The sequence below is a fragment of the Grampus griseus genome, assembly GCF_964374135.1.
Source record: "Grampus griseus genome assembly, chromosome: 1".
NCBI lineage: Eukaryota > Metazoa > Chordata > Mammalia > Artiodactyla > Delphinidae > Grampus > Grampus griseus.
The window spans coordinates 57,106,034-57,250,212 of NC_139017.1; the positions used below are offsets into that span (position 1 = coordinate 57,106,034).

General features: G+C 45.2%; 1 protein-coding gene across 1 annotated transcript; it reads right to left on the minus strand.

The window, feature by feature from the left end:
* Nucleotides 1-24,854: 24,854 nt before the first annotated feature.
* TNR (tenascin R) lies at nt 24,855-108,045 on the minus strand (the record flags this gene model as incomplete). The annotated part of the gene is made up of 21 exons (XM_082672256.1): nt 24,855-24,974; nt 25,922-26,085; nt 30,712-30,873; nt 35,461-35,557; nt 36,988-37,139; nt 56,245-56,377; nt 57,268-57,398; nt 58,069-58,212; nt 60,819-60,938; nt 63,500-63,646; nt 64,554-64,673; nt 65,843-66,112; nt 66,724-66,987; nt 68,084-68,173; nt 80,223-80,408; nt 85,823-86,092; nt 91,327-91,477; nt 93,700-93,815; nt 97,125-97,388; nt 105,180-105,656; nt 107,547-108,045. 21 exons carry the CDS (start codon nt 108,043-108,045, stop codon nt 24,855-24,857), a joined length of 4,077 nt encoding a protein of 1,358 aa, XP_082528382.1.
* Between the last annotated feature and the right edge of the window lie 36,134 nt (nt 108,046-144,179).

Sequence of the window (144,179 nt, forward strand, 5' to 3'; positions counted from 1 at the left end):
AATAAAGTAATATTGGTTTATAACCCAAACTATAAACAAATATCCATGAGTCTGTATTGACATAAATAAAGGATATAATAAATAAATAAATGGGATAGAAGAGAGATTTCTCCTATACAGGAACATTTTAAATAATTTATGTAGCTACTCTACACTCAAGGAGGTGACACATGAGTCTCTACTCCTTAAGCATGGATGGCACATAGTGACTTCCTTCCAAAGAATACAGTATAGGTGGGGGTGGGGGGGAGAGTAACTTTATACTGGAGAAATCTGATTAAATTGTCTCAGTCAAGTGATCAAGGTAAATATCAACAGTAATAAGTCATGTTGATGGTATGTACCTTTGATCTGATGTGGTAAAAAATGGCACTTCACCTCTGTGGTATTCCTCTCCAAAACAAGCTACCCCAGGATAATCATGAGAAAAACATCATACAAATCCCAATTGAGAGACATGCTACAAAACACTAGATCAGTACTTATCAACACTGTCAAGGTCATCAAAACTAGGACAAGCCTGAGAAGCGATCACAGGGAAGAGAAGCTGAGAAAAAATTATAACGAAATGTAATGTGGTATCCTGGAACAGAAAAAAGGTGTTAGGTGAAAACTAAGGGAATCTGACTTCAGTTAATAATAATCTATCAATATTGGTGCTTCAATTATAACAAGTGTACCACATGAATGTAAAATGTACCAGTGTTAACAAGAGGGGCAACTGGGTGTGGGATATATGAAAACTCTCTGCAGGATCTTTGCAATTTTTCTGTAAATCTAAAACTTTAAAAAAATAAAGTCTATTAATAACGTAAAAAGGAATAAGTGCTACAGTTAAGAGAAAAAAGGTGGTCTGATTGGGTGAAATACAAAAACAACTATGTTCTATTAATAAAAGAAACATCTAAAATAAAAAGATGTAGAAAGAGTGAACAGAAAAAAAGAGTGAAAAAAATATATTGGCCAAAATCTAACCAAAAGGAAGCTGGTGCAATTATTTTAAGATCAGAAAATGTAGACTTTAAGCCCAAATCCTTACTAGTGTTATGGATGATTACTTCACACAAAAAAGTTTAATTTACCAAAAAGGTATAATTTAAAATTATGTGTACCTTAATAACAAAACTTGTAAATATTCAGGCAAGTAATACTAACCATAAGGAGAAATAGACAAATCCACAATCATAGTGGGTCATTTTAATTCCCCTTTCTCAGTAATTGATTGAACAAGCAGATAAAAATATCAGTAGGAATATAGAATATTTGAACAACATGATGAAAAAAATTTGATTTAACGGACATATATAATTGACTTGACTGGGATATGCATTTTTTCAAAATATACAGAATATTTACCAAAAAATTGGCTGTATGCTGAGCCATAAAGCAAAGCCTCACAAATTTAAAAGGGCTGAATAACGTAGATTGGGTCTTCTCAGTTCAATCCAATTAAGAAGGAATCAATGATAAAATGGTAATTTTAAAAGTATGTTTAGAATCGGAAAATACACTGCTAAATAATTGGTTCAAAGAAATGTTTATAGAAATTAGAGAATATTTTAAACTGAATGATAATAAAAAGTACTGCCAATCAGAATGTGTGAGGTGAAGCTAAAGCAGTACTTGGAGAGTTTATACTTCAAATGCCAACATAAGCAAAAAGAAAGGCTAAATCAAATCTAACAGTGTATAAAAATGATAATATATAAAGACAAAGTTGAGTTTATCTCAATAAAGCAAGGCTTTAACATTAGAAAATTAAATTTGTTATAACATTACTAGATGGATGGAGGGAAATCATGCAATAATTTTAATAGATGCAGAAAATTGTTATCCATTTATCATAAATGCTCAGCAGCCTGGAAATAGAAAGGAAATATTTAATTTCATAAAGGATATTGGCAGAAATAGGGGAAGAGGACTAGAGAGAGCATCACTCATAATGGTAAAACATTAAAAGCTTTGTCTTTGAGATAAAGAATGAGATAAGAGTACCATCATCACTCCTCTCAACATCACTCTAGTTTAGCCAGTGAAACATTTTAGCCAGTGAAATACAGCAGGAAAAAAGAAAAGAATAAAAGATACAAAGTTTGAATTAAAACATTTCATTATTCAAACATACTCTGATTTTATTTGTAAAAATCCTTTAGAATCCAAGGATAAGTTATTAGAATTAATGAGTTTAGTAAGATTGTTAGATAGTAAATTAATGTGCAAAATTCAGTTATATTTCTCTATATCAGCCACAGACGAAAAATGAAATTTTTACAAGGTTATGGGAAATACTGTTGGGAGATGCTCCTCCAGGAGTCTTTCATACTCCTGCATGTTTTGTTGGATATGTCAAGAATGCATTGTCCTAACAACTCTTACATGAGCCTGATCTTAAGGTTGTTTTTGCATCGAGAGTTCTTGAGGGATGAAATAATGTCTTCCTTTGGGACAAAGAGCAAACTTGCTTATTGCTTACAATAAAATAATGGGTTTCTCAAACTCAGTGATCTTTAACCATAAGGCAAACCCACTACATGGATAGACTCCATCTGGGTTCCTTCATGGGACTTGGATTAAGGAAAACCAATTCACATGCTTCTTGTTGGGAGTAATAGGAGTTTTCATTTCTACAGGAGTCTCCTGTCTTCTATCAGCATTCATGAAACAATAATAGGCCAACATTAGCTTGTAAGTACAGTGAAATCAAATCTCAGAGCCAAAAAGTACCTGGCAGTAAATCCAATGAAAGATGTGTAAAACCTCTTAAGAAGAAAATTATAATCCTTTACTGAGAGACATTAAAGAAGATATAATAAGTTGAGAGATATTCTGTGTCCACTAGCTATAGAACTCAACCTGTGAAGAGGCCCATTCTTCCAAATTAATGTGCAGAGTCAATGTAATTCCAAGAAAAATATCGATTTTTTGGTGGAAGTTGACAAACTGATCCTAAAGTTTATTTGAAAGTGCAAAAAGTCAAGAATAACCAAAGTCTATTGAAGAAAAGGAACAAGGTGAGAGGTCTTGCCCTACAGATATCAAGTTATTTTAAAGCCATAATAATTGAGATGATGTGGTATTGGGTCTGGGATAGACAAAAAGTCCTATATTAGAAAGGTGGCATTGCAGATCAGTGGGCAAGGATAGACTTTTAAGTACATAGTACTGGGAAAATTTTTATTCATATGGAAAAAAATGAAAATATATCCCTGCCTCATATCATATATTGTGTTGAGCCATAGAGAACTATTATTTTGTAGGTGAAAAACAGTCAAACATAGGCAATTTCATATAATTCTACCAAATAAAAAATTCCAGGTAGATTAAAAACCTAAATGTAAAAGAAAACCACAGATAACACAGGAGAATATATTCATGTCTCAGAAAACAAGACCAACAACCATTAACTATTAAGGGAAAGACTGATAAATCCGATTACATTGAAATCAGAAACTCTCTTTATCAAAGGCACCATAAATGAGTGGAAAAACAAGCAATGAGCGCAAGAAGATGTTTGAAATGCACGTAACTGACAAATGCTTACTATCTAGAATACATAAAAATAACTTCTAAGATCAATAGGAAAATAACATAATAGAAAACATAAATATAATAGAAAAACCATTCAATGAGTTATGGAGATATTTCAAATTTGACATATTTTATTATACAAAATCAAACAATCACATTTTTAAACATCACCGCTGATCTCATCTGCAATGTTCTTAAGTATTGGGAAGCTGTCAAGCTCAGCATGGTTGATACAAGTTTTTCAAAATTCTGATTTTCTCTTGAGAGCTCAATTTTTATCACTAACTACTAATAGTGTCAGTTGTTTTCCTCAAAATGACAGGCTCCCTTGGCTCATTTTTAAGTAAAGTTCTGCCAAAGTCTGAAATTCTGTAGTTGGTCTGTCAGATGTTCTTTCAAGTAAAAATGGCATTCTGTGAAAAAAACAACTAGTTCAGCTGGTGACTCAAATAATTGCACAAGTTCTTTTCTTTGAGACAGTTATTGTACTTGGGTGGGCTGCAGAAGTGCTTTATGAATTCTTCCCATTTAGTCACACAGAATTAAAAAGACATGCACTGAGGATCAAGGTGCAATAAAATGAATAATTTTTATTTTTTCGTCAAGGACATTTAAAAAAAAATTATTTGTTTATTATTTTTGGCTGCGTTGGGTTTTCATCGCTGTGTGCAGGCTTTCTCTAGTTGTGGTGAGCAGGCTTCTCATTGCAGTGGCCTCTCATTGCAGAGCATGGGCTCTAGGTGCTCAGGTTTCAGTAGTTGTGGCACGCAGGCTCAGCAGTTGCGGCTCGTGGGCTCTAGAGCACAGGCTCAGTAGTTGTGGTGCGTGGCCTTAGCTGCTCTGCAGCACGTGGGATCTTCCCAGACCAGGGCTCGAACCCGTGTCCCCTGCACTGGCAGGCAGATTCTTAACCACTGTGCCACCAGGGATGTCCCCGTCAAGGACATTCTTAAGTGAAAGTGACTTTTCTTTTTTTTACTGTGAGTAAAAAATACAGCTATGAGTATAGTTTGTTGCCATTGCCTTGATTTGTGCTAAGGCGCCTGCAGTTTTACCACCATCAGTGCAAATGTCAGTGCAATGAAAAAGGTAAATATTATCTTAGTTTTCTTATAAAAAGAGTTTGGATTTTTAGGGTCCCCTGAAAAGGACTCATGGACACTTGAGGATCTGTGGACTACAGTTTTGACAACAGTTGCCCTGGATGGGTGATTTCCCCAATGTAGACAGCAAGGCAATCATATAAACATCTAGAATTTAAGTGTCCAGTTGTCTTTCTTTTCTGCTATATGGGGGTCTCTCAGGACCATTTGGATGAGCTGGGAATCCAGGACATTTTGACGGAGGCTATCTGATGGAACTGTTTTCACATTATCCATTTGAGTATACAACTGACATTACTTTGGGGATGGATGTAGTTGAGGTCAAAGATGGAAAGAGGCAATTTCAACTTTTCTAAATTTTTTTTCAAAACTAGAAGTGATGGTAGGTATTTTTTAGACTGAGTCAAAAATTTCCTGGGGGGCTTCCCTGGTGGCACAGTGGTTAAGAATCCACCTGCCAATGCAGGGTACACGGTTCAAGCCCTGGTCTGGGAAGATCCCACATGCCGCAGAGCAACTAAGCCTGTGCGCCACAACTACTGAACCCGTGTGTCACAACTGCTGAAGCCCGCACACCTAGAGCCCGTGCTCTGCAACAAGAGACACCACTGCAATGAGAGGCCTGCGCACCTCAGTGAAGGGTGGCCCCCACTCACCGCAACTAGAGAAAGCCCGTGCACAGCAACGAAGGCCCAACACAGCCAAAAATAAATAAATAAAATAAATAAATAAAAAATTTGCTGGGGCCTAAATGTCATGAACCTACTTACCATATCTAATAGGTTAAAATTCTTTTAGTATCAAATAACAGAAAACCCAACTGGAACTGAAAAAAAAAGAGGATGTATTCACAAATCCAGGTCAGACTGGATTCTGAAACTTAACTGTGTAATCAGAACCCAGTTTCTTTCAGTGTCTGTTTAGCCTCATGTGGTGTTAGGTTCATTCTGAGCCTGACTTTTTTCATGGAGAGAAAAAGGATGCACTGGTCCCAAGAATTTCATCCATATACCCCATAATTCAGAGGGAGTGAGAGTTTTATTCCGGGAAGCTGCCAAAAAATGTTTGTCCCAATTTTCTGGAACTGAATTGGGACTGTGTTCACCATGAACCACTAACTGTGGGCCGGGATAGGGTTGTGCCGCTTGGCTTAGGCCTGAACCGCTGTGCCCTGTCCTTACAGCAGTGATTTTCAAGGGGCAGGGGATGACTTTGCCCTCAGGGGACAGTTCTGGTTGTCAAAACTGGGGTGTGTGCATGTGTGTATGTGCGCAACTGGTATCTAGTGGGTAGAGGCCAGGGCTGGTGCTAAATATCCCAAAATGCTACAGTGCACAGGACAGCCTGCTCCCTCGCCCCGCCCTAACAAGTGCTGGTGGTTAGGGCTTCAGCATATGAATTTTGTGGGAATATAATTCAGCCTATAACACAGGTTACATATGCCTGATGGAAATTTAGCATCCAAACTGAGATGTGCTATAAGTGTAAAATATATACCAGAGGGCTTCCGTGGTGGCGCAGTGGTTGAGTGTCCACCTGCCAATGCAAGGGACACGGGTTTGTGCCCCGGTCCGGGAAGGTCCCACATGCTGCGGAGCGGCTGGGCCCGTGAGCCACGGCTGCTGAGCCTGCGCGTCCGGAGCCTGTGCTCTGCAATGGGAGAGGCCACAACAGTGAGAGGCCTGCGTACTGCAAAAAAAAAAAAAAAAAAAAAAAAAAAAAAAAATATATATATATATATATATATATATATACACACCAGAGTTTGGAGATAAGAGTAGAAAAAGGAATCGAACATCTTTGAAATAAATTCTTTTAGCTTACATGTTGAAAAATAGTATTTTGGATATATTGCTTTAAGTAATATATTGTTAAATCTATTTTACCTTTCTAGGCCACTAGAAAGTTGAAAACTGTAGATGTGGCTCTCATGCTATTTCTCTCGGCCAGGGCTGTTCTCTAAATGGCCTCCTGAGCTGATCTCATTTCCTGCTACTCTCCATCAGCCTCACTGGTGCATCTAGAGCGTGAGCAAAGACCTCAGGGTCTTTGTACTTGCCCCTCTTTCCGCTTGGAACACTTTATTTCCAGATATCCTCATGGCTTGCTTCCTCACCTTTTTCATGGGATGTTATTCAAACGTCATTTTCTCATTGAGGCTTTCCCTAGCCTTATATATTTATTTTTTAATGGAAAATAAATTTCTGTTATTTAAGCCACCCAGCCTGTGATATTTTGCTATGGCAGTGTGAGAAGACTAATACATCCCCCTTATTTATTTCTTTATCTTCAGAGGCTTATTACCATTTCACATACTATGTATTAGACTAATTTATCTTGTTTGCTGATTTTCTCCATCTACCATGCTATAAGGTCCAGGAGGGCAGATATTTTTTGTCTGTTTTGTTCTCTGCTGTATCCCCAGTGCACAGAACAATACCTGGAACACACTGAGTTCTCAGTACATATTTGTGCAATGCACAAATGAATCCATGTCTGCAGCTTCAGTTACTCTCAGTATCCTTCTTGATATCAGGATACATGTTCAGGACCAGCTTTACAATTTGCTGGACTTTATGCAAAAGAAAAATGTGGATCCCCTTGTTCAAAATTTCAAGATGATGACAGCAGAGCATTAGACCAAGAGTGGGGCTCTTCTAAGTGTAGGGCCTTGTGTGACTGCACAGGTCACATGTCCATGAAGCTGGCCCTGAATATGTGATCCCCAAATATCTCTAAATCAGGCCTCTCCTTGAACTGTAGGCCTATACATGCTGCTGCCCTCTTGCTTGGATATCTCAGAGCACCTCTATCTGACATGCAAAATGGAGTTCCTGCCTTTGACTCTCACCTAGTGCCTTCTCCCTTCCTGCGTGGCCACTGCCCATCCAGTCATGCCATCCAGAATCTTTTAGGCCATCTTTGTGACCTCAGTGTCCCTCATCCACCCGTTTGAGTTCTGTCAATTTATGCCCTAAACATCTCTTGAATATGTCTATCTCCCCAACTCTGCTAAAGCCACATGAGCCCAAGCTATCCTAATTTCTCATCTGAACCTCTCCTGACTTTCCCCCTCAAATCTTGTGCATCCCCTAGTCATTTATACGACAGCCACAGCCAACTCTTTTATTTTTTTATTATTTTTTTTGGTCTTGAGCTGATTTATTAAGTAGAGAAACAGGCTTCTGAGTCAAACAACTTGGTCAAGACACTTTTCTACCTTATAAGACTTAGGAATTGGCACAGTAAAATAGAAAAGGAAGATAAATGATTGGCAAAACAACCAACTTCAGAAGAAAGCTGAAAGCTGTTTTGCAGGAGTGGCATATAGAATAGACTTGACCATCATCCGGGGACCAGTTAGGTTGTATTTTGGTGGTCACCTATACCCAGCACATAATGAAGGCTCTCTTTTTCTGAAGAACTAGAGCACTTACAGCCTGAACCATTCATTTATTTTATTTTTTAAGATAAATAAATTTATTTATTTATCTGTTTTTGGCCGCGTTGGGTCTTTGTTGCTGCACGTGGGCTTTCTCTAGTTACGGCAAGTGGGGGCTACTCTTCGTTGCAGTGTGCAGGCTTCTCATTGCGGTGGCTTCTCTTGTTGCTGAGCACGGCCTCTAAGTGCGCGGGCTTCAGTAGTTGTGGCACACGGTCTCTAGAATGCAGGCTCAGTAGTTGTGGCTCACAGGCTGTAGAGCACAGGCTCAGTAGTTGTGATGCATGGGCTTAGTTGCTTCGCAGCATGTGGGATCTTCACGGACCAGGGCTCGAACCCGTGTCCCCTGCATTGGCAGGTGGATTCTTAACCACTGTGCCACCGGGGATGTCCCCCATTCATTTATTTATTCAACAAATATCTATTGAGAGCCTTCGTTGCGTCAGGTAGTGTTTTTCTTTGCTGTTCAGCATAGCCTCCGACCTCGGGATTGTGAAGGAGACTGCGATGAGTTCCATGCCAGGAAAGAAAAGCTGTTGACAGGAAAAGCTTCTGACGGGCAAGGGGCTTTTTCAAGTGTTCTCAAAGGAGACGGTTGCTTCGAGCAGCCTGAGGCAGGGATGCCAGGGCTCTGAGAGAGAAGGGGCAGGCTGGCCCGGCTGGAGCATCTCTGCTCCATCCCTGCCTGGCCCCCAAGCTCTGGGAACTGGGTGGGAGGGAAGTGAGAGCTGGGAAGCCCACAGCCAACTCTTTTAAATGCATGTATGATCATCTCACCCTCCTGTTTAGAGCTCCCCCCCACCCCCGTGGCTTCCCACTACTCATAAAATAGATGATAATTCCTTTGTGTCTTGCAAGGCTCTGTCTGGTGAGGTCCTGCCCTCCTTCACAGCTGCATCTTTGTTACCCACTCACCATCCATCTGAGCTCCAGCGGCCCTGGCTTTCCACCAGTTCCTTGCACAGTGAGGGCAGACAGGGGGTGTTCAATGACTGTTTGTTGAATGAGTGAATGAATGAATACACAAACAAGTGAAAGAACGAGTGAATGAATGCTCTAGGTGAAGCATGCTTGGGGGGGCTCAGATGAGAAACTGCATTGAAGGACACGGTCTTCCTCTCTGCCCTGTGGGGTCTCATGGGCAGCGGGCTCTCTGCCTGGGGAGATGTGCTCTTGCTATCAGCATGCAATACCGTGCCTTGGCGGGGGGAAACGGCAGCAGAGAGGCTCCAGTGCCTCAGCATATCTGTCACAGTCCATATGGCACCACCAGAGTGAAAACAACTGGCTTGATGAACTACAGATTTGTCTGTGCCCCTGGGTGTAAGCGGAAACTGAGGACTCAGCGTGAACGTGGTAATTTCTGTTCCTCTTCTTTTTTTAAGTCAGGACCTGGGACAGATGAGTGGCTCTGAAGGTGGCTCTGAGCCCTTTGCCCCCATAGCAGGGGTCCTCAACCCCCGGGGACACGGACTGGTACTGGTCCTCGGCCTGTTAGGAACCGGGCTGCACGGCAGGAGGTGAGCTGCAGGCAAGCAAGCGAAGCTTCATCTGCGGCTCCCCATCGTCTGTGGAAAAATTGTCTTCCGTGAAACCGGTCCCTGGTGCCAAAAAGGTTGGGGACTGCTGCCCTATAGCACCAGGCAGAATCAGAGCTGGGTTGTGACAAGCTGTGGTCCCCATTCCATAGCTGGAGGGGGAAGTGGGGGAGAGATGAGTGCCCAGCTCCCGGGGTGGGTTGGGACAGGGGTCAGGCAAGGGCCTTCTCTGAGAGACCAAGCTTCTGTCAGTGGGAAGTTTGGGGTCCATTCTGAGGAGCAGAAACACATACTCTTTCCTATGTGGGGTTTCTTTCTTCTTTTTTTTTGTGCTGCGCCGTGCGGCATGTGGAACTTCCCCGACCAGGGATTGAACCTGTGCCCCCTGCATTGGGAGCACAGAGTCTTAACCACTGGACCGCCAGGGAAGTCCTATGTGAGGTTTCTTAGCAAAGTTGAGGGCAAGGCTGGGTTCAGACGTGGGCATCCAGAATAATGGCCTTTTCAAGTGAATATTCTTCAAACATGTGTTTCATGTTTATGTAGGAGCGGGGCTAAGGGTCTGACCCCCATGTTGGGGGAACGTAGTGGGGCTGACGGCAGTGCTCAGCCTCTCCGTCCCTTGAGTATTTCAGCTCTAGCCCCAGACTCCTCACTCAAGGAAACTGAAGTCCACAGCTCCTCAAAAGCCAGACAGGAGCCCCCTCCCTAGAAGTCATCATCTGTGCTAGTGAAGCATGCCCTTTGGGGGGCTGATGCTTGAGCCCAGCAGGTTTCAACCACAACCAGGTATGGTCTTCTGGGAGGAGTTTTGATAAATACAGGGTCTCAGTGAGCAGCCCTGACCCACACATCCAAAAGAGTGCTATTAAGCATCTCTGGTGACTGCTGGGTGCCTGCTAGGGTCTCCCTGGTCCTGATTCTATGTCCCAGGGTAGCGTCTGGTAGGGGAATGAGATGGAACCAGACTGTCCTTAGGCAGTAGCTCTGGAACATACTGGGTTGGCTTTCAACGTAGCCTGGTCCTCTTCACCTCTCTCCACCCGAAGAGTCAGCGGTGGGGCTGACCTCAGCTGTGGCTGCTTTGTTCCACTCTTGTGTCCTCTGTTCCTTGTTCTCTGGCTTTTCATCTTTTTGCCCCCTCCTGTTCTCAGGTGGCCATCGGCTCACCCATGATAGCAAGCTGGTGCTCTTATTTTTCCCAGGGCATTATTTTAAGGCAATAAGTTGCTTTAGGGAACTAGGTTAGTGGAAGTTTAGATCATAACGCTGCTGGGAAGATATTTGAGGTTTAAGCATGATTTTCAACATTATTATACCTTCACCAAGTTATCGCATTTCCAGTAGTGAGGATACCTACTTGAAAGTATTTTCTGCACATTTTAAAGTTTGCCTCTCACAGTAGTCTGTTGAAGTAGGAAGGACAGCTATTCTTATTCCCATTTTAGAGATAAGGACACTAAGCTTCAGAGAGGCAAAGGGACTTACCCTAGGGCATGTTACCAGTAAGTGGCAGAAATAGTTCAATCACATAGGCCTCTGACCTAATATCCAGCATTCTTTCCTCTGTTCCTCAAATAGTCTCACAGTATGCTATTTTAGGGATCTATCCTGAATTTTAACATAATTAAAGCTGTTAATTGAGTCTCTCTTTTTTTTTTTGAGTCTCTTTTATAGACATAAGATAGGATTGATTCGATTCTGTTTACATCAATTCTATGTTGAGTCCATACAGAGGGCTGGGCTAAGTTTTGGGAATAGAAATGGAAAACCCAGGCTCTTCCCTCAAGGAGCTCACAGATGAGGGGGATACTCTTTTCACTGGTACTTTCCCAATCCCTTCCCAGTCCCCTCCAAGCCTATGGAAAGAAAATACGCTTTCTACTTCACCAAACTGAAGGGCTGACCCTTCAGAGCGGCTTGGACTTGGAAGAGAAACAAATGGTCTGGCAATCTGGTAAAGCCAGAACCTAGTGGGAGAAGCACATTTTGAGCTGCTTCAGTGGCTCTTGATCTGGAAGAAAACTCTGTGGTGGAAAAGACCATGATGCAGAGCCGCACATCTCCTTTGGTACCAAGGTGTGAACCCCACATTTTCCTCCCTTGTGAGCTCTGTGGCTGTGTCTATCCCTGTAGGAAAGGGACCTCATCAGAATCTCTTGAGACTGAACCAGACCTGTCCCATTTGACCAAGAGAGCTGTTAGTCACACTTGCATGTTGATACTCTCCTGAGCGCAGATGACCTTTACAAGTAACATAACATTAAAGAGATCTACCATGGTGGCTGCGTTTTCTAAGCACAAAACTAGGCCAGGTGGCTCTACAGGCATGGCTGGGACACTAGGAAAGAAAAATCAACACGGTGACTCCTCTGAAAAATCTGGAAGTAAAAATGACATCCCTCCTTGCATCCACCTTCCTGTTCTGGAAGAGCTTCTTTGGGAGGGTGAGCTGGGGAAAGGGTTTGATGGTAGGTGTGCTTCTCTGCCACGTGCTGCAGTAGATTTCTTTCATGGACAGCTATCTATTTTTCCCTTTTGCTCCATTTCTATTCTTGAGACACAATTAAAGTTCTCCCTTGCTGGGGGTCTCAGCCTTTTGCTTTCCCTAACATCACAGAGCACCCTCTTAGGCAAGTGACTTTGATATACACATTCTTCTGGGGGAACATAGGCAATGATACTGTCCTTCCTTGCTTATTTGACCAGAATCCTGGACCTAAGTAGAATTTTGGGACAAAGCCTTCCCTCCTCCTGTCTTTGCTGCCCAACTCTCCCTTGATTTCTTTGTTCTTAAGAAACCTTCAGGACGTATGAGATTGAGAAGTATCTGGGGATCTTAGACAATCAATACCATTTATTATTGTCCTTCATGTGGAGCAACAGAGCCATAGGTCTAATTTCCTAGTGACCCTAGATTTAAAACTTAATTGAGTCCTGGAGAGCCATGACAAATTGAACCATTTGTAAGTCATACTATCATTTTCAGCAAACACCATCTTATAAATTCTACTTGCTGCCTTGGAATCTAACCTTATACCACAAAAATACCCAGAGTAATTACAACAAAATGAAACTAAAACAGATACATGCTTTTCAAACATTTATAAATTATATGAAAAGAAATTCAATAGAAAATCTACAGCAATGTTCAATTTGGGTGACTCTTTTGTCTTTTGGACTGAGATGGACTGGCTGAAGCTTCTGAAAATGTTGCTTCAGTGAAGCTGGGATTGAAGTCATCTTCTTTTGTGATAAATCTCCCTAGACAGTGGCTGTCAACTGAAGGTGATGTTTTGCTCCTGAGGGGGCATTTGGCAATGTCTGGAGATATTTTTGGAGGGGGTGGTGGTCGTACTGGAGTTTGGTGAGTAGAGACCACGGATACTGCTAAATATTCTACAATGCAACAAAGAATTATCTGACCAAAATGTCATTTGCACTGCTGTATTGAAACCCTGCCCTATAGCAAGCATGGGCATTTCAAACTGAGTTAAAATTCAGGTCATTTCTTTGAGGGGAAAAAAAGGGGTCAAAGGTAGATTTATATAAATGTCTCTCAGAGTCTCTAAATGGTACATGATGGGGCTGGGGGAGGGCAGGTGGTTCCACCTTGACCTCCTCAGTGATCCCTCGCTCATCTAAGTCAGTAAGTCAGCTGAGTTGCCTTTAATAGCAATCCAGGTTGTCATTGCTGCTCATTGTTTCAGTGTAGCTTTGGTTGTAAACACAAGTTTTTGTTATTACTCTGTGGGTTTTATTGATGTGGGGGAAAGAGTCATAAAAAGGAGTGTGGGTCACAGATCACGCTAGGTATTGCCTACACACAGACATAATTTACACATTCCCTCAGAGTCCTTTCTGTTTTCCTTGTATCTTTAAATTTCCTGTACAGCTAGCATATTGAATTTTCATAATTGCCACTGCATTTCTTGTAATTTATACTCATTTCCCAGAAACCTCTAAAGGGCACATTGTTTGTCATGAAGATCAGACCCAAAGCTTTTACATAAGCTATGAATGAGTGCCTAGTAGTCATCTCTGAGCATAGCAATTCTTACTTAAGGCATTAAAGGGCATCCACATCCGAAAGTACCAGAACATTTTCTGATGCCCTCTTCCCCCTTCCCCCACCCAAGGAAGATTCTATAGTAATCAGTCCTTTGAGAAGGTTCTGTTAGCTTTTCAGATTCAAGAACTTTCCTTAATTGCCACATTTCTTAGTGTTTGAAATGTGTCTGAGTTAAAAAAAAAACTTGTCAGTTTTGAAATGACAACCCTCATCCTAATTGACTGAATTCTATTACTGTATATCTCTTTCCAGTTCCTCATGAACACATAAACATCAATTTGGAAAACTTACTCTGTTTTATTGTAAAACCTTTGAATCGAGGGTCTTCACTCACATATGTGTGGAACATTGATTGGGGAGTAGGGAGTTTGGTACCAGTGGTGAGAAGCAGAAAGAGGCAAAAAGAGGCGAAATCTCTTCAAGGGAGAGGCGGCCCTTTCATCTCTGCACATGCAGGGCCAGCGTTGGGTCTGGCCCATAGCAGGTGCCCATTGAGTGCAGATGGTGAGATGAGGGAAGAGGAATAAGAGATGAAGTTATGTGTAGATTTACGAGTCCAGTGCATGTTCCTTGAAAGCCTGGGCAATGGAGACTATTGTACATATCACATGAGAGGAGAGATACAGGCCCCATGGGCTCTTACTCTGCGATCATGTCTTACTGATAACTGGCATAGAAGTCACTGCTGGGAGTGAAGAGAAGGGAGAGGAGACGCTACTGTGTTTAGGTCGGGTTCTTGGGAATCGCACTGATTGTTAATGCTGTCAACATTTCTCTTGCTTAATAATCCACTTTTAATCTTACCCGTGGCAGTTCTTCGTTCCCACAACACAGCAATGATTAAATCTGTATTCAGATGGTTGTAAATGCGCCCACAGGTCTTAAGCAATGGGTGAATTCTACTCATTGAAGTTAGAACATAACGTTAGCATTCAGGCGCCTCAGGAATAAATACTAATTCCTGAAATGCCTTTGAGTTCCATGACATCCCTTTAGTTTCCTTTTCCCAGATACACGCAGGACGAGATTCAGGGGATGGGTTTTATCTGAATATTACAAAGGTCACTCCTCCGGTAACATAATCCTGACATATGGGTTTCGGGGTGGCTTATTTAAAATAGGACCAGGAAATGTGATTTTTTTTTTTTAAAAAAAAGGGCCTCTCTTGTCTGATATTACGGAAATCTGCTTTTTAGGAAAAGAGGCACAGGGAAAGGCTAAGAAAAGTGTTCTGCCCCCTTTCGAGTAGGATGCCTTCTGTGGGAGATTGTCACGTGATTGGAAGCTGGGATTTTTGTCCGTGTTTCTCACACAGCCACAGGGTTGAGGAGAGGCCTGCTGGTGCTTAGAAAAGGTTTATTCCTAAGAGGAATAAACTTAAAAAAAAATTATTTCCAAGGCTGGGAATCTGTCCCTTTTTAAAAGTACGCTCTATGTCTCCCTTTTAATATGGGGATGTGGAGAAAAGTCTCTCCCTGCTGGCCTTGGGATTTCACAATGCTCAGTCTGTCCCTGTGAGCAGCTCTGTCATCAAACTCCCGTTCAGGGCCCCAGGGAGCCAGGCCAACATGAATACTCACCACTCCTGGCCCTGCTGTTTCATGCCCTCTGACTCTCATTCATGCTGTTCCCTACTCATCTTTCCCTCGACTAATGCCTACTGTCGTGAGACCCAGCCAGGTTGACCTCCTCAGGTAGTCCCCCCACGTCCCTGCCCCAGCCAGCTGGGGAAGAGCCTCTCTGGGTTTATGGCGCCTACCGTGCTCTGTCACAGTCATCTCTGTACTTCCTGGCTCTGCATGCCTGTAGCACTGAACTGCATGGACGTTCCCCTCATGACCCCCCTCTTGGGGCCATTACCTTGCTGGGTCTCACCTAGTGTTACCTGGAGGTTAGAGTTGATCTGACAGTGTGCACTGGGACTAGTTTCAAGGGAGAGAAAGAGACTGTTATCCCAGGTAACCAAGTCTGAGAGGCAGGTGGTCACGAGGAGCTGGAGACTGACTGAGCCAATGGGAAGCAGGTCCAGCGAGTTGGGCCTGTTAGATGTTCTCCACCGGTGCCCATAGGTGGCACTAGAGCCTTGGCGATCTGGCTACCACTGGGCACTGCAGGCTTGAGGGAGCTGGATAATGAGTCAGTCTTTGTGGCTGATCAAGGGCTCAGAATCATAGACAGGACCAGTCCGGGTGATGCTGGGGCATCCAGCAGAGGCTGCCACCCAGCAGTGACATTTCCTGATGATAAATGCAAAGGGTGAGATGGAGAATTCAAGGTGAGTGGGAGATAGGGAAGGAAGAAAGAGAGAGAGACGAAGAAAGGATAGAGGAGGAGGAGGTGGGGAGAAGGAGGTAGAGATAACGAGGCTATAATGAGAGAATAGGAACAGGGGAGGCAAGAAACACAGATGGAGTAGCAAGACATTGGGAATGAGATCAGCCTACCTGTGTTATTGTGATTTATAATAAATACATAGTTGTCTTCATCCGCCGTTCCTGGCGCACAGCTCCCCAAACCCTTGGGATTTCCTAAAAGTTGAGAAGTGATAAAGGTGTCTTCCGTTATGTGAATGAGGTGACCTTTGGAAGCACCTAAGGATGGGGGCTGGTTGCCAAGAGAACCAACCACACGATTAGAGGGTTGAAAATTTCAGTCCCACCCCCCGACCTCCAGGGAGGGGAGAGAGAGAGGCTGGAGGTTGGAACAGTCACCAATGGCCAATGATTTAATCAATCATACCTATGTAATAAAAAGCTAAAAGGACAGGGTTCGGAGAGCTTCCAGGTTGGTGAACAGGTGGAGATTTGGGGAGAGCGGTGTGCCTGGGGAGGGCATGAAACCTCCGTGCCCCTTTCCCCATGACCTGTCCTATGCATCTCTTCTATCTGGCTGTTTCTGAGTTATATCCTATTATAATAAACCAGTGATCTAGTCAGGAAAATGTTTCTCTGAGTTCTGTGAGCCGCTCTGGCAAATTAATCAAACCCAAGGAGGGGGTCTTGGAACCTCCCATTTGTAGCTGCCAACCAGAGGCACAGGTCACAAGCTGGTCTTGAGACTGGTGTCTGAAGCGGAGGTCGGTCTCCCGGGACTGAGCCCTTCACCTGATTCTATTCCAGGTCGATAGTGTTTGAGAATCATTTGTTGGTGTGGGGAAGCTGCCACATACACAATGGGATTGGGTCCAGGTACCCCTTCACTATGCAAGAGGGTGATGCAAAGAAGATACTTGGGCGGAAGTGATGGGTGAACACTGAGGGGCGGGGGAGGGGCCGGAGCAGAGGAGAAGGCTGGCCTGTCGGGAAGAAAGGTGCACCTCCGAGATTCCCCACAGGACTCAGCAGAAGCACATCATTCCTTCAGGATCTTTTATTAACGTATAGAAAATGTGTTTAAAAAAGGAACTATACAGAGGCTAAAAGCAACCAGGACTAAAAATACTAGTTAACAATGGTTAACAAGTGGAGATTCCAGTCTTTGAGCTACAGTGCCATGGAAAGATGGGGGAAATGGGTTAGTCCTCTCCCTTCCTCTGTCTGTTTTTAACGTTATTTTAGTTCATTTAAGTGTGCATTGCCTGAGGAGTGTGTACTCCATTTCCTCTTGTTTTTTTTCTTCCTTCCAGTCTTTCTTTTAAGTAAATGCTTTTCCAGGCACATTGTAGCTACAAAGTGAGTAAACTGGTCTTTGTTATTTTTACCTGAAAAGGCTTGTTAAAAGTTAAAACGACAAACTCAAATTCGGAGGGACTGGAGGATTTGGTGTTTATGATTTCTCAGAACAACAGTCTAGAGACCACCAGGGTGGGTTCCAGCTGCCGAGCCCCAGGTAACAGCTCCCTCAAAATCACGGTGACTTGCTTAGGGTACCTGGGAATTCCTGTGGGCCTGGAGTGTCTTTGAGGTTGGAATGATGGGTTGGGTGTGTGGAATGATAGGAAGGGGGAGTCTATGTGTTAGCAATAGCTTGTGAACCTTGGTCTGTGGGGCCGTGGTGCGAGTCTAGGCATCAGGGAGGTCATGGGTGGGGACAGAGAGTTGGCAGGGGAGCACTTTCTTGACTGACATGTTTTTGGAAACTGTGGTGTCTGCTGCATCTAACACAGAGGTCACTGCTGCCCAAGCAGCCCCTACATGGGAGAGGACCATAAAATGCAGAGATCTCTCCCAGGACACGTATTCCTTTACATATAAATGTTGTTCAAATAAGAGACCGGGGCTCGTTTCTGGAATTTGGGCCAGGCAGTGAAAATTACAAGTTACCAAGTACCAGTTGCCTTCTAAGTTCCCCAAAGTAGCAAAGAGAGCTGAGATTATAGCCACTGCCCTCTGAGGCCCCCTGCCCACTGGGAGGTGGGAGCAGGAAGGGAGAAGGGTAAAGAAACCAGGGAATGAACAAAAGTAATTTGTCTCCTGCCTTCTTCTAGCCTCATTCCTCAAAAGTTTCCACTGATATGACCCTGCGAAGAACCATGAAGGTCCTAGTACCCCTGAGAGTCTAGAAGGAGGGAGCCCAAGTCAGTCTATAACTTACAGGTTTTAGCCTAAAAATTCTTGGCATTTCTGCATTTGATGCCATCTGCATTGCTTTGAATACATGAATAATATAATCCTTTTCCTCCCAAATTCAAGAGTAAAACTGACACTCCAGGAACACGTGCCATGCTTATTCTGGGGGCATCCCCCTCCTCAATCCTGGCCACGTCTTCTGCCTCAGTTTGAGAAGAATGATTCTGGAATTTCTCACTCTTCTAATGTTGGATGAGACAGAGGCTGCATATTCTCCAAGAGTGGGGTGGGGGAAATAGTGTTTGTGTTCTGGTCTTTATCTTCCCTTCCCAACCCACTGTGACCCTCTCCTTCACCTCCCAAATTAAAAAAAAAGGAAAAGGAAAAAGTTGCCAGGATGTTTCTTACTTCTGATGGTGAGGTTGAATGTCCCCTGGAGTATGTGGCAAAAACTATGCAAGAACTCCCTTTTCTTAAAAGACAGAGAGGAGAGAGGAAGTGGTGTTCGAAGCCCCTTTGTGAGAATATTAGTAAATCCAAGATGGTGGCCACTTGGCTAAATAAATTTAAAAGGCTGCAGCCTCATGAAGCAGCAAAAGCATGGACTTTAGTTAGACAGAGAGCTTCCAATTATGGCGCTACTTAGCAGCTATGTGACTTTGGGCGTGTTACCTAACCTTCCTGTTCTTCTGTTCTCTCATCTGTAAAATGATTAAACTTGAGCCAGGGTGTGGTGAAGATTTAACAGTGTGGTGAAGATTTAACAAAGTAATAGATGTCAAGCTCCTAGTACAGTATCTGGAAAATAGTAGCTATGCAATAAATACCATTTCTCTTAGTCTTCATTTGGGGAGAGAAAAAATGAAAAAGATATGCCAGATCTGATCTCAGCTCTGTTACTAATTAGCTGGGTGAACTTGGGCAAGTTGCCTAACCTTTCTGGGCCTCAGTTTCCTGGAGAATGAAATGAGGGGGATGGGTTAGATGATTTTCAGAGTCCCTTCCAGCTCTGAAGTTTCCCATATTTGCCTTTTGGAAGCTGTGTTGAGCTTATTAGTGTCAAGGACAAGATGTTAATAAAGAATGCAGGGTCTTCCTGGGGGCTGCCAAACCAGCGATGGGAAGGAAACAATAGTTCTCATCCATGCATTTGCCTCCTGGCCATGCACCTGGGCCCACACCCTCTCTCGTGGCTTCAGGGTTCCAGGCCTCCTGGGATGTTTGCACTGCCTCCCATGATCCCCCTGATGCCGGTGAGCCAGTGCCAGTACCTGGGAGAGCTGAGCCCGTGAGACCAGAAGGCTTAACTGAACTGGAAGTTTAGCATCAGCCCAGCTTCACAGTCAACAATGAGGAGCTGTTTTATGAAGTTAACAGCAGACAGGGGTTTTCTGAGGAACAAGAGCTGTGTTATTTGGATGCCCCGCAATAGCCTTATTAAGCTTGGGGAAGGAGGGAGGATTTCCGGTGTGGAGAAAATGCAACACTGTCCAAACACTGCAAGGTTTGCCAAGGACATTTGGACAATGAAGTGCTGCAGGTGCAGTCAAGTCATGCTTCAGGCAAGGGGTGACCTTGAAAAAGGAATCAGAAATGCTGGAGATGGCAAATCGGGCTTGTGGCTGCTGTGAAGAAAGAGCGAGGTCCGGGCAGATTGCTTGAGCAAGCAAAGAAAGTCCTTCCGCTTCTCATTTCTGTGCCGTGAAGGCCTCTGGTGCCTTCGTTTGGTGAAGTGGGTGAACTGACAGGAGCTCTGTGGGGAGGTCGGGGGCTAGAACTCAAGGAACTAATGCTGGTCCCTTTACCAGGGCTCCTCACGCCTGGTTTCTGTTTTTTTTTTTTTTTTTTTTACTGTGGGACCATCTGTAGAAAGCTTGGTTTTTGTCTCCAATGACCCATCAGCTTCTTTTTTATGTTATTTTGTATTTTACATTTAATTTTTTTCTTCCCAGCTGTTTCTCAAAGCTTGAAGAGCCCAGAATGGACTTCAGTAAATCCAGTGTGGATACAATTAGGATGAACCAGACCCATTCTTTCTAATTGGACCTGAATCTACACCAACACGTTCTTTATCCTAGAGTTTTTCCCTTGCTTGTTTTTAGAGGTTTCCATTTGGCCTATGAGTACTTCTTTGGCCTGGTAGTGCCAGAATGTTCCAGTATTGCTGAGGGAAACCTTATCCCATCTGTGTGGGGTTGGGTTATGGAAGAAACAAAGGTTTAGGGACGCGTTGAGTCAAAGATCTTCAGGGTCTTGGCCAAGGGACCCTAAAGTGGAGCCAGAGAGAGGCTATAGGTACAGTGCAGAAGCCAGCCCCTCTGTGGCTGGGCCACGTGACTCACCTTTCCGCAGAGCAAAGAACCTCTCTGTTATTGTTGCTGGGAGGAAAACAGACCACCCGGGGACGCTATGCAGAACTGAGTCAGCAGCTCTCAGTATCTGGAGCTTTGTGCATAAGGCAGACTCCTAAACTTCACAGATTGACTCCAGCCCTCTGAGGTCCCAGGGCCCTTCTTGCAGCCATGGCAAGTTTGAGGCAAGTGAAAACAGATTACCCCACCCTCTTGGGATTATTGAAACTGAAGTGTGAATCTTTCTGAGGTTCCTTACCAAAGTTTTAAGAATGGACAGTGAGATGCAAGTATAGGGCCCCCTTTGGAGGGAAAGAAATGGAAGTAAGGGATTAGATTGAGTAGGAGTCTGGTGATAAGAAAGCAAGCATAGAAAATCACATATCTTGAGTTAAGTGGCTCCACCTTTCCTGAAATTCTGGGTGGAGGTTAAAGAAGAAAAAGAAAAATGTTTTCATGCCCAAGGGGTATTTGCAAATCCAGGCCACCTGCTAGTCTATTTCAACCCCCTCGGCGTGGTGCACCCACTGTTCTCACAGGTTCCATTTATCTTCTAGAGGAGAGGACAAAGAAGAACTCATAAACCCTCTCTCAACTGATACTTTTAAAAGGGCTCTTTGAAAATATTCCACAATGACCTTTTGTCCCTTAATCTACAGCTCAGTTCTGGGACTGGATTTTGAAGGTATAAATGCGATTAAGGATTGTTTGGTTTGGCATTGAGCTCATTGGCAACCTTGGTTCTTCAGGTTTGTCTTTGAAATAACAGCTTCACTGTGCAGAGAGCTGGTTCCTTCCCAGGTGGGAGGGCACAGGTGTTGGGTATCTTGCTGCTCCATGAGGAGTGGAGTGGGAGCTGGTAGGTGAAGGATAGGGCGGATTTAACTCTTTCTGGAAGTTTGCTTTGCATTTTCTTGCTGCCATTTTGTTATTGTTTCTTTTACAAATCAGTTGGCCAGTTTTCCTGGGTCCTGGTTTGGTATGAGTTCTCCTGAAAACCTGGAGGCCCTGGGTATCCTCAACCCCACTGTCAGGAGGTGACTGGGGATTGTAAATGCCCCAGTGGTCACACTTAGCAAGTCTCCCTCCTCCAGTTAAATCTGTCTAAAGGCCAGCAGGAATTTTCCACAGATCTGTCATCTCCCCACTACCCCCGCCCCTTCACCTTCCAGATAGAAGCCTGGAGAATGTGAGTTTACTGTGTTGGAAATTATCTGATGGGGAAATGCAAAAAGAAGCAACTGTCTGGATCTCAGGTCTAGGCAATGAGTGTATTGCAGTCATTGGTGGTAGGGTTTTTTTTTTTTTTTTCCTCAATACACATCCTGATGTGTCTGCAGTTTAACTGCCTCTGACCAGAATCCACTTCTATTCCCTCTGAGTCCCTTGAGGGAAACTTTGGAGTGTGAGGGTGAGTGGTTTGTGAGTATCGCTTACTGGATCCACGCTTGGGAAGAGCACGGGTACTTGGAGGAACAGGATAAGCAGGAATGCATAAGTCTATTGATGAAGCTTTGAGTCAAGTTGACCATGGGCCTTGGGGAGGTAATGGGGCACAGTGTCTCTTAAAAATGGTGAAAATTTGTGAGAAAATCACTCCACTTCATAAAAGGAATCTATAAATCCTTTTCTAGAATGTTGGGTGAGCTAATCTTTGAAGTTCCTTTCTAGCCTTAAAATTCTTTAACATGAATCTAGGCAATGCTGCTGCTATTATTTATAAAAATGTTCCATAGGGTAGAATGGTTCCAATAAAAGACAGATTTTGGTTTCCACTGATGTTTCTTGGCTTTCACCTGAATTGACAGCATGGAGACTCATGATCTTTTTCCATTTCGGTTCCCTTGATGAGGTGGGCCGTACTGGCACTAGGTCCCTGGGTTCTGCTTTTATGGACAAAATGAGTTCAGCCACTTATTTGGCACAATCTTTTCTGCAATGTTTTCTTGTGTGTGTGTGTGTGTGTGTGTGCACGCCGCACACTCGTGTGTATATTTGACTGATGACTTCTGATTCTTTCTTTTTCTTTCTTTCTTTCCTTCTTTCTTTCTTCCTTCCTTCCTCCTTCTTCCTTCCTTCCTTCCTCCCTTCCTTCCTTCCTTCTCTCTGTCTGTCTCTCTCTTTCTGTCTTTCATAAAGCAGGGCTTCTGGTGAATTTTCATTACTTAATTGTGCTCTCTCACCAATGCCAATTTCCATTTTCAGGTCGAAGACTGGCCTTACTGACTGTCAAAACTGAAAGGGAAACCATTCTAGTCTAAACTTTCTTTCAACAGGTGAGGAAACTGAGGCCCTGAGAGGTGAAACAACTGTCCTGATGTCATAGTGCCAACAAAGTGGCAGAGCTGGGCCTATTCCTGAGACGCCAGGTTCCTCCTTCAACATGCTTCCTACTGTTCACTGGTGTCCCACTCCCTATCTAAATCTTATTTAATCAGCAGGTTTCTTGAAAGGATTGTTTCTGTTTCTTCTTCCTTCCCCTAGTTTTTTGAAGCCCATGGTGAACTGAGAAATGGAACCTCTGTGTCCAACACTGGTCCGGCAGTCACATCCACACCATGGCAGTGCACAAGGCCTTGAGGGTCTGCTAAAGGGAGAATGCAAGTGGCAGCTGACTCCATCCTCATCACCTCAGAAGTGTGGTTGTCAGTCTGAGGGACTCTCCTTTCCTGGTTAACAGAGCTTGGTTAGATTGTGGATGTTTCCATTAGAAAATTTCCAACTCTCAGGCTCATCCCGTGATCGGTTGGGAAAGGCCCAGGATGCCCCAGTTTGACTAAATGTGGGCATTACAAAAAACAGAATTGGGGCTTTAAGGAAAAGGAGAGGAAAGGGAAAAGGCAGCTGGGGAGACTGGGCTTGGATTTTGGCAGATGCTGCAGGGATGCTTGCAGCTGACATTTGATTGGAGAAGTTGAAGGGTCATGGCTTTTAGAGCCCCCAGCTCTCTTGGGTTGAAAAATCAAATCATGCCAGTGAAGAGAGCACATCTCATAAAATGGGAGGTGGGCCCACACTCCTCCCCTCTTCACCTTTGGATTTCTAGATGGTATTTCCGTTGGCACTTTTCATGTTTCCTCTCAAAGGCAGAATAATAAAAGAAGATGGAGAAAGGCTTCTCATGAGCTCACCTCATTAAGGAGGTCATTCCTGTTTCCCACAGGACCAAAAAAGAGGAGAAAACTGAAACCAAAACCCTAAAATTCCACCCCTTCCCAAGGATTATCAGTCAGGGGAATGGCTGGCTGGTCATATAACTTCTTCTGACTCTTATTAAGCCCCCCCCACCCCGACCCCCAAGGAGAACCTGGCTGAAGACAGGAATGAGGCCTTTCGTTTGCAATTCAGGAAAAAAAAATCCATGACAAATAGGACCAGAAATAGAGAAAATGGAGCCAAGTGAGATCCGTGTTCCCCATGGAACTGGTCATCTCAATGGCGGAGACCCTGATTTCTGTTTCTTCTGTCCTTTCCTCCATGCCTGACCCCAAAGTGCTACAAACCACAACTATCTCCCCCTCCCATCTTCAAAGAAAGTTGCTGTCTGTGACCCAAGGGAGGGGCAGGGACTTATGACCCCTAGGTACACAGCTGCTATGCAGCCCAGGCCAGGGGCAGGCAACACCTTGGGAGCTAGAATCCAAAACAGTGGTTGCGCTTGTGGGGCCGTAGGGGGTCTAAGGGTTAGGATGGAAGTGGGCAAAGGATAGGTTGGCTGGAAAAGAGGCCACTACTCTTGAAAGGTGACAGAGGACACTTGGCTGGTAAGAGTAAGAGTGTCAGATGAGAATCTTTGGCCCGTTAGGCCTTGGGTTGTTGGGACGGGGTGAGGTTAATCTGTTTCCTTTTAAGGGGACTTGTTGGCAAAGCTTTCTTGCTGAGGCCTCTTCTCTGGGCTGGGGTGAGAACCTGGCCATCCAAGGCAGTGACCAGAGCGCAATACCTGGAAGTGAAGGGCATCTCAGAAGGAGGGCAGGAAAGAAGGCACGTGCCTGTCACCATCACAGAGTCTGACTCCAGGATTTACCTTTGAATTGGTCTTTTAAGAAAACGTCTCACTTTTCCTCCTTGGTGGGAAAAGAGGGGTAGGTTAAGGATGACGGGGTAGGAGGGAGCATGGAGACAGAGGGTCAGGCCCGGGGGCAGCAGAAACCATGAGCTGCTGATTCTCAGCTGATTCCTGCTACATCCTGCTTCCTTCAAACGCTCTTAATATGTTGCAAAGCATTACTATGTCCCCCACCCCTTGTTTCATATTATAAAATACAAACAAATGACAGAAAAGGTCAGTTGGCTCGCAGCCGCCCACTGCTTAGAACTGCAAGGACCGCCGTTTCCTCCCCGCCACGAGACGGTGGCTGTAGGGGCGCATCTTCATTTCCACGAAGGGGATGGAGAACTCATGGCCTTTCCAATGGTACCAGTTGATCCCCTGGGAAGGAGAAAGATAAGCATGTCAGATCACCCCTACCCCCTCAACGGAACTGCCAGCTTGAAAAGATAGAGGAGGATGAGAGTGGAGAATCCAAGATGTGCATTTAGTCATTTTCCATTAACATGAAGCTTGAGGCTGAGTTCCCAAAAAGGGCAAAAGAGCAGAGATTTTTTTCTAGCTTTTCTCTTTAGACATTGCCAGTGGCCTGGGTCTATAATGGGAATGTGTTGCAGGTCATTCCTTATTGCTGGCTTTCTGGTTTTGGTTTCAGGATTTGCACGCACCAGTAACTAGTATTGAATTTCAAATTTCCAACAGTATAGAAGCATTTCGAAGAGCATAACTGTGTTTGACCGCTCACTCCTGATGGGAGAGTCAGGTGGTTTCCACCTATCAGGTGACCAACCGTCTTGGTTTGCCCAGGACTAAGGGGTGCCCTGGCCGCTAGCCTTTCAGTGCTAAAATTGGAGAGGTCCCAGTTGGCCCAGTTGGTCACCCTGTCACCCAACCCAGCCTATGGACTTGTGGTCTCTAATGGGGAAAGACAGTCCTGTTTACACTGCTATTTCTGATCTCTCCCTTCCTAGGACACTTCTTTGGATGAAGCTGAGCCTCTGACGCTGTCCCTGAACTTGATAAGCTTTTCATGGGATATGCTAGATGAGGAAATGAAATGGGACTTGACTGGCTGTCAAAGACTTCTCTGGGTGAGTTCCAGCTCCTGAGTCCAGATGCCTCCCTTTTCTTCCCCTGGCTTCGACTCTGTCCTGCTCTTATCCCAGTGTCTGCATTACTTTCCTCTTTATGGGAGTCCTTTCTCAACACTCTGAGTGTATCTTTTTAAAAGGGAAATATAAGACCCACCTGTGTACTTAGAACATAAAGCCAAGGGACGTGGGCTGCACGGCTCTGGGTCATTCATGCAGCGGCAGAGCTTCACCCACCTGGCTGTGCCTGGACTCCCCGTATTTCCCATTGAGGTTGGTCCGGTGGCAGTTCTTATACCACCAAGCCCCCTTGTATGACATGGCACAGTTGGTAACTGCAACATCATTGTCTCTGTCCTCTGTGGAGAAAGGGCGGCCCTGATGATAGCTGAGGGAGTCCCCTGGAAAAAAGACACATTCATGAGGCCGTCCAACCTGTTGTTCTTTTGTCAGGATGTTCTGGACATTTGACCCATGCCCAACAAACCTGGCGTCCGCTTAAGAGACCTTCCACTCACCTCTCTGTTCCTATCTGGCTCCTCAGCCTGGCTGCACTGAGCTCTTACTCCACCTACCCCTTGGGTCCACTACTTCTGTGCTGCTCTCCCTAGCTCGTTACAGTAAGTCCCCTACATATGAACCTTCAAGTTGCAAACTTTCAAAGATGCGAACCTGTGTTTGCACGTCCAGTCACGTAAGTTAGTTCACATGTCTGGCGCACATTGTCACGTGCGTGCATCCTCTCCAAGTAGTTGTGCTTTTGTGTACTTTGTACTGTATAGAGTACGGTAGTACAGTATCTTTATTTCTTGCCTGTTCACTCGATGCCAGCCCCTGTATGCCAGCTGTTGTACTGTACTACTGTACTTTTCAAGGTACTGTACTATAAAGTTAAAAATGTTTATTTTTGTGTGTGTTTGCTTTTTATGTATTATTTGTGTGAAAAGTATTATAAACCTGTTATAGTACAGTACTATATAGCCGATTGTGTTAGTTGGGTACCTAGGCTAACTTTGTTGGACTTAACGAACAAATGGAAGTTATGAATGCGCTCTCGGAAAGGAACTCGTTAGTCTGTAGGGGGCTTACTCTGCCTCATTGCCCTGGCCTTCTGCTCAGAACTCTGTCCACTCAGCTCCACCTCACCATCCCCGTCTGTTTCTTTCAGGCCAGCACTGGGACACAGACATTCACGGCTCCTTTTGTCTCAGAGGAGACAGTGATGAGCCATGGTGACCTGGGCCAGTCCGGGTCACCACCGTACAGCCTGGCTTTCTCCATGGCTCATCAGGCCCAGTCAGCTCACACCCAATATCCCCCTGTTCAGAACTTGGGGCCACATGTGAAGAGGGACATTATCTAACTAGAGTTCCTGTCCATAGGAAACAGGATGATAAGAAAATCCTAACCATGTCAGAGGAGAAGTGGTTGGGGAAACCAGGGCTGTATCTTGGGGAAGAGCAGGCTTGAAGGGGGAGACAGTGTCCATTATCACTGACTCCAAATATTTGATGGACTATTGAGTAAACAAACAAACAATGCCCCCCAAAAAACAAAAACTCTTTGGGAAAGTATGAGGATCAGTAGGTAGAGACTGCAAGGTGGCATATTTGGGCTAAATATATGAGGAAAAATTAGCTAAGTATTAGAGCTGTTTATAAGTGGTATATACTATTTGGAGATATGGAGAGATCTCTATTCTTAGAGGCTGGGTGTTCTTTTGTTGGGATGTTATGCAGGGGACTCATATGAATTGAGTATTTGAGGTGAGGTATCAAACCGTAATTAATTTATACCTACTGGCCAAACTTTTGGCAGGATTTGTCGTTAGAAATGTTGTGAAGGGGCTCACACTACTGAATGAGTGTTGTCTCAGATGCTTCTGAGGTCACTTTAAGGCAGGATAGGTCATAGTTCTGATCCTGTGGCTTCCGAGTCCACACTCACAGTGGCCACTCAATGCCTCCAAGTGCTTCTGGCCACAACTCAACTCTTAGGAAGATGATCTTTGTTTTATGGGGAAGCCTGATTCCTTCAGGCCAGTTGGGTCCCTAAGTCCATATGTCATTATTTCTATCCCATCTTTTTCATTTCCGCCTCCTAGTCTCTTAAAAACCAGGCTTTGTGTCCACCCAGAGCTAATCCCACTACCTGCAACTCATTCTTTCCCATGTCTTCCAGGTCCTGGAGAAGGCAGAAAAGATGTCTTATTTTTTCCTTTCTTTATACATATATATTACGGTTTTCATCTCCTCTCACCCAAACTCATACTCATATCCTTTGTCTTAAAAAATCTTGAATTAATCCTACTCTCTAAAGACCCTTTCTTTACCATCAATTCCCTGTGTTGTCTCTACCCACGTTCCTACCTTCTCATCTCCTGCTTTTCTCCCTGTAGTCTAGAAGCTGACCTCATTACTCCCTTGGAACAGTTCTCTCCCACTTCCACTCTGATGTTGCTTTCTGCTTTCTCAGATACGATCCTGATGTTGGTCTATGTCCCCTTCCCAAATCTGGCTCCCCCTCCCATTTCTGCTTCGTATATCCACCTCATATATTCAGTACATTATCTAAGTCTTGGTTTTTCTCTCTCAAACTGCTGTTCAGATTTGTACTTTTCTCTTAATTTCTAACATCAGTCAAGTCTCCTATGATCTCCTACCAGGATTAATGCAGCAGCTCCAGCTGGTCTCTGTTCTTCACTCAGATTTACTTTATCCTATTTATGGCTGTCACCTTGATCTTCCAAAAACCCCACATCCATTGTGTCACTCAGGACCCACCGTGGCTCCCCACTGCCCACCATGTTAAGACAGAACTCCTCTGCCCCCTCTGTTTTAAGGCTCTTCAGGGCCTGGCTCCACCCACTTTCTTTTTATTCTTTCTGAACTCACACCCTGTCCTGGACAGCCAGGCCCTCTGCACTTTCCCTCCCTCCATGGTAACTGCTCCTTTTGTGATTTCTCTCCCAGGATTTTCCTTCCCTGGAATGTTTCCTTTACCATCAGGATCCCAGTCAAACGCCACTGCCTTCATGAAGCCTTTTTCAACCACCCAGAACCCCCTTCTCTGAATGTCCGGTAAACTGGGAGTGAGTACCATTCATTTTGTGGTGAGTTGCTTCTTAATGGTCTGTTTTTGTAAATGGATGTTTAGTTCTTGCAGAGGTCATGTCTTATGCTTCTTCTGAGTCCTCACAATTCACACAATGAACTTTTAGGGGTTGCTCAACAACCTTTTATTGATAACTTGACTTGGAATTTTCAGTTCTAATCCAATTAGAGTCCTGGTTAGAGGCTTGGATTTTTGTAGCCTTTGAGAACAACGGAGATGGGAGAAGGGGCTGAACTTGGAATTGGAGGCCATGGGGATGGATTGTTGCCAGAAGGGCCAGTAAAAACGAGCAACGTATAAGATAAAGGCCAGGGAATTTGGGCAATAGTAAATGCCAGAGAGAGAATGGGCTTTTCCTCCCTGGACACCTTCCAACCTGGGAAGAACAACCATTGTGTGAAGTTGCCCAGAGAAGGGGGCAGCCTACATAAGCCTAGCTTCTCATCTTTTGAAGAAGATGAACTGAATATATGACATAAGAGGTCAGACTGCAATTAATTTATGATGATTGGCCAAATTGTTGGTGGGACTTGCCTCTGAGACATGACAGTAGAACGCAGTCCAACAGTTATGACCTCCATGGGGCCCAGTAGCGAGATAGAGCTGCAACAGAGGCTGCAGCAGCTGGGCCCAAGTTAGACAGGTAAGAGCATAGGCCTGGAGCAGGTGAAGTGGAGGGAGGGAGGGAGGCCATGTAAGGAAGTAGGAGGACTTGCTTCGCTTTCTGTGGGAGAAATAAGAACTGCTTTTCCACAGGCACGATTCTAATCTTAGGGAGTGGTTGGTACCAGGTTATTTTTGCAATGATTTAGTCTGATATTGTGTTTAATACACTCCATTTCAATGGCTATTTTATGCCCGAAGTGTGGTAAATTGGATCTTCTGTTGGGGCACTTCGGGCAGGTCTGATTGCCATTGGGAATGATCTCCCATATGACAAACAACAAGGGAAAGTGTGTCTCCTCTTTGGAGTAACAGCACCTGGCTGAGCAGAGAAATAACTGAGCAGATGCAGTCGTTGGAGAGGCAACACTTGGATGATCTTCTTAGTTCCAAGAGTTATAAAAATGTTGCTAAATTTATATCCTAGCATTTAGCCCTATAATTGGAGTTAATGAAAGGACCAATAACTCCATGTACCAAATAGTGGAATATTTGGCAAAACAGGTTTTAGGAAATGTGCTGTAAGAGAACCCTGGAAATAAATTGGCAAAGGCGAAGGAGCAGACTGGATATTATGTTCTGGTAAAACTATTAATGCAACAGAGCTTATAGAGATGGTTTTGCTCTACTTAGTGGAACTGCCATAAAAATCTGTACAGAAAACGTGACCACGTGGTGGGGTTCTCGTGGAGGAATGAAAAGGAATGCGGCCCATGGGGAACATTTAGGAGCTGTTGTGTGTTCCTTGATGGAGGTGTTATGGTGACTGCTGATGGAGGGGAGTAGAGCTCAGAATGGGGGGGATCTGTCTTATTTTTATTAGTTCAAAGATGGTTTTCCTAGGTGGCATTACAGGGGAAATTTCTACCGGACAATAGATGATTATGCTGTCACTGGATAAGAGTCTATGTTGATTAATCTAGACAAGAAAAATAATCCTTCACCCTCACGTTGTACTATGTTCTGTTAACTTTAAAAACACTTTCGCTCTATTTATCACATTTTTTTCCTGACTGCTCTGTGAACTAGGACAGGCATCATTATTAAGATTTTCCAGATGAGGAAACTGAAGTCCTGAGAAATTGATTTCAGGTCACCTGAGTGGTGAGGGGCAGCGTGGACGAGAGGCAGTGCGCCAGCCCTCTGCCCTCCTCCTTGGCTAGCGGGGAATTCTGCAGCTCAGGCCTAGAACGTGGGGCCCGGTCCTGCTGCACGCCCACTGCCCTCGGGGGCTGCTCGGGGCCAGGTACCTGCGGTGCCGTTGTAGCCTCCTATGCGGAGTTTGTACAGGCTTCTGCTGCCCTCGACAGAGAACCTGTCGTAGTAGGCGAAGGCGGCATCCTGGCCGTCACGCATGTCTATGCGCAGCTCGTAGCGGCCCTGGGACGTGATCCCGTGTATGTTGTCCAGCCCTGTGGAGGAGAGCAGAGAACACAGTCAGCCTGGCCTCAGTGGCTTTGGAAATGGGAAGCAAAATGTGACTGTGGCCTCAAAACAGATGTTCTGGGAAAGAGGAGGGGTACTGGGATTGCTTTTGCCTTCAGTCCTTCCCAGGTTGTTATCAAACAGATCCTACCAGACTGAATTTCCTCCTGCAAAAAGACCAGACCAGTTCTGCTGATGAGTTCCCACGGCAGGTCAGCTCAGGGGTCCTACCATCTAGTCATGACCCAGTACCGGACAAGCCCTGAGCCTCAAGATTCCGGGCCCTGTCCCCCGCCACCTCCCACTCCAAACTATGGTGTTAGTTGAAGATGACAAGAGGCATCACATGGGTGTGAATTCTTCGGTGTGAGTGATAGGAAGCAAGAGGTAGAAACACTGATCAGAGTAATTCACAGTAGACCCTCGGGGTCCAGGATATCCTACCATCTCCTAGTAGCCTGGGAGGGGGTTCCATCCACCTTTAATTACACTGCTCTTTGTTCTCTCAGCCTCCAGCCCTCCTGAGGCTCCCATAACTGGGTCAGAGAATATTGTCACCTGTCTCCTAACTCCAGTTCCTTTCTCTCTAATCTACTTGCTATATCTTGCACTGCTACGTCTTCACTCATCTTTCTGGGCAGTTACCCTCCCTCACCCACTCTCTCCTTGGCCTCTAAGCTTCCCAGGCCTTGGTCTAATAGATTCTTGTAAGGTGCAGACCCCATGAGTCCAGAGTGAGGCAGAGCCCAGCTCTTCCTTGGTGATATTTTCTCGTATGTATTTTCTTGTCTCTCTGCCCTGGATGGCTGTGCTCTGGGACTTTCTGATTCTGACTACCTGCCCATACTTTGAACCACTCCCCTTGCATTGCTGGTGATCTCTGAGTCCTCCTGATTTCTACCTGCTTACTGAACTGGGGTCCTGTTGCTTTACTGTGACATTTGATATCTATCAGAGTACACCATGACTTAGAATAAAACAATCTGCCGAGATGGAAGGGAATCTCGAGATTACTTAGGCTAGTCTCTTTGTGTTGTGGAAAGGGAGGCTGAAGTCCAGGGAAGTGAAGTGACTGGCTGAGGGTCACCTCGATCTCTCTGTTTCCCTATCCTGTTTGAGAGTTCAAGCTTTATGTTAGTTATATGTCGAAAGCTGTGTGCTATTTGCTGCGTGCCGGGTTGCTCTTACCCTAGGCTTGTGCTTGCGCGGATATGGTGGATCCTGGCGGTGCCCTGCCCGGATGCCCTTTATTTTTTAATTTTTTACTGTTTTTATTTTGAAGAAGGGAGATGTTACAGCATGTTTTCTAGTATAAGATGTATAGGGGAAAACTCAGTGAAGAAGTAGAGAGAAGAGAGAATTGTCAGAGGGGGAAGAATGGTCCTTCAAAGGCAAGTGGAAATAGGAGGCAGCACACATCTGGAGAGTTTGGTTAGATCACAGACAGTCCAGATGCCCTTTAACTGGACAGTGGACATAGCCCCCAGCCGCCAACAACTCACAGCTGCCTCCTTCTTGGATCATGCCCTTGACCGAACAGGAGTTGCTCTACTCTGGAAGTTACCTGCTCCCTCCCCCATGCCTTGGGGCAGACCTCCATCAATACCTGATGAGGAGGTACCAAATCCCAGCCCCCTTGCCCCATTGGGGGCCAATCTGAGGAGCAGTTTATGCTCCAGAGCTTCCCTGAGGATCAGACTGAAGCTAATCTCCCACCAAGATCACACTGTTGCATTTTTTCCCCCTGCTCTATGCTATTTCCCTCATTCCCCTTCTGAGAGCACTCCCCTGATAAATCACTTGACAAGAACCCCTGTCTCAGGCTTTGCTTCTAGGGAACCCAACTTACAACGTAAACCATGGGTCAGAGTGTTACCCCTAACCTGAGTATTGTCACCGAACTACACATCACCAGGCCAGGCGTCTATTTAAGAGCCCTCCCCGGCTCCCTATTACCTATGGCATTGAGTCAAACCTTCTCTTCCCCACTTTAGGTACCACAACACGCCTCTGTTCAACGCACCTTCCCTCATTTTCTTCTTTCCCTGAGCTGCATCTTCGCTCTGGTTGGATGGTTTTTCCATTGTCCCGTTTGCACATGTCAAAAGGATCCCTGCCTTCCCTCTTTTCTTGTGTGCTTCCCTCCTGCATTCTTCTTACTCATCCCTCAATGCCTTCTCCAGGAAGCTGACTCTTCCTTCTCTGAGTATCTGCAGCCTTCTTGTCAGTAGCTCATAGATTAGTACAGTGTTTCCCAATGTGGGAGGGCATCTCTGATGATATGAGAAGTATTTGGGGAATAAGGACTAAATAACTTTGGACAGGTAGGGAGAAAGATATTTCCAAATTCTCTCTTTTTCTTAATAGATTAAGGAGAAACCTTAACCCTGATCCTAACGGTAACTCTCCGTTTGGATCTTGTACTTTGTGGTTTACACCCAGCACTTTCTAATCTCCATTTTTAGTACCACCAACACAGCAACAGCTGGCATTTAATAATATATATACTGTTTTCTTTTCATTGCATTTATTTTTGAGACTTCCTTTTATTTATGGCACATGATGACTAACTTTCCATTTTTGGCACTGCTGTAAAGTCTCTTTCACAAAACCGTAGATTTCTTTAAAAAAACAAGCGAGATATAGAAAATTCAAGTGCGTGATAGTTCAGATATTTCCCAGATATGGTAAAAATTGTGAACGTGGTGTACTGTAGCTGAGGTTTGGGAAACATGAGCACTGTCTGCTATGGGCGCATTGATTCCTCTGCTGTATACTTATCTCCCAAGCTGTTTGTAAACTCTTAGAAGGTAAGATATTTTCCTGTTTACTTGACTTGTCTTTCAATGTTTTTATGTGATTTTTACCTTATATTTTTTATTATGTGCAACAGCAAATACAGATCTGGGCATCTAATAGGCACTCAATAAATTCTTATTAATTGATTGATTGATTGACTGATTGTTATCTACACTTTAGGTACCTACTATCCCCGGCCACTGTGATAGGTAATGAGGTTAAAAATGAATATGGTTTGGTCCCAGCCCTGAAAGAAGTTTCCATAGTATAGTCAAGAGAGACAGAAAGGAAAATGGACACTGATTTGGACCACAGAAGAGAAAGTAGCTAATTCTCCCACAGGCAAAGGGTGAGAAAAATGGGTAGGATAGGTCCTATGGAGGAAGAAGAGGTTAGCTGGGCCTTTGGATATGCGCAGAGCACAGCAAGGTGTACGGGGGAGGGGGAGAGTTGGATGGCAGAGCGTTCCTTGCAGAGGAAACATTAGTGATTGTAAGGGTTTGGAGGTTGGGGTGGGGAGGGATAAATTGGGAATTTGGGATTAACAGATACACACTACTATATATAAATAGATAAACAACAGGACTTACTTATAGCACAGGGAACTATATTTAATATCTTGTAATAACCTATAATGGAAAAGAATCTTAAAAAGTGTGTGTATGTGTGTGTGTGTGTATATATATATATATATATATAAAAAACACTGAGTCACTTTGCTCTACACCTGAAACATTGTAAATCAACTATACTTCCATAAATAAAGTGCTTGGGGTCTGGTGTCGGTTGCGGGGTGCAGGGAAGAGCAGCAGGGCTCTTGGAGGTGGGGCGTAGGCCCAAGACGAGGGCCTTGTACCACAGCGAAGGTGTTTAGTCTTCATGTGCTGGTGATGGAGAGTGGTTTAAAAGCTCCACAAATGGGGTTATGGCCGTTGCTCAGATTTCGGTATGAGGGAGATGATTCTCCTGGCCACGTGGACAATGGGTGGTCCAGGAGGCAGGAAGGCCAGGGAGGGGTTGTTATATGAGCGTCCAGGAGAAAGATGTTGAGGCTAAGCGGGATAGTGACAGGGGAGAGAGAGAGGAGACCACGAATACAGAATACAGTTATCCACCTTTCCCCTGCCTCCCTTTATAATCACTGTGAAAATCCAACCAAGAGGGAGACGCAGGGAAAAATAAATTCACTGCTTTCTAGGATTGGCTTCACTGCCGTCTGCCTGGGTCAGGTGTGTGTTTACCTTCTCACACTAGTTCAGTTCTCAAGCTACACCTCCTGCTTGTGTCAGACCTCTAGGAAATTGCCGGTCACCTCTAATGTCATTTTCGTTTTTTCCCTTCCCGTCCCAAGTCAGTAATAACATTCTTCCAAGGAACTAGAGCCGAGTGACTGTCGCATTTCTCTTCCGACCTGCGGGCGGGCTGGCTGGTGTCTGGCTCCTGAGAGATGACCAGCCGTCCGGTTGCTCCCTCTGCCCCCTGCCCTCACCAGGCAGCTCTCTCCCTTTGTAAAAGTTGCCTCATGTCAAGACCCATCAGCATAAGAGACTATTAATGAGGATGGGAAGAGACAGAGCAAAGAGGAAAACACCACAACAAGATAGAAACAGATCAATAGTGGAGCCTAACAGAGCAAGAAGTACTGAAAGCAATTCACGAGCTGTCAGCTTCTCAACGGACGCAGGGTTTCTGATAATCCCAGATGGACACAGAGAGGAGAAAGATGGACAAAGAACTGGAGCTGCATTCCAAGGGAAACAAAAAGGAGGCGTTACCCAGCCAAAACTCATCCTCCAGGTTCCCGAAGCCAACGCGGTACTCAGCCCATTTCCGGAAAAAATCAGTTTGGCCATTCTGCCGCCTCTGGAATACCTGTGAAGAGAAAGAGGGGAAATGAAGAAAATGCTAAGGAAAATAAACTCTAACGAGTAAAACTGCTATAACTGGGTTTTATATCTGCAGTGACAAAGGTTCTCAGATTAAGCACCACTGCAGTACGGAGCTCGGTATTTGCACAGCAGTCGTAGGAGATGCTCAGAGCCCTTCTCTGAAGCGCAGTGGCGCCTGATGAATAGGCCAGGGTGTAATGTTGACACTTATTTGCACCTCTGCGACGTAGAAAGGATACAAAGCCCCCAACTAGTCAAGGGATATAGGCTTGGCTCTCAAATTAATCTTTTTGCACCACAGAATGCAGTAGAAAGCCTTTCTCACCAGAAGAATGGGACCAACTTCAGATCAGCTAGGAGCTGTCATCATCCTATTTCAGGCAAAGCAATTGCATATCATTCACCTCCCGAACTGTTTAAGTGCTAATTTCATTTACCCTCCAATACATCAGCCTCGACTTCAATTTCCAATTAGGCTTTAAGAAGAAGGCACAAATATGTCAGAAACATAAAAGAAAATGCTTCCCAAGAGTGGCTGTTACGAGCACAGCCACCATTTAACTCCATTCAACAACTATCCGTTTTGCACTGTGAAAAATCCAGCGCTGTGTGTTGGTGCTGGAGGAGGGATCCGCAGGAGGAGGGTGGGTGGAGGGGCTGGGTTTCCATCTGCCCTGACTGAGCTAATGCTGCTCCGCTTTCTGGCCGGCCTGCCGGAACTCGCCCCTCTGTGTAGTGGCCTGTACTGATGTGTGAGGCCATTCGCCAGGCTGCCCTTCCTCTTCTTTCTGTACTGCCCTATCACACATGGGAGGAGGGTGGTGACAGGAAATGGTGTCTCTCTTTTCCCCACCACTTCTCCTCCCTGAAGGCTAGGACAGCTCTGGGGAAGAACCAGAGAGGCCAGGGAAGGATGGGGACGGGGGTGGCCTTGGTAACTAGAGGGGGCTATCCGGGTTCTTCCCCTCATCTGCTCCGCCATATGCAATTCTCCAATAGAAAGATCCTAATCATCTCCCCATAGAGACTCACCTCCTCCTGCAGGGGACTCATCTCCTCTCTTTCTTTATTATTTCCACAGTCTTCATCAGGCAAGACCCCTGGGCCTCTCTGAGCCACTACTCCCTTTCCCTCCTGCATGAGCTATCCCCACAGAAGGAGCAGTTTTCCTGGGGCTCCCTCACTGGGCTGGGCCACTGCAGCCTCGATATTCTTATTCCTTCCTCTGCCTCACCAAACCTATGGGCTGCTGAGCAAGGCCCTGAGGACAATGCAAAGCCCCAGGTTGGGCATGAGGGGAGTGGGTGAAAGGATGGCCAGAGGATGGTGAAGTGTAGATGGATGGGTGCTGAGCCAGGTGGACTGAAGCATCGACGATGCTGGCGGGCAGGGAGAACAGCTGCAGGTACTCACAATCCAGCCACCCCCGTCGGTCGTCATATCGCAGTACACCTGTAACTTCCGGCTTAGCTCTCCATTGAGGAAGATGGTGTAAACCCCGCTCAGAGTGTCTCTGTTCATCAAATGCTGGGCACAGTCTTGAGGATGAGGGAAGACCCGGCCCCCTGCACGAGAAAAGAGGGAATTTCCGGAAAGGGTCCTTCCTCCCACTATGCATAAGAGCCCCTTGGATCAGAGAACAGTTTAGAAGGTCTCACGGTACTTCATCAAGAACTGTAAGAAATCCTCACTGAATCTGTGTATGAATCCTGCATCATCTTGCATAACCTCTTTTCAACTGATGTTGGGTTTATCAGACAGTATACAGCTTTACAGGATCTGAGGACCAAAGAGCTGTGTTCACTGTGTGGCTCCCCCATTCACCTACTTGTTCAGCTTAGGCAAATAGCCTGACTTCCTGGCATCATCTTTTTATCAGAAAGATGGGGATAATAAAAATATTCGTCCACCAAGGGTGAAGGTATGTTAATGTACCTAGTAATTGGTTACTTAGGCGATGATTACAGAAGCATGGAGCACATTAAAACACCGCAGAGTCCACCTTTCAAAAGAACAAGGGGGATTAAGCACAGCTGTCCCCCGGAGTGCCCAAACAAGCTTAGCTTAGCGTTATCAAGAAGATGGATATCTATTCCTCCTGCAAAATAATCTCCTGATTGCACTAAACAATCAAATGGCCATGTTTTACAGTTCAGTTTAAGTTTAAGGAGAGGGCAGAGGAAATAAATTGCTGCTCATCTTTCAGAGAGAACAGCCCTATTTGTAGAACAATATCTAATTAGCTGAAAGAAAAGCTTAAATCATGTGTCTTGAAGAGTTTAGCTTCAGGGCAGATTTTAATGCTTAACAGGCAAGCCAGAAAGCAGAGGTCCCATGGGAGGAGCTCTGCTGGACTGCAGGAGCTGATGGAGCAAGTTAAAGGCAGAGCTTGGCACTGGAGGAAAAGTGGTTTGGGTGCTCTGTAAATGTATGATCTCTGGGTCAATGGAAAGTGTGGTGCAGTTGATGTGGTTCTGCATCCTTGAAGGGTAGCAGAGCTAGGAAGAGAGGTGGGGTAGGGACTTCATGGGACCTACAGTGTCCCCTAGTGGCAGAACTAGTGCACTGCAGGTGTGACAGAGCTGGGGGCGGGGGGCCCTTGGAGAGTCAGCCGGTGGGCCAGAGCAAGTGGCAGCATAATGCCACACAAGGGAGGTAACATAGCAACCTCACCGAAGCATCCTGTGTTAGGGGGAGGTTGTAGGGGTTCGGTAGACTTTATGCAAGGCCCCTCTCGGAGATGTGTTAACTCCTCTTGCACAAGGACGGTCCAGCTTGCTTGCACACCATGGTCAAGGGTCGCTCGCATTTCAGGTAGTTTAGAACAAGGCACCGCCTGCTTCAGGCATACACCAGGGAATAACAATATATGCCTATAGAACTAGTATTTTACCAAGTGTGCTTTGATTTCCATTTAATTCTTGCAAGAAACATGAGAGGAAGGCAGATTGTTATAGATTGAAGTCTTATTTTACAGGGAAGGAAGCTGTACTCAGAAAGATCGCATGACTTCCTCCATTCACTTGAACTCAAGTTTTCAGACCCCGAGTCAAGTGCTCCTTGAACTTTACTAAAACAGGGGATATAACATATGATTCAGTTTACTGGATCTATATCTGTCCAGATGGCAAATGATTAACTAAAATCTATATTTATCTTGTAAGCATATAAAGCCCCAGAGGTTAAAGTTACCTCAAAAAGTTCTATGTTCACATTAAATATCTTAACCCTCTCAACACCTATTTCCTTCAGAGCTGCAGAAAAGCTCTCAACTTTCATCTCCAGCCTGTCCTAGATCTCAGTAGAGTTCCTGATCGCACCTGTTCCTAGAGGGTCCAATTACGTTTCGGGGGTAGGTGTGGGTGAGTGCCTTCTCTCTCCCTGTTGCTTTGGGAGCACAGTGATTATTTCCTGGCTTCCAGGCCATTCTCTAGCGGATCTTTGGAGCAACCATCCTGTCTGTCTTCCTTTCTCCCCTCTTTTCTCACTGCCTGAGTTTCTCATTTTAGATCAATACAAAACATGCTTGGTCTTCAGCTCACTCCTACCTTATGCGCTAATAGCCCTTTCTCCTGAATCAACTCAGTGCCGTAAAGGGGCCAGAACCCCAAATTTCTTCCCAATATCCAACATGTCCTCCACAGAACATCTTCTCCCAAACCTCAAAACGACAACCTCATCCAAATACACATACAAAACCAAATGAAACTTTAGAACAGACAAATAAATAATCTTATACAGGCTTCTTCACATTAATAAGATCAATTATTTAATTTTTCTATTACAGATACTTTCTAAAGGCTCAAACATATTAGTTGCTTTAAAGGTAGAACTACCAAAAACAAATATAGGAAAATGAGATGGTTTGCTCTGGAGGAGAGAGGTTTTTAAATATCTGAAGGGTGGTCATATGCCATGTGTAAAATAGGTAGCCAGTGGGAACCTGCTGTATAGCGCAGGGAGCTCAGCTCTGTGCTCCGTGGTGACCGAGATGGGTGGGATGGGGGAGGGTGGGAGGTCCAAGAGGGAGGGGATATATGTACACACATAGCTGATTCACTTCACTGTACAGCAGAAACTAACAACATTGTAAAGCAACTGTACCTCAATAAAAAAAAATTTTTTTAAAAAAGGGATCCATTTTTATAAAGTCAGAAAACGGGAATAAAATCAACTTAAGAAAAAAGTGTGACCTAAGGAGTGTCAAAAGTTCTGATGGGGGCTTCCCTGGTGGCGCAGTGGTTGAGAGTCTGCCTGCCGATGCAGGGGACACGGGTTCATGCCCCGGTCCAGGAAGATCCCACATGCCGCGGAGCGGCTGGGCCTGTGAGCCATGGCCACTGAGCCTGCGTGTCCGGAGCCTGTGCTCCACAACGGGGGAGGCCACAACAGTGAGAGGCCCGCGTACCGCAAAAAAAAAAAAAAAAAAAAAAAAGTTCTGATGGGCTGAAGGTCTCAGAGTGCACCTTGGGAGAGAAGGGGTCGTGTTTTCTTCCTTCTGGGCCTTCACGTTGGACTGGTCGGCGGAGGCACTCACCAGATGTGTGGGGACTGATGCATAGTTGCTGGGTGTGCTTGCCTTACCTCTGACGAATGGCAAGGCCACCTGGTGGTTTAGAGATTCCACTTATCATAATTTAGTCTGTGGCATTAATGGAAAGATGATCAAAAGCATTTTTCTTATGCAGAATATCCGCAGCGGCAATATTCACATCTTGGGAACTTGGAGATGACATTTATCGTGAAACCACGCTTCTCCACCCGCCTCCGACCCTTAACACTGTAAAAGTTTTACCTCATACCACCAATCCATGATCATTATTCCTTTTCACCTGAGGAGAGGAAGTAGGCTCACTAATTGTTCCCAAGCCGGGGACTATTAAAATTCAGGTTCCTGGGTTCTGCAGCAGATCTACTGAATCAGAATGCTGGGGGGTAAGTGTCAGGAATCAGTGTTTCACCAGAGCTCTTCAGATGAGCCTGAAGACCAGCTGGACTTGAACTCCACTCTTTCTCCAGTATGTTTCCCTCTCCTCAGAGAGTGCAGAGGTGGAGCTGGTTAGCTAGACTGCGCCCCAAGGGGTGTGATGGTCTGTTTTCCCTGCTGAGATCCATATGGCAGGGTGGATAAATAGACCGAGTGTCTGTCTGCCTGTCTCTCCCCCTCCTTCCCCTCTTTCCTTATTTTCTTTCCCTTTCTCCTTTTCCTTCTCTCTCCCTTTCCTTCCCTCTCTTTCTCGTAAGCATGTCTTGAGTGGGCTGGTGCCAAGATGTAAATTGAGTGAGAGGGGATACGAGACTCTATCCTTGAGTTTAAGCCTTGTGTTCCAGTTTTTAACATTAGGTTCTCCTCTGGGGTTATTGGACTCAGGCTTAGCTAATAATAAAGAATACACTGATTCCCAGTCTGCTTTTTTCATTGCATGTATACTGTGGCTTCATACATTTTTAAGAGATAGGGCAGTTTTCAGGCATCCCTAGCTCTCTGGATGTTATCCCATCTAATATCATCAAAAACTCACCTTTAATCCTAACATAGATCATCCCAGTAATTTTTCCCAAGGCAGAAATTTTAGGATGAAGAGAAAAACTGGAAGGCTTTTCTTCCCTTCTCCTTTGATACAATTACTAGGGTCTGACCTGACAAAGAGGCTTCTTTTCCCCCGCCCCCCTGCTTTTTTTTGTTTTTTGTTTTTTTTAATGCAGGCTGTGATGATTACCATGTTAACAGGAAAGCAATGCCAAGTGATCGGTACACTGAAATGTCTCATGGTTAAGCATCTCTAGATGTAATTGGGAGCTCAACAGGGCCGGGGCACTCACTGGAAGAATTGCTCATAAATTGGTTTGGGTTGGGCATCCGGAGGCTGAATGCTGAGTAGAGGGAAGTGAGCTATATGACACACAGTGCACATGGAGAGCCCCCAGCCAGCTGGGAGTGAAGGGAGAGACTCTTTCTGTCCCTTACTTGCTTTGTGTTCTTGAATGTGGTCTTTAAAGTGGTCAGAGTTAATGGCTTTGGAAAGTATCTGCCCACTGCCCACTCTTAATGGCCTTAGCATCAGGACCGAAACCATGATATCAGTGTTTCTCTCTGAAAACAGCCTTAGCAAGTCTCTCTGCAACTGCAGAGAAAAGGGTGCTGCTCCACACCTCTGGCCACTCACACTTACATTTTTTTCACAGAAGTGGGTTTGTGGGTAGCAGGGTTTTGAGAGTGAGTCTGAGGCTGTGGACAGGGAAAAGTTATCTGTTTAGTCCACATGGGCTGTCAAACCTAACACCTTAGCCTCCTTCACAGCATCTTCCAGTTCATTTACCTGTTCATTCTTTTGTGTATTTATTCAACAAACATATAGGAAGTGTCTGTTGGGGGTCTAAATACTGGGCTAACAGATTGGAATACAAGGAAGAAAAAGACACAGTTCCATCTTTCAGGTTGCTGACACTCTGGTGGAAGAAATAGAACAATATAACCCCAAGTTCTAAGTACTCTGGAAAAGAGAGAAACATAGGGAGGTATCAAAACATGGGAGTGGGCATGCAATGAATTCTCGGGCTGGTGAGGGTAGGGTGAGTGGTGGAGCCTGGTATGGGGCAGAGATTAGCAAATGCTAATCAGAAAGTGCTTCTTAATTTAGGAACTGATGTAGAAGTTAACCACAAATTGGTGGAAGAGAGGTGTTCTAGGTCTGTGCAAAACATGGCCTATATAGGAAACTGCAGGTTTAGTTCCTCAACAAGAGGAAGAGCTGGGTTGGATGGATAAGGGAGAGTTTTGGGGAGATAAGAGGGACTGGATCATGCCATTTAAGGAGGTGGACCTTCTCCTGAAGGAAACAGGGTGAAGAGTCCTGATGGACTTTAAGCTCAAGTTTTTAGAAAGATCATTCTCACTGTAGTGTAGAGAACAAATTAGATGAGGGTGAGAGTGGAGGTAAGACCCCATTCAGGAGGTAGCAGTGGGAATCAAGGTAGAGAGGTAACAAGAGTCTTTAAGGAGTCAATGAATACATAGAATTAACTGAGCAGTAGACAGCTTGAGTGTCTTTATCTTAAGCAGAGTTGCTGAGGAAGGTCTTAAGCACGGCAGACCACCTGCCTTCTACCCACAAGGGACAAATGCAACAGGCTTCCAAATCTTTCCTTTGAATTTACCTCACTATTGCTTGGATTTACTTATATCAGGAGACCCAATTCCATGGCAGATTAATTGATCACAGACTGGTAGCTTCCAGCCTGGCCCCTCTCTGTGTCTCTTGATTTACTATGGCAAGGAGAGGGTTGGGTTATGGTAAAGCCTCCTACTTGGTCTCTTCTTGCTATTCTGGCTCCACTTGCATCTTTTCTCCGTATTTTAACCAGAGTAATCTTTCAATAATGTACATGTGATACTATCTCATCCTTTTTCTCACTTGCTGAAAACCCTCCAATAGCTTCTCCAGGGCAACAGCTCCGATTGCAATGGCTTCCTGCAATTAGAATAAAAACTAAAGTCCTGAACACATCCTGTAACTTCCTGCATGCTCTGACTCTGCCTTGCACTCCTCCCACTTTCTCACTTTTATTTTTTTCATTTATTTTAAAAATTATTTTATTTATTTATTTATTTATTTTTGGTAATGTTGCCAATATTTTTTAAAATTTTATTTTATTATTTTTTTATACAGCAGGTTCTTATTAGTTATCTATTTTATACATATTAGTGTATATATGTCAATCCCAATCTCCCAGTTCATCCCACCACCACTGCCACCACCCCCTGCCCTGCTTTCCCCCCATAGTGTCCGTACGTTTGTTCTCTACAACTGTGTCTCTATTTCTGCCTTGCAAACCGGTTCATCTGTACCATTTTTCTAGATTCCACATATATGTGTTAATATATGATATTTGTTTCTCTCTTTCTGACTTACTTCACTCTGTATGACAGTCTCTAGGTCATCCACTACAAATGACCCAATTTCGTTCCTTTTTATGGCTGAGTAATATTCCATTGTATATATGTACCACATCTTCTTTATCCATTTGTCTGTCTGTCGATGGGCATTTAGGTTGATTCCATGACTTGGCTATTGTACATAGTGCTGCAATGAACCTTGGGGTGCATGTGTCTTTTGGAATTATGGTTTTCTCTGGGTATATGCCCAGTAGTGGGATTGCTGGGTCACATGGTAATTGTATTTTTAGTTTTTTAAGGAACCTCCATACTGTTCTCCATAGTGACTGTATCAATTTATATTCCCACCAACAGTGCAGGAGGGTTCCCTTTTCTCCACACCCTCTCTAGCATTTGTTGTTTGTAGATTTTCTGATGATGCCCATTCTAACTGGTGTGAGGTGATACCTCATTGTAATTTTGATCTGCATTTCTCTAATAATTAGTGATGTTGAGCAGCTTTTCTTGTGCCTCTTGGCCATCTGTATGTCTTCCTTGGAGAAATGTCTATTTAGGTCTTCTGCCCATTTTTTGATTGGGTTGTTTGTTTTTCTAATATTGAGCTGCATGAGCTGCTTGTATATTTTGGAGATTAATCCTTTGTCTCTTGATTTGTTTGCAAATATTTTCTCCCATTCTGAGAGTTGTCTTTTCATCTTCTTTATAGTTTCCTTTGCTGTGCAAAAGCTTTTGTTTCATTAAGTTCCATTTGTTTATTTTTGTTTTTATTTCCGTTACTCTAGGAGGTGGGTCAAAAAAGATATTGCTGTGATTTATGTCAAAGAGTGTTCTTCCTATGTTTTCCTCTAAGAGTTTTATAATGTCTGGGCTTACATTTAGGTCTTTAATCCTTTTTTTTTTTTTTTTTTGCGGTACACGGGCCTCTCACTGTTGTGGCCTCTCCTGTTGCAGAGCACAGGCTCCGGACGTGCAGGCTCAGCGACCATGGCTCATGGGCCCAGCCACTCCGCGGCATGTGGGATCTTCCTGGACCGGGGCACGAACCCATGTCCCCTGCATCAGCAGGCGGACTCTCAACCACTGCACCACCAGGGAAGCCCTAATCCATTTTGAGTTTATTTTTGTGTATGGTGTTAGGGAGTGTTCTAATTTCATCCTTTTACATGTAGCTGTCCAGTTTTCCCAGCACCACTTATTGAAGAGACTGTCTTTTCTCCATTGTATATTCTTGCCTCCTTTGTCATAGATTAGTTGACCATAGGTGTGTGGGTTTATCTCTGGGCTTTCTATCCTGTATAATTGATCCATATTTCTGTTTTTGTGCCAGTACCATATTGTCTTGATTACTGTAGCTTTGTAGTATAGTTTGAAGCCAGGGAGTCTGATTCCTCCAGCTCTGTTTTTTCCCCTGAAGATTGCTTTGGCTATTCGGGGTCTTTTGTGTCTCCATACAAATTTTAAGATTTTTTGTTCTAGTTCTGTAAAAATTGCCATTGGTAATTTGATAGGGATTGCATTGAATCTGTAGATTGCTTTGGGTAGTATAGTCATTTTCACAATATTGATTCTTCCAATCCAAGAACAAGGTATATCTCTCCATCTGTTAGTGTCATCTTTGATTTCTTTCATCAGTGTCATAGTCTTCTGAGTACAGGTCTCTTACCTCCTTAGGTAGGTTCATTCCTAGGTGTTTTATTCTTTTTGTTACAATGGTGAGTGGGATTGTTTCCTTAGTTTCTCTTTCTGATCTTTCATTGTTAGTGTATAGGAACGCAAGAGATTTTTGTACATTAATTTTGTATCCTGCAACTTTACCAAATTCATTGATTAGCTCTAGTAGTTTTCTGGTGGCATCTTTAGGGTTATCTATGTATCTGCAAACAGTGATAGTTTGATTTCTTCTTTTCCAATTTGTATTCCTTTTATTTCTTTTTCTTCTCTGATTGCCATGGCTAGGACTTCCAGAACTATGTTGAATAATAGTGGCTAGAGTGGATATCCTTGTCTTGTTCCTGATCTTAGAGGAAATGCTTTCAGTTTTTCACCTTTGAGAATGATGTTTGCTGTGGGTTTGTCATATATGGCCTTTATTATGTTGAGGTAGCTTCCCTCTATGCCCACTTTCTGGAGAGTTTTTATCGTAAATGAGTGTTGAATTTTGTCAAAAGTTTTTTCTGCATCTATGGAGATGATCACGTGGCTTTTTTTCTTCAGTTTTTTAATATGGTGTATCACATTGATTGATTTGTGTATATTGAAGAAGGCTTGCATCCCTGGGATAAATCCCACTTGATCATGGTATTTGATCCTTTTAATGTGTTGTTGGATTTGGTTTGCTAGTATTTTGTTGAGGATTTTTGAATCTATATTCATCAGTCATATTGGTTTGTAATTTTCTTTTTTTGTAGTATCTCTGTCTGGTTTTGGTATCAGGGTGATGGTGGCCTCGTAGAATGAGTTTAGGAGTGTTCCTTCCTCTGCCCTTTTTTGGAAGAGTTTGAGAAGGATGGGTGTTAGCTCTTCTCTAAATGTTTGATAGAATTCACCTGTGAAGCCATCTGGTCCTGGACTTTTCTTTGTTGGAAGATTTTTTTTAATTTATTCATTTTTATTTGTTTTTGGCTGCGTTAGGTCTTTGTTGCTGTGTGCAGGCTTCTCATTGCCATGGCTTCTCTTGTGGCGGAGTGTGGGCTCTAGGTGCACAGGCTCAGTAGTTGTGGCTCACAGGCTCTAGAGCGCAGGCTCAGTAGTTGTGGTGCATGGGCTTAGTTGCTCCGCGGCATGTGGGATCTTCCCAGACCAGGGTTTGAACCCGTGTCCCCTGCATTGGCGGGCAGATTCTTAACCACTGGGTCACCAGGGAAGCCCATGTTAGAAGATTTTTAATCACAGTTTCAATTTCATTACTTGTGATTGGTCTGCTCATATTTTCTATTTCTTCCTGGTTCAGTCTTGGAAGGTTATACCTTTCTAAGAATTTGTCCATTTCTTCCAGGTGTCCATTTTATTGGCATAGAGTTGCTTGTAATAGTCTCTTATGATGTTTTGTATTTCTGTGGTGTCCGTTGTACCTTCTCCTTTTTCATTTCTAATTTTATTGATTTGAGTCCTCTCCTTCTTCTTGATGAGTCTGGCTAAAGGTTTATCAATTTTGTTTATCTTCTCAAAGAACCAGCTTTTAGTTTTATTGATCTTTACTATTGTTTTCTTTGTTTCTATTTCATTTATTTCTGCTCTGATCTTTATGATTTCTTTCCTTCTACTAACTTTGGGTTTTGTTTGTTCTTCTTTCCCTAGTTTCTTAGGTGTAAGGTTAGATGGTTTATTTGAGGTGTTTCTTGAGGTAGGATTGTATTGCTATAACCTTCCCCTTTGAACTGCTTTTGCTGCATCCCATAGGTTTTGGATCATTGTGTTTTCATTGTCATTTGGCTGCGTTGGGTCTTTGTTGCTGTGTGCAAGCTTCTCATTGCCGTGGCTTCTCTTCTGGCGGAGCATGGGCTCTAGGCGCACGGGCTCAGTAGTTGTGGCTTACAGGCTGTAGAGCGCAGGCTCAGTAGTTGTGGTGCACAGGCTTAGTCTCTAGGTATGTTTTGATTTCCTCTTTGATTTCTTCAGTGGTCTCTTGGTTATTTAGTAACGTATTGTTTAGCCTCCATATGTTTGTGTTTTTTACGTATTTTTCCCTGTAATTTACTTCTAATCTCATAGCATTGTGGTTGGAAAAGATCCTTGATATGATTTCAAATTTCTTAATTTTACCAAGGCTTGATTTGTGATCCAATATGTGATCTATCCTGGAGAATGTTCCATGTGCACTTGAGACGAAAGTGTAATCTGCTGTTTTTGGATGGAATGTCCTATAAATATCAATTAAATCTATCTGGTCTATTGTGTCATTTGGTTGGAGCATTTAATGCATTCACATTTAAGGTAATTATCAATATGTATGTTCCTATTACCATTTTCTTAATTGTTTTGGGTTTGTTTTTGTAGGTCCTTTTCTTCTCTTGTGTTTCCCACTTAGAGAAGTTCCTTTAGCATTTGTCATAGAGCTGGTTTGGTGGTGCTGAATTGTCTTAGCTTTTGCTTGTCTGTAAAGCTTTTGATTTCTCCATCAAATCTGAATGAGATCCTTGCCAGGTAGAGTAATTTTGATTGTAGCTTCTTCCCTTTCATCACTTTAAATATATTGTGCCACTCCCTTCTGTCTTGGAGAGTTTCTGCTGAGAAATCAGCTGTCAACATTATGGGAGTTCTTTTGTATGTTATTTGTCGTTTTTCCCTTGTTGCTTTTAATAATTTTTCTTTGTCTTTAATTTTGTTCAATTTGATTGCTATGTGTCTCGGCATGTTTCTCCTTGGGTTTATCCCACCTGGGACTCTCTGCTTCCTGGACTTGGGTGGCTATTTCCTTTCCCATGTTAGGGAAGTTTTCAACTATAATCTCTTCAAATATTTTCTTGGGTCCTTTCCCTCTCTCTTCTCCTTCTGGGACACCTGTAATGCGAATGTTGGTGCGTTTAATGTTGTCCCAGAGGTCTCTTATGCTGTCTTCACTTCTTTTCATTCTGTTTTCTTTATTTTGTTCTGCTGCAGTGAATTCCATCAGTCTGTCTTCTAGGTCATTTATCTGTTCTTCTGCCTCAGTTATTCTGCTATTGATTCCTTCTAGTGTATTTTTCATTTAATTTATTGTATTGTTCATCTCTGTTTGTTTGTTGTTTAATTCTTCTAGGTGTTTCTTCTTTAATTCTTCTAGGTCTTTGTTAAACATTTCTTGCATCTTCTCGATCTTTGCCTCCATTCTTTTTCCGATGTCCTGGATCATCTTCACTATCATTATTCTGAATTCATTTTCTGGAAGGCTGCCTACCTCCACTTCATATAGTTCTTTTTTTCTGGGGTTTTATCTTGCTCCTTCATCTAGTACGTTGTCCTCTGCCTTTTCATTTTGTCTATATTTCTGTGAATGTGGTTTTCATTCCACAGACTGCAGAATTGTAGTTCTTCTTGCTTCTGCTGTCTGCCCTCTGGTGGATGAGGCTATTTAAGAGGCTTGTGCAAGCTTCCTGATGCGAGGGACTGGTGGTGGGTAGAGCTGGGTGTTGCTCTGGTAGACAGAGCTCAGGAAAACTTTAATCTGCCTGTCTGCTGATGGGTGGGGCTGAGTTCCCTCCCTGTTGGTTGTTTGGCCTGAGGCGACCCAGCACTGGAAGCTACAGGCTCTTTGGTGGGACTAATGGCGGACTCCAGGAGGGCTCATGCCAAGGAGTTCTTCCCAGAGCTTCTGCTGCCAGTGTCCTTGTCCCTGTGGTGAGCCACAGCCACCCCCTGCTTCTGCAGGAGACCCTCCAACACTAGCTGGTAGATATGGTTCAGTCTCCTGTGGGGTCACTGCTCCTTCCCCCTTGGTCCTGATGTGCACAGTACTTTGAGTGTGCCCTCCAGGAGTGGAGTCTTTGTTTCCCCTGGTCCAATCTAAGTCATGCAAGCAAATCCCGCTAGCCTTCAAAGTCTGGTTCTCTGGGAATTCCTCCTCCCATTGCCAGAACCCAAGATTGGGAAGCCTGACGTGGGGCTCAGAACCTTCACTCCAGTGGGTGGACTTCTGTGGTAAAATTGTCCTCCAGTTTGTGAGTCACCCACCCAGCAGTTATGGGATTTGATTTTATTGTGATTGCACCCCTCCTACCATCTCATTGTGGCTTCTCCTTTGTCTTTGGATGTGGGGTATCTTTTGTGGTGAGTTCCAGTGTCTTCCTGTAGATGATTGTTCAGCAGTTAGTTGTGATTTCACTGCTCTCGCAAGAGGGACTGAGAGCACGTCCTTCTACTCCACCATCTTGAACCAGTTTCCTGGCTTTCTTTTAATCTGTTGAACATGGCAAAGTTATTCCTCCCTCGAGTTGTAGTAATTACTCTTCTCTAGGCTTGGAATGCTTTTCTTGTGTGATTCACTCTCATCTTGCAACTCCTGGCTGAAATGTCTCAGCTCAAAGAGAGGCCTTTCCTGACCACCCTAGTTGAGGCCAGGGTCTGCGATGGGGGGGAGATAGTGGCAAGTGAGTCCCAGTGCAGAGGCAGGAATTTGAACGAAGCCTGGATCAGACCCACTTGCTTTTCTTGGAGAGCCTCCCAAAGAGGCAGGAGGCAACTGGGATGCCCCCTGGGGACATAGATGTTGGTGGCAGGCATTTTGGGGAGCTTGTCCTACAGCAAGGACACTGGTGCTGGCAAGTGCCACTTTGGGATCCTCCTTCTAGCCTATTAGCACCAGGGGCTTACCTGCCCATCAGTGGTCTGGCACAAGCCTTGGATCCCCTGGACTACACAGCTAGCCTCGTCAGAACCTGGCCCTGTCCACCATGGGCCAGCAACCGCCACATGGGTCAGGGCCAGGCAGCCAACCAGGCCAGAGGCCAGTCCCACGTACGAGCACACCCACAATAGTCAGCCCTGCCACAACAGAAGGGCCCACACAGCCCACGTAGGGGGAACTTCTAGAGTATATAGCTCTGGTGACCAGAGAGCAGTGTGCTGCTGGGCCCCATAGGACGTCCCCTACATAAGGCTACCAATCCGAGATGGGGAAACATAACTGACCTACTTAATATGTAGAAATAAAAATAGAGAATGAGGCAAAATGAGAAGACATAGGAATATGTTCCAATGAAAGAACAAGACAAAACCTCAAAAGAACTAAACAAAGTGGAGATAAGCAGTCTACCCAGTAGACTTCAAGGTAACAATCATAAAGATGGTTGAACTCAGGAGAAGAATGAATGAATATAGTGAGGAGTTTGACAAAGAGTTAGAAAATATAAAGAAGACCCAAACAGAACCAAAGAATGCAATAACTGAATTAAACAAAACACAAAAACTAAAAGAAATCAACAGTGGATTAGACGATACAGAGGAACAGATCAGAGAACTGGAAGACGGAGTAGTGGAAATTGCCCAACTGAACAGAAAAACGAAAAATAACTTAAGAAAATGAGGATAGTTTAAGAGACCTCTGGAATGACATTAAGTGTACTAACATTCACGTTATTGGGGTCCCAGAAGGAGAAGAGAGAGAAAAGAGGGCAAGTAATTTATTTGAAGAAATAATAGCTGAAAACTTTCCTAACCTGGGAAAGGAAAGAGACATCCAAGTTCAGGAAGGACAGGGTCCCAAACAAGATGAGCCCAAAGGTCCACATCAGGACACTTTATAATTCAAATGGCAAAAATTAAAGAGAAAGGATTTTAAAAGCAGCAAGCGAAAAGCAACTAGTTTCATACAAGGGGACTCCCATGAGACTTTCAGCTGACTTTTCAGTAGAAGCTTTTCAGGCCAGAGGGTGTAGCATGATATATTCAAAGTGATAAAAGGAAAGAACCTACAGCCATAGTCTACCCAGCAGGCCTATCTTACTGATTTGAAGGAGAGATAAAGAATTTTATGGACAAACAAAAGCTAAAAGAGCTCAGCACAACTAAACTGGCATTACAGGACATGTTAAGAGACTTCTTTAAGTGGAAAGGAAAAGACCATGATTAGAAACATGAAAATTACGAAAGGAAAAATCTCACTGGTAAAGGCAAACATACAGTAAAGGTAGTAGATCAACCACTTATAAAGCTATAGGAAGTTTAAAAGACAAAAGTAGTAAAAGCACCTATATTCACAATAAGTAGTTAAGGGATACACAGAACAGAAAGATGTAGAATATGATGTCAAAAACACTAAACGTTGGGGGAGGTTCAAAAAAGCACAATGTAGTGTTGGCAAAAGAACAGATGAATAGAGCATGGAATAGAATAGGAGTTCAGAGTTCAGAGACAGAGCCATGTATACATGGGAATTTAATATACAATACAGCACCACAAATCAGTGGAGAATAGATGGACTATTCAGTAGAAGATGCTGGGGAAATTGGCTCACTGTATCCTTACTTAATACTGTGTACAAAATAGACTAGATATACAAATAAATCCAGTAAGTTAATAGAAGGATGTATAGAAAAATATGTTTGTGTCCTACAGGCAAGGGAAAGATTTTTTTAAGAAAGACTTCAAAAGTTCAAATAATAATAGCTAATACTTATCTAGCACAGGAACCCTGATGGACAAAGGAGAAGGTGGGCCTCTCCTTTTAGGGGTTTGCTTGTCTCAGTGAAGTTTACTCAGAGCTGTTTACTCAGCTCTACTCAGAGCTGTTTCTAAGTAGTGGAGCGGAGAGAAGCCCCTTCAGTTCCCTACTCTGGTGCGGGGAAGTGTGGCATATATAGGAGTAGATTGCAATGAACAGTGGTCATCAGGCTTTCCTTGCCCACTGATAACTATGTGGACTTGCATGGTCCACCACCTATTGTTCCAGAACCTAGGGTTTGCCCATTTTCCTTAATTTTCACAACCTCAAAAACTGAAGCTTGTGTTAGAGTACACTCCCGGAGTTTTCCTTAAAAGCCCCAGAGAGCAGCAGCTCAGCCTGACTTTGGAAGAGCAGGGATGGAAGCACAGGCAATAAAGAAAACTTCTCATTACCCATCTCTGGGGGCTTCCGAAAATGATTGTCTTCGCTTGACCTCAAGGTCAAGACAACCAGTTTTATTGTGTTCACTGTCTCGGAGGGCAAGCTTTAGCGAGTGCCTTGTTTGCTTCTTATAGTATTAAAATAGACAACGAAATTGGCTTCTCAGAAGATCATTTCACAAAGTCCCTGTTGCTCTGTGGGGAATATTTGTTTCCTCATTTATATTCATGTTTCTAAAAGACAAGTAGACCTTGAATGAAATTTTAGGCGACAGTAAATTATAAATAATGTGTCCATATTTTTTTTTCTCTTCCATACTACTTGTATTTAATTCCCCCCAGAGTCTTGTGCAAACACCAGAGACGAGAGGACAGGAAGCTATTAACATGATGGAAAAAATGAAATGGGCTTATGTTATATGGCAGGAATGCAACAAGGGGAGACATCTTGATCAAAGGAGTTTTTTGAGGTTTTGTGGGAGCCAGTTCTTCCCTTTTGTCTCTCTCTCTTTTATTTTTATTTTATTTTTTGTAACATCTCAACTTTTTTCTAGACCCTTAAGTAGGCATCTACTTGAAATGAGTCTCTTTACTTGGCCCACCCAGGACAAGATGAGGGCTTGTCAATGGATGGAGGCCACTTTGGGGTCCAGCTTTAAGCTCTTTTGTTCCCTAAGACACTACATAAAAATGCTTAGAAAGATCAGCTGAGATCAGCCTGTCCTAAGAATAGGATGCTGATGAGTGGAAAGCTCAGGTACTGTCAGTGAAGTCAGAAAGGATGCCAGTTATTAGAATGAAATTAGCCTCTAAATCCATCAGCCCTGGTTTGCCATAACATAGGATGCTCTGGTGTTCCTCAGCCCTCTTGCCCAGCAGGAGTGATTCATGGGGTTCAGGCCAGCAGGCCTCCAATCTTTCGAGTAAGGGAAGATACTCTGCTCTTTGTTTTTGTTTCTTTCTCTTTTCCTCTCTCTCTCTCTCTCTCTCTCTCTTTTAAGCAAGTGACAGGATCCTGCAGATGGAGCTTGCAGGGTACACTGTGTGGCTTCAGAGGTGTGAAGGGAATAAGCGCTGGTCCTGATGGAGGGGCAGGAAGAGGATGGTTTGGGATGTGCTGAGTGTTGGGGGTGTTCAGAGAAGAGCAGAATCAGACCTGAGGCACTGCTGCCCCAACCTCTCTTCCCAGAGGAAGCCCACTCTCAGGGCATCTCAGGAGTTATACGGGCAGACAGGGGAGTTCTGGGATGAGAAGCACCTGGGTGCCCAGGTGCTGGAGGCCTCTCTTTACCCAGACTCCTTGTAAAGGAGTCTAGCTCATGCCACCTATCAAGTAAACCCCAATTCTCTTCTTGAGGACATCTCCACCCCCATACTTAGGAAGCTGGTACGCTTGTACTCTCTTCTTTAATAAAATTTGCTTTTTTGGTGGGGCAATTGGAGGATGGGGGTAGAAAAGGGGGAGGGCGTGGCACAGGCAATGAGGACTCATTAATATTGACACGCAAATGACTCTGTAGGCTTTGTGTAATTTATTCAGGGAATTTGCATGTGGGGTGGCAGAAAGAGCCTGCAATCAGAGGGACGCTGGGCATCGTACTCTGCAGGCAGTAGCTTTTTGCCTATGTCTTCCCTTTGAAGGATACTGAGAATCCTCTCCTCCTAGAGCTGTCTTTAAGCAGAAACCCCTCTTCTGTGCTCTGCAGCTGGGATTTAACTATTCCACTCAACCACCATTTATTATGTCTGCTGTGTGCCAGGCTTTGTGCGAGGTGATGTCACATGCATTACTTCTGTCCATGAACTTTTCATTCTGTAACTGGTCAGTTCAGGGGGTTCTGATAAATCTCCAAGACAAAGCCAGCAGGGTTTGGTATGCATCAGTGATTGAGATTTAAAGTTGAGCTTTGCAGTAAAACTCTGTGAAAACTTCTAAACGTGGACGCATCTTTGCCATGTACCACTGTAGTTGTAGTAGCAAGTCCTTCTCTGATCCCCCAAACCGCTTGGAGCAACTCAGGCAGTAACTTACATTGAGGGTACAGGCAAGTGGGCTCTTCAGTGTTCTCCTTTCCGAGGGGTATTGGTCATGCTGCAGTCGCCCAGTGTCAGTTGAAGTCTCATACAAACAAACGAAGAAATACCTAAATACATCCTGATGGTCCCCCTGTGCTGTCCTCCGAACAAAGCCACTCCCCTGGGCTCTTCCCCAAATTTCCACGAATTGTCAACCCTCTGTTTATTGGATCTTGCTGGGCCCCCAGCTGGATTTGGGATTCTAACTATTGCACACCCGCTGGAGGCAGCTTCGTCTAAGAGAGGCCAGTGGTGGGCACAGAAGCTGGCATATTTTACAGCCCAGGCAGACCTGGAGCAAGGCACAGCTGCAAGATACTGCAGAAACCTCAGGCATATTGCCGTCCTGCTCACAACCACTAGCTGTGGCGTTACCAGGATGGGAATTGAAAGCTCATACTACACTGAGCAAGCCTTGAAACCCATGCATTTTTGGAATGAAATGATTAGTTTAGACCTAATAAATATGCAGATCAGGGGCTCTGTTTATGTTATCTGTATTTGTTTTAGGGGAAGGAAAATTTTAATTCAGTGAAAAGCTCCAATCCATGGGTCTTAGAGTGTTGGCTTAGGAAAGGAAAGCCTAGAGGACCCTTTAATTAACCTGTGAATGTGCAGGGAAGAGCTTGACCAAGAGGAGGGTGATGCCTTGGTTCTGAGATAAGATACCCCTAGAAAGGTCATGGAGTGTGAGCGTAACCGACTTCAGCCCATAAAAGAGATCAAGTGTCCTCCAAATTCCACTTGTCAAGGACCCATCTTGGATTCATTTCTTAGTTGTGTGAGCAAGGTTTATTTTTATTTTTTAATTAAAAATTATTTTTCTGATTAATGTGCTCATTGTCGACACTTTGCAAGATATTGAAAAGTATAAAACAGAAAGAAAAAGGGGACTCATTCATAATCTCACTACCCTGAAGAATCACTAGCGATGTTTTCATGTATTTGATCCAGTGTCCTGCTTTGTTATTCAGAACAAGTCTAGTCGGGGAGGCACCTGGGTAGGGATGGGGGAATTTCTGTCACTTCTCTCTGGTGATGGGAGGATGGGCTCTGGGGTGTGGACAGCAATCCAATCACCCTGGTGCTCTAAGACGGCAGGCAGAAGTGTGTCTAGGGATAAGGAACTTGCCTACACTTGCCCCACACTGTGTAGAGCCAACCCCCTCCGAACATGGGAGGCGGAGAGAATTCAAGGTCTGGACTGGGCAGTCCCACATTACAGACTGTAGAGAGGTACCGTGGGAAGTGTTAGAAAGGGTTGTTAACAGCACAGACCCCAGAGGCAGAACAACTGGGGGTCAATCCCAGGTCTCCTACTTGAGAGCTATGGGATCTTAGGTGAGTTACCTCACCTCTCTGTGGCCCAATTTCCTCATCTGTAAGTAAGGATACTAGAACATACCTCACAGGCTATCATGAGAATTAAATAGTACACGTAATGCAGTTAGAACAGCAGTGCCTGTCAGATAGCTCTCAAAGGTCAGGTGTTAGTTTATTTCCTGTTATACACATTAGGACAACCTTATCCCTTAAGGGCATTTCCAGTATCTTCTGCTGATACTTAAATGAGGGAAGGCAGGAAGAATGCTGGATTTAGAAGGAGAAGACCTTGGTTCAAGTTCTGACCCAGCCACTTACTACCGTGTAAGTTATTTGATCTCCATGCACCTGAGTTTCATCATCTGAGATGAAATGAGGATAATAAGGCCCTTCTCACCAGTTGTTATAAGGGTGAGTTGAGACCATAGAAATGCAAAAGTGCTTTGTGTGTGGAGAAGAACCACAGTTTTAATATTGGGGCTTTACTCCTGTGACTTTTACTAGGTGAATCTGATTACAGGCAGCAGAGGAAGGAAGGAGGGAAGGACAAACTGTGCTGGAAAGATCCTTGCAGAAAATCTAAACAGGAGCCTGCTCTCTTACTTGGTGCATTTAGTTGGTGCAGGTGGACCAGGACTTTGCACTGCTGGCTCCTGTGGTTGCCTTGGTAGTGAGAGGTTCCTGGCAGGGCCTTGGAAGGCAGGAGTGGAGGGAATAATTATTTTCCTTTGCCGGAAGAGGCAGTTGAGTTTCTCTGATGGGCTCCTCCCTGGCCAAGTCTCAGCAGAGGCAGCCGAGGAGCCAGACACCACCCAGGGGAGGAGAAGGCATCAGGGCAGCAGGAAATCTCTCACCTGTGGTGAAGGCGGTGGAGGTGATGCTGCTCCGCTCGGTGTCCTGGGCTGCCTGCAGGAGCACCGTGTAGTCTGTGCTCTCAGACAGGCCCTCCAGTCGGATCCACGTGTCCTCCGCATCCACAATCAGCTCCTGTGGGATAAGCGGAGGAGGGAGGTGGAAAGGGGTGAGCAGAGGGGTCACCATGGAGGGCAGTGGAGAAGGGAAGTTCAGACGCCAAGGTCGGTATTGCAGTGGCCATTTTTATCCTCTCCATCCCACATTATGTAAGAAGGAAACCGTTCCAATAAGCAGGGAAAACAGCTCCTACGTGAGACTGAGGCCAGCTCCTATCTCACGGATGCACATTGGGAGAAACTTAGGCCCGGCATTATTGAACCCAGTGGTTTTCGGATTGCACAGGGCCTCCTGGAGCCCTGAGATGCAGGAACCTAGGCTTCCCTCTTCCACATCCAACAGTCTAGCTCTATTCTCTGTATTTGGCTTCTGAATATGATTTCACTTTTAAAAAGGATTCCACTGTTAACAAAAACTTGACAACCAGTGCTCTAGGTGAACTGTTTCAACTGGTCACCTAAAACCGAAATTTGTCATCTCTACTGCGGGCCATATAGATGTAGCCTTTATAATGCTTATCTAGAGGCATAGGAGACTGTCCAGTTTGGTATCCAGCTCATGGTTGCTTGGCCCTGTTAGTGAAAAACCGTTCCAATACTGTGTCCTTATATTGCCTTGGAAGCTGGTACGTCATCATACTGGTCGCATCACCACAACTAAGTGAAGTTGCAGGGTAGATGCCCCCATTACCTAGAGAAGGAACGGAGGCTCAGAGAGGTTGAGTGCTTTGCCTCAACGTGTATGGAGAGTAGTAGTGGAGGCAAGACTAGCACCCAGATCGCTGGCTTGCAGATGAGGGCTCTTTCCTCAACAGCACGCTGGGTATCCGTAGTGGCAAACCTAGCTTGTTCCCTTGCGGATTGCTGGACAGCAACGGTCTTTCCCCTTTCCAGAAAAAATCTCACCTTGCGGCTTCCATCGGTGGATTTGTAGGTCAAGATGTAATTCTCAGTCTCTGCTCTGGGAGGCTGCCAGGAGATCAGGGCACTTTGTCTGGTGACTTCACTTGCTGTCAGATTGGCAGGAGCGTCCAGGACTGAAGAGAGGAGAAAATGCCAGTAGTGCCTGCCCGTCTGTCTCCTTTCTCTTTGATTCCAGGCACGTAGATCAGTCTGTCTACCTGTGTGGTCTCTGGGCTGCTCACATGCTAACCCCAGTTCTAGCTTGGACAGGAGCCTAAAGGGCACTCCTGGGTCAAAAGGTAATCGTCGTGTCATGATCGTTCCTGCAGCTATTCCCCCTTCCCTCACCTGACCCTCCGGGCCTAGATGTGATATCTTCCGATCTGACCCTCTAGGTCTGACATCATGACCTTGTTAAACCTGCATGTCTGTGAGTTCACTCTTGAACATACAACATTCCCACATCTATACCTTTGTCTACTGTTCTCCTGGCCATGACCGTACCCAGCAACTCCCTCCCCAATATTAAGCTCTTTAATATCTATCAGATTTTTCCGGGCCAGATGCATTCTCAGTACTGGCCTCTGTTGGCCTGGTTGTACTGCTGTCAGCCAGACCCAGGAAGAGAGCTGCAACTCACTTTCACTGGCATTTGGGCAGCAGTTAACTAAAATAAGGATAGCTCACAGCTGCATTGTCCAAAACCTATAGACTATAATCTAGTTGAGCACATGGAAACTGATCATTTTCAGGATCAATAAAAGCCTCTCAGGATACTAGATAGGTAGCTGACCATGTACTCACGGGTAGAGAAGTTGGTGCTGATCGTGCCACTGGTGAGAGGCCCACTGGCGGCATACATAGTGACGGTATAGTGGGTCCTAGGAAGCAGGTCAACAAGCTGGAATTCCTCACGGTCTCCATCAACCAGGATGGTCTCTCCAGCAACTGAAATCAGATGGTTATGGATAAGGAATGAATAAGGCTCTTCAACTTAGGAAAGACCTATCAAATCCAAAGGCATTTCATAAAGATGCAGTATTAGAGAATTTTGGAAAAAATCTTTTCGAGGTTATTGAGCTTAGCATTTTATTCCATACAAAGCTCCCCTCTCTTCTTGTTTTGCATCTTAATTGAGAAATTATTTGGAGGCCAAATTGTCTTTTGTATAACTTCTACTCGGGTCTCTGGAGTTACAAGGATAAACCAAATCCTTTGTCTACCTGACCTCTTCCTGCCCCCCACCCTTCCTAGTCAAGTCTTCTCTCTTCTAGACTGAGAAAACTCAGCCCCCGTCCCCATTATATGTATGTGATGATTCTAAAACTGTCACAATCCTGGCTACCTTTCTCTATACGAGTAGCAGTCTATCAGTGTCCCTGCTGAAATACAAAACTCAGAAGAGAATTGAAAACAATCATTGAGATTGTTTCATTACAATACATTGTAACGTCAGTACATTGTCAGTTTTCATTGTACTGACAATGAAAGAAACAGGGTCAGTCTCTGCTTCTATTTGTGCCAATTATGTATATTAATCCATAGGTTTTGAGACAGTCATGGGATATTGTTATAGGTTTTGAGACAGTCATGGGATATTGTTATCATATGCTGAGATGATTATTCATCAGAGATCTTGTTTGTAACCCACTCCCCAGCCTTACCTTGTGTAGTTGGTTTTAGTTGATTTTTTGCACCCATGGGAAGAGCTTTGCATTCATTTCTACTGCATTTTGCCTTGTTGACTGAGTTTTGGGCCACTGTTTCAGTTTATTAAAATATATGTGAATTTGGCTTCTATTGATCACAGTTTTGTCTTTTGGAAGAGCTCACATAATGGCTCTATTTCTTTAATATCTTCCTTTGCATATGCTGCCAACCGTCAGCTCCCCGGCCGCATCAACTACAACACTTCCTCAAACTCCCCACTCTCTCCCTCCATACAGGGTACTGTTTTTCTTGGAACGCCCCTTCTTCTCCTATTCTCTTTGTCTTTAACTTTATCTAAGATCTGCCTTCTTTCTTCCCCTCAACACCTTCACCCCAAATCACAGTGGCCCATCAGAGGTGGCACACTGGTGTTCTGTGCTTGCCCAAATCATGACACTGCCCACGTTGGGTTGTAACTCTTTACTTGTCTGCATCATCACCAGAAGTGAGTTCTGCAAAGACAAGAACTCATATTTGGTCTCTGAATCATTATAGCCTTAGAGAGTGCATGGCACATGGGAGGGCAGCAAAAGTAGTTGTTGAATGAATGGAAGTTAATGGCTATGATGGAGCTCTGTGCTTCGTATCTGTGAGCAGGTGAATATGACTGCCTTAGGGGAATAATGGAGATAGTGTTGAAACTAAGGCTTAAAGGATGGGTTTACTAGGCAGATAAGTAGGGAGAGCATTTCCTGGTAGAGGCAAGAGCATGTGCACGGTGGTTTGAGAAGGCAGGTGAGAATTAAGAAATTCAGGGTCATAATGTGCAAGGAGGAGTGGTAGGGATTGAAGCGGCTTTTGCGTGCACACAGGGAGGTTAGGATGTATCCATAGTAATGATATTCATTCTCTGAGGAGGGTCAATCATTCAATCAGCTATGTAACTCCAAATGTGGTCCACCATGTATTTTTCCATCTAAGTGGTAAGTGGATCTTTTTAATGCCTTGCTGAGATACTAATGTGCTCTCACACTTGCCAATTAAAAAAAAGGACATAAAGTGGTTTTGGTGAAACTCATACTTAGTGAACCTGTGCTGGTATGTAGTAATCACTGATTCCCTTCCAGCTTATTTAATAGTCTGTTTTGGTTTTTACTTCCCCAAGCTTTGAAAATCAGTTTACTTTTCAGCTGACAGAATTGACTTAATCTGTCATTTTTGAAAATTAAGACATCTGCCTGCCTTCTCTCTTCTGGTATCTTTGTTCTCTGGATTCCTGCCTATAACCCACAATATTCTGTGAGCACATGTATAATTTAGGCAGGGAAATAATTTTCCTTGGCTTCGGAACTTGAATTACTCAACGTTATTTTGCTTTGTGCTTCTCTGTTCAACTTCAAATAGTGTTAATGTGAACAAGTAAGGTGAAGAAGACGTTGCAACTCAAGATTTCATGTTGGCTCAACCTTTTGGGATGGATATGAGTAGAGAAGATCAAAGCAACAGAAGAGCTTAGTAGTTCTGAATCCTTTGTCACCTGTTACCACGGCTGGTCCTTTAGTGTTTTGTTCGCTCTTTAAATATCTAGAAAAGTCAGCTTTCTCGCCTGCAGCATTTTGGGGCAAGTTCTGAGTTTTGTCTTCCAAGTGCTGTTTCTGTTTTTGTTTTCCTCTTGGTTACATACCCTTCTTATACCTTTTAGATTCGGCTTTCTCAATTCTCATAGTTGATAAAGTTCACAGAGTTTGGGGGCTACCTTGAGGGCTTTATGGTGAAATTAAAGCAGGAAAATTTCCAGTTTTCTCTCAGATGGATAAAATGTTTTGGTTTTTTTTACTTTCACACTAGCCTTCAGCCCCAATCCCCGCCGTTCCCCCCTGATGCCTAGAACCGCAGACACCCACCTGCAAAGTGTGTGAGAACAATGACGTAGTTCTCCACTTCACTCACTGGTGCCTTCCACTGCAGCAGAGCTTCTGTTGGAGTGATGTTGGTAGCAGTCAGATCCACAGGATTGTCCATGGCTGAAACAGTACAGGAAAATATCAGGTAAAGGTAAGAGGAACTGCAGGATGGAAGAGCAGAGAACCGTCTCCTATAGTTTCACCCAGGATACATGTCTGCTGCTGCACTATACAAAATAATGAAGTGAGTGAGGACCTCTTTCCTTTCTCCCCTTCTGATTCCATTAGCCCCTTCCCCTTCTCCCATTCCTCCTTCCTCTCAAGCACCCCATGCTCCCCTGATTGCCCTCAGATCTTCCTTTTTAATTCATTCATTAACTTCTTATGTGCAGAGGGCTGTCAGGTGTTACGGGGGTGTCCAAGGTATGGATGTTGTGTTTTAGATATTTAAACCTAGATGGAGAAACTAAGAACATGCTATAGAAACTATTATATTTCTAGTTAATGAGCTAATATGCTTCCCAGGCTCTTTGTTCTTTGATAAATACAAGGGGCATGCCTTGTGGAACAGTCTCTGTTGATGAACGTCAGGAAGTATGGTGGGAGTTCCATGAAGTCAGGGAGTAACCCCAGCACCTGGAACTTAGAAGTTACTCAGTAAATACTTGTGGAATGAAGAATGGGACTCAGGTTGCCTTTAAAGTCAGATCTGATTACTGAATTCTTGCTTTGCTACTTACGAGGCTGACTCTGTACTGAGTCCTGGGGATCCTTTTTGTGGCATAGAAAGTCAAGGGACTTCATCCAGGCTTAAAGCCAGGAGTGCCTGTTGAGGAACAGAGGTTGCTCATCATAGCACCATGTTCTTATTCTCACTTGCCTATGCTCCATGCATTTGTTTCCTTACTGTGCCTCCCTTCCATAAAGTTGGGATTTATCTTAGAAATGCAGGTTATTACAGTAGTTTAGGCATCAGCTCACCTTACGTGTCATGGAATTTACTTTTGGGGACCAAGATATGCTGTTGATCTGGTCCTGTTCTGTGACTAAAGGTTCTTATCTCTTGCCTATGTCTTTTATTTCAAAGAAACAACCATAAAGTGTGTTTACAATTTTAACATCTGAATTGTATCCACAATCTGTGCCTTGAACAAGGTCTTCGAATGCAACCTTATTGAAAAGAAACAAAGAAGAAAAGTCTTATGAGACTACAATTAGCTTGACCTCTCTGAGATTGACCGTGAGACTCCGAGGAGTACTCATTGCCAAAAGTTATAAAATCATAGACATCATATTAAAACAACAAAATAAAACATTTCTGTGAGTAATCTGGTTATTGGGAGTTGCCAAAATAGCTCTGCCTAAACTTGAAGGAGGACAGTTTGGGTTGGTGCACTACTGAATACCTGCGTTAGAGAGACTTGCTTATGACCAAGAACCCAAGGAATGAGTTTTTGACCTGAATTGTTGTTCTCCTTTACTTCCGGGGTAGGAGGCTCTTGAAGTCCATTTTATTGTCCTCACTGAGAAAAATCCTAATTTCTTTAACATGATTTCTAAGACTTTGAGGAAAGTATGGGGAATGGGGAGGGGCTTCTTTTTACTCATTGGAGATCACTTCAGGTCAATATCAGTTGATACTTTAATGGTCATAGGTAACTTGATAGAAAGGGTAAGATTAAACCAAAAACATGGCTGCATTATCTGTAGTCATAGGCATGGAAGGAGATTAGGGAAGATTAGAACATCCTGTGGTATCTTTAAATGAATAATTTTTTGAGTTTCTGAAGGAATGTTTCTTTGGCCATGGCCATAGGGATGTTCTTTCTGGGCTAGTGAGTGTATCTACAGAAGCAGTGAGAAATTCCAAGTTGCCCTCGTTCAGAAAATACGATTCTCTGAGGGAAGTAAGCAGCCTCAGGAAATCCAGGTGTTCTCCTCATGAGGCAAGCTGGATGTTTTCCTGTGTGCTACAGGAACGATAGCCTCATGGAGAGTTAGGTCTGGGGTTGCAACAGGAAACTTTGGCTGTTCCCTCTTGTGTCTTCTACAGCAAATCTTTCCTAGTTTTGCATGATGGGCTGGCTGAGGGGTCAGAGAAGGAGAGCAGGGGAGCTGCTGCCAGAGCCCTGTCCTCTGGCCCATCATTTTTCTACAGAAAAGCGCCTCCTTCCTCCTCCCTGGAGCATAAAGCAAGAAAAAGTGCAGCTACTTGGTGGTTTCTGGTCACATAGGATGAGGAGTTTCATGACCCCAAGGGTCATTACTGGAATAACAGCCCCCTTTTGTTTTTTTCTCTAAGGTAAAGTTGCCTTGTCTGAGTCTTTTTAACAATTAGACGGGATGAATCAGATGTCCGTTCTGGAATTCATTCTGTCATGAGTCTTTGGAAGGTTCCTTTTCATACTGGAAGTTCCATGAAAATGTCTGACCTAAACCAGTAAGACTCTTAGAAGGTGTCTCTCTAAACTGCTGGTGTTACAGAGGAGGTCAAAGGGGAGAACATTGCAAATTGTTTTACATAACAATGTGAGTCAGGGGAGCACCCAGGAGAGGAGCCTGGGATCCCAGGATCAGTGTCCTCTGCATTAGCCGGGACAGCTTCACTCTTTCCCTCTTTTGTTGGTTGCAGGTCCTCAGCCAGGGTCCCGACTTGGCCCACCATAGGGAGACATGCCCACCTGTGTGCACAAGAGTGCAGATCCGCTCACTCTCCTCCCTGCCCCGCACGCTGTTGAGGCTGATTTCATATTCGGTAGCTGGGTACAGCTTGCTGATGGTGAATTCTGTCACTGTGTTGGGCACCACCGAGCTGTCCAGTCGTCCCACTAAGGAAGAACAGAAGCCACAGGTCAAGTTCAGTGGATCCCGTATATACGCAGCTCATAATACGGGAGCTCCTGGTGGCACTCTTTCTTTCATGAAGCCAATATGGGTGCAAGGCTCAGCACCCAGTTGGGGGATGGGGAAGCTGGGAATGTTGGAACTTGAAGAGACCTTGCATGCTGATCCCACCCCCTCATTATATAGGATCCCAGGAGCAAAGGGAAAAAAACCTATTTATTAGGTGGTTTTCTAACAAACTAGTCTTAAAGCAGTATAGAGGGAATGGCAGAAAAGAGTGGTCCATGCAGCCCAGAGAAAGGGTAGTCTGGAAAATTATCCCACTCCCTCACTGGAAGTGATTGTACCCTCTACTTCATTAACAATTCCACATGGCACCAGCAAGAACTGTTAGGATGCAGGTGAGGTCTGGGCCAACTTCTTCTGACTCCTAACTTGGCTGGAGTGGCCATAACAGGACCACCGTCACTGTGGTTCCCTCCAAGGCTCCATCTGGCTCTGTGGTGTCTTTAGGCACCCCCTGGGGTGTTTAGCCTTGGACTTTAATTCTCTCAGAAAAGTGCATGTGACCCTGGCTCTTGGTACACTCTTTCAGAGTTCTTTGTTTCTCGCTACACTGTCTGGATAATGACGACCGATTACCATGGTTCACTCTACTGGTGAAGGGCCTGCTTTTTGAGTGAATGTAATCAAGGCTTTTGTGGGAGGAGCTGGTGAGTTCTGGATTCCTTGGCTGCTCCTCATCAACCCATTCGGATGCAGCATGCTGCAGAGAGGAAGGAAATTGCAGGCAGGAGGGTGATATCCCCTGGGATACGCTAGTTCTCCCATAACAGTCGTCATCCAGCTCCAAATCCCATTCATCTTTGAGAAACCAAGAAACCTTGTTACCTTGTGTTGGCCGATATGATACTCGGTAGTAATCAAAAGACGCAACAGGAGGGCTCCAGGAGACCATAACTGAGTCCTTGGTCACATTGCTGATTGTGATGTCTTTGGGGGGATCAATTCCTACAAGGCCCGGGTGGTTATGGGAAAAAGACAGGAAGCAAAGTGTGAAAAACAAATTCCTATTTTTCCTAATGGTGTCCCAGAGGCAGACAAGACCTTACTTTATACTAGGGCAACCTTAAAACCATGATCAGGCTGAAGTCTCTCTTGAAACCTCATAGGAGTGGCCAGTGTCATGCTCCTGGAGAATATTTTAACAACATGAAGTCAAATTGTCAAGGTCTGTGCCTATGCAGCAACTGTTACCTATATGTAGGCCAACTGGGAAATTTCCTTTAAGTTTGTATGTTTTATTTTGAACTGGGAGTAATGGTCATTCTCTCTGGAGCAGCTTCTCTTGGACAAACCCAACTCTCTCTCTATCTCTGTTAAGCAGCCGCCTTTTGTTCAATTTGGAAAAATTGCTCTTGACTGTAGAGGGATTTCAGAGCACAAGTCCAGAACAAATCCACTTCCCTAAACTGTATTTTATTTATACTATATACTTTGTTTTTTTGACTACTGGAAGATTGCAGGATCAAAACCAGCTGAGTGTTTAATCCACTTGTTCAGTTTATGAATTCTTGTAAGTATGTAGGAAACCACCCAAACACACATGTCCTCACCCACATGCACTCTCATATTTGTGATTATAGATGAGAAGGATGAGATACAAGTGATCCAATTCAGCTGAGAGTACCTGTGTTTTCCAAACAACATGCAGATCACCCCATTCTCCGAGTACCAGGTCCCTGTATGGTTGCATGCTAGTCGCATATGATCCTGAGGAGGCATCATTCACATCAGTGAACTTACTGGGCCGTCAAGAGATGGCACTCCAGAATAGGAACAGATGTCTCCTCACTGTAGAAGGGTTTCCTCTGGGAGACTAGCTCTCTCCAGGGCTTTCTCCTAAGTTGGTAGTGGGAAGACATCTGGACCAATGCATTGAAGGCCTGGCCTCCTCAAGACATTGAGTCCATCCTACCTTCTAAATGGAAGTTTCCCATCTTATACATTTTGTGCGGCCCTGGAAGAGGTGGCTGTTTCAGAACAACTCATAGACGCTCTCTTGATAAATGAGATGGTCCCTTACTCCTTGGGTGTTTCTCCTTGTAAATTTCATTGACTTGTTGAAGGCTACTGTGGGAACCCCCCTCACCACCTGCTGTCAAGTCCTCCAGCCTCACCTGTGGTGATGGAGCCCATGATGGGCTCAGAGGTCACTGTGCCGTGGACTGCCACCAAGTTCACAATGTACTCGGTGGCTGGCTGCAGGCCCATCAGGACAGCATGCCTCTTGGTGGCATCCAGAGAGACCTCCATCGTCTCTTCCTCTTCATCCCGGGGGCTGTAGTTCAGAATGAGTCTGTCTGCTGGAGGGGATGGGTCACTCCAGGTGATGTTCACACTGGAGGAGGTCACGTGAGAAAAGTGCAAATGGGAGATGGGGCGGAAGCCTGCAAAGCAGAGGACATGGATGGTTCTGAAATCCACATGAGGTGGTGGGGCCACTGGGATAGAAGAGGCATCTGACTGAAGAGATCTCCTTTCCTTGCAGATAAGGACTACACCTTCACCTGTTGACCCAGAGCTTCCACATTCTCACTCTCCTGTCCTGTCTACTCTCCTTCCTCCAAGCCATACACTGAAAAATGAATGCCCTCAGCAGTATAAAACCAGCGTTACCTCTGAGTTATTCATAATACTGATCTAGGATTTAAAACCTCTGTCCTGGAAGGAATTTAACATGATCCCATGGATCCTCAGAATGCCCACTGGTTTTGTGCAGGCAGGGAATTATGAACAGAATCAACCACTGTGTGCAGCCTATAGGAAACCAGATACAAAATTTCAGGCGTGCAGGTAACTTTGTTCATCACCCCCTTCACCTCCAACCATTCCCTCTTGAGGTATTTATTAGTTTCTCCTCTATCTCTTCTTTCCCTACCTACATTCTTCCTTTCTCTAAAGGATGTGGGGCACTGGAAGAGTGGGTTGCCTAGATGACCTTCTCACACTAAGATCTGTTGATCCCTGAACCCAGCCGAGATTTCTGCTGTCCTGGTACCTGTGAAGGCATCCACCGTGGACTCCAAGCTCTGCTGCCGACCCCTCTCAGCTGTGATTGAAATGATGTACTCTGCCCCGGGCTCTAGATCTGTCAGTGTGTACGAGGTCCTGTCCTTGGGCACAGTGACTTCGGAGGCGATCCCAGATGATGGGGTGAATGTGATTCGGTAGTGGTCAATGGGGCCGCTGGCCTTGGTCCAGATGAGGGAGATGGAGGTTTCTGAGGAGGCTGTCACCATGAGGTCTCGAGGACTGTCCAGTTCTGTGGATCAACATAAGTGGCCTATTTTACATCAGTTCCACACGAGGGCCAGTATTTATTGGAATTGGACCCCCTGTGGATTTCTAAGCTATCAGCGGGTCTGCTGACCATGAAAATTGGCTTGTCACTGCTGACACTTATCTCACACTTTGTTAAGCACCTTTCCTTTGAAAGATGGCCGGGGGCTTGGCATATGATGAACAATCTGCAGAAAGGCATTAGTAACTCTAACACCACTGGAGTACACCCACCTCTGGGACAGAGCTGGCTGCTGACTTTTAAGCTCTCCATAATCATTTTCTCCCAGCCTTTCTCAGTAAACCAACCAGGGCAAAACAGGTACCACCATCAAGTAAGGATATGCCATTCCTGGCAACCGTAGCTACCTCTGTTCCTGGTGCCATTTTGACTGACTTGGCCGTGGTTGTACAGGCAACAAGGTCTGAGGACTCCTGGGGACCCATGTCCATGTGGTTCTCTAGAGAGGTGGTCTATGCTGGACAGCCTTGGGACAGGGATTGGTTCAAAATCCCCAGCCCAGCCCAGGCTGCTTGTACTTAAGTTACTAAAGTGACTTTGGAATTTGCCCGGGATTTGGAAGCAAAACTGCTGGATCCAGAATAGCAAGGGTGTCAGTGGACTTCTCCATTGCCCTTAGATTGAATGGGTTGTTTCCATGCCTAGACCTTCAGCCTGTGGCTTTTCTGAGGGCTTCTGTCCTACACGGTGAGGAGTCCCACATTCTGCCTGCTGTGGGGTGATCTAGAAGGGAATATGACTTGCTACAACTCCCACTTGTTTGGGGTTTTCCACCTCCGTTCTCCACAGCTGTGGGCACCCCTTCAGACTGTGGGGGACCACGTGCAGATCTGTGGGGAGAGGGTGGGAGTCCATCCTGCACGTCAGATGTCAGAGAGTAGGCACAGGGAATCAAAAAGCTGCCGGTAGATGGTGTTCTTTGACGGATAATCATCACCCAGGGACCTGTTCACTAGGAGGCATTGCCTTCTGACCAGTCCTTGCTGGGCTAAGCTTCCACGGCCCCTCAGGCTTGCAGACTGTCCCGGTCTCCTTCCACAGCAATCTTCCTACTCACCAGTCCTGGCATTCATGGTGGCTGGTACGCTTTGCTGTGAGTTCATGATGGCGGATATTCCAATTCCATACTCAGTGCCAGGCACCAGATCTGTTGGTAGATGCAGAAACAGACATTATTCCGTGTGTGTCAGGGATGGGGAAGGCTGGATGGAGGGAAGCAAATGACCTTAGGTTCTTGTTCAGATCTTGTGTTTAATCCTTCCCGAATCCACTCCTATTTTTACCTATTAGGAAATCCCAATTTCACCACTTAGGAAATCCATACCAAGTCAACAGGACAAACTGATCAGTGCAGAGCTTCCTTCTTGCTGCTGGTCTCCTCGGGAGGGCAGTGAGGCTGCCCTTGTCAGTGACCTTCAGAACAGTGCTCTTCTGTGGAAGGTCTCCCTGAGGTAGAGTCTCAGGTTGGCTACAACTGGTGAAGGGATTTCTTGCTTACACTGTGAATCGGGGGAGTGCGTCATCGAGAAGGACTGTGTGGACATAAGCCTGTAAAGCATTTCTTGAACATTGTGGATGAAGACCAAGCTGTACCTTTTATAGACAGGGACTGAGGCCATGTGGGGACGTTTGCATCCTTTCTGGGGAGCAACTGTGGATGGACTGTCTCGCTGAGCACAGGGCTGTCAGGCCTTTAATGTAGGGGCATGCAGAAGCCCTGTTGCTGTGGGCTCCCTACCAAGGGCACTCAAAGCTGTGGATTCAATGTTAGGATGACTTCTGGGGGACCCGAGGAAGCTGGAGAAAATGAAAAAAACTGCCCAACTACAGGGGGAAATTCTTTAGGGTTCAGTATAAAGGACCTAGAATTATTTGGGATGTCTCCCTACCCTCTCCCACATTCATTTTCAGATTAACTCGTTTGACTGGTATATTAATTTCCTATTTCTGTTGCAACAAATTACCACAACCCAGTGGCTCAAAACAACACACATCTATTATTTTATAGTTCAGGAGGTCTGAAGTCTGAAATGGTTCAGCAGGGCTGTGTTCCTTCTGGAGGCTCTAGGAAAGAATTTGTTTCTTCGCCTTTTGTAGCTTCTAGAGGTTGCCTGCATCCCTTGGCTTGTGTCCCCATAACCCATCTTCAAAGTCAGCGGTGTAACATTTTCAAATCTGTTTTTCTCTCTGAGCTCTGCTTCCGTGGTCCCATCTTCTCCTCCGTCTTATAAGGACCCTGGTGATTACATTGGCCCTACCTGGACAGGACAGGCTGTTCTCCCCATCTTAAGATCCTTAACCTAATTACATCTGTACTTTCCTTTTTGCCATGTAAGATGACATAGTCACACGTTCCAGGGAGTAGAATGTGGGCATCACTGGGGGCCTTTATTCAGTACCAAACCCGCATCAAACTCACCCTCATTTATTAGGACTGGAGCTGCAGGAATATGCAACAAGATCAGATTAGCACCTGTAGGGCCCCTCATTGTCTGCCTGAGTCCCTCTGGGAGGCTCTCTTTGGGGCCCTTTGTGGGCTCGACAGAACCAAGGCCGATGATCATGCTGTTCTGCATTTATATAACATTTGTTCTTTTCAAAATACCTGACTGTATTTTGACTGTTGTTTTCCTCACAACCTTGTGAGGAAAGTGGGTTGGGGATCCCTTTCACCATCTGCATTAATTTCCTGTGGCTGCCATGACAAAGGACGACAAGCTGGGTGGCTTAAAAACAACAGAAATGTATTCTCTTGCAGTTCTGCTGTCTAGAGGGCCAAAATCGAGGTGTTGGTAAGCCCGTGCTCCTTCCAAATACTCTATGGGGGGAATCTTTCCTTGCCTCTTCCTAGCTGCTGGTAGTTGCTGGCAATCCTTGGTATTTCTTGACTTACAGCTGCGTCACTCCAGGCTCTGCCTCTCCTCTGTTGGTACGTGGTGTCTTAGTCTGTTTGGGCTGCTATAGGCCAGGCAACTTAAACAATACGTATTTGTTTCCCACAGTTCTGGAGGCTGAGAAGTTCAAGATCAAGGTACCAGCAGATTTGATGTCTGTTGAGCCCCAGCTTCCTGGTTCACAGACCATCTTCTCACTGTGTTCTCATACAGCGAAAGAGCAAGAAAACTCTCTGAGGTCTCTTTTATAAGGTCACTAGTCCCATTTATGAGGGCTCTACCCTCATGACCTAGTCACCTCCCATAGGCCCCCATTTCACACTGGGAATGAGGATTACAATATATGAATTTGCGGGGAGGGACACAAACATCTAGTCCATAACACATGGCCTTCTCCCTGTGTGTCTGTGTCTTCTCCTAATCTTTTGAAGACACTGGTCACATTGTATTTAGGGCCCACCCTCATCTTAACTTGATTTCATCTGTAAAGATCCTCTTTCCGAATAAGATCACATTTACAGGTTTCAGGTGGAAATGGATATTTTTGGGGGGAGGGGGTTGGAGGTGGGGGGGGACACTATTCAAATCAGTAGTTATTTCTTTATAAAAAGAAACTATGGCAAAGAGTAAGTCTGTGACCAGCTGGAGGTGATCCCCAGGCTTCTGGCCTCAGGGTTCAGGGCTTTTAGGACTGAATGCCTTATCCTTCCCTTCATTTCATCCCCTCCCCGGAGCAGCTGTGACTTCCCCAGGAGCCCTGAGGTAATAGGAATGATTTTGACAGGAAATGCATTGAGCAACCTTTCCTTAACAGCCACTTGGATTAAGGAAGGTGAATGCTGCCTGGAAACCGGAGGGTTCTGCACTCCCTCCTCATTGTGGCTTTCAGTACAGCCTGTGCGGTGAATCCCTCGTGCTCCAGTACGGCAGAACCTTCCAGGCCTTACTGACCAGGCTCTCTGGACAGAATGTGTCAGAATCAGCCCTCTTTTTCCCTTCTCAAACCAGCTCCATTCATTTCCTAACCTTTAGTTCTTTCTTTCTCTAAAGTGTCAATACTGGTGGAGGTCAACTTTGACTTTGAGGTCTGCCGTACTTACATTAATAGTCAGGCTCTGCCGCTTTCTACACGTGTAACTGATTACTTCACATCTTTGAGCTTCAGTTTCTGTAGAATGGGAAGAATAATAGTATCTATCTCAGAGGGTCATCGTGAGGATTAAGTGAACCAATGTGCGTGAAGAATGGTGCCTGGCCCGCTGGGATCGTAGCTCATAGTATTATTACCTTGCTCAGAGAACTATTCCAGGATTTGGAGTTGTTTTTTGGTGAGCCCCAGGAAGGTACAGGTTGGTCCTCGGCACACCTCTTGTCAGTTTGCTGAAGCTTAGCCTGTTGGCTCTGATGAGACCAGTGATTTAGGGAGTCCCGGTGTCAGTGAGGAGCTGGCCCCTGGCTGGGCCGAGTACCTCTCACTAGAACGAGTTGGGTGATTGCAACACCCCAGATCCATTCAAAGCACACATTTTTATCTGTCAGTATGTTCAGCGAGTCCCAGGTACATCCTTGGTTGGAGAAATTAGATTACCTTTGGGACATAAACTGCTTTTCTCAGACAACTGATTGAGACCTTCAATTGCCTATGATAAAGTAGAAATTCTCCGACGTAGGTGTGACAAATCGAGGGAGGAAGACAGAAATTACATGTTGCCAAACGGATCTACCATGTAACGTTTTCATCCGAGTTTCTTATTTATGAAGCTTAAGTGAAATGTTCAATAATTTACAACGGAATCATCTTCTCCCAGAAAAGTGCAGAGCAGAATTTAAAGTACTCTCTTCCCAGGCTTTCTGACTAGGTGATGTGGAAGTGAGACTTGCCTATGGGTTCCTGCCTGCCGCTTCCTTTGATTTTCAACAGCTTTCTTCCTGTGCTACACGTGAATTGTTGCTCTTTGCCAGCAGGTAAAATACACCTCTGCTGGAAAAGAAAATGCGTAGCTGAGGCATACCCAGTACACTTATATATCAGCACTTGGAGGACTCCTAGGGATTTCTCGCTTTTTAAAGACCCCTTGCTCTCTACCAATGCTCACTTTATCTTTCCATCCAGCTCCTGCAAGTAGTAGCCTATGAATGGCTCTGTTCCCTTTCTTAACAATAGCTCAGAAAATTCATCTCATAGGAAACCACCGCTCTGCATCCCTTATAGAACTTCCTTTGTTCAGCTTAGAGGGTGATGCTTTTCTCAACTCTTTCACTGCATATCCATTCTTCTTTGAATTCCCAAAGCACACAGTTCATTCACTCAACAGACATTACTGAGGGTGTCCTTTGTGCCAGGCACAGGGTTGTATACTGGGGATACCAGGGTGAGCTGAATGGAATCACCCTCGTCCTTAATGAGATAAAAAGAAATCTGTACTGAAGAAGGAAATTAATTACTTACTGAGTACCCATAATATGCCAAGCAATGAGCTGCATGCAGTAATCTAGAGGAATAATGAAGAAAAAAGAGAGGGAAGAAAGGAGGGATGAAAATCAAAAGAGAATTTTAAGTGGTGGCCAGGAGGTCTATTATTAACTTTAGTTTCTTAGCGATTCATACCTGTTACCTCGTTTTCCCCTGCAGCTCTGCCAGGAGGGCCTTACTCATGGGTAAACAGAGGATCAGAGAAGTCCATTTCTTGACCAAGGTCACAAAGATAATATACAATAAAACTGGGTTTAGAACCCAGGTTCATTGTTCTTTCTGACGCATCATAGCATGGTCCCTGTCCCTAAGAGTCTTACAGGCTAGGAGAGGCGAGTGGAGTAAGCACATTGGAATTTGAAGGTGATTTTGCACTACACCATGGGCTGCTAACTAAGAAAACTATTTCAGAGTGGGGATGAGATCAGCATGGGCTGGAGTAGCCAGAGAAGGCTTTCTAGAGAAGGGACTTGAACCTTGAAAGCTAGCCAAGATTAGGAAAGGTTGAGGGACGACGGAGGTGTGGAATTTTCTGATCGGTAGGATGGGACATAGTGAGCAGGAAGAGATTAATTAGAGCTAGAGAGCAAGAGGAACTAGCAGATTCTCACCTGCACTGCAAGGACTGTGGGTGGGTGATAAAGACAGGATGACTCACTTCCCTCTGTTAGGAAACCTATTCTTCATGCTTCCTGCTGCTAGCAGGAAAACAGTGGGAGAAGGAGGCCCAGGAAACTGAGATTGCCTGTGTCTTGCCAGCAGAAACATAAACAATACACCTGGGGTCTGCAGGCTTGATTAGGTTCAGATGGCCATGCAGAAAGATGGACCCTTTCCATCTCTGAATCCCTGGACTCATCTCCAGAATATCTGTGAAGTTCAAGTCTACCAAACTGGGGTTGGGGATTTGGTTGTCTCTAGTGCAGGGGTCCCCAACCCCTGGGCTGCAGACCCCTACTGGTCTGCGGCCTGTTAGGAATCGGGCCGCACAGCAGGAGGTGAGCGGCGGGCGAGCCAGTGAGGCGTCATCTGCAGCTCCCCATCGCTCCCCATCACTCGCATTACCGCCTGCACCATCCCCCCCACCCATCGTCCTTGGAAACATTGCCTTCCACGAAACTGGTCCCTGGTGCCAAAAAGGTTGGGGATCGCTGCTCCAGTGCATTTGAAGGACATCTGCCTTCAAAGGGAGGGGCAAACTGATGACCCTGTCCCCAAGGAGCTTGCAGTCAGTCTCTTAGTTTTTATCACAATCATGCTATTATGTTGTTATTGTTAGCTTTCTTGCTGGTCTCCTCAGTAGACTCTTAGGTCTTTGGGTCAAGGGATTTGATTTTTTTAATATTTTAATTCAGTATGTCGTATAGTGAAAAAAAAATAAGATGCGTAGAAGCAGCATGGCGGGGGCAATGGTGGTGTTGGGAAGACTTCTATGAGAGAATATCTGAGCTGGATTTTGAAGGATCAGGGGACATTTGGTTGGGGAAAGGGCAGGCTGAGGGAATAACATATGCAAAGGTATATCTGGTAAAAGAACTCATGAAAACCAGGGACCTAATGTAGGGCCCCTCATAGGGAAATTTCCAGCGGGGAATTTGGGTACCAGACGTCATAGATGGGGAGATATTTGGAGACAGAGAATCTTCTGGGAACCCCTAAAATCATACCAGATAGGCAACAATCTACTTTTCAATGTACTGAGATGTAAGCTCCCAGGCTCCGCATTCTGATATTCTCGGGGAATGGCAGGTGCTTCTCCAGGGTTCCCCGAATGAGTCAGGCTTTGGAGGACATCTCCCCACTTTTTGGGTGGGGATGATGTTTGAGCATCAAGAGAAGACTCTATGCTGACTTTAAGGAAGGGACTGGTCCTACAAACTTATATTTAAAAAGAAAATCATAACACCAAGGACTGTTCTCAGATGCAACTTTCTTGTTGCCAGTGGGATGAATGAGGAACATGGGTCTTCACCCCCTGTCCTACAGGAACATCCCATGTCCGGGTGTTTGCTGTAAACAAGCATTCGCTGCTGAAGAAGTCAAAGCAGAAACGGAAAAATTCCCACCTGACTTTACTCTTGGTTCCTTTGCACCAGCCCTTTAATGCAAATAAGGGGACAGATGCCCTTACATGCCAGCTGTGAGGAGGAGGACGGCGTGGAAGCCACTGCCCCTTATCTCCTCTCTTCTGCTTGGGTCTCTGCAGCCCCTGGAAGGTGGCGCTGTGCTCAGAGGGTGCCTTACCAAAGTGACCACTTGGGGTCACTGTGACTTCGCCCAAAGCAGGATGAGCACCATCTGGCCCAGGCCCCGGGCCCATTGCCTGACTCCTCCTCAGAGGAGCCTGCAGGGCATTGAAGGTCTGGCACTCGGTCCGGAGCTTGTGCCCTGGCATGTCAGGGAGTGCAGACAGGGTGAAGTGAACGTCAAGTGCCTCGGTCAGCGCTGATTTGCTAGCTGGACTCCTCTGGGGGTCTCAGATTTCTTCATGGAACATCTTCCTGTGGACAAGCACCTCGCGGAGCCCACCTTCTCACCACGAGATCTCCATTTGAGCCCCAAGGAGACGATGAGGGATTTGGTAGAGGCCTTGGTTTCCTGTCCCCAGCAACCAGAGGCCTGGAAGGCGGCAATTCACAGGGCCTGACTGGGGCATGCTTGCACACATCAGCCTTGTGCAAGTGTGTGTGTGTGAGTGAGTGTGTGTGGGGGGGTGTCGTGTGTGGCTGGCTGCAGGTCTTTGTTTTCTTGCGATCCATTGTTGCACCATGAAGTCTGTAGGAATCTTCAAGCCTCTGGGCTTCCTAAGCCCTGGTGATGAGTTTTCTGATTAGCACCTTGTTGACTGGAGATACGGGTAGTCGCTGTGCAGAGAGGCAGCTGGTTGGGAAGCATCATCAAGAGGTGTGTAGGGGGCGCCCCATTGAGTGGGTGAGGGACGTGATGACTGGGCCCCGGAGCGGGGTTAGAGCCCAGTGCTCACGTGGCCATACGGGCCAGTTCCTTTTGCCCTTCTCCTGGTCCTCAAGTGTGGGCTTCTGTTCCTGAGGGAGGACCAGGCAAGAGACCGTAGATGACTGAAGACAAACCCCTTTCCCCTGTTCGCAAAACACCGAAGGCACAGGCTTTTCTGATGACAGGTTGGTGGAGTCCCCTCAGACAAGAGACCAGGGCAGTGTTTATAATTTGCATTGGTCACAGGCAGGGTTTTGGTTTTTTGTTTGTTTTTTGAATCAAATTCCAGTCAAAGAATGAAAATTTCCTTCCTTTCCTCCTCCCTCCCTTCCTCCCTCTGTCCCTCCACTAGGAGTTTTCTGTATGGTTTATGGTTTTTCACTGCTACTCAGAAAACAGTGATGGTGCCAGTTCCTGGTACATGCTTCTGGTTCTAACCTAGAGGGCCCTTGGTGAGCCTGTAAGGTACATAACACTCGGGGACCCCTTTGGGACTCCAGATATGGTTCACAGGCCACGCAGACATGGTCCAGGCTGAGAGGCTGAGCCTAAAAAAAGACTTTATCATTAAGGACGCAGAAGCCACCAGAGCAGAGAAAAAAATCATTGCAGACACCGAGTCTGTTGTTGAGAAACAAATTCACACTCCAGAGGGAATTTGCTGGGCATTGCCTAGAGAGAATAATGGAAAAGAAATGTTTGGTATTCTGTGCCCCAGCCTGGTCTCTGTGTTGCAAAGGGGGAGGTACATGATGGAGGATGCAGTGGGGTGCGGTGAGCCCGCCGTGTGACTCTGAGCCCCAGAGTCAGGAAGGGCTTGCATTCCACAGTGAAGGGGTAGGTGGCGGCTGCAGAGACAAGGGCTTCTGCAAGGAGTATCCAGTACAGATTCCATAGGACTTGAAGGACTTGGAGTCAGCTGGCTGTGAGAATAAAGGGTCTGTGAAGTTCTGCCTGGGAGAGGCCAGGTTGCCAGAGATCCAGGCTGAGTTTTGTAGGAATTAAAAACAATAAAAGGTCAAATGGCTATTGAAGGTTTTCTATGTACCAGTGCTCAGATATATAAATATATATGAGTTCATTGAATCCTCCCAACAACCTATGAGGTAGACATGATGTCCTTCAGACCAGGAAGCGGAAGCACAGAAATTGAAGAAATTTGCCCAAAGATGCACATCAGTGAAGTTGGTCTCAAGCCTGAGTGGGTGACTTCAGAAACCATGCTCTAAGTGAGTGCTTCTTGACCATTAATGTGCACACAAATCCCCCGAGGGGCTTGTAAAATGCAGGCTCTGATTCCACAGATCTAGGGGGAGAGGGCTCTGACATCTCCTGGGGTGATGCCCTTGCCACTGGACCCCACTTTGAGAAGCAGGGTCTCCACTCTGTGCCACACTTATTACAGGGGATCGTCCCAAAGCATCCGTTAGCTCACAGACCTCCTCTGCCTCCTTATTTCTCCTCCTCTCCCGCCCCTCCTTCCCCCCACCATCATCATCACCATCATCCACGTATTGAGTACTTTGCTGTGTTAGAAGAATGGTCTTAAACTCCTTCAGTACATGATCTCATTAAAGCCCCATCAAACACTATGAGGTAAGTGGCATTATTCCCCTTTTACCAATGATGAAACAGAGGCTTAGAAAGGTCGAGTCAATGGCTCCAAATCCCACAGTGAGTAACTGGGCCTAGATACAGAGTCTAGAGTCCCAGCTCTTAACATGTCCCACAGGACCGAGCATTCAAATAAAACTGAGACAAGAGAGAATGGTACCTTCTTGCTAAGGTTGCAGTTATTTTTGACTGGGGATAAGGAGGGTGGGGACAGCTGAAGTTTCTAGTCCTTCATACTCTTTCTGGCCAGGGAGGAATTGCTTCAGATGAGCCTGGAATGCCCTTCCCACTGAGTCCAGGGTCTTGTTTTATATATACAAGCAAATAACTTGTTTGGAACTAAAAACAAACAAACAAACAAACAAAACCCCCCAAAACAAAAACAAGTCTCGGAAGCTGAAAAAACTCTCCTCTTTAGCATCCAAGTTGGAGAATGAGGGAGAAAACACAACTATTTAGAGCTGGGGTCAAACTTCTCGCTCTTTTTGCCTTCCTTCCTTCCAGGTCCTTCCTTCTTTTTCCCCAGCTACCACAGCGAGAGTGCCAGCAATCCTTGTAATCTGCATCTCAGCAAGTACAGATATACTTGATTTCCTTACATTCCTATAATCTCTTTTTAAATCACATAAGGCTATTTGCCTTTATAAATCTTCCCAGCAGTGAGCTTCCTGGGATAATTATGTGTAATATATATTTATAATTTTATTTCATAAGCCCAATTCAAATATAAAAAAAATCAACCTATCTGAGCTCACTCCTCACTAATAACCTTTCCATTCGTTGTAAGTCTGCAAGATTTGACTGTTCCTTTCATGTTACTTCTTTAGTAGGAGCAGCCATGAAAAGGGATGGGGACTTTTGACTAGAATTCAGAACTGCCTTTGAGTCACAGCCCCCTTGGTAGCTTTGTGAACTCGGGCAAGTTTCCAAAATCCCTGAGTCTCAATTTCCTCATCCGTAAAATGGAGATGCTGACTGGGGCGCCTATGATGTGATGGCTGATGGCTGTGACATCCTTTGTTTACTGATGCGGCAGGCAATATTTTAGTTCACCTGTCCCTCATGAGTTGTTGTTGTGAAGATTAAATAAGCTAAAACTATGTGAAGGTGCCTGGAATAACAGAGATGATCAAATGGATGTAGAATCTTCTTCCCCGCCCCCCGCCCCTGGTAATGGGAAATAATAGGATGATTATTAGTAGGATGTGACTGAGTTCTTCTCTATATCTCATGATTTTAAAGTGTGTCCTCCATCCAAACAACTAGCCATCATCTTTGTAAAATTGCTAATTGCCAAAGCAGCCTGCAGCTCTGGGCAGAGATGGGCTGCGCCTAGAACCAGTTCCCTCCTGTATCACTGCAGGGGTTTTTGTTTAGCTTAATTTTTGTGAATGTCTCCAGCTCTCTGTAAAGGCTCTGTGCCAGATGGTCTGTTCCTGCTATGTTTAATTCACCCCCATTAACCTGCTTGGTCAGCATATCTTTCCATCTCCTTGCTGTGTTTGAGGAGTGCGTCTGTTTGGAAAAAACATTTATTATATTTACTTTAACTGGCCTCATTTGGCAACGTGGTCTGGGATTTCAGTTCAGGAGGAAAACAGAGTTGATTATACTGCCCTTGTTTACTGTACGCACTCTTCTGTGTGGATCTCTTGTCTACTAATGCTTTTGCAAGAAGCCAAGACACAGGATAAACAAAGTCTCTGCGAGCATACTGGTGGCCCCTGGTCCATGGCTGCTTTGCACAGTCTCCATCTGAAAACTGTGCCCCACATTTCCAGCCATCTACCTTTCAGCAAAGTCCAGCAGGTAGGTTTTCCTGGCGGGTGTGTCTAAGGCCCCAGAAGGAGCACTGGTTGGACGCCACATCCTCATGGGGACCCTGAATGCTCCCCAGCCAGGCGTCATGGTGACCTGGGTCATCGTCTTAGTTCATACCACCATTATCTCTCTCTTTGACTCCGTGCAGCCGCCTGACCTCTCCCTGCCTTTGGCCTTGTCCTCCTCCTGTCTGTTCTCCACACTGTAGCTGCCCAAATCTGGTCATTGCATCATCTTATTTCAGACCTTTCAACAACCCTCCACTCACACTCTTTATAGGGTACATAAGGCATAACCGGCTCTTACCTTATCACTGGCCTCTTGTAACCTATGCCCCAGTCATAGTGAACATGTGCAGTTTCTCTCATCATTCATGCATGCGTTTATTCATTCGTTCATCACTTATCCAGGACCTGTAAGTGCTAGATGCTGTGCTGAACGCTGGGGAGTCATGATGAGTGAAACCAAATATGGTCCCCCTTTCACAGAGTTTAGTCTAAGATGGAGACTGACAATCCAATAATCACACCCACAAGCGTACAGTGATAACTTGAGGAGTGCTGTGAGTGGTAACCAGTAAGATGAGGCTGCCAGACAGGATGACCTGACCTCACCTGGGGACCAGGGAGGGTTCCAGAGAAGTGACAGGTGAACTGAGAGCTGGAAGGGAAGCAGACGTCACGAGGTAAAGAGGGTGGTGGGAGAGGCTGGCAGGTAGAGGGAACAGCACGTGCCAAGCACTGTGGCAGGAGGGAGAAGGTGTTTGAGGAACTGAAAAAAGTAGACTTGTGCGCCTGGAGCACAGGGGGCACCAGGGAACGCGGGAGGGAGAGGAGACTGGAGAAGATGGTAAGGAAACCAAGGCCGTTCAGGGGTTTGGAGTTTATCCCAAGAGCAGTCGGAATCCCTGAAATGGCTGCAAAATGGGATGGCATAATCAGAAATGTAATTTTTTTTTTTTTTTTTTTTGCGGTACGCGGGCCTCTCACTGTCGCGGCTTCTCCCATTGCGGAGCACAGGCTCCGGACCCGCAGGCTCAGTGGCCATGGCTCACAGGCCCAGCCGCTCCGCGGCATGTGGGATCTTCCCGGACCGGGGCACGAACCCGTGTCCCCTGCATCGGCAGGTGAACTCTCAACCACTGCGCCACCAGGGAAGCCCTGGAAATGTATTTTGAAAAGATAACTGATGGAGTGAAGAGGAGAGGAGAGCAGAGGGGAGAGAAAGTGGGGAGGTTATCGCAGTGGCGAAGACAAGATAGGGTAGTAGCTTAGACCAGGTGATGGCAGTACAATGGAGAACAGCAGATGTATGTGATAGGTACTTTAGGGATTAAGTCAATGGGATTTGGCGACAGTTGGATGTGGAGTTGGATAGCCGGGGAGAGAGCTGGGAGGGTATGGACTCAGGAACTGCCATGCCCCCAGGACCTTACTTACCTGTGAGCGTGGCTCTGGTGGTTGGACCGATGCTCTTGGGGACCAACAGCTCATGGTACTGCTCGCCTGCCAAGGTGCTGTACACAATCTTGTACTCCTGAACCTCTGCTTCACTGTTGTCCCACTCAAGGTCAAGGCTGGTTGCTGTGCGGGAACCAAGCCGCAGGTTCTTGGGGGCGTCAATCTCTAAAAAATTCCAGACATCACCAACATCACACGGGATAATGTGCATTTGTCATGCATCTTGAACTTGAACAGGCTTTGGGGTGAGAGTCCATGACCCTCTGCCTCATGTTTGAGTGAACCCAGGGGCTGCCCCTCAGCTTTTGGTCTGCCAGGTTGGCCATGACAGATTACGTGGGCAGGTTGGAGAGTTTTACTCAGGAGTTAGATATCAACACACTTCACACGTCCCCCATTCCCATTCAGGAGTTCTAGTGGTGTTCTAGAAATTGAAGAATGAACCAGTTAGTATCATAAGGTTGAGACTAAGCAAGAGAAACCCTGGAAAGTGGAAATCAGAGATGGCATCCAAGTGATTAAGATGAAATAATTTCAAATTTGATCACTGAGCAAAAAGCAGAGGATTGACTGCAAGATTTTTAAGTATAAGATGCCTTCCCCTGGATTTACTTGCATAGACACTGTTGAAAGTTTTGCATGTAGAGAGGGGATGTGATGTATTGGAAATGAGTCAGCTTTAGAGCCAGGTCCCAGTTTGAGCCCTACCTCCAACTCTTATTGTAATGGGACCGTGGGCAAGTCTTCATCTCACTGGGTCTTGATGGCCACATCTGTAAAATGGGCTAATAATACTGCCTTTTCAGGGAGTTGTACAAATTAGACAATGCATGTAGAAGTGAGTAGCATGGTCCTGGTACAAAATTAGGTGCCCAAGTCCTGGGCTGGCTTCCTGGTGCCTCCAAAGCTCTCCCTGAGTTCCAACAATCTGGCGCCCCCAATGCTTGCTCCTTGGGGTTCCAAGAATTCCACAACAATGAAAAGACCATTGGCATTGGGGTCTTTTCTGCAGTTGTGGGGGGCTGGTTCTCTCTTCCAGGACTGATCATCTCTTCAGGCTTATTTGAGCAGAAACAACATAACTTACTGGATAAGAAGGTGCTGTCTTGACAACCTGCCACTTAAAAAGTTCCAAATAGGTCTTGACTTTGAGACTTGAATTTAACTTTGGAGTGGACCAGCCATTTGTTCTGGGAAAACCTCAAGTGGACTGTTTTAATTTGCAAATGCCAGGCAAGTCTCCACCGATTGTTCTTTCAGAAGATGGGACGGTTGTGAATCAATCTGAGTGCAGCTGCTGCAGGGTGAGAAGTGTTCTGTTTAGTGATGTAAATTGGGTGAATCTTTTAGCAGATTTATGCCTCTGCAGCTTATTTTTCTGAGAAACGTTTCCTTACTCAGTGTGGGTTTAGCATGCTGGAAACTGCATTATCCACGTGCTGTGTGTGGGATTTCTCGATCAGTTGGATGGAAAGAGGAGCTTGAGTAGAGGGGTATGTAGGAGGAATGCTCTGGGCTGCAGATCCCTAAATCTCACGTGGGAGGAGAGGCTGGCAAAGGACTGGGTGGGGCTTGGGGGGTGTGTGGCCTGAATGGAACTGGAGCAAAAAGAGATTCACTTAAGGTTCAGGTTGAGTCTTGTATTTACCTACTGCTCTTCACAACTAAAGACCTCAGACCTGGGAAATGTTTGTTAGACTATGGATTTGTTTTTTGCTTTTTTGGCCTTAGGACCTGTGCCCTGTGGATAGGCAGCAGTGTTTCCTCTGAAGGGACTGGACATTTCCAATGTCAATGATCCCCAAGGAGATCAATCCTGAGAATGAGGGCTGGAGAAGGCAGGTGTCTTAGGACTGGGGTGGAGTGAAATGGTTTGCTCCCCCTAGGTCTTGAAGCCTGACCTCTAGGAGGCGCAGCTGAAGGGCACCCTGGCAAGTGGGAGCTGTGCTGGTCTCTGCAACACACCAGCAAGCTAGGGGCAAGGTAAAGCCAGGTGTCCAGTGGGGGCCCTGTGGAGAGGCTGCAGCTGTAGACTCTCACCTCTAAAACATAAATTAAATCAAGCAGTTCTGCTGAAAACTTTCCACGGCGTCCTATTACGAACTCCTAATCGTGTCAGGGCTCTACGTGATCTGGCCCTGCCTGCTTCTCAGGTGGCACCTTGGAACATTCTACGCTTACTCACCGTGCTCCAGCTGCACTGCCTTTCTCCTACTCCTGAATCACAGCAAGCTTATTCTCACCCCAGGGCTTTTGCACTGGTTGGTACGTTTGCCTGGAACGCTCTTCCCCAGACCCTCACATGACTGAGGTCACTTAGGTCTTGGTTAAAACTTTAGCTCCTCAGAGAGGCCTTTCTGACTACTCCCTCTGTATCATCCATTTCATTTTTTTAGCATAATCCTCGTGATTGAAATGATCCCATATGTTTCTTTCCTTCTTCCTTATTTAGTTTCCCCCCCTGGAATGTAACTCCTGTGAACTGAGATCTTATCTGTCTTGTTCATTCTGCATCCTCACTGCCTAGGATAGTGCTTGGCACCTACTAGGTGTTCATTAAGCACATGTGAAGTGGCTGAATGGGTACTGGCAGTTCTCTGTCTTGTCTGCTCCCTCAAAGCCTTTGGGAAAGTCTTGTTAAATATTCCAGCTGGGGACTTTGAGGATGCTTGGGGCCAGGTGGTACAGGGACAAGAACAGCTTTGACTGAGGGCAGCTGGTCTTGGCTGGCTGACAAGGGCCATCCAGGTTGAACTTGTGGAGGCATTTCCTGGAGAATCCCGGAGTACAGTCCCTGCCCAGCAGGTGGGAGCTCCAGCTGTTGTGACTTGGGCCTTTGTTGCGTTTCCTGGGGCTGCCACCACCAAGGGCCACACACTGGGTGGCTTCAAGGATAGAAATGTATCGTCTCACAAACTGGAAGTCTGAGATCAACGTGTTGGCTCCCTTCCAAGGGCTGTGAGGGAGAATCTGTTCCGTGCTTCTCTCCTGCGGTTTGCCAAAGGATCCACCAAAAGAGTCCCGGGAATGCCCCCGTGAGGGCAACTGCAACCAGAGCTACGGAGGGCAGGGAGGTTCGGGAGACTGGCCTCCGGGTTTCCCTGGGTGGCCTTCTCTCTAACCATTGGCCTTAGTGGGCTTCCATCGGTGCTTTCCTTTTTCCGAGCGGCTCTAAGACCCAGACAGATCTGCTCACCACGCAGGAAGCAAATCCCCGTTTTAATTGCCTGTGCAATTAGTGCGCTCCTAGTGTTGAAGCCATCACCTGGAAAAGCACTTTGGCTAATTTGAGTTTAAGCAGAGCTCTGAAATGACTGAGGGTCCTGCCGTGAGGGTCCAGGCACCTTCTCCTCATTCAACCAGCACCTGCCAACCCCAGGCCTTGAGAGCTGGGCTGCAAAGCTGTCCGCGGCAACGCACCCCACCCCTGTTGCCCCCTCATCCGCTTCGGGCAGAGGGGGGCAGCTTGGAGGTACGGGCTGCTGCTGCCTGCAGAAGGTAGCCACCTAGCAGCTGCCCATCCTCCAGGCAACCGCAAACAGAGAATCACGCAACGAACGGAAACTCCGGGGGAGCTTCTAGGAGGCAGAATGTAATTGTCTTGATTGGAATTTTCCTGGGCCACCAGCCAGTCCTGCTTCCATCTCGTTGACGTAAACATCAAGAATTATGCTTTCCGTCCTGCTGCTGGAGAGCTCTCGTCTCATTTTCTGCCTCTTCAAACTCCTTATCTGAGTAAAGCACAAAGAAACCACTTTTCACACAAAAACTGTGTTGAAATTAAAAAAGAATGCAGGACTCATGGCCCTCAGGAGGTCCCAGCACCAGAGCAGACCGTGTCCTGGGGGTGCAAAGGCTGGGGGGTGGGCAGGGCTGACCTTGAATTCACCAAGAAGGGAGCTTGTGTGTGAGGCCCTGAGCAGTTTTGGTTCAGTGTGGGAAAAGACGGCAAGAGAAATGGGCAGAATGTAGTCCCTTTATTTTAAAGACATATGCACAGTCACTGGGGATCCCAACGTGTGTTCAGTAAAACATCTGACCAGCGACCCGTGGCTGGGGTGGAGTCTAACACAGGGGCTGGAGAGCAAACCTGAGAGGGCCTCTTTCAGAATCAAGCTGCCGTCTCTGGTTCGTCAGTGTCCATGCTTGCTCCCTTGTAACAGGGAATGTTTCCTTTGGGGTGGAGGGAAACCCGTTATGAGATTCCCGGCCTCCCTCTTTCTTCTGCTGGGGAAGACGGACTTGCTTCCATGGTGAGTTTTGTGGCAGGCCTGGGCACGGCCCTCCTGCTACCCTCTCTCATGGGAGCCATCTGCACATGGGGATCGGCCTCTGCTTGTTCCTCTGTGCTGTAAGCCCTAACCTGCGTAGCCCCACAGCTTCCGCCAGATGGGGGTCTTGCCCAGGTCCACAGGGTTCATCCGTTGGCGAGCCCATCCAACACTAAGCTACATGCTCCAATCTAGGGGATATTTTGGCCTCCATCTGTCTTACTCTTTGCCTTATTTATCAGCTGATTTTAAACACAGGTGGAGGGTAATGGTGCTGTTTATTGAACCTCCCTGCAGCCCCTTGGCTGGCTTACCCCATCCTGTAACAGATGCTTAGGCCACCACTCAATGTAGGATGCCTGAATTAGTGATTCTCCTACTTTACCCCATCAGGAGATGCTGGTTCTTAGATCTTACAGAAGCCGGCAGTTTCCTTTGATCTCTGCAACAACTGGGGAGTTGTCGGAGACATTCCTTGATGTGTGACCACCCCCCTGCTGCCCCCCAACAGGGCAGAGAGGCCGAGACTGGGTATCTGGGTTAGACAGAGACTCACTGTCGGATCACAGCCCCCAATCACCCAGTGAGAGTGCCAGGGAGCCTGTCTTTGGATGGTGCCTGACCTTCCTGTCCACTAGCTGGTTGGCCTGATGGGCTCCTAGAGAGCCAGGGAGCAGGTCGTGAGGTCTGGCCTTTCCCGACTATTGGAGCCGGGTCTACATTAGCCTTCTTGCCGGTGCCCGCAAACGGCAGGATGAGTCACAGACTCTCAGGTGGAAGGCCTGCTTCCAGGCACGCAGGCCCGGCTTTGCACAACTCCAAGGGGCGCCATTGTGCTGGTGTAGTCACTGTGGATTTATGCAGTCATTACAGCCATTTCCGGCAAATTGCAATAAAGTGACTCCAGGAAGGGGTACTGAACCCTCACAAAATTTCCCTTTGGGCTAGCGATGGGGATGTCAAGTGACTTCAGGACAAACTTTTCATTTTATAAAGGAGAAACCTGAAACCTGAGGGGAAGAGACTTCTGTCAAGTCACAGATCTGGCTGGTAGCAGAGGTAGGACAGGAACCCAGCTCTCCCATCCACTGGTGCTGTGCGCTCCTCTGCCCTGAGATGTGACCTCACCAGGATGCCCTGAAACCTCTCGCTTCCTTCTTGCAGTGGCTGTGATACGTGGATGCCCAAGCACACGTCATCTCTCTCCCTGGATGCCCCTCTTGCCATGAGGATACCAGCTGGCTCAACACCCTCTCCCCTCCTCAGGCTCTGCTCCCCGCCCCTGCCCCACCCCACCTACAGCCTCACCTGTTATGAACTGTGTGGTGGTGGACTCGCTCTCGTTGGTTCCACGGACTGCGCTGACCCACACCTCGTATTGGGAGCCAGGCCGCAGGGCCTGTACCGAGTACTGGCTCAGGGGAGGCTGCAGTCGGAAGGTGGTCTTCCCGCCTTCCCCGCCCACCAAGCCGTACTTCAAGAGAATGAAATCGACTTTGGCTCGAGGTGGGGTCCACTCCACGAAGGCTACAGTGTCGGAGACATCTCGAACCAGGATGTGCGTGGGCCCATCAATGACTAAATGAGAAAGATCCAATAGAAAAAAAAAAAGTTTGAGAAGTGAGCCTCTGACTGAAGCTCTTTCCTTTCCTTTCCTCCTTACATTAGCCTGGTCGGTCAGAGAGAGAATAGGTATTATCATCCCATTTTGCAGATGGGGAAATTGAGACACAGTGAGATAAAATCTCTTTCCTGAGGACACATGGTTTTTCAGTGGGGGAACAGACACTGGATCTTAGGTCCCCTGAATCTTGCTGTCACGGGGCTGTGGTTTTTAGGATTGGCACTTCCCAGTTTAGGCAGGGGAAGGGCACTTACTGGCTTGAGAGGGCCAGCACTGTTCTGTCAGGAGGTTATGGGACAGACAACAGAGAACTGTGTTTCTCGTGTGTGCCCAGCTGCCCAGCTCTCACATTCCGTGAGCCCCAAGGAAAGACCTATGAAATTAGCAGCCCTATCTAAACATCTGAGACTTCCAACTTGGTTGCCAATGAGGGCATCACGAGTATCCAGAAGATGTCCCTGCTCAGCTGTACCGACAACTCAGTCAACCAGCTGCTAAGACAGTCAAAAACCCAACAGACATTTGTATTTGTGGATATGAAATATGCCTTCTGGGGAAACTTGCTCTTCTGTAAAAACAAGGATCTCTGTTTTGGAACAGCGTCTTGTGGGCTATTTTTTCCCCACCGGTTCTTGCGTATTCCTGAGCCAGGAGGGCACTGCAGTCACACACAGTCCCTCCAGGTTATTCAGCATTTGTCCCTCATGAGTCCTGGCCTCTGGCACTGAGCACCTGAAGGGAACACCATTGTGGGATGGTGTTACCTAGGAAAAGCTGGTTGGTTTCCTAGGGGTCCTACCACCCTGGTTCCAGCACCCACTTGGGGTCCTGTTCATATTGAATTAGATGATGGTGGCGGTGGGGCAAGGTGAGAGAATGTAGAAGGGAAATAGAAAGGACTTAGTGGGTAGAACAGAAAATGGTGTTCTCAACTCCTCATGGTGTGTCTGGATGGCTGACGTGCCCTCCTTTGAATTACTCATTACCTTCTAAAAAGAGCTGGCCTGGCTTCCATGTTTGCATTTATTATGGACTACACCCCTCTAGCTGGGGCTGATTAACATGAATATTCATATTCTTCAAGGATTTGGAACTGGAACCACAGACTCTGGCTTTCTGGTTAGCTGATTTTGGACCATGTAGAGCCAGGGCTGGTCTGGCCATTCTCTACCATATTCACAAATAAATAGAAAACATCTGATCTGGGGAGAGAGAGACAGAGAGACAGACAGAGCGAGAGCGAGAGCGAGAGCGAGAGAGAGAGAGAGAGAGAGAGAAGAGGAGAAAGGGGAAAAGGTGATTTTCTAATAAATACATATTTGGTTTTCCCTTCTTAGTGCAGAGCTCCTAAAACCCTGGGAATTTTCTAAGTGATGAGAGTGATCAAGTTGTCTTTTGTTATGTTAATAAAGCGAGGGAGAAAGCTGGTTGCCAAGGGACCCAACCAGGTGATTAGAGGGTTGGAACTTTCAGTCCCACCCCTGACATCTGGTCAGTCCATCAATCATGCCTATGTAATGAAGCCTCCATAAAAACCCAAAAGGACTGGGTTTGGAGAGCTTCCAGGTTGGGGAACCAGAATGCTTCCATGTGCCACTGCCGTGGGCCCCAAATTCCACAGGAGCAGAAGCTCCTTTGTTCAGGACCTCACCTGTGTATCTCTTCATCTGGCTGTTGATTTGTATCCTTTAATATCCTTTGTGATAAACCAGTAATTCAGTGAGAAAATGAGTTTCCTCATGAGTTATATGAGCTTCTCTAGCAAATTAATCAAACCCAAGGAGGGGTTGTAGGAACCTCCAATCTGTAGCTGGTCAGTCAGAAGCACGGGTGACAACCTGGACTCGTGATTGGCGTCTGAAGTGGAGGGTAGTCTTGTGGGACTGAGCCCTCCAACCTGTGGAATTCGATGCTCTCTCCTGGTAGATGTGTTGGAATTGAGTTGAATGGTAGGACACCCAGCTGGTGTTGCAGAGAATTGCTTGGTGTGGGGAACCCCTCCCCCAGTCACACACATACTGGAACTGGGTGCAGAATTTTAGGAGCAAATACACAGAGAGAAGCAGAAGTGAGTGACCTTGTGGCGCTTCTAGAAAGGTATAGAGAATAACTCGGTTCTTGACTGTCCATTTTTTGGTTCAAGTCTTTTGTGAGACTCAGATGCGTTTCTGGCCCTGGGGTTTCATAAGACACTCTGTGTCCTTCCAGTAAATTATCTTTTTTGCTACAGCTAGTTTAAGAAAGTGTTTTTCCCTTGTTACCAGAGAGTCTTGACGAAGACTGTTTTCTGGTTTTTTTAACCAGTCTGCACTGGACCACCTCCTCGTCTGTCTCCAGAATGGAGTGTCTCCCTCAGGACTGTCTCAGCCTGACTTGGAGCCTCTCTCTCTTTCCGAGTTGGGCCTTTCGCTGGGTACCCCACCCTCCTTCTGGGTGTAGCCCAGTCCTGTTCTCTGTTAAGCATCTTAGGAGTTTTGGTCTGGCACCAGCCAAAATGAAAATCACCAGACCATTTTGGGTTTGGTGCCACCTGGTTTGGAGTGAAAGTGAAGTCCTGTTTTTCATATTTGGAGTAATAATGAGATTTAACAGAATATATCCAGATGTTTTCTTTTCTGCATGCTGTATTTAGTGGTTTTAGGTAACTTGGGCCTTTTAAATTCCATTTAATTTAATAATGAGATGGAGGAAATTATCTCCTAACTGCTGAATAAGCATAGTGCTTGAAACATAGTAGACACTCAGTAAATGGGTGTTGAGTAAATGAAGTAAATAGATGACTCTCTATATGCATAAGAAAGAAAGTGAAGCATTTCAATGAATTGGAGCTTCTTGAAAAAAAAAAAAAGATGTCACCAAAACTCAAATGACCATGTAAGGCTTTTGTCCATCAGCTCTTTTAAGTCTCCAAATCCTAATCATAATGATTGCTCATATTAAAATGTGACTGTGTAGCACCGAGGACTCTGGCTGCAGGAGGTCTTGTAATTTGAATTCCCAAAATGGCCTGCCTGGAAGAAGCCAGCCTGCGTGCCTGATGAGGACTCAGAGCTTAGCAGCAGGGGGTTGGTGTGGGTCAGACATAAGCGTAGGGAAATAATTAAACAATCGTTTCTTAAAAACAGCAGACAGGGCTGGGAGCCAACCATCTTTTCTGCAGCCGTCCTTGGATTCGGCCCTTCAGTTGGCCATTGGGTAACCATGTCCCATTCCAGTCAAGGAGGTATCAGCTTACTTTCAAGTTAGGCCCTAATTTTTAAACAAACACACATCCTACTCAAAAAGTAAACTGGAATAAATATTTGTCTTTCCATTTCTTCGTAATTCTGTACACAATCCCAAAATATGAACTAGGAGTTTTTTTCTTAATTGAAAAAATTCTGCCTGGCTTTACCACAGATGACTAGATCTGGAACTTTTAATTTTAATCTTAAGGAAATTCCAAACCAAAAAATACTGCAAATGTTGTCAAAATGTGGTTTTAAGTAGAAGACTAAAGCAGAGTTGGACTGTCTTCTCTAAGTGCTGTCAGTACTTTGGAAGAAAAGCATCCTCCCTCTGTAATGTTCTTCTCTGCCCTCTCATGAACCATCTCCTTCTAGCTTTTTTTTTTTTTTTCTACTAATACTTTCTTAATATCAAATCACAGAAGTGATTTGGGGACCCTGAAACATTCCTCATCAGAAGAGGAGAATCTACACGTGTTACCAAATCAACCCTTCAGGGTCCAGCATAACCTTGGGAAGCAGAACTGGGGAAAAACTCGGGCCACTGGTGTCTGGAGAGATTCCTGGACACTGGTGTCCAGAGTACTTTTAGACTTTAGGGCTATAGCGTTTCTTCTAAAATGTATTTGGATTAATATAGTAGTTTTAAAGCCTTTGGGGGAGGAGAGGGCTAATATTCTTTTTTAAAAGAACAAAATCTTAAATGATTGTACAAAACATAAAACAGACAAAAGTGGAGCTGCCTCGGTTGGAAGGTGTGAGGGGCATGGGAGTGGGAGTAATTAGAGACCTGCATCTCCACTTCCTCCTTGCCTTGAGGCGTGGCCCTGGAAAACCGGTGCTCTAATGGAGCATAATCTAATGCCACAGTAGTTTTAAACCAGTGTTTTCTAGTCTGAGCGTAAGCCTCAGCACCTGATGCTGTTTAGTTTGGATCCAATTAACAACGTATGAATCACTAATCCATAAACATGGGCTCATTATATAGCGTTGTGATTCCCTTTTCTGGCCAACTTGGCCTTTGTCCCACACTCATGACTGGTTTTCTTAGGTGTCAGTTTCTGTTTATGAAAAATAAAGCTGTACCAATATTCGCCTACCTCAGTCTCTGTTACTAACAGGGACCATTGCTTAACCTTCGAGTTTCAACCCTCCCATCAATAAAATGAGGGCCAAAAATGATACCAGAAGCTATTTATAACTTCTGAGAAATTCTTCGTGAGGGCACACACACATGTATCATAATCGTTAATTTACAGCATCCTTTGTCAGCGAAGGAAACAATAAAGCAAAATGCGATACAGTTAATTAATCAAACCTAGAAATATAATGGTCTTGCATGAGAGGCACTGTGGGGGTGAAATAATAATCAACTTAAGTCATCACCTTGAACAGTGACCCAACCCACAATTTACTGGTTTTGAACGACGTTTCCCGCTCTCACTTCTAAAAGTGTTCTCTGAGTGTATGTATACACACAAGCTATCGAGCACTCACTGTCATTGACACAGTGCTAATCACTTTGTGTGCTTTATCTGATTTAATCCTCATGTCATTTCTATGAAGTTCATCATTGTCAAATGAATCAAGGTTTGGGAAGGTCAAATGACTTTCCGCAAATCTCACAATAAATAAGAGTGAATTAGCTCTTGCTGGCTCCAAAGCTCAAGATACTAGGGGCTGACAAACAAGGCCTCTTAGTGAGTAAGATCAGAAGACATACACTGGAGATCCTAACAAAGAATTTCCCCGTAGAATACTCTTGCAGATTTTTGTGCTTGCAAGGATAAGGAAGACGTTCGAGCATCTGGTCGAGTAGCTCCGTCTCCAGGTACCCAAATTAATCTCAGCTGTGGGAGAAATCCTAGCACCCCTTTGTCTCTCTACTTCCTGGGTGCGTCTGCAGTTTTTCCTGAGTGACCTAATGGTTAGCCATAAAGTGAAAGGTTGGGGGCACTCACCAGTGGAGACGCTGGCCGAGGTAGGGGGGCTCCGGGCTTGCTCTTTCAGAGCCACCACATTGACAGTATATTCCTCCCCAGGCTTTAATCCCGTCTGATTGAAGGATGTAACATCACTGGGGAGCTGGGCAATCACCCCTCCTTCATTGTTCTGTAGGGCAGGGGTGGGGAGGGGGGAAGGGAGAAGCAGAGAAAGCAAAAGAGGAAATCAATGGGAGGGAAATGTGTGGGACACCGACTGTGGATTAAAGATGGGGACCACTTCTCTGCCCTCCAGGCTGACAGCTGAGGGTCTGGGGCCAGGAATGACTCCCAGGAGGATCAAGAAGAATGCCACCACTCTATGAGGATTTGGCAAACGGAGAACCAATTTTCAAGAACATTTCTTTGGCCTCTCCTGAGTCTACTGAGTTTGCCAATAAAAATTAGTCATGAGGTGATGTAGATTGGCTCTTGCCAAAAATGAAATGTCTGGTGCTTACCATCTATGAGAGTTTTTGGCATTTATCATGGTGAGCATGCCCTTGGCTATTCAGAAGAGTCTAGTTGTGTATGTATGTGTGTAAACATCTTTATGTACATGACAACATGTTTCAAACTAAGACATTCCCAGTTTTTTAATGAGCCGGAGCTGTTATTTTGCTGTATCTGGAGTTTGTCATGGTGTTACACTGGCTGCAAGTCTGTCATTGTCTTATTACCCAGATGAGTTAGGAATCCGTGACACAACCAGCTGTGAAGCACAAGGAAGAGAAAAGGGGTAGAACAAAGAATAATACAAAGGAGAGAAGAAAGAGACAAGTTGGTGGAAGAGGAAATGAAAAAGATCAACTTGATGATGCTGGGTCCAGGATTTTGTATCTTTCTACCCACCTGTCTGTCTGTCTGTTTGCCTATTATTATACATTTTCTCTGTGTGCCTCTGGAAATGGAGGCGACAAGAGGGCTCTTTTTTGTGGCACTGCACTTCTCCACTATTCTTTGGTCTCTGTTCATGTCACCTGGAGTGCCCTATTATGTAATTTATAGCCACACTTTTATAAATCAGCGTGACCTCCCACTGGCCTCAACCTACAGATGATACAGCTATTCTCTGTGGCTGCATATATGACCTTGGCATGCTCTGGCTAGCCCCACTCTTAGAGTTTTACATATCGGATATAAAACAGGCAAACCTGGCATTGGTTTTTTTCCTGCCTGAGTGGCAGAGTGACATGATTCTCTCTGCCCTGTTATAAATCCAATTGCCCACCATACTTTACTGGCCATTTTAATGCAGATAAGACATATAAGAACGTATGTGTAGAGAATGTCTGCTTCGATGTATTTAGCTTGCCATGGCATGACTATATCCACATAAGAGAAGTAGACAGAGCCCTGGAATAGGAAGTGGAGACCCAATTCTTCTTTTAAGCCTGCCACCAACTAGCTGTCTGAAATCATTTAAGTTCACTGAGTCTTAGTCTCTATAAACTAAACAAACTAGATATAAAATGAAGGGTCATCAGTCCCAACAGTCCATGCCTCTAAGAATTTTGAAGTAAAACAATGGTGAAATCGTAGTCTCATCGGCCACAAATGTGTCATCTGTCATTAAGTCTGATGAATGACTGAAAAAATCCTCTTTGATATTGAAAGATGAAGACAGAGGAAAGGACTATGATTAAACATTATACCCTTATGAGTGGTATAGTTAGGGAAACCATCAGTGGCGTTAATAAATCTGGAAAACTAGAACTAGTCAGGCGCCTCTGGCACCTTAGAAAAGTAGTTTTAGGGTTAATAAAATAAAATACTGCTTTGATGAATGCAAAGGACTCTTGGGATAATTTTTAACTCAAAGACTAATAATATAATTTGCTTAAGGAAAAATTTTCTCAATGAATAGTTTGTGAAAGGTGTTTTTGTGTTACATCTCTGACCTTTAGAGACTGAAGCCACGCAAGCTGACTTTTGGGGCATCTGTCGGCACAGAAGGAAGCTGTGGGTTGATCATAAGACCGATTCAGTTTGGCTTTTCTTATGTCCTAAAGAGACACCCCAACTTTTTGAAGGTCTCAGTTTTCGGACTTGCTAAAATGACAGCTTGCTAAACCCTAGAGCTTTCTGAGCAGAGAGCTGGGGCTGGTGGCTGCTTCCGCATTCTCTTGTCATCCAAGGCTCAGGTGCCAGGCTCAGGGCCATTACTCAGTCCTTACCAAGCCTTTATGAAAGAAATGTTCTGTAGCCCATATACCCACAGAATGCCCCTTTGTGTCCTGATGGCATGGAGAGAGAGATTGGGGGCAGTGCCTTTTTTGCTGCCCCGATTCCAAGTTGAGGGTATGAATACCCCAAATAAGGCTGTTCGGCAGTCTGACAGGTGGGGGTTACCTTTGGAATGAAGCTGATCTCCCACCCATCGAAGGAGAACGAGAAGGGCTCCCACTGCACCTCCACGGTGGTCTCTGTGATTGTCTTGAATCGTAGCCCTTGAGGAGTGGAGAGATCTGGAACACAGCAATGTGGGTGACCATGTCATGGCTCTCCCTGGCAGGGGCAGAGAGCATTACCTGGGGCTCCCTCCACGCCATGGGTGTGGTGGCGTGTGATGGGCAGGCTATCCCAATCTCATTACAGAGGTGGTGGGTTCCAGGTAAGGGATCAGCCCATGTCACTGTGGTCTTGGCACTCAGTGTGGGCGAAGATACGAATAAAGTAAACAAACATAACCTAATAAATACTTTTATATGCTTTCTGTTACATAATAGGTTACTATTAAAATAAAAAACACACTTTCCTTTCCTTACTAAGGTGGTGAATCTTGGCATTTAACATAGTGCCTTTTTCAGAGAAACTGAACACTGTCTTCAGAGGCTTTAAGGGTTCCCGAGAGACAATATAAAGGCTAACATCACTGTTTCCATTTCACACCCAGGAAACCGTGGCACAGAGAGAGTAATGAAAGACGTGGAGAAAGCCAACTTCAGAATATAGTCTGGAATGCTTTTCTCGATCACGTGATGTGCCCTAAGAATATCTCGTTTAGCTCAAATCGTCTAGGATGGTCTGAAATTTCCATTTCATGTATACAAGCAAAGCAAGGGCATAATCAAGGGACAGTAGTAGATACTGGGGTTTTCACTCTCACTCCACTAGCTTCTTCTTTTCTCCAGCTGTTCCTTCATTCTCTCTCCCTTCTCTCCTTCACTCACCTTTGCCTCATGTGTCTCATTTTTAGTTCCTCTGCTTATCTCCCTCTTTTTCCATTCCCTATACCCTCCCCCCCGGCCCCCTTCCCAACAACACACACACACACACGCACACGCACACGCACACGCACACGCACATGCACACGCACAGGCACAGGTGGAAGTATGCTTGTCCTAATGGAGTTCCAATTACCAGCCCTGAAATACGACAGCACGACTTTTCTCAGTTCTCCAGCGAGCCTGCTCCCATTTCAGCTGTGCCTCTCCTGGGATATTCCCATTGGAAAATTGACAGATTCTCATCCTTCCTGTTTGGAAGCTTCCTCACGCTTCTTGGTGAAAGGCAGGGCTGATTCTGAACCCACTTGAAGGCGTGTCAGGGGAGCTTACATGATTCTGTCCTTGTCACCTGGGAGCTTGCCTGAGGGGATGCCCTGAATTGGTGTAATAAAGGCCATGGGAGATGGAAACCTCATCACGGCATGTGCACGTGGATCAGAGAAGAGACGCCTGGGAGTCGGGCCAGGCTCTTGCTGAGCTGACCCATCCTGGAGCAAGGTGGGAAAAGCGGCAGATGGTGACCTGCCTCTCTACACAATCATTGCAAATATTTTAAATTAGTTCTCAGGCACGAGAGGAGTTGAAGAAAAAGGTCAAATATAAACAGTGATAATTACAGGCATATTAAAAAAAAGGCAGCATTCATAGGGGGAGTCCAATATTATAACAGGATCTTTGTCACCTGAAAAGCAAGGGGACAAAATGACTTCTTAAATCCTTTTCCCTCTGCTTGCCCCTATGCTTACATCCTTCAAAGCACAACTCAAGTCCCTGGGCCTCCATGAAGACTTCAAAGCCAACTCTTCCTACTTCAACCTCTTCTTATTCTGAACTTTCATGACATTTGTTACCCAGATACCATCTTGTCATTTAAGAGCTACATAAAATGGGCTCAGATCTCTCATCCCATATTTGGTGATAAGTCCCATTTACCAACCCAGGGGCTTATGTTTCATGGTCACATCTTGTTCCCATTTCCTGCTACTGCTAAATTCTCTGCATTATGTAATAAAAAATAAGTATTTGGTCTTTGTCCTGGCACACAGCTCCCAAAACCCTAGGAATTCCCAGAGTGATAAGAGTATCTTTTGTATGATTATGAGATAACTGGTAGTTGGGACCTCCTAGATGGCTGGTCTGCAGAAAAACCCAGACATGATTTAGAGAGAGGGTTGGAACTTTCAGCCCCACCTCCCAACCTCCAGGGAGGGGAAAGGGGCTGACTTGAGTTAATCACCAATGGCTAGTGGTTTCGTCAATCATGCCTGTGTAATGAAACCTCCATAAAAAAAACCCTAAACGACAGGGTTCAGAGGGCTCCTGGGTGGGTGAACACATGGAGGTACTGAGAAGGGTGCTTGTCCAGAAAGAACGTGGAAAACTCCACATCCCATACTTCACCGTATGCATGTCTTCCATTTGGTTGTTCCTGAGTTGTATCCTTTATAAGAAACTAGTAATAGAGAGTAAAGCTCTGTGAGTTCTAAGGAATTACCAAAAGTAAGCAGGGGTTGTGGGAACTCCTTAAATTTATAGCTGGTCAGTCAGAAGTCCTGGTGACAACCTGGGACTTGTGATGGCAACTGACGTGGAGGCCCTGTGAGACTGAGGACTTAGCTTGTGGGATCTGATGCTAACTCCAGGTGGATGGATATTGAACTGAATTGAACTGGATTGTTGGACACCCAGCTGGCATTTGAGAGCTGAACAAGTGGTGTTGGAAAGATAATTGAAGAATTCGGAGGTGTAAAAAGAAAACTAAATAGCAGCCTCTTCCCATCTCTTTCTTATTCTGCTCTTCGATGTAGTCAATGTTAATAGTTGGCATGCAATTTTAAAAAAATTTTCTGTGCTTAAATAAACATACAAAATATAGATACATACCTATAGCAGTTTCTCTATTATAAATAGAACACTTCCATTTCTCATGGAGAAGAGTTTAGTGTGTGTCTGTGTCTGTCTGTCTCTCTTTTACCCCGTTGTCTTTCTAGACGATGCTTTAGAGCCTCAACGTTTATAATCAAAATGGACTATCAGGATATTTTACTAAATAAATGATCACGAAGAAATATGCTATGAGGAGAGGTGGGAGTTTTCAGTTGTGGTTTTAAATAAGATTTTTTTTCCCACTCTGTTATACACTTACCATCTGTAACGTACCATTTACACTTGCTTATTATACATCCTATTTCATATCTCCTGGTTTCTAGTCTCTAACTAGATTTGAAGTCTATATAAGTCTCATACTTTCCTTGACTTCTAATCAGACTAGCTTATAACAAGTCAGAACTCAATAATTAAAGTACTTTTTGTCCTTTTGGTTCTATAATTGATAGGGGTTGCCTAGATTTGGAAACTCATTTTTGGAAGTGCCTTTTTAATGAGGTACCCTTTCCTAAGTGGGTCACGTTGGAAGCCCTTCCCCTCAAGAGCAATGATTATTGCAGGCATCCCTGAAGAATTAAGAAAAGACACTACTATCATGAATGCCCATGATCTCCTGTAGGAGAAAAGAAGAATGAAACAGGATGGGGAAATGGTACGTACGGGTGGCCACCTTGGCCGTGATGGGAAGGCTGAGGATGTTGCTAATGACAGCGTAGACGCTGATGTTGTAGGTGAGACCTGGCTCCAGCTCCGAGATGGTGACACCACTCCAATCTCCAGGCACCCGCTGCTGGAGCTGGAGGCCCCCCAGGGCCATCGGCTGGTAAGAGATCACATATTCCGTCACTGCCATCGGCCCGTCCCATTCCAGCTCAATGGACCTGTCGCTGATACCAGCCACTCGCAAGTCCTCTGGAGGGGCAACTACCAGGAGGCAATACACAGATAGCATGAGCTCAGAGGACTGCCTTCCCCATCCTGGACCCAACTTCCTTCCTCACATCTCACCCCACATGCCCTGTCTGTATATTCTGCTCAGCTCATTGCCTTTGAGTGATTGGTAATTCCCTTTGCAGGCAGGTTCTTATCTTTTCTGTGCTCAGTACTCCCATCCCTATAGGGCTGTGAGTTAGTGGTGTGCTGGAGCCGGCTTCTACTGGCTCAGGAAAGTTGATTGTCGAATTTTGCAAGACAGTTTTAAATAGTCATTATTAAAGATTAAATTGTACTCAGTATTAACTTACAATTAAGTAAATTATCTTAAAAACAAAATTATGAATACTCCAAACTCATCACTGGCAAATTACTTCACTACATTTTACTATTATCTATGCCCTTGAGTCAATTTACATGTGTTGTATCTCTCTGGTAGAAATACTATGTAATTGTGTGCTAATGCACAGCTGTTTCCAACTCTACATTTAGTGACTTCATGTTGGTAGTTTGAAATTGGCCACAGAGGGAGTATTTACACCATGGAAGTTGGCAAATGCTACAAAGTGGGGCTTTTGATTTTTTCCCTCAGAGATCTAGTTGTTAGATATTTAACAGCATACATTGGCTAATATTTTTGGTAGTTTAATAAATTATTGTTACCAGATTACCCTGGGAGCCAGTATTTGATTTGGCAACTGGAAATAAAGGCTTATTCCTGGTTATATTGCAAAATACAAGAAGCCAAAACAGTAAATCCTAGATACCATGGACTGATGAAGACATTCAATAACACTTTATTTTCCCTGTTAAAAGGAGACTGTTTAAGTTTTGAAAGAAATGTAACTCGTGTTAAACAAATTTTATTAGCCTTGATTTTGGGGATGATGAGAAAGGAGCATACTTGAGGGCTTTGCTTTTCTCTCTTGTTCTACTTTTCAAATGCTATTCAGAGAATCACCAAAAACTAAACCTCATTGAAATAGCCTTTCATGTATGGTTCCCTTGGGAAGTGAAGATTCACCAGTAGTGGGGGTATTAAATGACTGAAACTTTAAGATCAATTAGGATTAACGCCAGTATACCTGTAATTGGACCTGCCCATAGATTAACTCGAAGATCAGGCCAGTATTTAAATAGTCATAATTAACTTATAAATTTATATGCAGTGGAGGTTTTGGTTAGTTTAAAAGTTGTCATTGGTATTGAATTTCTCCTCTGAGAATCCTCACTCTTTCACCTTTACAAGAGCAGAGGACTGAGGCAGCTGCTAGTCACAGGGCCATGTGAAAAGAAGGTGCCTGTGCTCCCTGTGGTGCTCAGCCTCAAATTCTTGGCAGAGGTGTAAATGAGGACTCATAAGATGGAAATTAGGAACATATATTTACAATGTTGGGCATATGCTTTGATTGCTTTTGCCCCAAATTGTGAATGGTATAAAACAATCTAGATAGCAGAGCTTCCTCTGATTAAAGATGGCAAATGTTGACCAAAACAAAAAAATTTTTAATTTATAAAACTAGATGAATGTAAATGAAATTTAAATAATCAAACTTTCAAATGATAGTTTATAAGCATATATCATTTCTAACTCTGGCATGATGAAAGCTTTGATTGCACTAAGATCTTTGGGGTAGCCTGTATAATGCATACCAGGTGACTCCTGGACCAGGGAAAGAAGAGTTGGTATATAGAACCTATCAGTATTTTGCATGGTTATATAGAGCATTTATTATGCACCAAGGACAATGCTATACATTCTGACATAGATTTTCTTATTTCACCGTCTCACCAACACTATGGAATTGGTATTATTTTTACCCCTGTTTTATAGAGAAGAAAACTGAGTCACAGAGTCAGCAAACACAGAAGCTAGGATTTGAACCCAGGCACAATGCTTCTAGAATCTCTAAGCCAGTGTACAATACCACTTTATATTTGCATAGCATTTCAGTCTATAAAACATGTTTAGATAAACCATCTAACTAGACTTTAAAAAAAATCCTTTAATTGCAGCTCTATGAGGTAGATTGGGTAGATATAATTATCCCAACTTAACAAATGGAGAAACTGAGACGCAGGCTAAAGGACTTGCCAAAAGTAAGGGAGTTGGGTCGTAGCTGAACTGATTATCAAACGAAGATCTATACTTAATGTGTTCTTTCCTCTACAATTTGTAGGATGGGTCACTGATTGTACCAGATACTTTCCTTCATTTATACACAGCCCACAAAAATAAACTACATCAGTGAATAATTCAGACTATCGTTTAGGATACCAATTCCAGACTGGTGCTTATCCTAGAGGTAAGAAACTTCTTTTAAGAAGGATTCGCTAAAATTTCACAATTTGTATGGAAACACAAAAGACCCCAAATAGCCAAAGCAATCTTGAGAAAGAAAAATGGAGCTGGAGGAATCAGGCTCCCTGACTTCAGACTATACTACAAACCTACAGTAATCAAGACAGTATGGTACTGGCACAAAAACAGAAATATAGATCAATGGAACAGGATAGAAAGCCCAGAGATAAACCCACGCACATATGGTCACCTTATCTCTGATAAAGGAAGCAAGAATATACAATGGAGAAAAGACAGACTCTTCAATAACTGATGCTGGGAAAACTGGACAGCTACATGTAAAAGAATGAAATTAGAACACTCCCTAACACCATACACAAAAATAAACTCAAAATGGATTAAAGACCTAAATGTAAGGGCAGACACTATAAAACTCTTAGAGGAAAACATAGGCAGAACACTCTATGACATACATCACAGCAAGATCCTTTTTGACCCACCTCTTAGATAAATGGAAATAAAAACAAAAATAAACAAGTGGGACCTAATGAAACATAAAAGCTTTTGCACAGCAAAGGAAACCATGAACAAGATGAAAAGACAACCCTCAGAATGGGAGAAAATATTTGCAAATGAAGCAACTGACAAAGGATTAATCTCCAAAATATACAAGCAGCTCATGCAGCTCAATATCAAAAAACAAACAACCCAATCCAAAAATGGGCAGAAGACCTAAATAGACATTTTTCCAGAGAAGATATACAGACTGCCAACAAACACATGAAAGAATGCTTAACATCACTAATCATCAGAGAAATGCAAATCAAAACTACAATGAGGTATCACCTCATGCCAGTCAGAATGGCCATTCATCCAAAAAATTTATAAACAATAAATGCTGGAGAGGGTGTGGAGAAAAGGGAACACTCTTGCACTGCTGGTGGGAATGTAAATTGATAGAGCCACTATGGAGAACAGTATGGAGGTCCCTTAAAAAACTAAAAATAGAACTGTCATATGACCCAGCAATCCCACTACTGGACATATATCCTGAGAAAACCATAATTCAAAAAGTCATGTACCACAGTGTTCATTGCAGCACTATTTACAATAGCCAGGACACGGAAGCAACCTTAGTGTCCATCAACAGATGAATGGATAAAGAAGATGTGGCATATATACAATGGTATATTACTCAGCCATAAAAACAAACAAAATTGAGTTATTTGTAGTGAGGTGGATGGACCTAGAGTCTATCATACAGAGTGAAGTAAGTCAGAAAGAGAAAAACAAATACTGTTTGCTAACACATATATATGGAATCTAAAAAAAAAAAATGGTTCTGAAGAACCTAGGGGCCGAACAGGAGTAAAGATGCAGACACAGAGAATGGACTTGAGGACACGGGGAGGGGGAAGGGTAAGCTGGGACGAAGTGAGAGAGTGGCATGGACATATATACACTACCAAATGTAAAATAGATAGCTAGTGGGAAGCAGCTGCATAGCACAGGGAGATCCGGTCGGTGCATGTGACCACCTAGAGGGGTGGGATAGGGAGGGTGGGAGGGAGACGCAAGAGGGAGGGGACATGGGGATATATGTATACGTATGGCTGATTCACTTTGTTATACAGCATCAACTAACACAACAATGTAAAGCAATTATACTCCAATAAAGATGTTAAAAAATAAATAAATAAATAAAACAAAAGCACAACAACAAGAAAAAAAAAAAGAAAGCTTCTCTAGGGCCTGCCTTTTGTTATTCAACACGCTGATTCCAAGTTTCCTGTGTGGGACTCCTCCTGTCATGGTGACAGAAACAGCCATTCCAAATTTCAAGTCACCAGCAATTCTTAGGGCATTTGGGACAAGTCAGTGTATTCATTTTTAGTGCCTTTCTCCAGAAAATAAAGCTAATCACGACGAAGGAGAATGATCCAAGCAGAGCATTTGGGGATTTTAAAGTAAAAAACAGGTGCAGAAGGATTTTTTCATCTTGACAACTTCACTTGGCAAGTTTTTTATCTTGAGACCTGAGCCTGGTGGTGGTAATGATGAGAAAGAAGCAATGGTGTCGATTGTGGAAGAAGCATTCTTGAGAACGGTGGCTCCAAGGAGGAGACCATCACCTTTCACCCTATAACTTAGCAGCAGCTGTGTACATTGGGTGTCAGTAATTCTTATAAAATGAAATGGTATTGCTAGAAAGCAAACTGTAAAAGAGCCGTATGCCTTGATTCAAGGAATTTAGTGTGTGGCGGGGGGGCTGCGAATTATTCTTAGTATTACTTTCTTTGGGGCTCCAAGTTGGGAACTTGGGGAAGAGCAGGCAGTTAAAAAGGAGTAAACTGCGGCTTGAGGAATTGGAGTTGCTTATCTGCAAAGATGCCATGCTGTTTACTTTTTAGATCTCGCATCAATTTTGCACATATGTGGTGAGAGCAGTTGGAATTAGTTCCATGAAGTGTCTCGCTCGGAGGAGCGAGTGATTTCAGGTGCCAAAGGTTGGGCTGGCCGCAGTGCTAGCAGACGCAGAGGCTGGTGGTGATGAATCTCTGCAGGTCTGACTGAAGTCCAGGGAACGGCTTTCTGGATTGTTTCAAGCCCCTGCTCTGGTTGTTCTTTCATCCTGTTGCTTTGCAGGGAGTTGTGGCCAAACCTCCTTCCCTGGGGGCAGGCGTGGACAAATGGTTGGACGTGCTTCCTTACCCCGTCTCCAACACCTAATATTTTTTATCATTTGACAGAGCTCAGCTTTCATGTCAAAAGACTATTTCTTTGTGTATGTGGCTTTCAAAATTTTTATTTTCTGATTCCACTCTACTTAGCATCCCAGGGAGGATTAAAGAGTGCTAGAAGTTGGTAGGAGACCAGCGTTCTTATTTTTGCCCTGCCATTAATTAGCTGTCTGGCTGTGGAAAAATCTTCCTGTCTCTCAGGGCTGCTGCTTTTTTCAATTTGTAAAATGAGAAGCCCAGAGAAGCTTCTTTCAAAGCCTGTTTTAAGTGCTCATATTCATGAATTTTTTTGTTCTATTGTCTTTACCGGGCCAGAGAACAGAGGCAGAAAGGTTGAGATCTGGTCCCGTGGCCCGCTATGAGAACGATCAAGGCTGGGAGTCAAATAGAGTGGCCTTGTCGACTCTATTCAATTGCATTTAAGCTCTAGCGGCCTAAGGAGCCTCAGAATGAAGTCCACACAATGGGCAGCCACTTTCCATGCCCTTGCCAGAGAGAAAAGAATGACCTGTGGAGAAGTGCATTTTGTGGCTCTCCATGTTTTCACCTTACCCGTTCTCTTCTTTCCTCTCCTCACTGCTGTTGGCGAGGGGAGCAGTAATGCTGGAGTGGGTGCATCTGGCCAGAAAAGTCAAGCAGTGGATAAGCAGCCCCTCTCCTAGAGCCTTCTCACAAAGAGCAAGTGAAGTAGCACTTTAGATAATGACCTAGTTACTTCTCTGGAAAAGACCCATGGCATTTGGTTTAAAAGACAAGAAAGCCTTGAGAGCAGCACCTGCTGAATCAGTGGTGGCTCCATGGTTGCTATAGAAACAGATGGAGATTATGCAACTGTCCCTCCTCACATGCTTTGGGAACCTGTAAAGTAATTTATCTGGGCATCCAGAAGTCTTCCTCAAACAGCACAGAGGTAATGTGTTGGAGGTAACATGTGCTCATGGTTTGGGCTCAACCCAGTTGTAGTTATGCTAGCAGCTCCTGAGTCTTCCCTGCGTGACCAGAAGGGCTTATCTCCAGTTCAGTTTGGACCCTGGATCAGATTAAGATTCTGTTTGCAAATGAACCCATCCCTGTGGAAAAGGAGGGTCAAGAACATGAGAAGTATGTACAACCCAACAGAGATCAATTTTATTAAGAAGGATGTGAACTACAGAATAGCCATACATAGAAAAGGGCCCAAATGGACCCTTAGCATCCTCTGATGGGGCCTCATGGAGCCTCCTTAGCATCCTCTGATGGGGCCTCATGGAGCCTCGTCCTGTGGGTGGGAATAGGATCATGCTTCAGCCTCCTCTTCCCAGCAATTACCTAGGACTTTGGATTCAGAAAGACGAAGCTTAACTTCTGCTTGACTTTTCCGTCTGAACAACTGGTATAACAGCTATTTATATTTTCAGTAAGATATTCAGTAAACAAAATTAGGAGGCTAAATGAAATCATTGACTGTGGAAAAAAATAGAAGAACGTGAAAATATTTTTTTTCCTAAGCAGTGGGTTGTTGTTTATCTTTTAGTTGTTGCCGTCGATCTTTTAAAAAATTTTAGGTTGAAGTTGCAGGTGCAGGAGACTTGTCTGACTGGTCTGGCACCTAGGTGGGAATCATTGATGATGCTCAAGAATAAAAGGCTTGTGAAGCTGGCCTCCCAGGATTTCCCCCTTAAACCAAGGTCAGAAGGTTGATCAGAAAATTCCTAGAATCAACCCATCAGAAAGCTTAACAATGTTCGTTTGTTGTTATTTTTTATTTTCAATTTTCCCAATGGGCACTCTGAGCCCACTGTTACAGATTGAACTGCAAATGGAAAAGATCAAGATCAATCACTCAATCTGTACTGTTTAAACCACAAATTTATCAGTGAGAGTCACTGATTTAGTCAGAAGATGAGCAATAACGGTGAGATAGTGACAATAATCTGATTTTAGGCAAAAGAAAATGATCTCCAGTGAGATATTGGTATTTTCCCACTGATAGATTTAGGTCCTCCTTTTGGGACATCACCTTTGGATTGGTTTCCATGGTGCAGACACATATGGGGTTGGTTCCAATTTGCTATGTCATCTGGAACAAAGCGACTCGTGACCTTTTAATATGCTGTACTAATAGTTAGAACGTGCGTTGTTGCTCGATGCCTTTAGTAGTTTATTCCTAGTGACAAGTAATTCCTTGCCTATGAATACTTTTATCCATGTGGACACTAGATGATTTCAAAAATTAATAACACTTTGCAATATGCAAGCTCTAAAATAGCCAGAGTGCCCTGCTAGTCTGACTATCACAGACTAACCGCCATCGCATGCCCTAGCACTGTGAAAGGACGTGTCCCCAGACTATGGCAACAGGCAAGGGGCATATTCTGGAGCAGGTGGAGCTCTGGGAAGGGCTGAGTTAGGGTGGTCCCTTGCCTAAGGTGTTGCCATGGTCTGACTCTCCGCTTTCTTCCATCTCAAGGACAGTGAAATGCTGTCACCATCATTACCATTGACTTTGTTCCAGTCTTGGGGTAAGATTCAGCTTTCAGCCTGAACTTGACCTTTTCTGGTTTCCACCCTTCCCCCCCTTAAATCTGCCTCGTCAATTGTGATTGACTCAAGAAATCAGCTGTCCTGGAAAGCAAGTGTACATGACCCAGTTGGGAATTCTTCGGCCTAAAATTCACCTTCCCTCCCATCTCTCTTCCCACCTCCAGCCAGTTTGCTGGACCACCCTTGACAAAGGCCCCGCCGAGCTCCCCTCCCTACCTGCCGAGCAGTCAGGGCCCTGGTAGCCCTCTTCACAGAAGCAGATCCCCTCCTGGCAGTGTCCTCGCCCACTGCAGGCGTTCAGACACCACTGCTGGCCGCAGTCCTCACCAGCGTAGCCCTCCTGGCACAGGCAGGTACCGTTGGTACATCTCCCCTTCCCTGAACAGTCCCCAGGGCACCTCAGCTCGCTGCAGCCCTCGCCAGTGTAGGCCTCTTCACAGACACACTCCCCGTCCACGCACAGCCCCCGGGAGCTGCAGTCTGTCGGGCACCGGAGCTCTGAGCAGTCGTCGCCGCTGTACTCGCTGTCACAGATGCACTGGCCATCCACACACACGCCCCGACTGGAGCAGCCTAGGGGGCAGTAGGGCTCCGAGCAGTTCTTGCCAAACCAGCCTTGATCGCAGATGCAGCCGCAGGACTCGAGGCTAAAGTTGCCGTGGCCACTGCAGTGAGGGATATAATCCAGTTGTCCTGGAAGGGCCAAGGAGAAAGTCAAAGGGCAGCCGTGGAACCTCCTGTAAATGGGGTATGGGAGGGGTGGGCAGAGACCTCTCCTCACTCTCTGATCAGGTTTGTGTTGCTGAGAATTAAGCTCAAGCTAGTTTGGTACATCATCGACTTCATGAATGTTTTCATCTGATAGGGGTTGTGTCTGGCACAGCCCTGGGGGCGACGATGAGTGAGATCAGGTCCCTCGTCCTTCAGGGGCTCACCTTCAGTGTGTCTTGGCTCGGGTTCCCTAGAATCAGACTTTAGGTGAGAATTCAGATGAGAGTGACTTACTGGGAAGTGCTCCCAGGAAAAACCTGTCAGGGAGAAGGGGAGACTCAGGAGGTTGGAGCCCAAGCCAGACACATTATCAGGCAAGGTCCTGGGGGTGTCACATGGGTTCAGTCCTGCAGGGTCTTCTGGACACAGTGTAAGCCACACCTCAACTGGGACGAAAGGCTGCCCTTGGAGGGTATAAATGTCCATTGTCTCCCTGGGCCAGGCCAAAGAGGTTCTTACAGCCCAAGGACAGCCCCTGACCAAGACGCCCAGGTGCTGGCTATGGGGACGGAAGGGGATCTGAGGGCTTGTATGCTGAGTACCAGGCCTGTGATGCAGGACAAGGTCACATGCGCTGCAGCCACACCCGACTGCCTCTCCTTCCTGCCATCTAACTAACTCTGCTCATTCATCACAACTTAGCACTAGGGTCACTTCAAAGGCTTCCCAGAACTTGTCTCATTTGGTGACTGTTTGCTGTGATCTTTTTAGGATTCTATGCATATCTCCTGCCCCTAGCCCTTACCATGCTATAACTATAGTGGTTAATTTAAACCACTATAAAAGGTAAAAGCTTGAACCCGAGATAGTAAGGAAGACACAGTCCTCTTGTTAAAAAATAAATTTCATGGGTTGAAGGTACCTTTTGGGTGAGAGGAGCCGGGCACAAAAAGGGACACACTTTCTGCTCATTGGGGGTCAGCTGATAACAGCTATTGCATGTGAGGTCCCTACTAGAAGCCAGGCTTTCATCTGAATGGAGGCTTTTATATGTAATAACTCCTGATGTTCTAGTCTGTCACCATTTGTCAATGGAGAAAGGAAGTCATGGGTTATGCAACTTGCTTAAGTCACAAGCTAGTAAGTAGCAGAGCTAGGATTTGAAGTCAGGAAGTCTGGCTCTGACTTCTCCCAGAGAGGTCAAGATAGTCATTGGTAAGTGTTACTAGTCAGGGGGTGGGTGAGACTAGAGGTATAAGTCCTGGATACTCAGCCTTTGGAGGGGAGGGGGTTGTAATAAGCTCTGTGAGTGGGTGTGTGCATGCATGTGCGTGTACATCCACATGCGTTCGTGGAGGGGGCAGGGGCTGAAACTTCCATCTTGCTGGAGAAGATGGGGCCAGGTCCTCTGAGACTATAATGACTATCATTTACTCAGATGGGAGAAAGGCTGAGATGGAGTGAACAGAGCGCCTGAATTCTCTAGTCCCTCAGGTTAACATGGATAGATATCAATTCAACAGCCTGTGAAAACCAAAGATGAATGAAGACAGACGTCAAATTCCCTGCTCACCACAGAAGTTGCTGTGCTGAACCGATGTATTGTTACCTGACTCATCCCCCCAAAATCAGGTTAATGTATTTCAAACTGACTATGCGCTGTAGAGAATCCCTATGCCAAATCCCCCGGGAAGGGCCACATTTAGATCTTAGAGACGTCTGAACAGAGAGCTACAGACTAGGGCACTTCTCTCCCTCCGTGTGAAGAGGAGCCAGGTTTGAGGGGAGCGGTGGCTCACGCTCATTCACTCTCCCTCTCTGCTCAGCGCCCTCCCTCCCTCCTGAGACCGGCTTCAAACTCCCAGACTCTACCTGTGGCCGCACTTTCCTGGCAGCAGCTGCTGGTGCACTGGTCCCGAAGCACTGACACCTCCCTCTCCAGCATCTCGATGCGGCTCAGCAGCTCCTGCAGCACCTGGGCAGAGCTGGCGCATGGGCAGGCCTTTTTGGGGAGGTTGATCCTGTGGGTGAAGGTGACCTGGCTCGCGTGGTCCGAGGTCTGGCCCGTGTACTCTGTCAGCACCTCGTCTTCGGCACTCACCTCCTGCTCGGCCGAGGCCTCCAGCCCCGAGGAGCAGAGGCTGTCCAGGGGCACGTTAATGTTGTACACGTGGTTGAAGACCACCGGCTGCTCTTTGCCGGATGTATTGTAGCCGTCAGCGCCTCCTTCCTCCTCCACCGCCTGTCTCTGGACCCTTTCCGTGGTGACCTCCAGCTGACACTCCGAGGGCTTGAGCATGGAGCCCAGAAGGATCAGGTTGACGCCAATGAGCATGTTCTTCAAGACCACTGTTTCCCCGTCTGCCCCCATCCTCTCAGCAGAGCGCTGGGTTCAAGACCGGCCTGCAGCAGAAAGCATGGTGTTGTGGAAATTTGCAAGAGAAACCAAGGAACGAACGAGATGGCCTCTGAGACCTGAGCTTGGGCACCACACTATGTACAGTCCTACAAAGCTAAAGGATAGCAGTGAGGATTTCAAGGGGAAGGTTGGGAAGTGACTACCAGGGTCATGAAAGCCCAGAGCTTTTTGTTCCCTAGAGGAATGAACCCCTGAAAATGGACTCTGCTTCTGCAGAAGGGCATTTTGATTTCCCAAAAGGCTTATCTAGAACACATGAGTCTGGCCTCCACAGTGGGCAAGTGGTTCCAACAAAGAGGACATGTGAGGACTCGGGGCAGGGGCACTGTGGCTAGCCTCGTCCTCCAAGGAGAACTCAGAGCATCCTTTCACTTCTGAGTGAGAATTAAGATGAAGGGTACCATGGAGCCTTAGGCATACCCTCATATTTCGCCAGATATTTATAATGAAGGGGTCCCGCCAGCCACTTCAAAATAACTTGTTAACTCCTCTAAGCTCATCTGTTCAAATACAAGTTGACTTTAGAATAACCAACCAGGCAGATAATATAGTTCCAGGTAACTGTGGTTGTTAATAATCCTTAGGTACATTTGTGATTATCTGGGACTGTGTGAGCCAAACTTTCTTTTAATGTTCTCATTAGTATAGTCCCAGTGCTTTGTGATCACAGGGTGCCTTTCTTCCGAGGTCCTGTTTAAATTGCTAAAATAATGTATTAGCTCCTCTACTGGTTACCTAGTCACCAAGACCCATGGAGAACGATAAATTTCCTGTAATGCAAATCAGTTTTACAGAAATTATATTTCTTCTGTATTCCCTGTGTAAAAGAGAAAAGAGGCTTACAAATTTTTGGTTCTAAAGGTAATGTTAGAGCTAAGAAGATTAAGGACAAAGGAACAGAGTGAGAGTAAATATGAATTTGGGAAGAAGGCGATAAGCAACAGCTAACATCAACTGAATGTGTCCTGTGTACAGACTGCGCTGTGCACCTCACGGGGGATCTTACTTGACCCTTAGAACAAACCTATGATGGGATGTTATGATTATCCCCATCCTGTAATGGAGTGAATTCTGCCTAGAAAGCTTCAAATTTGAATGCAGGTCTGACTCCAAAACCTGTGTTCTTAACTGCTATGCTCCAGTGCTTGTCTTGATAAGCACGTTCAATGTTCTGTTGTCTCTGATGGAAATTGTGTTAGTTATAGGATCTTCCCAAGAATATTGAGATTAGAAAATTTTGCTAGGGCCGAATCCAATGTTCCTTCCTCCACGAAGCATTCTCCTCTCATCTTTTTCTTCCTGTTCCCTCAGGAGGCAAAGGAGCATCCCCAGCACAGGTTAAATTTATCTCTCACTCCTTATAAAGCCCCTCTGACAGCATTTGCCACACTAGACTGTGGGTTTCCTTTGTCTGCTCCTGCCCCCCCACCAGCTTCGTCCCCTGCCTCCCCCCACTGGCCCCGAACTGCTAAGTCAATTTAGGTCAGACCACATCTTATTCACAGTATTTGATGTGTGTCTAGGACAGCAAAAGTGTTCTGTACTATGGCTGTTGAATGAATAAGTGAGTAGATACATGGAAGATGGTTAAGCAGATGAATTAATGAGTAAATACCCTGTGAGCACAAGGTTCAATCATTCTCCAACTCATTTAATCTCTTTCCATTATCCTCAAGTTATTCACTATTTTCTTCAATTTCAATTCAATTGGACAATTTCTGAGGGATGATTTTATTAGGAGTCATCTGTATTAGTGACTATTTTGGAAACCATGTCTTATGACTCAGTCTTTATATTATATATTGGACTAAAATCTTTGTTTCCAATATGAAGAAGAAGCAGAACAGAATAGAGCTATTAAGATTCTGGACTCTGGAGCCAGACTGCCTGGTTCTTCCTCTATCCCAGGACTACCCTGAAATCACTGGCACATGTGAGAAATCTCTTCCATCATTTGACAGCCAGAAAGTCCAACCTTAGCATACCCTTGTTCAAAGAAGGGTGAGGTTCTTGGAGTGATGGGAGAGGTGGTGATCCACTGGTTACGTCAGATGAGGTAAATCAACCTTGGGGACACATGGAGTGACATGTCTGAACCAATTTCTCTCATGACTGTAAGCTCTTTTCAAGCCCCTCTATCTGAGGTATTACCTGCCTTCCCATTTTCAGCTGCTCTAGGCGTTTCATCCTTGGAGTGGCACTCTGCCCTTATGTCATTGAAAGTTTCCCAGGAATGGCTCTGATATAAATCATTTACACTTACATTTACATTGAAGGCTAGGGAGCCTTAGCCATCTCACTTGCTAAACTAAAGTTGGTTTGTCTGATCCATGTTGATATTGCTGAATAGTTGGTTGTTTTTGGGGAATCATAAAATTATCATGTAGCACCCATAGCACTTAACAGAACTTTCTGCACAGAACAGACACTCAATAAATAAGTGAAAGAATAAATGACATTGTAAGTGAAAAGGAAGACAAGTGACAGGGAAATTAAAAGGGAAAAATGTTAGTTGCACACCAGTCCAAAGCAACAACTATAAAATTATATGTGGAGAGAAAAGTATAGTTTTATGTGTGAAAAACACAAGATTTTAGTCAGTAACCAAACTGACTATGAGTTAGTCAACAGTGTGATTTTTGTAACCTCCAAAACCTTTTTTAGACTCAGGATTTATTGACTGATTGATTGATTGATTGAAGTATAGTTGATTTACAGACTCAGGCTTTATTAATTGCAATTATAGACTAGGATGTGCAGGGGACTGTTTTGCTCTGTACTGCACTTGTCATTGATTACTTCTGGGTGGAGAGGATGCTGAAGGTTCTCAAAATCTTGTTGTAGGAGAGGGAGGAACTTAGCATTTTTGTCCAGAGAAGTGACAACCCCAGAGCTATCGTTCCTTTATCATTCATTCCTTTGACAGATATTTATTGAGTACCTACTATATGCTGGTTCCTTTATTCACAGAAGTTATATTTAAGAGTGTGTGTAGGGGGGAGAGGGTGGGAGGGGGAGGACATACAATACATAAATACCCACAATAATTCTGTATGTCATATATAATGTATGATATAATGCATATTATATGATATTTAATATATGATGATGTAACATTCACTTGTGTGTGTTGTGTCAGCAAGTGGTAACTGCTGTGGAGGAAAAGAAAAGAAGAGAGCAGAGGAGGTACCAGGACAGGGAAGTCACATGGATATTTTGTAGAGCCCAGCCAGGGAAAGCTTGTCTAATGAGGTGACCACTGAGCAGAGACCTGAAGGAAGTGAGGGGTGGGCTTAGCAGACGGCTGAGGAAGTGCATTCCAGGTACAGGGAACGGCAAGGGTGAGGGCTCTGAGGCAGGAGCCGGCCTGGTGAGTTTGAGTGACAGTGAGACTGGAGGCGAGTGAATGAGGGAGCAGATGTGGGGAGATGAGATCAGAGAAGGAGTGGGGGCCGGGTCAGAGAAGGCCTGTGAACCACTGTAAGGACTTGGGCTCTTATTGTGGCTATACAGTCATTGCCCTCAAATGCATCCACATATTAAATGTTTATGATGATCTAGTTCTTGTCATTGAGAAACTCTCAGCCTCATGAAAGAGATGGAAACACAAGTAAATATAATTACAATGCAATGTGATCATTATCATGACCAAAAAACACACAAAATGTCCCTAGAGGGCTGGAGGTGACACAGCAACTTTGTCTGGGGCAGCAGGGGAAGCTACGCAGAGGGTGTGGGGTAATCGTCAGTCCTGTTTGCCAAGTATTTCTGGCCTGGCTTTCCAGACATGTGGTAGGACTACATTCTCCAGGGCTGTGTTTTCCGGCCCCCTGTTGGTTAGGTGAGGCCATGTCACTAGTACTGGCCGATGGTTGTGAGAGGAAGTGATGTGGGTCACTTCTGGGAGGGGGCATTCATTGCTGACAGGAGACCCCCCAGAGCTTTCTTTTTCCCATCCATGGTGACTGGCAATGTTCAGGATGGTGGCTGCTTTCTCAGTCTGGGTCCCTGAGTGACCATGATAAAGGGTGCCCTGGCCGCGTACAGTAGGTGTGTAGTGCATGAGAGAGAAATAAACTTTTGGTTTTGAAGCACAGATTTTTCCTACAGCATAACCTAGTGTATCAGAAGATAATACTGAACTGGGTTTTAATAGATGACTCTTTAAGTAGAGAAGACAGAAGTTCATTATAGACAAAAGGAATTGCATTTGCTAAAACTCTGACATGTGCACGAATATGGCTTATTCAAGGAATTCAAGTATTGAAGGGCTGTTAAATGCTATGGGTTTGGACTTTTATACAGCAAAAGGTCCAAGGGAGGGAATTTCCCCAAAATGGGGGAATCTACAGGGAAACAGATTTTGGCTCCATGTAAAGAATAGCTTTTATAATAGTCAGAGCTATTGGGTTGTCATGGTAGGTAGTGAGTTCCTGGTCACTGGAGGTGTTCAAGCACAAGCCACAAGACTACTTAGTGAGAATGTTGAAGATGGGCTTTCAAGCATCACATCAGAGAGTGGACTAAAATGAACATTAAGGTTTTCTCTTTCCTGTTACTTTATGAATTCAGGGTCTTACGTGTCCTTTGAGGAGTCTACCCACTATAATATTGTATTAGTTTCCTAGGGCTGCCATAACAAGTTACCACAAACTGGGTAGCTTAAAACTATAGAACTCTATTCTCTCACAGTTCTGGAGACTGGAATAGAAGGCCAAAACCAATATGTCATAAGGGTTAATCCCTTCTGAGGCTCTGAAGGAAAATCTGTTTCATGCCTCTCTCCTAGTTTCTGGTGATGGTGGGCAATGCTTGGCATTCCTTGGCTAGTAGATGCCTCACTCCAGTCTCTGCCTCCATCCTCATATTGCGCTCTGCCTGTGTCTCTGTGTCTTCACGGGGCCATCTTCCTTCAAGGACATCAGTCATCTTGGATTAGGGGCCCATCATGCCAATATGACCTCGTCTTAACTAATTACATCTACGATGACCCGATTTCCAAATAAGGTCACATTCTGAGGTACTGGGGGTTAGAACTTCAACATTATCTTCTTTGTGGGACACAATTCAATCCACAATACATAACAATAGCAAACTGAGTATTGACCAGGTACCAAGCTAAGCATTTTCCTTATAGTACTTCATTCATTCCTGACAACAACCCTATAAGCTAGGAGGGGTGCTATTTAGGAGCCAAGATATTTAGCAACTGGTATGGCTCAGGCAACAACCAATCAGAAGGGGGCATCCATCAATCAGACCTGCTGTAAACAACCAGCAGGGCTCTGTGGTGATTTCACCATGATGGTAGGTCCTCTTTCAAGTTCCATTATTGGAGACAAGGAAAATGAGCTTCAGGAAAGGCCAAGGAATGTGACCAAGACTGCACAGCTAATGAGCGCAGGAGCCAGGACTGAACCCAGATCTTGCTGACCATAGTCTGTCCTCTTAACTGCTGTTTTCAGCCAGCTTTAATTAGCAGCCACATAGCACTCTCAAGAAAAGACTTAGAGCTCTTACAAATCAACACCCTCCTCCCCCTGGATCAGATTTAGGACCTCCTGACAGCGATGACTTTTCGCTTAATGTTTTCTCCACCAATCCCGACTACTACCCCAGATATTGCTTTAGTCTCTTACCCTGGAGGGAAGGCTCGTCTGCTGGCTTTTTATTTAAAAGTGCCCAGCCTCCACTGTGTCCCAGAGAATCAAGAACAACGCTAAGCAAGTAAACCTTGATCCTAGAGGGATCAGGAGACATTTTTTACGCTTGTCCTTTCCTAGGACGGCTCCCCTCCAGCCAGCAGCTACAGAAAACCAGGGCTTGCCCTGGCCCCTGCCGGCTTCATTCACTTCTCTGAGCTCCCTTTGGCTTGTCCCCAGCAGGCTCAGTCACAAGCCGTTGTTAACCACACCGCTGACCTCTCTGCTTCTCCCCGTTTGCATATGGCTGAGGATGCATTCTGAAGGCAGGCAGTGAGAGGGGGTGGGGTGAATGGCATGGAGGCTTCATTTTTCTCATTTCATCTGAAGCCTGCTGGAGGGGGAAGAGGAATGAAACTCATGGTTATTTCATGCCTACTTAATAAATGTGCTCGTAGTTTTGCTAAGCTCACGTCACTTAATAATTATTTCAAAGTGGCTTTTCTTTCTTGTGTCCCTGAAAGCTTCCCTTTCAGGCTTCATTCTCTACTTCCACCACCTGTTCCTCTGGATCACAAGGAATACCGACTGTTCTGCAGGCGGGCCCCTTTCCGTGGCACTCTTCAGCGATGCTGCTGGGCAGGTTTTTGCAGCTTCCTATGAGGAAGGCCTGTTCTAATCCTGTGGCATATCCAAGAATGCGACGTGGATGTGTTTGTCGCCTTTAGAGGGGTCCTGCTTGCTCTGGCTTTGGTGTGAAATGCTGGCTGCACCTCTAAGCTAGATGCAAGATCTCTGTCACTAAAAGCAACGTTGGAGGCTGGAGGGGACCAGCAGAGCCCCTCTCCTCCCTCACTCTCTTCCTGTTTCTCAGATGAGTCATCCGACTAGAGCTGTAAGACTCCAGGATAGAAGCCAAACAGGCCAGTCAGAGGATGAAGTGGTGGTGAGAGAGGGGAAGAGTAGGAGAAACCTGAGAAGATGGAGAAGAAAAATATGGCAGAGCGCCAGGCTGGCGAGAGCAACAGACAGAGTTCTACAGGTAGAGGGAGAAAACATAAACCTGAGGGACAGATAATACATTCAGGGTTCAATGGTACACTGACAGTTGTAAGCACGACAGGTAGCTAATGACCCTCCAAATGAAAGTGCAAGCAAGTTGCAGCAATTCGATAGATCGATACTCAGGAAATCCGTGCAGTGCCATTGATTCATTTCCTCCACTCCAGCCTCCTTATCAATATAATTATCATGGCGGGCACCACAGGGGTCTCCGGGTCATGTGTAAGAGGCGAGTGGACAGCTGGACGGGCCTCCAGGCCCAGGTGGTACCGTGCTGCTGGGGTCTGCGCTCGTCCCCCCGGGTGGCCTGCGGGGAGAGTGCGGGTCACCCGGGCCCGGCCAAGTCTTGCCCCAGCTAAAGTTGTCCTTCAGTGGCTTTTCTTTCCCTTGCCCCCCTCCGCATGCCTTCTCCTGGCTTCGTTTCTTCACGTTGAAGGGCTTTGCTACTGTTACAGAAAAATGTTCTGGGAGCCATCACCTTTAGGCAGGCTGGGAGGAGGGGAGAAGTGGTCTCAGGAGGGTGGGATGTGGGGCGGGAGGGAGGAGGGGGAGGGGACGACGAGGGACAGAAAGAGCCACATCACGTTGAAGCTCTGCCTTTGTGTTTTCTCCTTTTTATTTTCTCTTAGAGCCAGAGAGGGCGTGAAAGAGACAAACACAGGTAGAGGAGCTTCAGAAAAAAAAAGAAAAAGAAAGAAAAGAAATGAGTGTCTAGGTTGTCGGGGGGCGGGGGGCGGGCAAGGAGAGGTGAGCAGCCAGTGCTTTGTTTAGATTTTCTAGCTTCTGCCAACCTTACACCCCACGCTGTCCCTGGGGGTGATTTTATAAACCAGAACCATATCTGTGAAAAAAAATGACACTTTTTTTTTTTAGTTAGAATTAGTTTAAAAATAGTTCCCCGCCTGCCGTTGGGATGCTCTGTCACTTGGAGAAAGAGGGTAATTATGAAAGACGAGGGTGTAATGTGATTACTGCCGGCCCCATTGTGTCAGCGTCAGGAGGCAGCATCAGGGCTGCTGGGAGGACTCCGGGCCGCTTGTCTCCATCAGCCCCAGGCCTTTATTGGGCATGTCAGGTTTCTGAAAAGAACCCGAGGGCAGAAAACTCCCTGCAGACAGGACTCGGTGGCTGGCCCAGAGCTGTCAAGAAAGACGCGCGGGAGGAGATGCAAGGCCAGGCTGGGGAGTCGCCTCCCCCCAGGACTGGCCGCCTCACCCCCGCTCCAGGACCACGTCCCTTGACGTGCCTCCAGGTGGGATCTGCCGGAAGGGTCTTTGGTTCAGAATGTGATGGAGCCACACTCATTTTTTGGCACAAGTGGGTCAGCCCAGTATATTTGTGTGTGTGTGTCCCTGCGGGATAGAGAAACCGCATTGGCTGGGTGGAGGAATCTGGCTTCTGGTCTCGTCCTCTGGCTCTGTCTTGTGCTGTCTTTGAGAATTCCAACTGACCTGGCCTTGCAGAGCAGTTCCTTCTTCATCTGAAAAGTGGGGTCCTCAAGGTCCATCAAGGGAATAACACCAAAGGAGTAATAAAGTCTTCCGATGGGAAGTGAGGGGGAGGCCGTCCAGGTTTGCATTCCTGCTTTACAGTCTAAGGGGAGAGGCTGGGCAAGTGTTCCTGCTGGGGGCCTCTGCTTCCTTTTGCGGCAGCTAAGGTTGACAGTGTACCTCCAGGTTTCCCCATGATTTTTGGTAAATAGAGATCCCATTTAGGTGAGAATTTATCCAACGTCTATAGATCCCAGAGAATTCTTAACATCTGTAGAGCATTTGACTATATACATACGTATATATGTACAAATATATATATAACCACATATATATATAGTTATATAACTATGTGTGTGTGTGTGTGTGTGTGTATATATATATATATATATAGAGAGAGAGAGAGAGAGAGAGAGAGAGAAAGAGGGAGTCATATATACAGAGCCCTATTTAATCCTCATAATGGGCAATGGGATTATTCCAGTTTTATAGACAAGGCTCAAAGTATGGGAGTGATTTGCCCAGTTACACACAGTGAGTTAGAGCCAAACTAAATCCTGAGTCATATTTCCAGACTCTCAGTTCAGTCGTAGATGCCACAACCTCCCTCCGTCAGCCACCTTTGTCCTTTGGAAGTAGGTAGGATATAAAAAATGAATTCCTAATTAATCTCCACCATTTTGGATCAGAAATTCTTCTAAGAGCCTGACCTTTTGCTATCATTAATATCTATTTTTCATCTGTGTTTCTCAAGCTGGGAGAACAGCATGTCACCGTTTGCTGTTCGGTCACTCTTCTTGAACAGTCATCATCCTGCTTTTCATCTTTCTTTTCTTTACATTTAATAAAACTGCAAAGCAAAGTTTCTTCTAAGAAAGATGACCACTCAGACTGCAGCCCAAATCGATGCTTTTTTTTTTCTTCCTTGCCCAAGATACTCATTAGAACAGACAGAGAAATTGGTTTAGAATATAAAAAGTGGTCTCTGCCCTCATGGGGCTTATAATCTAGCTGAGAAGACTAGACTCATACACGTGAAACTGGACGACAAGGCAAGGCTGTCCTTTTGTATTATTAGTCACTTACTTTAAGTTTAATAGATGCCCCTCACAGTGTGGGACAGGTGACCAGAAGAGGCTTCCTGAAGGGGTGGTGTCCCAGTCCACACGGAGGGGTGGTGTTGGAAAGGTGGATACGAGTTGTGGGGAGTGGGTGAGGAGGGGGGGTAAAGGGCACAGCATAAGCAGAGTTGATTGCAGCATCAAGGCCAAATGCAAGGAAGTTCTGCCTCTGAAGGGACTACCTTCAGTCTTCACGAAGGTTTAAAATCAATTAAAACTATGTTACGAAAATGTATGAAAATAATCCCTACATGCCCTCTGTGTGCCTGAGGTAAGGGAGCTGGTCATGTCTCAGTAGTGCTTCCAGGGCTTCATGTCCAGGAGGCCAACTCGGGGCCAGGCCGATTTATAAACATGGGCTCAGAACTTCTAATTAATTATAACTATAAATGTAGGAAGTGTTTGCTTGATTACTTGGACATTGAAACCCTTTAGAAACAAACAAATCTTGGGAGTAGTTACCTGTAGAAATTATATTCACCCACATCCAGAAGACCAGATAATTCATCTGCTCTAAAAGTACCTAATGACAGGTTCAAATATCAGATTCATGCTGTTTCCAATTATATGACATAACTACATTGGATTTGGTCCTTCTTTCAGGAACTGAATAATTGCTTTAATATCTGATATCCATTAACTTCTCCAGATAACATGTATGTTGGAGGTGGCAACTTACGAACGTTTAGCTCTAGAGGTCTAGAGGAGTTATTTACTTTATTGTGCAAATTATCAATGTGTTTTCGAGCATGAAAGAGCACCACTCTGACCCAAAGACTACACACAGATGAATTCTATTTTCTAGTGCATGAAATAGCGTTTTGAAATTTGAAGAAGCTCCAACGGTACTGGTATATGGAGCACAGCCTGTTTAATTAAATGCAGATGCACACTGATTGCATGCCAGGAACTGGGCTAGGTTCCATTCAAGATGTCGGGGTGAGCTAGAGAAATCTCAGGTAACCCCTGTATAACTAGGAGGAAGGTATTTACATAACAAGAATAAATAGCAAACCATGATAAGTAGCATATCCCAGGTATGGAGAAATTCTTCTGGGAGCCCAGCAGAAGGAATCATTTCAACTGTAAGACTCTCTAGAGAAATCTCGATGTTTTCCATCGATGTAGCCTTTGAGCTGGGTCTTGAAGAATTAGAAAAATTTTGAAAGGAGGAGACAGGGGAAAGGGCAGTAAAGTGAGTGAGGAAGAAGGGCACAGTTCCAGGGGTGTTTGTGTGTGTTCAGGATTGAGGGGACTAAGAAGACGTCAGAGAGCCTTGATTGGCATCTTTAGAAATTTCCTCTGTATTCTGTGGGCTGGTGGAGCCTCAGTGTTTTTTAAGCAGGGCGTGACATGATTAAAGAAATCCTTTAATATCTGCAGTTGCAGTTGGCCCCAGAGCTGAATTCTAATCTGAAAAACTCAAAAGATTTTTTTTTTTTGCTTGTCGTTTATCTTATTTTGTAGTTATTCAGTCAGTAAGGCCTGGATTAGCCTTGCTTATTACTTTAGAGAGTGGTTTTTCAGGGTACATAATTTCTTAAATTCCTTTTCTCTCACTCTCTGTCTTGACAAAATGCATTTTGCTCTCCATTAAGTTATACTGCGTCATCTTTGTTCATTGTTGTTAAAAGGGGGCGCCAGTAGAATTCAAATGTTGTTTTATTAACTGCTAAATCCAGGATATATGTTGTACAATTTTGGGCTTTTTAAATGTTTTCAAGCTGAATAAAGATAAGAATTGACCATTTAGCTCCAAGCAGCTGCCTTTCTGACAAATTGAGAATGCAGACAGCACTGAATTGGCTCTGAACGTAGCCAGGCTTTGGTGAGCAAAGCACGGTTTTGAGGGTTCCCAAGTCCACGTATGATCCACTTAGGGTACAGAACAGCCCAAAAGAGGATGCAGAATGTCCCCGGTGGGCTGGGGTTGATGCCTGAAATAACTTGTGCCTGGCGCCCTCTTCTCTTTGATGGGAGTTCTCCTTTCCCAGAGCAACTCTCCTCCCTCCCCAGCCTCTGTGCGCACTGCCTGGGCCCGCCTTCCTCTCCTGCACACACAGTTGGAGTTCTCCCTTTGCCCCTCCAGACCCTCTCTCCATCCTTTTCTTCTTGGACCTGACCTCTTTTCCTAGAGAGCTTCCCATTCAGCTAAAGGAGATCCCCAGTAGGGGAGCTGCAGCTCCAGCCAGAGGGGAGTGGGGTCCTGACTTCCTTCCTGGGAGGTCACCTGCTGGTTGTGTCCCTCAGCTGAAGGGCGTAGTTTCTCTCAAGGTGACCTTTTCATAGGACTGACTCTCTTTCCAGGTTCTGGTAACCTCTCTGCCAACTCCCTTCACCTCCTTTGGGGCTTAAGGATGGCAGCAGCTCAGCTGCTACTAACCCCAGATGGTCTGGGTGCAGTGTCCTCACTGACTGACCCGTGGCTGTCTAGTGCTCATTCCTGCAGGTCTCCACAGGGGCCTGCCTTCCTGGGAAGGGCTGTTTACCTCAGACATTTCCTCCTGGCCCCAACTCTGCTTAAAACGTACCGGTCCTCTGTGCCTCATTCCCTCAGTAGTCAAATGCCAAAGTAATACAAGATACAGTGTTGGCAATAAATTAACACCTTCTGAAAACCTATTTGGAAAGAGGTAGGCCTTAAACCATAAATAACAGTCACATTTTCATTTTAACAACAGCCTTCAACTAACCTAACAGTGGACATGGTTCAGTGTGGTTTCATGCTGTAGCAGAGAATAAGATTCATTGCCTGGAAAAGGTTTCAACATTTTTTTTCTCACATTGATCTTTCTACCTTTCCCCTGTTGAAAAGCACTAAAATGAGTCAGAGTAACAGAACACCTGGCATCTGCAGAGCTCATTATAGTTTTCAAGACGTTTTCATAAACGTAATCTCGATTGATTGTTCTATGAATTTTGTAAAGTATGCAAGGTGGGTATACTACCCCACATTACAGATGAGTACACTGAGGCTTATTCCTATGAATAACATGCCATAAAGCTGGTATTAAAGAAGTCAGATTTTCTGAGGAAAACTTGAGAAATTTGTCTCTGAGAACTTTACAGTGTTAAAAGGAATTTGACTCACATCTTCTTGAGTTTGTTTTTCTGATGGGGAAACTGGAAAAGTACAGTGACATTAAAAAATCATAATGGTAAAGGTACGGGTTTATTTATTCCTCAGCAAGAATGTGTTTCTCTGAGTTAAAAAATAGTTCCAGCCTTATACTTTTTCAACTCTTTGGCCATGTATAGGGGCTTTAACGAGCACTTGGCTGGGGTAGGGGTTTGGGGGTGCAGCCATTGACTCTTGGCCGCAGGGCTGGGTGTGGGATGGGGTCTGGCAGCGGAGGGTCAGAGGAGGGAGAGGGAGGAGCCCAAGGTGGTCAGGGCACAGGGAACCTTTCTGTTTCTCTCTGGATTTACTCAACAACTCTCCTTCTTGAGGGTTGGAGGACTATACCCCAAGGGGCTCTCAGATTCCCCAGTAACAACTCAAGAGTGAATCCTATCTCTGGAGTTCTTAATGGGAAAACCTATCCCTTTGATCCTAGTTTGCATTATCAAACAGGATTCCTGCAGGGAAATCATTATGAAAGAGTTCCCCCTGCTGAGCAAGACACCAGCCTGATTCACTGAATGAGAAGCCCAACACAGGTGACCTGTTTCCCAAGCCAGCTCTGAGAATTTTCCATGCTTTATCCTGTATTTGAAGATAATTTTGAAGTAGGCAGTGACGTGCCTTCCTACTGTTCTGGAATATTATACCTTCATTAGTCTAGAGCCTAATGTCTAGAATGAAACAAACTTTTGATCAACAAGACGAATCCAGATTTTTTTTTAACTTTAAAAGTTTCTTTTATTATTCTATTTTTTTATACAGCAGGTTCTTATTAGTTATCTATTTTATACATATTAGTGTATATATGTCAATCGCAATCTCCCAATTCATCCCGCCACCACCCCCCGCCCCACTTTCCCCCCTTGGTGTCCATACGGTTGTTCTCTACATCTGTGTCTCTATTTCTGCCTTGCAAACCGGTTCATCTGTACCATTTTTCTAGATTCCACATAGATGCCGTTAATATACGATATTTGTTTTTCTCTTTCTGACTTACTTCACTCTGTATGACAGCCTCTAGGTCCATCCACGTCTCTACAAATGACCCAGTTTCGTTCCTTTTTATGGCTGAGCAATATTCCATTGTATATATGTACCACATCTTCTTTATCCATTCGTTTGTTGATGGACATTTAGGTTGCTTCCATGTCCTGGTTATTGTAAATAGAGCTGTAATGAACATTGTGTTACATGACTCTTTTTGAATTATGGTTTTCTCAGGGTATATGCCCAGTAGTGGGATTGCTGGATCCTATGGTAATTGTATTTTTAGTTTTTTAAGGAACCTCCATACTGTTCTCCACAGTGGCTGTATCAATTTACATTCCCACCAACAGTGCAAGAGGGTTCCCTTTTCTCCACAGCCTCTCCAGCATTTGTTGATTGTAGATTTTCTGATGATGCTCATTCTGACTGGTGTGAGGTGATATCTCATTGGAGTTTTGATTTGCATTTCTCTAATAATTAGTGATGTTGAGCAGCTTTTCATGTGCCTCTTGGCCATCTGTATGTCTTCTTTGGGGAAATGTCTATTTAGGTCTTCTGCCCATTTTTGATTGGGTTGTTTGCTTTTTTTAATATTCAGCTGTATGATCTGTTTATATATATGGAGAATAATCCTTTGTCCATTGACTCATTTGCAAATATTTTCTCCCACTCTGAGTGTTGTCTTTTTGTAAATCAACAATGAGTATGTACTGCCTTTCTCCAAAATAGCAAGATCGCTGGGCTTTTCTTTGAAGACTGAGCATGTGGGACTGGTGGCTGGGTTTGTCCAAACCAGCTGCTTTTGATTAGGAAGGTAAAATCCCCGCCACCTTTCCCTTCACGCATAACTGCATGACCCAGGATTTGTGCAATTGACCGCATTGCAATGTGTGTGCAGGATTGTTCTATGAAGGAAAGGAGGGGCTTTTTCTGACTGATACCTGCATATCCCAGGCATACTCCAGGCACTCATCCAAGGGCATTACATATTAACTCAATCCCCACAGCAACCATACTTGTCCCCATTTTACAGATGAGGAAACTGAGTCACAGAGAGTTTAAGTGACTTGTCTAAAATCACAAGGCATTTGAGCAAGGGCACCAAGATTCAATTTTTTTTGTCAAGGGATGCATCCAGTGTGTCTGGAAGCCTCCATATGAGAAAGAATTTGTGACAATAATCTCCCTCTCTGAGCTCCAACAGAACTTGTTATTACACTTATCACAAGAGTTACCTGCAAAGTTGTTCCCCACCCCCCCACCCCCACCAACAGATTGTCCCTAGAGGGCAGGTGTATAATCTACTTGTCTTTGGTCCCAGCATATAGCACAGATCCTGGAGTCTAGTAGATTCTCTCTCTCTCTCCAAATACATACATACACAAACCTGTGATATATTTCCAGCCAACCTTACCTACTCAGGTGTCTGCATATCCCCACAAACTGGTTTTTCCTGCTGCCAAAGTTTCTGAAACGTTCCCCTCTGCAGTGTTAGCCAGGAGAACTGCTGCTGGGAGTGTGTGAGGTGACCCCAATGGGACCGAGGACACACTGTGCTGCTGGCCATCAGCACGGTTTATTGTTAGGGCGATAAATGTCCTGCCCACCCCCTTCCAGGCTTCCTTGCTGATAGCTTCAGGATTGCAGTCTTCCCCGCACACTTATTTTGATTACTGCTGCCTGTCACGTTGTTTCTTATTATTGACCTTGGTACCTGTCAGACCGTTCACACCCCCTAATTGTCTTTACCTGCTACCCGTCCATCTTTACTGAAAGGCTGGTTTCTCTGATTACTCAGTCCCTGTCAGTTTCTCATGGATTTACTTGATTCTTCTCAGAAGTGAAGGAGTGCTTTGTGGCCTCCTTTGCCCTCGGATTGATGAAGGTTTTGGGCTGTGAGCCAGGTCACAGACGGTCCTCTCCAGAGGGCCACCTCAGGGAGGTTTTAAAGAGGGGTCATTGCCTAGGGGGCAGGGCCCTGCCTTGAAGACAGCATCTCTCTGGGTCTCCTGCCATTTTCATTTATTTCATGTATTCAATTTTATTTATTCAAGCTTTCTGAACTTGAGCAAGTCAGGAGACTGCTCTGACTACCTGCGAAGTGGGAATTATTTATAGTGAGAATCAAGTCTATGTGAAAATACTGCTCTCTCCAAATGAATCTTCTCCTAGGTACTGCTCTCAACCTTTTAGACCCTCATTGTCAGGAGGAGGTTTAAGAATTGTGTCCTGCATAGAGGACAGACTTGTGGTTGCCAAGGGGGAGGAAGGGTGGGGGAGGGATGGATTGGGAGTTTGGGGTTAGCAGATGCAAACTATTATATATAGGATGGATAAACAACGAGATCCTACTGTATAGCACAGGGAACTATATTCAATATCCTGTGGTAAACCATCATGGAAAAGAATATGAAAAATAATGTATATATATGTACTTTGCTGCACAGCAGAAATTAACACAACACTGTAAGTCAACTATACTTCAATTAAAAAAGAAAAAGAATTATGTCCAGGGGGGCGGAATATTGTATCATCTATGAAGGGGCACGTAATCAGTGGGAAGGTCTCAGCATCGCTAATGTATGACAAATAAAGAAGCACATGGTCTCCATTTCTGCATGGATCAGAGTTCCGTTATTTGACATCCAGCCATGGAATTGTATTTCCTTCTCAGTCTTCCCTCAGCCCCAGCATTTAGAGGGGGCACGAGCAGGATGAGTCCTCACTTGTTGCTAAGTTGGTCATTGTTGGATTGAGTGGAACTGAGGATGCTCAGGTGGTGAAGAGTGACAAATCCCATGGTGGCATTTGTGGTGTGTCTTCTTGACCCACAAGTATAGAGAAGGACCATCACTTCATGTAGATGATCAACAACCCCCAGGGAATTGTCTGCTTTCCAGAGTTGGGTTGATTCGAATGTAAAGAGAGAACTCAATCCCCTAAGAATCACAAGGACTTCTGAATTATTCTATGGCTGTTCCTAGGCTGAGTTTGCACCCTGAAACTGGACTCTAAGAAACCAGGGATCAAAAGCTATTCACCTGATTACAGCAACCAGACATGGGGCCTGGGAGGCCAACTTTGGGGTCTGAGACCAAGGTGGGGCTGTACTGAGCTGGACAAGACACTAGGGTGGACAATGTGGGGTATCCAGGGCATAGCCAGCGTCAACTGAAAGTCACAAAGCTGGACCAAAGCCACCAGAGTCAGAAACTAAAGAAGAGGAGACACATCAACAGAACCAGGATGCAAATCCCACGTGTCACAGGGTGTAAAGCTGGGTGTGTGCCGGCCAATGCCATAAGCCTTGGGAGTTACAATACCCACACCAATGGCCTAAAGCAAACCAACAATTCTCTATTAAAAAAAAATTAATTTCCTGGTGGCACAGTGGTTAAGAATCTGCCTGCAAATGCAGGGGACACGGGTTCGAGCCCTGGGTCCTGGAGGATCCCACATGCTGCGGAGCAGCTAAGCCCGTGCGCCACAACTACTGAGCCTGTGCCCTAGAGCCCACGAGCCACAACTACTGAGGCCACATGCCACAACTACTGAAGCCCGTGGCGCCTAGAGCCCGTGCTTCACAACAAGAGAAGCCACTGCAGTGAGAAGCCTGTGCACCACGGCGAAGAGCAGCCCCCGCTCGCCACAACTAGAGAAAGCCCGCGCGCAGCAACGAAGACCCAATGCAGCCAAAAAATAAATAAATAAATAAAGTGTTTCTCTAAAGAAAAAAAGGGAGAGAGAGAAAAGAAAGTGATCGGCAGTCCTGGGTTCTCCAACTAGCAGCGAGACCTGTGCCAAACCTCCTTAAAAAAAAAAAATTTTTTTTTTTTTTCTGATTCGAAGTAAAACACATATTCATTATAAACTAATCAGAACATACAGGTTGACTTTTTAATAACTTGACCCAGTGAAAGCCACTAGTGTTTTGGTATATTTTTCCCCAATGTTTTTTTCTGTGTTTATTCACATAATTGGGATGGAATACTATTTGAATTGACACTTTAAACAAATAAATTGCTTGGGTAAGCACCACCCAGTGACAGTTCAGGCAGGCTCAGAAGGTAGGTCTCAGGCCAACTCGGGTCCGTATCAGCTGCCAGCCTGCAGGGTTGTACAGGTAAGGCAGGGGCCAGGCCTGGCCAGGGAGTAGGGGGGCGGCTAGGCGGATCTCACTCAGGGAGCAGCTTTTGTATTTTTCCCTCCTCCCCTGGCAACAAGCACATTTCTCTGTTCGTTGGGAGGCTGGACAAGTGTTGACAGGGTGACTAGTTTCCTCTGCACAGTCCTCCTCATTAAGACGCGTGCAGAATCGTGTCTGAATGCACGGCTCTTGTGGGAGGCATTCCGTTTCGGTCCAGATCGGAATAAAGAACGAGGTCTATTAGGGAGTCCTGAGGGAGAGCGGGGTGACTCCCGACTCTGTGGTTTCTGACCGATCTGAACAGCAGGGCCCTCAGGCAGGTGGACCTGAAGCTCTGGAGGAGAGAAGTTTCAGCAGGGTGGGCGTGCCCGGAGCACAGAGCAGACACGATGGGTGTGGGTGAAGTCCCTCAGTTCCCGCGCACCACCCTGCACCGCTAGGTTCCATCAGAGCGAGTTAGGAAGGGCCAGCGGCCAAGTTTGCGTGCAAGACAGAAGCTGCTGGCCAAGGTGGAATTGTGCTCAGAAAGAGCTTCAGGAACTTTTTGAAACCTGTGATGTCAGTTCCTGAAGTAGTGTCCTCATTAGCTATGAATATGGCCTTTGGTGACAACCACTGGGCAGGATAAAGGGCAGCCGGCAGCAATGGGATGTGTTTGCATCCTTTCTCCTTACATATTGCCTACGGCCACTGAATTTGCAAAGACAAGCCTTTTGTCAGCACCCCCATGGACTGGGGCCTGGGAACATAGGAGGCCTCTGACCCTTCTTCCCAGGGCTGAGACTCCTGGGGCAGAGTTGGGGTTGAGCAGCTGTTACAATGCAGGGAGCTGCAGCTTATGAACTTGCATCACTGGGGTGAGGTCAGGACCAGCCCCGCGGTGGATTCCCTGACTAGTCTGGAGAGGAACCTTCTCCGGTCATGCTGGGATAGGCTGAAGGAAAGAGCAGACCTCGATGGATAAACTAGTAACACAAGGTCTAATTTGCCTTTGAGTGGGCATTACTTCCTGCTCCTCGGGGTACTTGGATGCTGTTTGCCCCCTGCCTTGATGTGCCAGGGCCCCAGGAGCCCTCAGGGAGTCTCAGGGCAGTGCTCAGCTGCTTTCTCCTCAGGCCTCTGTACTTATATGACTCACAGAGGTGGATTAATGGGCAGTGCACGTGCCCTTCTTTCCCGCTTTACTGCATCAGGAGAGGCTGCGAGGTTTCCATAAGCAGAACTTAAAAATTGCAGCATCGACCCGACTCATTGCTCAATCTCCCTAGTCAGATACCAGTCGTATAGCCTTTGTTTTTATGCCAGAACATTCCGATCTAAGGAAGTACTGTCTCATCCTATATAACTTACAAAAGGGGTGTTGAAACACTTTTTTTACTCCATTGGCAGTGGAAAATATTTCTTACCTTGTAACTCAATACATCATGCATAAATTCTATATACATATAAAATTGAAACCAAATTTCACAAAACAATGCTTACTATTTTGACTGTTTCAATCCTATCTATTACAGAATATATATTCTATTCTCCTTCATTAAGGAAGAATGGGTTGTAACCCACTAAACTGGTTTCCTGCTCCACTAATACACAACCCACAATTTAGAAATCATTGCTTTAGAGCAGTACTGTCCAATAAAAGTATAAGGCAAGTCACTAATGCGAGTCACGTATGTAATTTAAAAGTTTCTAGTTAGCCACACTAAAAAGGCAAAGGTAAGCAGGTGAAATTAATTTTAGTAATATGTTTTCCATAGCTAAAAGATTACGACTTCAACATGTAATCAGTATTAAACATGGTTAACAAGCTATTTCCCTTTTTTTAATACTGTTTCTGAAATCCAGTATGTACTTGATGCTCATAGCACATCTCAATTTGGACTAGCCACATTTCAGCAAGTGCTCTATAGTCACATGGGGCTGCTCCCCTTCTGGCCAGGGTTAGAGGATACTTCAGGAAGAAGAATCAAGTGTTTATCCTGGTGTTTACAGGTGTGTGAGGTCCTGGCAACATATATATATATATTTTGGAAGCTGCATTTTCCAGGCACCTCTGCTGCAGCACCAAGAAATACACTGCAACAGAATGGATTTGGGCTTGGTATCTGGATTTATTATTAGAAATCCTATCTTTTGTGTAGTTTGGGGAGACATTCAAGGAGGACGTTCAGGGGGACACCATTCTATCTCCTAAGTAAACCTTAAGGTGTAAAGTTAGCTGAATTCAACAAACCATTATTGAACAGTTACTGTGTATCAAGTGTAAACCAATGTCGCAGCATCTAAGTGTTTTTCGGGGGGCTCTTTTACTCAGAGCCAGAAGGTGATTTGCATAGGGATTGTCCCTGCTTTGTCCCTAGTGGCCTTTCTTTTAACTCTTTCTGTACCAGGGGCTTTCTTCTCCCTGCAAGCCTGCCACTACCCAGCGTCCCCTACTCAGGGTGTGACTCAGGTGGAGACCTGGCTGAGAGAGCTGATGTAAACTGGGACGGCTGTGCTTCAGATCCAACTAAGTTTATTATTGTTGATGATGACAGCGCTTGCAGCTGACATTTACATCAGCCTTTAAAATTAACACTCACAAATACATCATCTGATTGAATTTTCACAGCAGCCCTGGAAGTTGAAATCCCTATTATCTTCTCCATTTTATACATGAGCAAACAAAGGCTCAGGAAGGTTAAGAAAATTGTTCAATATCAAACATTCATTTGAGTCAACATACATTTCTTTTGAGCACCTACCAGACACAATATTATATGTTGAGCTTATAAGAAGGAATAAAGTCCTAGGTATTGGTTGAATTGGGGCTCAAATGAAAATCTCTAGTCCAGATGTCAAGCTTTTTATGCCATCCCACACTATTCTCATTTTATGTAGGTGGAAATGCTCACCATCTATATTAGTTTGTTCTAGGCTTGACTTGACTGACCTGTTTTTCATGGATCATCAATTACTTAAAAATTTCATTGGGAATTCAGGGTTGGAGTCCATTCTGTTCTCTACATTTACTAACTCCCTTTAAACTCATTTAGGACCTGAAAAATTGGATAACTCTCATATGGATTTTTGAGTCATTCGGTTATACTAATGTTGGTCTAATATTGTATACTAATATCACCAACAATGGTAAATTAAGCAGAGAGTGAGTCTAGGATTCAAGATTCTCATCCTTCCTTCAGAAAACCCTCAAAAGCATATTTTCTTGGTGCTCTAGAACATTCTATAGCATGAGTTGTTAGTAGAAGCTAAGCAAAGATGGGGAAAAAAGTGTCGGTAGGGGGCTTCTTGTGTCAAATTAATTTAGAAATCACTTAAACAGAGTTAAATAAATTTCTTTATGGAAGGAATTTTAAGAGCCTTTAACATGCTCATGTGATTTGTGAGTCATGAAGATAGATACAGATGTAGAGGTAAGTATAGATTTATAGTATATATGTAGATAAAGATACACAGTATAAAGATAGATAGATACAGAAATGGGAGGCAACATAATGTAATGGTTAAAAGAATGGATTCTAGATTTGGATTGCCAGATTGAAACTTGGCTCCAATATTTGCTAGTTGTGTGACCTCTCTTGCCTCAGTTTCCTCATCTGTAAAATGGACATTGTGATAGGGTTGTTGTGAGAATCAACTAAAACATGCAAAGCACTTAAATCAAAATTTGTGACATGATGAATGCTCAATAACTCTTAGATGAAAATGTTAGCTATATTTAGCATGTGACATTTCCCAAATGCCAGATCAAAAGCCGTTCTTTTAGTAGCATCTTCTAGGGTTAATATTACAGAAATACTCTTTGTAAAATGCTTCTCAAGAACTTAGAGTACAGGTTGGAACTGGAGAAAAGGGGTAGGAGCTGGGAGCTCTGTTTTGGACGGTGGGCGGAGACTGTTGTATGAGGTCACTGGTTGAGGAAAGATTTTGTCACTGGAGGAATGGGGTCCTCACCATTGTAGTTTCATCTCCATGAAGGCACAGGTTGGTCGTCCAAGAGCTTGGGGCCCAGGGACAGCAAATAAGTGGCATGTATGTCATGACTTCTGTCTTCTTCCCTCATGGCAGACATTGCCAACTGATCATGATGCGCTCTCCTGCCAACCTTCTTAACACGGGACTTCATGCAACTCTACAAGAAGGGTGGAATCTGTGTGTGAGAGAAAACCTACTTTCTAGCCCTGGGTCAGTCATCGTTTGGTGGGGAAGAAAGTAGCAGTGATTCAACACAGCTGGTTGCTGAAACCCCAGTGCATGGGTCAGACAACTAATTCTACTGAGACACCAGCTTTTCAGCTAACTTTGTTTAGAGTTGGCTCTGTATAGAGGCTGAGGAAATTAACTAACAACAGAAGTCATGGTAGTCATAATAGTAGCAAAAGTGAGAAAGAAATTGGTGGGCAGGTAGTTGAATGGCAACTTGGACAGCCTTTAGGAAATAACTTCTGAAGAAGGAATTAAGTCAGGGTTCCTGAAGCAAGAATTAGACAAAAGTCTTAGAATATTTGTAACCTCCTATCTCAGGCTAAAAGGATCGTTCTAGTGGCTGAGATTACATCATGTTCTACAACAGTTTCCTGTACTCCTCACTCCCATCTCCTTGTACTTCCAATGGGTACAGACTCCAAGTGGCATCAGCAGGGTTTAGAGCTCCCTTTAGATCTTTCCGTTTGACCGGAGAAGAAGCAACCCGATTCTCAGTGGTAGATCTGAGATTAGAAAGCAGGTCTCCTGACGCCTGGCTCTATGTTCTTTCCACTGTACAATCTTCCTCCTCGATGCACCCTCAGAGTTTTCCTTTAAACCCAGCAGAGAACCATGTTTTTCATTGGAATCCTTCAAATTTCTTCTCTACTCCCCTTTCACAGTCTTTAGATAAAAGTTGTTTATATCTACTGTATAGAGAAGAGGACCCAGTGAAACATCACTATTTAAAGGGAAATTATGACTGCAATAATGAGTTCTTTCATATCTTGGAGTGAAGAAAACATCATTTTTGACGAGGAGAAGGAAAATTTTGTTTTAGTGCCACTCTAAGTATTTTGGAGTCTCTCTTGGGCCCAATTTGGGCATCCTTATTTTGCAGGTATAGATATGAACTGGGGGAGACATTTGACCTCATCATCTGCTTTTTCCTCATATAAGTACCTATTCCAGGAACTGAATCGTTCACAGCTCCCCACAGAGCCCAGGGAGCAGCCTGCAGTTTTGCATAATCATCTGTGTGACATTCAGCCTCGGACATCCTCAAAACTGCCTTTTCATTTGGGGACCTGTACCAAATGGACGTTTAGGAAGGAATGAATCAGTTAGGAGAAAAATCAAACCTGAACCTTTTCCTAGGAAGTTTTTCATATTAACTTGTTATTTAAAAAAAAATTTAAGGTTTGTGTCTCAGCTGTGTGGAGCTGAGAAAATAGACATTTTCTCATATATTTATTTAACAGGTATTATCAATCTGTCTACCATGTGAGGAGAGCACTGTGTTGGTATTGAGAGTAATATAAAATAGATGGAAGATCTCAGTCTCTGTTCTACAGAACGTTCTATGTTCTAACTATGGTGATACCACAGGTGACATCCTCCCTTCTCCTCTTCCCTTCCTTCCACTGGGGGATGAACTAGCCTCCACCCAGTGCTTTAGGTTCTAGGAAGGTCCAGAATAAAAATAATTTAATCAGCATGGGTGCTTTTCCTCTCAGGTGGCCAGGAGGGCTTCTGCTGTGATGTTTCTCTTGTACTGGGGACCGGCCTCAGGAAGAGCAGTAAGGAATCAATGCCTCTCAGAACAATCATAGAAGGGGGTCAAGACCATGATGGTGGTCTTCTGTTCCTAAAGGGCAGGGTCAAAAGCTGAGGAAAACCAAAGCTTGCCTCTGTGAAAGGTGATTACTTGATAGGCAACCTAGTAAGGGCATCAGTCAGTCTTCAGCCCTCACTGGGCATCCACATCCTCTTGTCTATGGACCTTAATCTGTGTCTCCCTCTGCAGGATACTGATGGAGGTGAGAATACCAATGCCCTCTGCCAAAGCTTAATGCATCGTTGCCTCAACTGGCAAGATGCAAAGAGGAATGTGGGTGAGCCTCCTGCTGTGTGGAGGGCTGGAGAGGGGCTGGGTGGCTGACTGGGATTCTTTACCCAGGGGCTACATGTCCTGGGTGAAGGAGGCAATCACAGAGAATACCATGTTGCAGAGGCCAGTCCAGAAGGGGCTGTCTAAGGTAGCAGCACCTTCCACACTGGAGGTATGCCTGATGCTATAGGAATGAACCCCGAGTATGTACATTGGGTACCGGGGTGCTTGGTTTGGTGAAAGCTTACGGTCAAGGACAGAGATAGAGGAACCTGGCTGGCCCCATTTCCTAGGCATTGCAGGAGAAGGGGCTGGAACATCTATGGTTACAAGCAGAAGCAGGGAGCCCTGCTCCTAGGAAGGCACAGAAGAAGACCCTAGGTTTGCGAAAGAGGAAGCCAAAACTTACCCGGTAATAAAAGTCATTCCTAAAAATGGAAACTGGAGGCACCATGAAACAGCTGGGTTACATTTTCCTTTTCCTCCTTCCTTTAACCCTCTTTTGTTTCTCCTTTTTTCTGATTTCCAGCTCTCTTTTCTAGTCTCCTTTTTCCCCTTCTTCCTTTCATTTCCACTTCCTTCCCTCCTTGATCATTCTTTCCTTCCTCTCCTCTCAATCCTTCCATGCTTCTTGGACTCATTCCCTTTGCGGAGAATTTGCTGTTATTTTAGGTTCCATGATATCAGGTTAGGGGCTAGGGTCCTCTGCTCCTCATATGATTACAACCTAACTGTAACCGAGACTGCTGGATTCCACCCAGTTTTCATTCTCCTCTTCTCTCTTATTGGCAAACACATAATATTATATGGGGCCATATTGCATCCGACTAAGACTATATTTCCCAATCTTTCTTGCTAGGAGTGGCCAGGTAATCAAGGTAGGGCCAGTAAGATGTAAGCATAGTGTTGTGTGGAAGTCTGGAAAAGTTGCCCAAAGGAAGCTGAGCCACTGAGAATTGCATCCTTCTTGCCCTTCCACCTTCCTCCTTCCATTGACTGGAGCATGGACCTGACAGCTGGAGCTCTAGAAGCCGTCTTGAACCATGCAGTGAACTTGAGGATGGAAACTACACAATAAGAAGTGTAGAGAGAAGATAGAAGGAGTCTAGGTTCATGATGACCCTGTGTGTCTGCTAGACCAGCCCTGGACTGGGTGTCTCTGGACTTTTTATATTTAAGAGAGAAATAAATTTTTAAGTTGTTTTAGCCATTGTTATTTCCAGTCTCTGTCCCATAGCTGAACTCAGTCCTAAATGATCCACTAACCTCACCAAAAACTGTTTCCCGTGCTCCATTATCCCCTCCTAGGTCATTGACTCTTCTCTCTTCACTATCAGGTAGGACACGAGGCTTTAAGGGGCAGTCTGGTCATTCTCATATTAGATGGCTCATCACAAACAATGGAACATCCCTGACTCTGTTCTCCATCCAACACACCCTTCACAGGCACAATGTAGAACTTTGGGGAGTTTGGAATTGTAGCAGCTGAAGGTTTGAGTCCCTTGTACCCACAGCAGAGTGTCCTAGAGAAATGTCCTATGGGGAAGCAAAGACAATCTGTCTGAGGCTGTCAGCTGTCCAGGAGGCTGGACAGGGCAACAATTGATGAGGTGCCTTCAGACACTGAATGTAAGAGAGGGCTTCATCAAGCAGATTTTGCTGGCTGTGTTGTATGTACATTCACAAAGTAATTTACAGTTCCCTTGGAAACATGAAATAGTTTGGGTCTAAATTTAGAGTGTTCATTCTGAGCTGTTGTAATGAGCTCAAAGAATATTCAGAGTGAAGGAACAGAAGGAAAGGATGTGGGACAAATCATCCATCAGTCTAAGCGCCAACCCATCCACTGGGTCACAGAGACGGGAGTTGCTCCTGCAGGAGGTCAGTACCCCTCCCAGTCATACCAAGTCAAGGGGCAGAGGGCAGGTGACCACTTCTTTGCCTGCTCTAGGAACTCTGTTCCTAGCGCTTCGTTTCTGGGTTTACTCCTTTGCTTCCTCTGTTGTGTGAGGCCCCACAACATTTGCCATCTGTTTTCTGTTAAATTTTCTTGCAAAGTGTCTCAGTGTGTGGTCCCAGAGAAGCAGCATGTGAAATTCTCAGGCTGTAGCCAGACTGAATTTTCAAGATTCATCTACGTGCTGGTTTCCCAGGAAGGTTCTGGCAGCCTGTGAGGTAACATACATCCATTTCCAGAGAGCAGGTGTTAGATGAAGTACTGGAAGAGGAGTGAAGGTTCCAGATAAACTCTACCTTTTATGATCACAACATACGGGGTGTCAACTGTTTCTGAGAACACTGTTCCTTCCCTGGGTTTGATAATTTATCATCTCTTGCCTGAATTGGAATATGAGTCCTCCAGCTGATCTTTCACTCCTTCCTGTGTTGTTTCCCTCCCAGCCATCCTCCATGTTGCTGGGGAGGTGATCTGGCTCAGATCGTACTCCATTCCTGCCTACGCTGTAGCTGCTCACTGACATCCCTACTGGACCATAACTGTGACCACAGTGCCATTTGCCCAGCAGTTGGCACATTGCCTATATTAATTCAAAAGAAGTTTATTGAGTTCCTGAGTAAATAACGCCATCATACCTCTGCATATAACCTTGAAATGTCTCACTGTCATCTACATCCCAAGCTCATTAACTTGGCATTGAAGGTCCTCCATGATATGACTCTCTCTCGGCCTCCAACCTCATCTCTTGCCACTCCTGGCCTCTTGGTTTAAGCTTAGGAATATGTTTCTACCTTTTCTGGTTCCTACCATGTTCTGGCATGTGGCACAGAGTTTCTGAGTTCTCTGGATTTGTTCCCACTGACCCTCTGCCTAAAAGCTCTTGACAGTGCTTCCCAGTGCTCTCCACCAAAGCATCTCACCTAGCTGACTCCTCCTTAATGTTAATACTTTGATTATCACCTCTTCCAGGATGCTTTCTATGATCTTCCCCAATTTGGGGTAGTAATTGTGTCTCTTTTTTGCTTCCAGAGCTTTCTGTCATTGACCTCCTACATTGCCTTGTGAGTGTATCTTTATATTTCTGGCTGCTCTGCTAGACTATGAGCTCCTTAAGGGCAAGGACTGAGCTTGTAATTCTGTTCACTGATCTGTATTTATTGAGTATCTAGTATGTTTTATGTAATGGGGACATTGCAATGAACAAAGTAGCTCCCAAGGAACTTACACCCCAGGGGTGGAAGACAGAAAAGAGATATATAAATATAGTATACCAAGTATGATAAGTGCTATAAGGAAAGTTCAAATAGAGTAAACATGGATAGTAAAGTGGTGCTAGGAGGTCTAAGGACACCTCTTATGAGAAATATTTAAGCAGAGACTTGAAGGAAGTGGTGGGACAAACCATGCAGATACGTAGAGGAGAAGCATTCTAGTCAGAGAGACCAGCAAGTGCAAAGATCCTGAGGTGGGATTATATTTGTGATATTCTGAGAATAGTATGAAGGCAAGTGAGAAGGAGAGTGATAGGAGATAAAGTCAGAAGTGTCTGAAAGCAGTGCCCATTATGTAGAGCCTTGGAAGCCACAGTTAGGACTGCAGGCTTTCTCTGGGTAGGATGGGGAACCATTGGAGGGTTATGAGCAGAGGAGTGACATGATGTGACTTATGTAACATTTTGAAGGAGGAACTAATGGAGTTTCCTGGTGGATTGAATATGGTAAGTGAGAGAAATAAAGAGTGAAAGATAGCACCAAGATTTTTGCTCTATGCAAATAGTAGGATTGCAGCGCAATTAACTAGGATGGAAAAGGCCAGGAAGGACCAGGTTTAGAGCATGGAGGTTCATTTGGGGATATATAAAGTTAGTGGTCACTATTAGAACTCCAAGAGGTCATACTGAGGAGGAAGTTGGATATAAGTGTCTATAATTCAAGGAAGATGTTAGGCTAGAGATATATATTTGAAAGTTATCAGTGAATATTCATGGAAATGGATGGAGTGAGTGTATGAGGAGAAGGGGATTCCAAGGACGGAAGCGGAGGGTGCACTGACATATAGAGGTGTAATTAATGATGAGGAACCAGCAAGGATGAATGAGAAAGAGGACCTACTGAGGCACAAGGAGAGCCAAGAGAGAGTGGACTCATCCATACCAAGGGAAGGCAGTGTTTCAAGGAGCAGGGAGGATTCAATTGTGTTAAGAGCTGTGAATCTATCCAGTAAGATGAGAACTGAGAATTGACCATTGGCAGTGTGGAAGTCATAAGTGACTTCAAAGCAGAGGAAAATAGATGATGCAGAATAGAGAGGATGTCCAGTGGACTAGTGTCCTTAAGTGGGCAAGAGAGGATGAGATCCAGTATTCAAACAGAGAGAGCTGGATTTAGATAAGAGCCTAGTCACTGGAGGGAAGGCAGAGTACAAGCAAGTGGGTTGGTAAATGGGAAAGTGGGAGGGGACAGAATTTCTCTTCTGATTGCTTGCATTTCTCAAAGAAGCAGGTCATCAGCTGAGAGTGAAGGTAAAGGCATGGATCTTTTTATTTATTTATTTTTGTTGTACGCGGGCCTCTCACTGTTGTGGCCTCTCCCGTTGCGGAGCACAGGCTCCAGACGCGCAGGCTCAGCGGCCATGGCTCACGGGCCCAGCCGCTCCACGGCATGTGGGATCTTCCCGGACCGGGGCACGAACCCGCGTCCCCTGCATCGGCAGGCGGACTCTCAACCACTGCACCACCAGGGAAGCCCAAGACATGGATCTTATTCACTTCTGTGTCCCTAGCAATTAACATGGTGCCTAGGACATGGTTGGTATCACCACATGGTGGATGGATTAAGCTCTATCCAGTGACTTGGCGTTTTCTGCTTATCTGGGAAATGAAGCATCACTCTAGTGTTGTGCTGTTTGTGTGGTCAGAACACTTGCTGGCATAGTATAAGATGAGAAGATGGGATACCATGGGAGAAACAAAACGCTTTTTGATCAAAAATTTGTGTGCATATTCATATACTATATGTAAATATATTTACTTCTGTATACACATATATATTACATGTATGTTACATATACATACTTAAAAATTAAACCAATTTAGACATTATCAATTATTATATATTAGATAAACGCATCTTAGATCATTGTTCTTCCTTGTAATAGCCATGGGCAACATTCTGCCAGCTGTAGAAATATACTGACTTTCAAAGGACTGTGGGAAGGCAGGTCCGTGGGAGGCCAGTGGAGGAGCTATGGTGAGAGAAGGGGACCTCAAGGTAACCCCTTGAGCTACACTAGGGAAACCACTACATCTCATCCACCAGCCCTAACACTGGCTGCGGGAGGTCCTGGTTCCCCTTCCTAGCTGATGATTTCCAACTAGCTACTCATCAGTGACTTGATCCAAATACTTCTAATACACTATCATCCTGCCAAAGAAGAGTATGAAGAAGGGCTTCTAAAATGAATCGAAAAACCAAGGTGCGGGTTAGATAAGCAAGGAAAGGGAGTGTGAATGACTAAAAAACAGAATTTAAAAGTTATGTCTAAATGTGACATATTTTGCATTTGGAAGTCTTCCTAGTCTGGAACTAGCTGCAGTGGGAACAGAGGGGCAAAGCCTGACATCCGTTGGCTGCTGGTGGCTTCTCGGGGATGTTGTAGCTTCAGTCTGCAGAGAGGCGGCATGTTTTTCCTCTCTGAAGTGGGAGCTCTGGAGGAATCCACGAGGTAAAGCAGTGCAGTCAATTTTAGTTTGCCTCACTGACCTACCTTTTTTTACATCTTATTTTGCTCTTGGTTTTTTTCCCCTCTCCCTTCTCCTTCTCCAACCAGTTTATAGAATTCACTGTGAATAGCAAGCAGCAGGATATGTAAAATAGCCTCATAAATTAGGACAAGATGACTCCCATCAGTTTGACTTAGAACCACGAAAGTGATTGGAGACTTAAGCAGAAACAAGATGAAAGTGAATGAAGGTAGAGAGTAGCTCAGGGGTCATGCCTGACGACAGGCTGTAAGACGGGAGAGATCTGGGTTGAAACGTTGATGTTGAATCCTAGGCTCTGAAATTATATTGGCTGGATTACTAGCACATTTAAAGTGAGAGGGTGGTCTCAGAGCCAACTACAGAGGTGAAGAGAGATTGCGTTTGGAATCCCTGGACCATAACTAGATGTACTGTCTATCAAGATAGATGCATACAGAACGACCAGAGGAAAGAGGCAAAAGCTTTCACCCGCATCCTTCCTGGCACACCTCAGCCATTAGATCTTCTGTTTCCAAGCGTTAAAAAGTACAATAAATACGAAAAGCCCTGTCAGCTGCCCCAAAACACATTTATTCAAATCAGCTGGAAGAGGTTTTTAAAAGTAAATGTCTGCATATCAGAAAGATGAAGGGATCTGGGAAAAGAAGTCCTAAGAGAAAACTCCCAAATGCGTTCTCACACTCTGACAATTGGTGTATTTCCAGGATCTGCAAATTTACCCATGCTGTATACTTTGTTGTAAAATACCCATACCTTTCCAAGTACTCAGTGCTAGTTTGGTTTCAGAAGGGTGAAGTCAGTGTGAAATGAGTTGTAGAGATAGTAACATATTTGCCATGTATATTTCAAACACATTCCTGCAGGCAACTTGTAGCTCAATGGAACATTTACTCTGTAGCATAATTTTTCAAAAATATTACATGCATTAATAAAGGTAATTTAGAAAAAGCCTCATAAAGTCGTTTGACTTTTTTGCCAATTGCCAGTGTAGTAAAACGCCTTTCCATTATGCTGCAATAGAAAAGCTGTGCCCTTTTGCTTAAGTTAAGTCCCTTCCACGTTTACAACTGGGTATTTGTGTGTCACTTTATTGCCACCTTATTTTAATTTGAACTATGGATTTCCTGTCTCTGGATGGCACTGCCCTTATGGTTTTGGAGAAGGGAACTCTTACTTCTCACACCAGGAGGATCAGGGACATGAATGCTAGCCTAGAATGTTCTATCACTACCAAGCGTTCATGATATTTACGCTTTACCCCCCAGGACCCCCAGGTCAACCAGGTCCTCCAGTTAGTGTTCAGCAAGTCTTTTCTATCACCTACTGTGTGCTTGGCATTTTGGAAGAGATAGTGGAGGATATTGAAGCAAGATCATAAGCTGAGGTGAGACATTTTAAAAAGGCATTGCTATGTTGAGCCTGGAGTGGAGTGTGAGACACCCCTAATGCGTGTTTCAGCTTCCGTAGATAATCACTACTTTTCTCTGCCAGAGACAAGGAGAATTGTTTTGGTTCCGAGAAAGAGGGGGAAAAGGAGAGGTGGGAACTAAAGGAAGAGAGGACCCTAAGGAAAGATGATGGAGTCTGGATGGATAGTTGGGAAGGAATCGGGTAGAAAGGAATGCAAAAAGATGGGTTCTGAGAGTGATTGCTCCAGGAATTGAGATATGATTTATTTCTTTGCGGTTTCCAAAACCTTCAGGAAGTTTTACTGTCCCTATAAATGTTCTGTTTGGGCGTTGATTTTTTGAGGGGCGCTCCTCTTCAAAGGAAACTTTGAAAAAAACGGAATCCCTCATTGACTGGAGCGTGAGGCAGAGGGATTCGTGAAACCACAAGCCCATGGGAGAGCATTAGGATTCGTCTGGGGTGGGGGAGGTCTGTGTCCACTACAGCTAGAACTCTCAGGATAGCGAGGCACCAGAATCAGAGACTCTAATCAAAATACTTATCATCTGACAGGAAAATCACAACCAGCATACAAAGCCAAGGTGCCTGATAGAGACAGAACACAAGTAGTGAATTGAGAGTTAGCGCCATGATTGTTAGAGGGATAGGAAGGAGCCCTGTAGCATGAAGAAGGGTGTTAAGGAGTCTCTTGATTTTCTGACTGAGGAACCTAGAACCTTTTTAAAGGAGGAAATGCGACTTGATGGGGACTTAAAAGAGCTAAGGATTTTGAAGGGCTAAGGGGAATTTGGGTGCATGGCAAAAGAGAGGCCCACATTGACAGGTGCAATGGGGGAGACACGAAGTACAGCTGGTCCACCCCTGGGTGCCTTACCTCTTGGTCTGTGGGCAGAGCTTCCTGGACTCTAATCCCTGTGACTGTGTCATAGGTCCTGACTCAAATCTGCCATTTACACATTACATCCCCAAAATAACAAATAGCAACAAATAGCATGGTTCATCCACTCATCCATTTTATTGCTAGAATTATGGTGGTAAATAATACAGACACAATCTCTGCCATCCTGTCCCCTGGGAGAGACATAGGCCTGGCATGTAAACTCACAACTAAACCACTCTAAACTGCAAGCAGTGACCTAGAGGAGACCAACAGGATGCTGAGATGATATTGGTGGGCAGGTAGAAGCTACTTAAGAAAAGGCATTCAGGGAAGACCTCACTGAGGAGGTGATATTTAAACTGAGACTTGAAGAAAGAGAAAGAGAAAGTCAGGTAGAGAGTGTGGGAGCAGAGATGAATGGCTCAGGGAGAGGGGAAAGCATGTGCAAAGGCCCTGAGTTGGAAAAGAACTTGACACCTTTGAAGACTCTTGAAGAGCAAGATGGCTGATGCAGAGAAGGTCAGGAAGCGATAGACATGACACAGAGTAGGGGGCCAGATCATGGGAGGCCTTATAAACCAAACGAAAGAGTTTACATTCTATTCTGATTGCAGTGAGAATGCATCAAAAAATTTTGAGCAGAAGTTTTGAACCTGTTCAAGGCTGTTTTCATTTCCTGGTCTCTATAAAAATGTTCAGTAACAAATGCTCAGTACTTTACCTGGGTGTACATGCCCCAGCCACTGTGCTACAGAAGGTGGCGTGAACCTGCTAAGGTTTACTGATTACAGGTCCTTGAACAACCAACAGATGGATAATAACGTTTAGTCATTGCGGACTGGCAATTACAGTATATATTTAAAGAAGAAATAAAAACATTTCCTGCTTCAACCTCTCTCATATGAAATGGAGAACCAGTATCTGCCAAACTGTGTACCAGAGACTCAATCCATAGTTCTCAGAACGGATAGAAAGCTCCCCGAGGTTAATCATTCATGCCTGACCTGTGATTGCAGTGGTACGTTTTATCTGTTTTCATTATATGTTCTCCTTTATTGAGTTTTCACAGTGCACATCAGTAGCCTCTGTGTGCCCCTGTTTGAAATAAGCTGCTTGCTTTTAAAATGTTCTGGACAATATAATTTCATCTGAACCATTATGGGGAGCACATGTTTCCTGTGTGCCTGGCTTTTCAAGTCTTTTCACACGGGTCTCTAAGACTGTGGTGGGATGTTGATCTCAAGCTTCTGGGGGTCTAAAGAGTTGGGACTCTCACTGTCTTAGGGATCAACTTGCCCCCTTCTGCTCCCCAGTGCAGATCTCTCTGATCCTGAGAGGAGGGTTTCTAACTCAGGGCATTTTGCAAGTATTGCACATACTTGGAAATGAACTAAGTCCTGGGTCTGCAGACAACAGGGAGAGAATGACAGCTCGGCCCCGCTGGGCCTGACACTGGCACCCAGGGCATCCCAGCATCAGGACCAGAGCTCAGAGTCTGGCCTGGTCTGCACGGTATCCTTGGGTCAGAAGCTGGACTCCGTCCCTTCTTTCCCCTGAGGTACATTCTTCCAGCCACAAGATGGCTATGACTTTTCTTTTATTTTATCTTTATGGGACTATATAGAAATTCCTGAATTAAGGGCAGCCTTGTAATTACTGGTGACATAGTCTAACTTATGGCTATAGTCCTTCCCAATCTGACTGTAAAACCAGTTGGAAACTGTATTGCTATAAAAATACACCTAACTTGCATAGATCTATAGGTAGACATGCACATACACACAAATTATTAATAGTGAGCATCTCTGGATGGTGGGATTTTAATTATTTTTCCTTTTGCTTAACTGTAATTTCTTTTTTGCCATGAAAATCTTATTCAGGTTATAATATACTGAATTATTTATGCAATAAAAAAGCAAAGAAAGAAAAACACTTGCCCAGTCAGTCTTGGTGCCCAGAGCAAGAGACCTGGCCATCACAGTGAGCTGGGGGAAGGAGAGAAATGACAGCCCTTAAGACATCTAGCAGGACCAGCCCCCACCCCTGGCACTCAGGGTGTGTGGGTGCCCCAGACGTTTGCTGTGTGTCTGTGTGTGTTTATGTGTCTGTGTATGTGTGTGTGTTCCGGAGGCTCAAAACCTCCCTCTGCTGCTCCCTGCAGCATAAACCCAGGAAACACTTCAGCTGGGTTTCTCGCATCTTCTGAAAGTAGTGGTGGCATGGAGAGGGTGCAGGGTGGGTGCGGAGAGAGTGGGGAGGAGAGAGCCCTGGCTCCTCTCAGAGACCTGCACCAACAGTGAATTTGGTTCCTCTCCTTTCTGGTCTTCGGCCTGCTTCTCTGTAGATTGTCCGCTTCTTCTCCCTCCTTCTCCTCCCACCATCCCTTTTTATTTTATTCCTGCTCCTTTTTTTTTTTTTTTTCTGACTGAGTGAGAAGAAGGCATCGTTCTTAAACCATTCATCATCCTGCCTTCTTCCCAGTCCCTGTTGTTGGCAGACGCTTTCAGCAGCCAGTCCCTCCCGCTCTGCCTCTTCATAATCCAAGTCAAACTTTTGGAATGTAGAAAATACATTCTCTATAAAACATCAAAGCAAAAAGTCCCAGTGCTTTTGTCAATCAAAACCCCTGGGACTTCAGGACTATGGTCTCTGCTATGATTCTTACAATGCCTGTTAGGAGACACGATCAATTTCTGTGTTTTCTCTATTTTTTTATTAGTTGTTTTTTTTTTTCTTTTCGGTACACGGGCCTCTCACTGTTGTGGCCTCTCCCGTTGCGGAGCACAGGCTCCGGACGTGCAGGCTCAGCGGCCATGGCTCACGGGCCCAGCCGCTCCACAACATGTGGGATCTTCCCGGACCGGGGCACGAACCCATGTCCCCTGCATCGGCAGGCGGACTCTCAGCCACTGCGCCACCAGGGAAGCCCATTAGTTGGTTGGTTTTTGTTCTTGATTTTGTATCCTCTGCGCCCACCACCTGTGGGCAAGGCATAGCTTCTGAGGCAATGAAGGCTGCGGCTCCACGTAGGGAGGGAGGTGTGTGGCACTCAACAAGGGAAAATTCCTCACTTAATATCATCAAATTTTATTTCGACACATGTAATACGGGACCAATTATGTACCTCTCTCTCTTCAGGTTGTTATGAGGATTTAATGAGCTAATCCATGAGAACCTTCAACACACTGCCTGGTAGTAAGGCGTAGTAAGGGCTCAGTAAATGCCCTTATTATTATCATTACTGTTGCTATCATGCTGTGCATCACTTTCCATTGGGAAAAGATAACAGATGCCTGACTTGCCTTTCCCAGGTGTGAACGGGGGTGGTTTGGAGCCACAGCGGAGCTCCAGGGAACCACACCTGGCTTCCCCGCCCCACATGGGCTCTGAGCCCTGGCACGATAGCTCTACCTTTATCTCCCACGCCCTGCTCTCAGGGGCTTTTGGGGGTCTTGCTGGCTTGCCTTCTGGGGTCAGTGGCCCACTCTGCTACCTTGTGTACCTCTGATCCGTCAACGTGGATAGTCACATGGGACACAGAGATCTGGCTCAGCTCAAGAGGGGCAGAGTCAATTAGAAGCCGCTAGAGGAGGCTGGCCAGTCACACACCCTCCTGGGCGGGAAGCAGATGCTTCCAGGTTCAAGGTTCCTGATGTTCACTTTGGTGGCCCCTGCAAGTCCACCAGCGAACCTGCGGTCTAGGATTGAGCCTGGAGCTGTTCCTCCCTCTAAGGCAGGCAGGGGAGCTCGGGGAGGGAGTGGGCTGTGCCTCTGAGCCGTCTTACTTTCCTCCATGCCAAGAGCCGCCTGGGTCTGTCCTGTACCCCACACAGAGGGATGGTCCAGGGAAGGTTGAAGCTGCTTGGGCACATTTCAGCCCTTCCTTGGGGCTGGCTCCCATCTAAGAGAATTGGTTTTCTGTAGGGTCCTGTCTTCTGACCCAGCGATCAGCCTGCTGGCATTGCCACCTGCTGACACATTTAAGTGATAGCAGATCATGGGAGCTTCTGCAAAGACCCTAGGTTGTTTTTTATCTGAAATAGTAGAGACCACTTGTAGTAGAAAACACTGTGGAAATCGCTGCCTCCCAAGCAGCCTGATGGGATGGCATCCATAGACTGCCACAGAACCGACTGGCAAGACCTCCAATTCCCCAGGGAACCCTGCTACTCCCCTCTCACATACAGGCACACATTCAGTCACACATGCATGCATGCACACACACATACACAGGCACCTGGGCACACATACAGAAGCACACACATGCAGACACAGTGTACACACAAATGCACACACATGGACACATACGTGCCCACAGCGGTGTCCAGGGCACCCGCACGTCCTCAATACCTCTGGGGTGGGCTGGTCCTGCAGGATGTCTTAAGGGCATCGTTCCCCTCTCTTTCCCTCTTCTTTTTCCTGCTCCT